The 143413-nt window shown below is 48.5% G+C and overlaps 1 protein-coding gene across 4 annotated transcripts; it reads left to right on the top strand.

Annotated features, from left to right (window-relative positions):
* The first annotated feature begins 50295 nt into the window (after positions 1 to 50295).
* On the top strand, positions 50296 to 119104 carry ZBTB40 (zinc finger and BTB domain containing 40). 4 transcript variants are annotated; one of them, XM_050931160.1, is made up of 19 exons: positions 50296 to 50424; positions 62426 to 62550; positions 67692 to 68498; positions 69170 to 69303; positions 81689 to 81884; positions 82489 to 82631; positions 86448 to 86640; positions 95061 to 95197; positions 95694 to 95892; positions 97355 to 97488; positions 100623 to 100791; positions 104628 to 105044; positions 106751 to 106957; positions 108961 to 109125; positions 109750 to 109964; positions 110731 to 110893; positions 111539 to 111625; positions 115834 to 116060; positions 117072 to 119104. In XM_050931160.1, exons 3-19 carry the CDS (start codon positions 67754 to 67756, stop codon positions 117255 to 117257), a joined length of 3717 nt encoding a protein of 1238 aa, XP_050787117.1. In that variant the 5' UTR covers positions 50296 to 50424; positions 62426 to 62550; positions 67692 to 67753; the 3' UTR covers positions 117258 to 119104. The 4 variants fall into 4 exon arrangements, 3 of the variants coding, with proteins under 3 accessions (XP_050787117.1, XP_050787116.1, XP_050787118.1); XR_007770675.1 differs by lacking the exons at positions 62426 to 62550; positions 117072 to 119104 and adding an exon at positions 114457 to 114708 and having other exon boundaries at positions 115834 to 115927; XM_050931159.1 differs by lacking the exon at positions 62426 to 62550.
* The last annotated feature ends 24309 nt before the right edge of the window (positions 119105 to 143413 follow it).

Below are 143413 nucleotides of genomic sequence, written 5' to 3'. Positions count from 1 at the left end.
AGTGATGCACATTGGAAAACATCATCCCAACTATACATACAAAATGTTGAGATCTAAATTAGCTGTTACCACTCAAGAAACAGATCCTGGAGTCATTGTGGATAGTTCTCTGAAAACATCTGCTCTATGTGCAGCATCAGTCAAAAAAGGGAACAGAATGTTGGGCATCATTAAGAAGGGATAGATAATAAGACAGAAAATATCATATTGCCTCTGTATAAATCCGTGGTATGCCCACATCTTGGATACTGAGTGCAGTTCTGATCGCTCCATCTCAAAAAGGCTATATTGGAATTGGAAAAGGTACGAGAAGGGCAACAAAAATTCCATCTGAGGAGAAATTAAAAAGGCTGGGACTCTACAGCTTAAAAAAAGAGATGACTAAGGGGAGTATGATGGAGGTCTATGAAATCATGACTGGTGTGGAGAAAGTGAATAAGAAAGTGCTATTTACCTCTTCACATAACACAAGAACCGGTGGTCACCCAATGAAATTAATAGGCAGTAGCTTTAAAACAAACAAAAGGAAGTACTTCTTCACAGAATGCCCAGTGAACCTGTGGAACTCATTGCCAGGGGATGTTGTGAAGGCCAAAAGTATAACTGGCTTTAAAAAGAAATTAGATAAGTTAATGGAGGATAGGTTCATCAATGGCTATTAGCCGAGATAGTCAGAGACACAAGCTCATACTCTGAGTGTCCTAAGCCTCTAACTCTCAGAAGCTAGGAGTGGATGGTGGGATGGATAACTTAATAATTGCCATGTTCTGTTCATTCCCTCTGGGAAACCTGGCATTGGTCACTGGGCTTGATGCACCATTGGTCTGACTCAGTATGGCCTTTCTTATGTTCTTACTATACAACGATCCATCAGGTTCCAGCTGAGTTTAAAACTTTGCAGAAGGCTGTGTGAAGACCCCATAGGAGATATGTGGATAGACAGATAGACAGATTTCCTTAGTAGTAACCATGTGTTCCTCCTCTGCCTCCCCCTGACGTGCTTTTGGGTATGGCTAAACTGTAATTATGGCGTGTGATTGCAGTTCGAGCTGACAAACTCGAGCTAGCTTTAATCATGCTGACTCAGGTCCTGGAGCAGTGAAGCTGCCCTAGCTAAAGTCAGCGTGGGCTAATCACACAAGGAATTACTCAGGATCCCAGAGCGGCTGGCCCTCAGAGACCGAGTATGGGCTCTTGAGACGAGAGGGACTGAACTGGAGGAGCTAAGGGAGACAGAGAGGTATGGAGAGGAGACTTTCCAGGACACAGTAGACGGGTCCCACTCCCCCATCTGCTGTTGAGAAGGATGAAAGTCTCAGGAAGAAGAACATAAAGCCGGAGCAGAAGGAAAAGGTTCCATAGTGGGACCTTCCCTCCATATGATGTCATGTCATCCCCTCGCACTGAGGATACCCCTCCGGGGGGGACCCCATGTATTAGGAAGAGACAGATAATAGTAACGGGGGATTCGATCATTAAAAATACAGACAGTGGTTTGTGATGACTGGGACAACCGCATAGTGACTTGCCTGCCAGCTGGGTGCAATAACTGCAGATCTCTCGAGATATCTAGACAGGCTTATATGTAGGGCTGTGGAGGAACCGGTGGTCATGGTACATGTAGGTGCCAATGACATAAGGAATGGTAGGAGAGAGGTCCTGGAAGCCAAGTTTAGGCTGCTAAGTAAGAGATTAAAGTCCAGAACCTCCATGGCAGCATTCTCTGAAATGCTTCCAGTTTCACCCACAGAGCCGGTTAGATAGGCAGAATTGCAGGGTCTCATGGGTGAAACAATGTTGTTGAGATGAGAAATTTGGGGGGAAAGGAGGAGCCTATGCAGGAAGGATGCACTCCACTAAACCAAAATGGAATCAACTCTTGGCATGTAAAATGTGTTGTTCACAGCAGAATTTTTAAACTGAGGGCTGGGGGAAAGCCAACAGGTCTGGAGGAGCACATGGTATGGACAGAAACATCCCTTAACAGAAAATTTGGTAAAGCAGACATGCTATATCCTAGTAAAGAGGAGAGGATAGAAGTTGATAAAGTATAGATAGGAGCTGAAGAGAAACAGTCAAATGAAAGAAGAGTCACCATTCAGTTACATCACATGAAGGCAGACAACTAAATATTGACAAATTTTACAAGAGCTTGTGTACAAATGCAAGAAATCTAACTACTAAGAGGGTGAACTAGAGTGTTTGGTGTTAATGGAAGATATTGATATAAGAGGCATAACAGAACCGTAGTAGAATGATGATAATCAATGGGACACGATAATACCAGGATACAAAATGTATGGGAATGACCGAGTAGGTCATGGTGGTGAGGCAGTGGCACTATATGTGAAAAAAAGCATAGAATCAAATACAGTAAAAATCATAAATGAATCAAACACCTCAAGAGAGATGCAAAGACACCATTAATGACTTGAACCCACAAGAGGAGAGGCAATTCATGATTAAGTCCTAAGTGGAGCACAGGATGTGATCCAAGAGGTGAATATAGCTGAACTGCTCAGTAACCATGACCACAATGTAATTCAATTGAACATCCTTGCAGGGAGGAGATAGTATTTAATTTAAAAAAGGGGAACCACACAAAAATGAGGAAGCTAGTTAATTGGAACAGTCAGACGAGTGAAATGCCTGCAAGCTGCATGGAAACATTTTTAAAACACCCTAATAGAGGCTCAAACCATAAGCATATCCTAAATAAAAAAAACAGAAAGAGGACCAAAAAAATTCCACCAGGATTAAACAACAGAGTAAAAGCAGTGGTTAGAGGCAAAAAGACATCTTTTAATAATTGGCAAAAAGAACAGGAGTACTTGTGGCACCTTAGAGACTAACAAATTTATTTGAGCATAAGCTTTCATGGGCTACAGCCCACTTCCATGCAAGCTTGTGCTCAAATAAATGTGTTAGTCTCTAAGGTGCCACAAGTCCTCCTGTTTTTTTTGCGGATACAGACTAACACGGCTGCTACTCTGAAAACTTTAACAATTGGAAGTCAAATACTACTGAGAAAAATAGAAAAAATGATAAACTTTGGCATGTCAAATGTAATAGTATAATTAGGCAGGCCAAAAAAGAAGTTGAAGATAAACTAGCAAAAGACAAAAATTAATAGCATTTTTTTAAGTACTTCAAAAGCTGGAAGCTGCCAAGCAATCAGTGGGGCCACTAGACAATGGAGGCGCTAAACGGGCACTCAAGGAAGATAAGACCATTGCAGAAAAACTAAATGAATTCTTTGTACAGGTCTTCACTGCAGAGGATGTGAGGGAGATTCCCACACCTGAGCCATTCTTTTAAAGTGACAAATCTGAGAAAGTGTCCCAGACTGAAGTGTCAGTAGAGGAGGTTTTGGAACAAACTGATAAATGAAACGGTAATAAGTCTTCAGGACCAGATGGTACTCACCAAAGAGTTCTGGAGGAACTCAGATATGAAGTTGCAAAAATACTAATTGTGGTATGTAAGCTGTTGCTTAAATCAGCCTCTGTACTAGGTCACTGGAGGATAGCTAATGTAAAGCCAATGGTTTAAAAAGGCTCCAGAGGTGATCATGGCAATTACAAGCCAGTAAGCCTAACCTCAGTTCCAGGCACATTGGCTGAAACTATAGGAAAGGACAGAATTATCAGACACATAGAAGAACACAGTTTGTTGAGAAAGAGTCAGCAAGGCTTGTGTAAAAGAAAATCATGCCTCAACAGTCTATTAGAATTCTTTGAGGGGATCAGCAAAGGTATGGACAAGTGTGATCCAGTTGATATATTGTTATTGAACTTTCAAAAGTCTCTGATAAAGTCCCTCAGCAAAGGCTCTTAAGTGAAGTAAGCTGTCATGGGATAAGTAGGAAGGTCATCGCATGTATCAGCAAAAGATAGGAAACAAAGGGTAGGAATAAATGATCAGAGAGAAGTACTGGGACCAGTGCTGTTCAACATATTCATAAATGGTCTGGAAAAAGGGGTAAACAGTGAGGTGGCAAAATTTGCAGATGATACAAAATTACTCAAGATAGGTAAGTCCAAGGCTGACTGTGAAAAGTTACAAAGAAGTCTCACAAAACTGGGTGACTTGGCAACAAAAAGGCACATGACATTCAGTGTTGATAAGTGCAAAGCAATGCACTTTGGAAAATATAATTCCAATAAACAGTCAGAATGCTGGGGTGTAAATTAGCTGTTACCACTCAAGAACGAGATCATGAAGTCATTGTGGATAGTTCTCTGAAAACATCCGCACACTGTGCAGCACAGACAAAAAGGCCATCGTATGCTCACACCTGAGTGCAGTTTTGGTCGCCCCCATCTCCAAAAAGTTATACTACAATTTGAAAAAGTACAGAGAAGGGCAAAAAGGTGATTACGGATATGGGACAGCTTCCATTTGAGGAGAGATCTGTTCAGCTTAGAAAAGAGAAAACTAAGCGGGGGATATGATAGAGGGCTATAAAATCATACATGGTGTGGTGAAAGTGAGTAAAGAACTGTTATTTACTCCTTCACATAACACAAGCACTAGGGGTCACTCAATGAAATTAACAGGCAGCACATTAAAAAAAAACATTAGAAAGTACTTCCTCACACAATGCACAGGCAACTGTGGAACTCATTGGCAGCGGATGTTGTAAAGACCAAAAGTATAACTGGGTTCAAAAAAGAATGAGATAAGTTCATGGAGAACAGGTCCATCAAGATGGTCAGGGATGCAACCCTATGCTCTAGGTGTCCCTAAACCTCTAAGCGCCAGAAGCTGGGACTGAATGGCAGGGGATGAATCACTCTAAAATTGCCCTGTTGTGTTCATTCCCTCTGAAGCACGCATCACTAGTTGGAAGAAAAGGATACCGGACTAGATGAACCATTGGTCTGACCCAGCATGGTCATATTTATGTTCTTATGTACTCACTTGGGATGTAGGAGACCTCAGTTCATGCCCACCCCCACCTGAAGTGCCCCCATCTCTCCTGTTGATGCTGCTGCACTCTGAACAAATAGTTACAAATATGTTATTGAAGCAGGGAGTTGTGCTCTAGCCCCCAGGTTATTGAATTATTCTCCTGCCTGTGCTGTGTCTCTCTCTTAAAGAGTCTTTTGGGCCAGAGAGAGACAGAGAGAGTGCTTGCTTAGCCATATTTTATGATTAGCTGAGTCAAGTGAGGCCCTACCCTTAGCTGATGGCATCTCTTTGTCTGTCAAAAGGTCAGGGAATAGCCAGAAAAGTCATTCTGGATACAGTGAAATCCCATCGTCCCAAAGTTCTGGCCAGTTCCCACAAGTGGACCCCTTATGCCCAACTCCATCCTCTCCCTCCAGCCAGGCACCTTGTCCCCAACTCCAGCCAACAGCCCCCACCCTCTGGGCCTCTATTTGCATTTAAAAAGTTGTATAATACACAGAACTCAGCAGACATGAGCAACCAAGTGTGTAACCCACTGATTCAGGGTTTTGTATAATTGTTACAACATCACTAAAGACATTAAACAAAATATCCTGTGTTGGGCAAGGGAATGCAGTGTGAAATTAACGGATGATCCATTTAGCCACATTTCAGTTGTGGGAACTACACTGGAGAAAGAAAAATCACCAGCAACAGCCCATTCCAGGCACATAATTACACAGCAGATTGGTTGACTGGGGGTCTTTCCCAGCAGTAGGGAAAAAATGGTGATCCAAGTAACTATAGGCCTGTTAGTTTGACATCTGTAGTATGAAAGATTTTGGAAAAAATTTTGAAGGAGAAAGTAGTTAACGACATTGAGGTTAATGGTAATTGTGACAAAATACAACATGGTTTTACAAAAGGTAGATCTTGCCAAACCAACCTGATCTTAGACAAAAGAAATGCAGTGGATCTAATTTATCTCGATTTCAGTAAGGCATTTGATACGGTTTCACATGGGGAGTTATTAGTTAAATCAGAAAAGATGGGGATCAATATGAAAACTGAAACGTGGATAAGGAACTGGTTAAAGGGGAGACTACAACGGGTCGTACTGAAAGGTGAATTGTCAGGCTGGAGGGAGGTTACTAGTGGAGTTCCTCAAGGATCGGTTTTGGGACCAATCTTATTTAATCTTTATATTACCGACCTTGGCACAAAAAGTGGGAATGTGCTAATAAAGTTTGCAGATGACACAAAGCTGGGAGGTATTGCTAACTCAGAGAAGGACCGGGATATCATACAGGAAGATCTGGATGACCTTGTAAACTGGAGTAATAGTTAATAGGATGAAATTTAAACTTTATAGTGAAAAGTGCAAGGTCATGCATTTAGGGATTAATAACAAGAATTTTAGTTATAAACTAGGGACACATCAGTTGGAAGTAACAGAGGAGGAGAAGGACCTCAGAGTATTGGTTGATCACAGGATGACTATGAGCCTCCAATGTGATATGGCCGTTAAAAAAGCTAATGCAGTTTTCGGATGCATCAGGCGAGGTATTTCCAATAGAGATAAGTAGGTGTTAGTACCGTTATACAAGGTACTGGTGAGACCTCATTTAGAATACTGTGTGCAGTTCTGGTCTCCCATGTTTAAGAAGGATGAGTTCAAACTGAAACAGGTACAGAGAAGGGCTGCTAGGATGATCTGAGGAATGGGAAACCTGTCTTAGGAAAGGAGACTCAAAGAGCTTGGCTTGTTTAGCCTAACCAAAAGAAGACTGAGGGGAAATATGATTGCTCTTTATAAATATATCAGAGGAATAAATATCAGGGAGGGAGAGGAATTATTTAAGCTCAGTACCAATGTGGACACAATTACAAATGGATATAGACTGGACACAGGAAGTTTAGACTTGAAATTAGATGAAGGTTTCTAACCATTAGAGGAGTTAAGTTCTGGAACAGCCTTCCAAGGGGAGTAGTGGGAGCAAAAGACCTATCTGGCTTCAAGACTAAACTTGATAAGTTTATGGAGGGGATGGTATGATGGGATAGCCTAATTTTGGCAATTAACTGATCTTTGATTATTAGCAGGTAAATATGCCAAATGGCCTGTGATGGAACACTAGATAGGGTGGGATCTGAGTTATTAGAGAGAATTATTTCCTGGGTGCTGGCTGCTGAGTCTTACCCATGTGCTCAGGGTTTAACTGATCACCATATTTGGGGTCAGGAAGGAATTTTCCTCCAGGGCAGATTGGCAGAAGCCCTGGAGGTTTTTTGCCTTCCTCTGCAGCATGGGGCACTGGTCACTTGCTGGAGGATTTTCTGCAGCTTGAGGTCTTTAAACCACGATTTGAGGACTTCAATAACTCAGACATAAGTTAGGGGTTTGTTACAGGAGTGGATGGGTGAGATTCTGTGGCCTGCGTTGTGCAGGAGGTCAGACCAGATGATCATAATGGTCCCTTCTGACTTTAAAGTCTATGAGTCTATGAGCAGTACCATATAAGAAACAGGCAGATCTCCACTCTTACTGCCTATAAAGGATAAATATACTCCTTTTGCAAATGTGTTATATACTGCAAACTTTTATTTATTTTTATAGACTATCAGGGTGAAAAGGGACCTCAGGAGATCATCTAATCCAACCCCCTGCTCAAAGCAGGACCCAGCCCCACACAGATTTTTACCCCAGTTCCTTAAATGACCCCCTCAAGGATTGAGCTCGGAACGCTGGGTTTAGCTAGGCCAATGCTCAAACCTCTGAGCTATCCCTCCCCATGTAGAGTAGCATTTCTTCATCTGAGCAGTCCCCTTGGGGTAACTCACAGGATTAAATACAACTCACTGCTACTGTGGACTTCAGAAGAGGGCCCTGTACATTCCAGCTACCCAGCTTGGAAATACAATTGAAGATGCTGGGACGTGTCCAGGCTTAGAACCACAATAAGAACTTTAAATGCAAAGCGAGGAATAAAGCAGTTTCCGCGAGTGAGAAAGTGCTAGTTGAGGCTGCAAAGCTGTTTCCATTTGAATCCCCCTTTTTTTTTCAGGTTGCTTATAACTTCTGAATTCTTTTCCTTTGGGAACAGAACTTTCAGCCCAACAGGAACTTTTTGTTTCTTAATTTGGCAAACGTATAAAAAAAAGCACTTTCCCCATGTAAGCAGAGTCAGGATGAGCTCTACCCTGACATCTGGTGGAAAGAATTTCAGAGAGTGTATTTGCATAGGCACGCCTACCCCATCCCAGGCTGCCGAGCTGTGGGACTGCTTTGTGACAGAAATGACTCAACCTCAGTTGGGTGATACTTGCTAGACAAGGGACATGGGTTCCAAAACCCAGTGAATGGAGAGAGGCTGGGGACAGGTATCTGTGCCTGGTGGTGCAGTCTGCTTGTGGAGCTAGAAGCACCAGTTCCAGCCCCTCCTCTCTCCACTGTGGAATGTCAGAGCTGATTTTTTATTCCCTTAAGAATCTAAATACAAGTGACTGAGCTGAACTCACTTTGGGCTAATGGTGCACTAGCACTGGGGCTCCCCTACTATGAGCTGAGATCACTAAGAGTTGAATTCACTAAAGAGCTGAAATTACTGAGCGCTGAGTACTGTGCTAACTAGTGGGGGAGCCTGAAGCTATATTGCGGAACAGAGCAGCTGGTGGAGTGGAGCAGTTTGTGGGGACAGCTGGAGCGGATCACTGGACAGCTGGTGGAGCAGAGCGGCTAGCAGAGTGGAGTAGCTGTGGGATGAATGGAGCGGCCCACAAAGTGAGCAGAGCTGAGCAGTTTGCAGGGACAACTGGAGCAGCTCACAGGACAGCTGGTGGAGCAGAGCAGCTGGTGGAGTGGAGCAGTTTGTGAGGACAGCTGGAGGAGCAGAGTGGGGCGGCTGGTAAAGCGGAGCAGTTCGTGGAGAAGGCAGAAGCAGAACCCATGGAGAAGCAGGGCAGTTGGCCCTGGACCATGTAAGGTGCCCCTTTCTACCCAGGCTGGGGGGAGGGACCTCTGCAGATAGACTCTCGAACTTTGGGGCTGCACTGACCCAGGACAGAGACTTTTGGATTGTGGGACTTTTGGGACTGTGGGTGATTTGGGGGTTGCTGGACTCAAGAGCCCAGGGAAAAGGACACAGCCCAATTCCCTGGGGTGGGTCTTTGCTCATGGTTTGGTCTAGGAACTCTAGCTGAGGTGTTTTCCCAATTTAGTGCTTGTTGTTTATCTCATGTAATTAAACCTTTTCTGCTACACTGAGACTCTGTGCTTGCGAGAGGGGAAGCATTGCCTCTTTGAGGCACCTAGGGGTGTGTGTAAGATTTTCCCAGGTCACTGGGGTGGGGGCTCGAGCTGGTTTTGCATTGTGTTATTGAAATGGAACCCCTGGATACTGAACCCGGCCCTTGTTGCTGCCAACTCAGAGGGGCAGAAGGGTTACACCCATGTAGAAATACTCTTCTGCATTGGTTATTTTAGACAGCCAAGAGGGCCAAAGGGTGATGCTTGGGGAACGAGTCCTTCATGAGTGGGGCCAGGACCAGACCTGAGAATGGATCAGCAGTTGAAATGTTGTTTCGGAGCATGCTCAGTGCATGACAGAGCCCTGAAGGTTTTAGGAAAACCCTGCCACTTTTCTGATGTCACTACCCAAACACCCTGCCCAGCCTGACAGAAGGGGGATTCCTGGGATTCCAGTCAGTCAGAGACAGGGTTGTGCCTGCAGTTACTTGCATCCTCTAGTTAGGTTGCTGTAATGGCTCAGGCTGTGATTTGTAGGTGCAGATCAGGACCCCTGTCCTTCACCAGGGTCATGAGTGTCTGTTCAAACAGGGCCCATTGTAGGACCAGGGCATTTGCTACCATAGAATATCAGGGTTGGGAGGGACCTCAGGAGATCATCTAATCCAACCCCCTGCTCAAAGCAGGACCAATCTCCACACAGATTTTTGCCCCACTTTCCTAAATGCCCCCCTCAAGGATTGAACTCATCACCCTGAGTTTAGCAGGCCAAAGCTCAAACCACTGAGCTATCCCTCCCCCCAGTTTAGTGTCCTAAATTACAAGCTCAGATAATTGCAGCTTGAGAGCTCAGTGTACCCCCTTTGCTGTTGACAGTGCAGGGACATCTGTGCAAATGGATTTGTGTGCACACCGATCTGTGGGGAACAGCTGCTTTTTGTGGGGTTACTGGTATTCACCTGTTGGCAAGAGGAGCTGGGCACAGACCAGGGGATTTGCCATCCATTAGTTACTTTTTACCTTCCATTGCCCTTCTGTTTAAAAAGTTTCAGTCATCCAGTGAATGAGCAGCTATAACAGCCTGTTATTCAGAGCCCAGACACGCACCATGAGTAATGAACAGTGAATAGGTGAACAGTTCTAAAAATAGCACGAGGCTAACCGCTATTTGTCCAAACGATTTGACCAATAGCCATGAATAACGAATCCACTGGCAGAAACTGGGCTCATCTTGGGAATGATTCAGAAAAGAGTGAAATTCACCAGATCATTTATCACAATGAACAAGTCAGACATCCAAGCTTTCCTGTTTATCCAGTCATGTATTTCAATTGGTATCATACCTACAGCTGAGTGGCGCTGTATTCCAACTAAATACAAGCCTTCATCCAAACAGATGTCTCTAGATTTATTACTGGAGACAAGTCAGGTGGCGAGTTATCAAAGCACATGACTGGGTGATGACGGATCCCAGTTCCAAATACAGAAATGATACAGACTAGCAGCAGTCACACCATGAGGCACAGGTGCTGTGGACACCTTGAGGAGGCTGTCAACCTTCCACATTATAACCACCTGGGACCCCAAGAACATCACTTGGAAATGAGAAAGGGGCACATTGTAAAAGAAACTCGCAACCGGGATAACCCAGGTGCCAGGCTTCTCAAATGAGCTTCCTCACTTGGAATTCTAACGGGTATCTTCCTGATAACTGATCACTCAACTTACACCAGGAAATAGCCGGCCTGTTTTATGAAGAGCCAAAGGCGCTGGAGCACCCATGGAAAAAATAGTGGGTGCTCAGCATCAACCAGCCACCCACCGATCAGCTGTTTGGCAACAGGCAGGACGCACTGGGGGAGCAGGGGCAGAGCAGGGAGAAGAGGTGGGGCAAGGGTTCTGGGGGTGGGGCAGGAAGAGGCGGAGCGAGGGCAGGGTCTTGGGGGAAGGGGCAGAGTGGGGCAGGGCCTTGGGGTGGAGACCAAGACCAAATCCCAGACCAAACACTGTCCCCAGCTGGGATTCAGGCTGTAAATATGTGTCAGTAATACAGGAGACAAATTTTAAAAGGACACTTGTAGTTTTAGAAAACCAAACCCTGGCAAGGCAGAGAGCCCCAGCATGGGTGGCATGTGAACCGCCAGCTGGGGGAGGTTAGCCCCCAGCCCCCACCCCCCACCCCTTCTGCCCAAGGCCGCGTCCCTTCCACATCCCCCACTAGAGCCCAGAGCACCCTCCCACCACAGCCACTGGCCCCCACCCCAAGCTAGTGCCCCCAGCCCTGGAGCGCCCCCAGCTTCCCCCTCCCAGCCTGAGCGTGCAGCATGGCTCCAGCCCCTCGAGCCCCTGAGCGCTGGGAGGGTGAGTGGCACAGCCTAAGCTGGGGCCACCTCACAGGGAGACTGGACCCACCCCGAGCAGAAGCAGGGGGGGGCCTGGAGGCAAAGCATGGGTGGGGCCATGTCTGGGCGTTTGGCTAGGCACAGCCTCCCCCAGCCTATGATACCCACTGCCCCCAAGCCCCAGCAGGCAAAACTGAACACACAGCCTAAAGATCGAAATCTGGCAAGGCTGAGCTGAGGCCTGCAAACAGCATCCGAGCTTCGTATCGGAGACCTGGACATGGTCAGCGCCAGTAACGTGAGCCACATGCCCTCACTAGACTAGATGCTGCACAGCGGCAATGAATGCATTCCTAACTCACCTTCCCCCTGGGACAGCCAGACCACAGTAAGTCTGTCGTCACTGGAGCTGGGGGTGTGGTGTCCAGGCTGGGGAGACAAACCTGCACTAAAAACACCAGTGGTGGTGGAAGCGGTGAGAGGGATGAGTTGCCTCACACATGATCCCGTCTAGGACTCTAGGCGCAACCTTGGGGCTGCTACCCCGGCTGGGTGCACCGCTGTGCTGGTGGCTACGTTCTAGTTTTAGCGCTGATCAGACTAGCATGGGTGTGGCTATTCAGGCTGGAAATTATACCTCCAGCTCCAGTGTAGACGTAACCCAAGGATTAAATTCACCTCAGGCAGGGGGGCCTTTGCACCACACAAATCATAGTCAGGTCCTCACTTATGTGGTGGTTAGGACTTGTGCTATGCAGGGGGAAATTTCATATCAAGACCTCTGCTCCCCCTGGGGTGGAGGGAGGGAGACAGAATGTGTCTCTCTTCTTCTTTCTCCCCGAGGCCAGGCCAGCAGTAATGAGTGCTAAATGGGCTCTGTTTTTCTTACTGAATGATAGCCTGGAGGTTACTGTAAGGCTCCCATTCAGGGAAGGACCCTTCGGGAGAGAGTCTGGCAGGAGACCTGCTCAGTTGAGTGATGAGCTACTGTCCAGCTCAGTAACTCATGCAGTTACTAAGTTCCTGAGCCCACTGCTGCAGCAAAGTCGGAAAACAGACCCTCTGGCCTATGCCCTCTCATCGAGGGGGGATGTGCAGCAGAGAGCTGTCTAGCAGCACCAAGAGCTCTGGTGTCTTGTGGATGTGGAGCCAGTTGTCAAAGACATTGTAAATGTAACACAGCCAGAACTGCTGAAAGCTCTCGGCCTGGCAGCCCTGGTGACCAGATGCGTTGATTTAGCCAGGGGAGAGGCGCAGCCTGGACAGAGGCAGGGCAAGCTTTCCACCCACATCCTTACCTGTCCTTGAGGCTCAGCCTTCACCTACGGGAATCATCTCCGAGGGGAGAGGGGAGGTCAGTCCTCATGGGCCAGTCAGTCCTTGAGCTCTCTGCTGACATTCCCAATCAGAGGCCTGTAGAATTTAATAGGGATGAAACTAGTGAGGACATATAGATATTACACTACAAGCCTATAGAATTGAATAGAAAGTAAATCCTTTCCATAGGTGTTTTAAAAGAATTCTACTGTAGAGCCAGAATTCCCCATTCAGTTTTACAGGATGGTTCACAATCCTGGTAGCTAGGATCTTAGCCTCTACTCAGCCTACAGGACCTTTCCTTAAGGTGGGGAATGGTGGTGGCTGGACACTCATCCACTAAGAAGTGAGCTGACTCTCCCAGGTCAGCCTACACCACCATACCGCATGTTCCTAATGGTGTCTGTTTGCCTTCTGGATGAAGAGCTTGTCCTTCAAGGTTACTATTCCTGCAGCAACCAGTACAGAGAGTTGAAGACATGAGTGACTCACAACCAAAGGACCTTCTATGAACTGTCTCATCTCAGTAGAGAAAGCTACCATGGTTTTAATTCCAGCTAGGGGAACAGTAGAGGTGTGAGGTGTGATGGCAGTAACCTCCCATCGAGATGTGCTGAGCTGGTAGGACGTACAGATTGGTTTATACATAGCTGGCAGGAATGCAGGCTGGGATTTCTCGGTTAGAAAGAGCTCTTCTATCCTAACAGCATTCTGAGGGCTCCAGGGACCTCAAGCCCTAACCATCCAGAAGCAGAGACGTGCTGAAGAATATTTGATCAAAATTCACTCCAAATGTTGAGACATGTTGAAGAAACGTGTTGTCAAACTGTCTGGGCTGAAGGCCTGACCTCCATGTGGTTTGTGTGGTTACTAAAGTAACCAGGAAAATTCTCCCTTTGCCTTTATAAGCTGTTTGAGGCAACGAACACAGCTTCTGGGCTTGCAAAATGCCTAGTAAATTTCCTGTGCTGCTCTGGAAAGGTTTGTTAACAAACCAATAAATACCAACCTTGCATGCTATAGATTTGTTTTTGTCACCGTCAGCCTAGCTCATTTCATCTGCTCACATTTGATTCTCTTCAAGTTCTGCAAGAGCTCTGTGTCTGATGCACTGCCACAGAGAATGGCTGACTTCCTCTTGAAGAAAGGAATTTCCATCACAGGGCTCTGTCTGAGCTGGGGAAGAAGTCCGGCTTCAGCCAGAGGTCTTCTTCTTAAGGGCATTTCTTTGCTCCTTCCTCTGAAGCATCTGGCGCAGACCTCATCAGAGACAGGACACTGGGCGAGACGGGGATCTGATCTAGGGTGGTAATTCCTGCCCCAGGAACAACTCCCTGGTAAGGCTCCTGCCAGGCAAAGCTAGTTACTGAGCATGGAGAGTCCTGTCACTCCCACTGGAATAGCAAAGCAGAACTTCTTATATGTCAACATGCATCCTTACCGAGCCGTGGTTCCCAGTCAGGTACCTGCTCCTTCCCTGCTGCCTATTTAGATCCCACTTTTCTCCAGGAAACAAGCAGCAGGCTGCCAGTCAGCCCCAGAAAGCAGCTCTTTGGTTAGAGACTCTGTTGGCAGCTGGCTGCTGTCCTTTGCAATCCCAGCAGCAGTGGGGGGACAGAGTTTTCACCCCCTCAGTTCTAGGATAAATGTACTTGTCCTGTCACATGCCTTGCTCTCTGAATGGAGGTTAGCGAGGTGAGAATCACTGCCTTGTCCTGAAGTGCTGCATTGTCCTTCCAAATGTCATTTACATGGTCTGAACTTTGTTCACACCAATCATGGAAATCCTTAGGGCAGAACCAGAACTGCCATGGCAAGTCCCAGTCTTCGGCTCTGAAGGCTCCATCAGCTCCCAGATATCTGCAGAGAATTTGCCAGGAGCTGGGCTAGACTTCAGCCCACATTCCCCGCAAGGAATGGAGCGGCTGAGAGAGTTGTATGGACAGCCAAGAAAATCCTACAGCAGGAAGCTTCATTCAGCTACAGGTAAACATTGAAAACAGCTACTGCATATGACACTAAGCAGGGGGGACTGGTAGATACGCTGGAGCGGCAGTCCCCAACGCGGTGCTCGCGGACGCCCGCCCGCATCCTGGCTGGCGGTCAAGCATCCGCCAAAATGCCACCGAAATTTGGGGTCATTTCGGCGGATGCTTGACCACTGCCACGGTCCTTCGTCTGGCGCCTGCCAGACGAAAAGGTTCGGGCTGCTGTGCTGGAGGGTAGGGATAGGGTCCAGAGGGACCTAGACGAATTACAGGATTGGGCCAAAAGAAATCTGATGAAGTTCAACAAGGACAAGTACAGAGTCCCGCGCTTAGGATGGAAGAATCCCATGGACTGCTACAGGCTGGGGACCGACTGGCTAAGCGGCAGTTCTGCAGAAAAGGACCTGGGGATTACAATGGACAAGAAGCTGGATATGAGTCAGCAGTGTGCCCTTGTTACCAAGAAGGTCAATGGCATATTGGGCTGCACTAGTAGGAGCATTGCCAGCAGATCGAGGGAAGTGATTATTCCCCTTTATTCGGCACTGGTGAGGCCACATGGAGTATTGTGTCCAGTTTTGGGACCCCCGCTATAGAAAGGATGTGGAAAAATTGGAGAGAGTCCAGCAAAGGGCAATGAAAATGATCAGGGGGCTGGGCACATGACTTACAAGGAGAGGCTGAGGAAGCTGGGCTTGTTTAGTCTGCAGAAGAGACGAGTGAGGGGGGATTTAATGGCAGCCTTCAACTACCTGACAGCGGCTTCCAAAGAGGATGGAGCTTGGTTGTCCTCAGTGGTACCAGATGTCAGAACAAGGATCAAAGGTCTCAAGTTGCAGTGGGGGAGGTCTAGCATGGATATTAGGAAACACTATTTCACTAGGAGGGTGGGTGAAGCACTGGAATGGGTTACCTGGAGAAGTGGTGGAGTCTCCATCCTTAGAGGTTTTTAAGGTCAGGCTTGACAAAGCCCTGGTTGAGATGATTTAGTTGGGGATTGGTCCTGCTTTGAGCAAGGGGTTGGACTAGACATCTCCTGAGGTCCCTTCCAACACTGATATTCTATGATTCTATGATATAGTCCAGCACAATGCTTGATGGGAAGACAACTCAGAACTGCTGGTCTCATGTTGAAAAAGAACCTATCTCCAAAGTGGTCAGACTTGAAGAGAACTGCTGGGGCTAGAATGTGGTGATCACGTTCATGTCAAACTGGATGGAGAAAAAGGATGGAGAACTCTAGCTGTTGTAAAGAAAAAGAATTCAGTGCCAAGATCATCATGTTCAAGGTAAACCATCAACATCTACGATTTGCAGCTCAGAAAGAACAATCAACAGAGCAAACTCCACAGATGCAGAACAAAAAGAAGACTCAGAGATTCCAAACGGACCACAGTCAGTCATTGCAACTAATAGACAACCAGATGACCAAGTTGTTACATATTCAGGTTGTGAAATTAGAAAACCAGTACGATTCAGAGACACTCAACAGTCGGATCCATATTGAACTTCAAAGACAGTATAAATATTGTAAATGACAGGAATGTAGAACTTCAAGGGGAGATGTAATAGAACACTACACTGTTCAGCGTCTAGGTGGGGCTGCATGTGACATCACTTAAGCCAACCTCAGCCCCACCTGGCAGAGCATTCAAGGAGCTCGTAGTGAACACATCTGGTGTGTATCTCTGGGAAGGACGCTCTGTGGCCAGTCGATAGCTGTTGCAGAATCCTGACCTGCTAGTAGCAGCCCTGCAATCTACCACCTACCTGCTTCCGCTGTGAAGAGACTCCTCCCCACTCCCTCAGTGCAGATACCCCCAATGCAGAGACCCCTACCACCTTCCAAAGTTCAGAGACCTTCCCAGCCATCCCAGTGCAGAGACCCCCATCTACCCCGCCCCCTCTCAGCTCAGACACTCCAGTGCTGAGATAGGAGGTGTCCAGCATGGCCTGTCCCCACCAGAGTTAATGGCTCAGTAGAGAGGTTTGAGGGGAGGCGGAAAGAGGGCTGGCTTTCCTCTCTTCCCCTGGGACTGGCCAGCAGCTTCACATGGAGCAGGCTATGGAGGGCTGAGAGGACTCTCTCTGCCTGCTCTGCTCCTGAGCCCTCCTATCTCCTGCCTGGGGCTGGGGCAGGCCTGCCCCTTAGCTGTTGAGCTGTCTCCTTGCAGATCCCATGAACAGCAAGCAGGGCCCTGACCTTTCCCCGCACACATGGCTCTGCTAAGGCTGGGCTCTGTGGTCTCCGTGCTTTGGGACCCACTGAGTCATTCATCTGACTCACTCCGCGGCTGAGTTTCCATCACCCCAAATTATTCTGATTTACTAATCCTGAAATCCCCTTCCCCGGGGACCTTCTCCTCAAGACAGTGAGGAGCCTCCCCACAGCTCTGTTAGCAGGCAGGGAAGCGGCTGAAAAATGGATCAGTGGTTCGGCTGCAGGATGCAGAGCTCTCCGTATGCAGCTGCCACACATGTGGGTCATCAGACACAGCCTCAGGACCAGGCAGTCCCAGCTGCTGGGATGTGCCATCACCCCTGCAGAAGGACTCGCTCTGCCTGCTGGTGCTGGTGGAACACTGTTAACTTCTCACTGTGCACTGCAGGGCGGGGGCGGGTCACCTGACAGTGCTTAGGAGGGGCGGGGAGCTGTGCCGGGGGCAGGTCTGTCCCCTGACCATAAAGGGGCAGGGGTGGGGGCTAGGAAACTGGCTGTGTGGGGCAGCCCTACAGCAGAGACCGCCGGAGAGCCTGTGGCTGCCCTTGTATCTGGGATTTCCCTGCCAAGTGCTCCCCGGCTGATAGCAAACACATTGCGCTCTGGGAGGGGAGATGGTGCTGACTCTTATCTAGCTGGTTTGAATTAGGCGGCGAGGCTTTCTGGAAACATTGTTCTCATTAGCTCCTCGCGCCCGCCCTGGCGCCGGCTCGCTCATGGTTTATTGTGCAGTTTTTGTTACAAAATGTTCACCAGACCCCACAAAAATGCAGCCACTCTGCACGCTCGCCGGGCCCTGGCCAGAGCCACAGACGCTGCTGGGGGCAGCTAATGTGCCCTCCACTCTACAGGCCAAGCAGAGCCCTGATCTGCCCCAGGGCACCCACTCAGAGCCCTGCCCTGCCCAGGGCGCCTGCCCACAGCCCTGCCCTGCTCCAAGCGCCCACTCAGAGCTCTGCTGAGCCCCAAGGCAGCTACTCACAGCCCTGCTGTGCCCAGGGCACTTACCCACAGCCCTGCCCTGCCCAGGGCACCCACCCAGAGCCCTGCTGAGCCCCAAGGCAGCTACCCACAGCCCTGCTCTTTCCTGAGGGCCTGCCACAGCCCTGCTCTCTCCAAAGGGGCTTGGCCAGAGTCCTGCTGTGTCCTACAGGCCCTGCCCCGCATTCAGTGGCGGCTCCAGGCACCAGCGCACCAAGCCAGTCGCCGTGAGGGTGGCTTGCCTGCGGGAGGTCTGCCGGTCCAGCGGTTTCGGCGATAATTCAGTGGTGGGTACGCTGAGGCCGCAGGACCGGCGGACCTCCTGCAGGCAAGCCGTCCAATCCAAGGGACTGGGGACCTCCTGGAGTGGCAAAAAAGCTAGAGCTGCCCCTGCCCACGCTCTCCTAAACCGGGGCCTGATGGCACCACACCTTAACACTAGGACCTGCTGCAAACCACACTTCACCACTGGTGGCTGCAGAGAATCAGTGCCTGGGCGCACTCACCACGGGGATCCTCCAGCATGGCGACACTGCAGACAGCGCTGCTGTCACCCTGTGATTAACACAGAGCCCTGGGTGCTCAGTGCTGCCCAGATGCAGCCAGGTGAGGCTCTAGACATTTTGCCGCCCCAAGCAGGGCCGCATGCCGCGGGGGGCGCTCTGCCAGTCGCCAGGAGGGCGGCTGGCGGCTCCAGTGGACCTCCTGCAGGCGTGCCTGCGGAGGGTCCTCTGGTCCCGTGGCTTTGGTGGACCTCCCGTAGGCAGGTCCACCAGAGCCGTGGGACCAGCGGACCTTCCGCAGGCACGCCTGTGGGAGGGCCACTGGAGCTGTGGGACCAGCGGACCCTCCGCAGGCACGCCTGCGGGAGGTTCACCGGAGCCGCCAGCTGCCCTCCCGGCAACCGGCAGAGCGCCCCCCGCGGCATGCAGCCCCAAGCACGAGCTTGGTGTGCTGGGGCCTTGAGCTGCCCCTGGACGCAGCACAGACAGGCCTTGGCCCAGCGTTTACACAGCAGTTAGGCGGCACACAGCCATGGAGTCAGAGCTGCCAAGGCCAGAAGGGACCATTGTGATCATCTAGCCCAGGGGTAGGCAACCTATGGCATGTGTGCTGAAGGCGGCATGTGAGCTGATTTTCAGTGGCACTCACACTGCCTGGGTCCCGGCTACCAGCCTGGGGGGCTCTGCATTTTAATTTAATTTTAAATGAAGTTCTTAAACATTTTTAAAAACCTTATTTACTTTACATACAACTATAGTTTAGTTATGTATTCTAGACTTATAGAAAGAGATCTTCTAATAACGTTCAAATGTATGACTGGCACGTGAAACCTTAAATCTAAGTGAATAAATGAAGACTCGGCACAGCACTTCTGAAAGGTTGTTGACTCCTGATCTAGCCTGACCTGCTGGGTAACATGGGCCAGAGACCTGTCCCAGTGTAATTCCTAGAGCATGGGACTTGGCGCTTGGCACGTACCAGACTTCTCATATCTTTCCCACTTCATGTCTGTCTCTGTTGTGTCCCCGATGCCATCCTCGCTCTCACTTGGTTTGTTCTAGCCTGTTACCCTGCCCACAGTTCCGGACGTGCTGTCACCACTCAGCCCTTCTCCCAGGTCCCTCCCTAGCTGCTTTCTGGACAGCTGTGCCCGCGCCCAGATCCCCCGCACTCACGAGAACACTCACAGAGCGACACAGCTGCTGGGCCTGCTTGGCTACTGGACTCAATGACTGGTCCATGTCAAGAGATTCGTGTCTCCTGGGCTCTGGTGGTGACTGGGGTGGGAAAGTACAGAAAAGGGGCAGGCTGCTTCTCCATTCCCCTGCTACTCCTGGCTGCTGCTGCTCCCTCTGGAGGAGTCAGGGCTGGTTGGGGCTGCCCTGGATGGATGCTGTGGAGCTGTTGCCTCACATGCGGAAGCACAGTGCCAAGGGACGGGGGCGCTGGACCAATGTCTATAGGGTGTGCGGGGGGGGGTGGGGGGCGCTGAGAGCCATTGCATCAAACTATAAACCCTGTGTGTGATGAAAACCACTTCCAGCCAGCGGGTGCAGCAGCACCCATAGTTTCAGCCCTTATGCTGGGGGCAGGCAGGGAACAGAAACACAAGGTCCATGCATGGCCTGTAGAACATAACACCCAGCACAGCTAGAACAGCCAGAGGCAAGGGGCAAATGTCTTCTTGTCTGCGTATCCCGTGTGTGAGCTCCAGCAGTGCCTGAGCCCAAGCGGAGGGCTTAAGGCCCTGAGCTAGTCTGCAGTGACATCGCGCTGAACTGGCCTCCAGCTCTCGAAAGCTAAGGTGGAGCTGAAATGGGCGAGCCCCCCGCAGCTTGGGAAGGGGCTGTCCACTCATTGAGTAGCGCTCTTCTCTCTGAATTAGAACTGACTGCCCCTGCCCAGGCTAGGAGACATGGGACCAGATTCTACTGTGAAGCTGGCGGAACCCATAACAGTCTCTGGGTTAATCTGGTGTAATTACAAACCGGGTCTTGGCCATTGCACTGTTTCCTGGAGGTGCCACTTCTGATGTAGCCGTGATCTGCGTCTCTATGCTCTCGGAGCCCTCTTCACAAGATCAGGCTGGTGCTCTCAGTAGATTCCTGCTTGGTTCATTAGATTTTGTCTCCCTAAATCCGCCCGGCACATGCTTCAGTTAGTAATATTGCTCTGCACTTCCTGTCCCGAGCTGTGGGGGCACCTGCCCCATGCAATAGCTGGTGCTGTTCACCCCAGACCCACTGGCTATTGCCTTAGGGGAGGAAGTGGGCATCTCTCTTGGTATCTCAGCTTGACAAGCAGCTCGGGATCACAGGAGAAGGAAAGGAAGGGATCCTCTCAATTCCATTTCCTGACCCTCAGTTACACCAGCGTAAAACTAGAGTCTATGGAGTTGACCCAGATTTATACCTGTGTCATTAAGGGCCAAATCTGGCCCCCTGTGTGTGTTGTGCACTGCGGTTAGCCCCCTCTAAGGCCAGAGTCTCTCTTTACCCCATAGTGACTCCAAATGTAGAAATACCCACAGAGGCCAACCCTGCCCTCCTGCCCATGAACATCAGTGGGCTCACAGCTTTCACTGACAGCAGGATCCAGCCCTAACCCCTCTTTGTATTGGGCAGTGACTCCCCAGCCAGCCCACTGCATTTCATTGATCTGCTATGGTTATGGTGGGCTCGTGTCTAGCTCAGCTGCCGGCCAAGCCTGGGGACTGCTGGGTCCTGCATTAGGCCTGCGGTTGCCATGTGTCTATTTGAACAGAATACTGGCTCCCATTACACTGATTTCATCTCAAAGGACTTTTCAGGACAGATGGTGAATTGGTCATTGTCCCCCGCTGCCCAAATCCCTTTGGGGTGCTTCTCCACACAGCTGGAGGGTGCTTCCTTGTGCTGGAGCTAGCGTGCTAAGAATAGCAGAGTGGCAGTGGTGGTCTGGGCGGTGGTTTGGGCAGTCACCTGAGGGTGTGCTCCAGGGGCTGGGCAGGTTTGTACTCAGGCACCTAGGTCGAACTGCTTCCTGTGCTACTGTGGCCACACTGCTCTTTCTAGCTCGAGAGGAGCCAGTGCATGTCTGTCTGCCCGCGCCATGATGCATCCTGTGCAAACTAGCTTCAAACTTTCAGGGCAGGGATTCAAATGGGCCCAGGCCAATGAGTTCATCACTCTGGCCTACAAACGGGGAGATTGGCTCTGTCATATCTGTTGTGGCTGTGTAGGGACAGAGGTATAGTTTCCAAGGACCATAATGGGCTGAGGGGTTTCAATCCCCAGGCCCGTAGTACCTGGTATAACACTGTTCTCCGTACAATTAAATCTTGCAGTGAGGTCAGTGCAAGTAAAGAAACCTACAGACACTGGAGTGGGCTCCTAGCGACCCTTTATGAAGGGAATTCCTAAAAGGCCAGGAGGCTCCGCTCTAGCACGCTACCTGCCTCTGGCAATTTATTTACACCACAAGAGACTGATGTGATCAATGGGAAAGAAAGTAGACAGCAGCCCCACACAAAAAAGCCCAACTGTCGTGGGCCCCAAAGGAAGAAATTCCCCATTTCTCTGACTGCACATTGTCCCTCAGGCAACACTTATGCTCTCAGAAGCCTTGCAGGGTGTCCTCAGAGTTAACAGTTCAGGGCTATTTTGGACTAAGGGGAGTGCACCCCGAAGGAAAGTTGCCTCATGCAGAACAGCCAGCAGCTCCCTGTCCAGTGCACTGGTAGGATTGGCTGGAACATCTTTGTGGAGCTCAGCGGCAGCAGTAGCAAACGGGAAGAGAGGAGTCTGGTAGGTAGGAAGGACCCAGGCTATTTATGGCTTTCTATGTTGTTACCACACCTTAAACTCCACCTGTAAACCAACAGACAGCCAATGATGAACACAGAGCATGGTTACAACTTCCTAGTCAGTGAGAATGATAGAAAGACATCTTGGCTTCTGCTGAGCAATAACCATCTCATGATAACTCGGGATCTACCCAGACTCCGCTCCTTGGAGACACCTTCAATGGGTGGAACAGATACAGTTTTTGTCATAACTTTCGGTTGCTTCCCTCAACCCAACCACACAACCTTTGTCTTCTCTGGACTGAGTCTCAGCCAGTTCATTCACTTCCATGCCCCAGTCTCTCCTGGAAAGGGCCCTCATACTGCACTATCTGTAGGGCCTTGGGAGTGCATCAATTACACAAGGGAACTCTGAGCCCAGTGGCGGTTTGAGTGGTACAGAAGGAAGCATGGATTTACCATACCCTGTTGATAATGAGCATCATGATCTATTTCTGGATGTCCCAGCTCCCAGGCTGGCCTGAAAGACAAAGTTGGGACCAAGGTCATCCCAGATGAGCCCCATCCTAATGATCCCCAACATTCTGTTCACTTTTTTAACTGCTGCTGCACATTGAGTGAATGTTTTCAGAGAACGATCCACAATGACTCCATGACCTCTTTCTTGAGTAATAACAGCTAAGTTAGACCCCATCATTTTCTATATACACAGTAGTTGGGATGATGTTTTCCAGTGTGCGTTATTTTGCATTTATCAGCATTGAATTTCATCTGCCATTTTGTTGCCCAGTCACCCGGTTTTGTGAGATTTTCCTGTAACTCTTCACAGTCACTTTTGGATTTAACTATCTTGAATAAGTTTGTATCATCTGCCAACTTTGCCACTTCACTGTTCACTCCCTTTTCCAGATAGTTTATGAATATACTGGACGTCCCAGTATAGATCCTTGGGGACAGGCCCGCCGATAGCAATTCCGGGCCCCAGGGCAGAACAGTCAATTACCTGCCTAGAAAGCAGCTTTCCAGCCCCTTGCCCAGGGAATATCCCCATGGAGGGGTCTCTGACCCACCCCTCCCACACGGGATCACTGGTGCAGGGCCAGGCAAGATGACGGCCTGGTTAGCTGCAGCAGAGAAGTAAGAGACTATGCAAGGTGGAAAGCAGGAGCACGGCCAGGGGCTGGGAGGAATTCACCTTGGCACTGCATCCACCAGTGCCAAAGGGCCATAAATCCCCATCCCTCCAAAATAACCCCAGCACAGGGGCCTTACCGGACCCCAGAGACAAGGGAGCAGGACCAGGGGGTTCCGAGGCGAGGCAGAAGGGGAGGTGGTCAGGGTCAGCCTGTGTCCTGGCTATTCCTAGCTGCCTGCAGGCCCATGGGGCTCCGGCAGCCAGAGCAGAGGAGAGGGCAGCCCTCAGGGCTCCACCCACCAACACTGAGAGCTCAATTGCTGGGAGGCACAGGCACCCCCCCTCTGACCCTGCATGGAGGGGGTGTGACCCAAAGGACCTGGGTCCCCAAAAGTGGGTGGATCTGAGTCCCAGAGGCTGTGCTCCCCACCTGCACCATAGCAGGTGCCTGCTGGTGGACTGTGCCCCCCTCTGCTCCCAGTGGGGAGGTGACTAAGAGGAGCCATGATTCAGCAACATGGAATAATGACTGGGATAGAGACGGTGGCTGGGCAGGAACAGGGGCCATGCAAGAAACTGGAAGGGAAGATGGCAGGAAATCCTCATTCACACAATGGACAATTAGCCTGTGGAACTCATGGCCACAAGGCTCCTGGAGACCAAGAGCTTACTAAGCCTCAGCTCAGAGGCCTATTTCAGTGCTGGGGCACACCTACAGTTAGTAGCACCCTATCTCGTCCTGGTGACATTACTGCTTAATGTATCAGTTTGTTCCAAAACCTCTTCTACTGACACCTCAATCTGGGACAGAGCTTCCGATTTATTGGTCAGAAACAATAGATCTGGTGTGGGTGTGTCCCTCACACTCTCTGCAGTGGAGACTGAGGTACTTGCTCTGTCTTCAATGCCAGCCCCAGTAGACAACACTCCTTACTTCATGGAGGGGTGCGTGTGAGCGGTTATTGGGAACTGCCTACACAGCAGAGGGCCAGTGATTAATTACCCCCTCTGATACTAGGAAGAGGATAGATAGACGGACAGTTCAATGTATGTTATGGACGTTGTATATAAAAGATAGCTAGATCTGTGTATATGGCAATGGTTTGAATAGAGAGCACTGTCCACAGGCTCCTATGACTGCAAACATGCCAAGTCTCATGAATTGCTTGCGGGAATCGCGATTTCTAGGTAAAATCAGGCCTACTCATGATCTCGTGATAGAACTCTCAAAATTTGAGGATACTTTTTTCAGCCATGGCACATTCTTAAAATGTGTTTCCAGTCAAACAGGGGTTACCTCACCCTAAACAAAGGAATGTGGTTTCTCCACCCAGCAGCAACTTCCAGAGACAATGAGAATTCATTTACATGTCAGATAAACAAAGCTATCAGGCTAACTGATGGGGAGAGACACAGCTAGCTACACCCTAGGAGGGAGGTAAAGAGGTGGGGGAAGGCCAGACGCAATGAAATCAACTGATTGCATACAGTAATACTGTACCATGTAAGGTCTTTGGTGATTAATATCATGGTGAAATGTCTGTATGAAACGCGATAGGAGGAATTATGAAAACTCATTGATATTATGTTTTAAAGTGTGTGGCCAAACCAAGGAAAGCACAGCAAACTGTCAGCCCTGGGCAGCTGCTCCCCTGCCAGTCTGGGAAGTGGGAGAGAGGGGACCCCACCGCAGCCCCCCAGGCCTGGGGAGGGTGAAGAACCCTACGGAGCAGAGGTGAAGCTGCAGGCTGCAGTGGGGCTGAAGTGGGGAGGGTGAAGACTGATGGGGCTTGGGGGCTGTATTGATGGTGGGTTGTGAGCAGATGGGGCTTTGCTGAGAGGGTGAACTGAGGGCAGTGGGGGTCGATGGGGCGGTGATGAGGGTTGGGGGACTGAACTGAGGGGGTTGGGTCAGGAGAGAACTGATGGGAACCTGGGGGACGGGGTTAATTGTTGGGCAGATGTGGGGGTGAGAGCCCCTGAATGTGGGGGAGTGGGGAGCACCAATTGTCACATGCCCATTTCCTGAGATGGGCAGGGGGAATCCAAACATCAAGCAACTGATCAAAAAAACACAATATGAACTTTGTACATGTGAAAAGAACAGGAGGACTTGTGGCACCTTAGAGACTAACAAATTTATTTGAGCGTAAGCTTTTGTGGGCTACAGCCCACATCTTCGGCCAATCAGATGATTCTGGGGGGTTCGATTGTTGATCTCTTGATGCTGGCAACCCGGTGAATGTGGAGCATTGTTCATAGATGTGTAGGTTCAACAAACTTGGCTGTGTGCTGTAAGTGCAACTCTTAGCAAGCTAGGGAGTGGGTTTTAAGTGCTGTCCTGGTCAGATAAACAACCTGCTCACTGGCCCATCCAGAGGGGCCCAATGCTCTGATCCCTTGCTACCCCCTCGTTTGTCCGCCTCCCTCTGCATTCCCCAGTCCCATGCGTGCACAGGGGCTGGCGGCGGCCGACGTTATCAGCCCTGTGAGTCGGTGGGAGAAGGTTGTCCCAGGCAAAGACCGTGATTACCAGGATAACACACACCAGCCCAGGGCACACAGTGCAGCCCAGCCCAGAGACACTAACCCAGCTGGGGGTGGGCAGTGGCGTATTCGGGGAATGACCCTTTCACTGAGCTCTGAACTCAGCAGGCCAGGCAGAAGCCTTTTCCCTTCCTTTCAAAGGGTTCCTGTGACCGACAGACTCTTTCCAGGTCCCTGCTCAGTGAGACCCCAGCATAAATATCCCAGCGGCGTGGAACAGCTGCTGAGCCACTCGAGGAGCGAGGAAAAGTTGCCAGGAGCCGGGCACTGGCTCACACGTGCCAGCCCCACATACAGGCCATTCACACAGATCCACACTGTTGACAGAGCCAAAAATAACTCCAGCAGCTCCATTTAAAAACCCTCCCGCTCTGAAAGGGGGAGCTGCCCCGAGGACAAGATCAATATTTATAAATGCTGTGACTTCCGTGACCTGGTGATTTATACGGGAACTGGGCTGTCAGGCTCAATTCCTGCAGTCCCTGCCCGGTCGCTAGCTATTAATAGCCTCAGTCAGGCTTGCTGCGCCCAGGGGAGGTCTGCTGGGCCTTGGTGGGGATGAGGTTCTGCAGAGACTGCTGCTCAGGGGGCCGGAGGATGTCGCAAGCGAGCTGGGATTCTGTACTGGGAAGACAGGCAGGAGCTGCAGTCACACATCGGCCCCCTCAGCTCGCAGGTGTCTTGCCCGCTGGTCTCTGGGCAGAGGCTGGAAAGAAGACAGGACGGTGATTGCTGAATGCTCTGCCGCACCTTAGCCTGAAAGATGGAGGTGTTGAGTGCACTCCACTCCCACAGGGACTGAGCCGGGCCAGGAAGGCAGCGCCTCACATCCTCAGGGCTCCCTCCCACTCCTGAACTGGCTTCGAAGAAACTCACATCACAAACATGCGCACCATCCAGCGACAAAACCCTCGCTCTGTGTCATGGTATTTCTTGCACTGAAGAGGAGGGTATCTGCAGTGTAACTTCAACAGATGCAAAGGCTCGCTGTGTACACACACTGCAGGAGAAGACTGCCAGCCTTTCAACTGCTGTTTTGGCAACTCTGTTATTGGACTGATTGCAGCTGCATTGTGGAACCAGCTCCAATGTAATCCCAGCAACACTGATAAGCAACAATATTAGACTGGAGAAATGTGACCACATGCTGGTGATGTACAATCAAACCATTCTGAGGCCACTGGACAAATACAGAATGTCAATAAGAAACCCACAAAACAAAGAGATGTAGTCACTTGGAGTTTAGAGAAGCTGACACGGGGGAGAACCAACAACTGCTGAATAGCTGCAGTGCAAGCCAGAGATTTGATCACAGCTCAACACCAGAATATCCTCAACAAGAGAGAGGAGGGAGAAGAGTCACTGTGGGCCTAGCCCAGCATTCTGACAGAATAGAAGGACATACTGCAAAGAGATGGACACCTGGAGGCCAAGCTGAAGTTAGAAACAGACCCCCACGTGGAGCCCAGGAGACGAGTCACACGCAGAGTTCTATTAGCCCCGACAGAGCCGCTGAAGGAACTGGCAAGCCTGACATTCTTATTGTAGGAGAAGGAGATGTTTAGGAAGAGGCAATGCAGGATTCAGAGACGTTAAGGACAGAAGGGACCATCATGATCATGCCAAACTCCAGCAACTCTGAAAGTGTTGCTGGGAGTGGAATATTAGGCTGACTGAAGACGAGCTGAAGCTGAGGAAGACCGTGGTCCCCTGCATCGAACATCTATTGACTTCACAGGGACTCCAGCCAGACCCTGAGGCACAGGAAGGGGATATAGACTCATAGACTTTAAGGTCAGAAGGGACCATTATGATCATCTAGTCTGACCTCCTGCACAATGCAGGCCACAGAATCTCATCCACCCACTCCTGTAACAAACTCCTAACCTATGTCTGAGTTACTGAAGTCTTCAAATCATGGTTTGAAGACCTCAAGCTGCAGAGAATCCTCCAGCAACTGACTCGTGCTCCACTCTGCAAAGGAAGGCAAAAAACTCCCAGGGCTTCTGCCAATTTGCCCTGGAGGAAAATTCCTTCCCGATCCCAAATATGGCGATCAGCTAAACCCTGAGCATGTGGGCAAGACTCACCAGCCAGACACCCAGGAAAGAATTCTGCATAGTAACTCAGATCCCACACCATCCAACATCCCATCACAGGCCATTGGACATATTTACCTGCTAATAATCAAAGATCAATTAATTGCCAAAATTATGCTATCCCATCATACCATCCCCTCCATAAACTTATTAAGCTTAGTCTTGTAGCCAGATATGTCTTTTGCCCCCACTACTCCCCTTGGAAGGTTGCTCCAGAACTTATCTCCTCTCATGGTTAGAAACTTTCATCTAATTTCAAGTCTAACTGGACTTCCTGATAGCCAGTTTATATCCATTTGCTCTTGTGTCCACACTGGTACTGAGCTTAAATAATTCCTCTCCCTCCCTGGTATTTATCCCTCTGATATATTTATAACGAGCAATCATATCTCCCCTCAGTCTTCTTTTGGTTAGGCTAAACAAGCCGAGCTCTTTGAGTCTCCTTTCCTAAGACAGATTTTCCATTCCTCGGATCATCCTAGTAGCCCTTCTCTGAACCTGTTCCACTTTGAATTCATCCTTCTTAAACATGGGAGACGGGAACTGCACACAGTATTCCAGATGAGGTCTCACCAGTGCCTTGCATAACGGTACTAACACCTCCTTATCTCTACTGGAAATACCTCGCCTGATGCATCCCAAGACCACATTAGCCTTTTTAATGGCCATATCACATTGACAGCTCATAGTTATCCTATGATCAACCAATACTCCGAGGTCCTTCTCTTCCTCTGTTACTTCTAACTGATGCCTCCCCAGCTTATAACAATAGTTCTTGTTATTAACCCCTAAATGCATGAGTGTGCACTTTTCACTATTAAATTTCATCCTATTACTATTACTCCAGTTTACAAGGTCATCCAGATCTTCCTGTATGATATCCCGGTCCATCTCTGTGTTAGCAATACCTCCCAGCTTTGTGTCATCTGCAAACTTTATTAGCACATTCCCACTTTTTGTGCCAAGGCCAGTAATAAAAAGATTAAATAAGATTGGTCCCAAAACCGATCCCTGAGGAACTCCACTAGTAACCTCCCTCCAGCCTGACAATTCTTCTTTCAGTGCGACCCATTGTAATTTCCCCTTTAACTAGTTCCTTATCTACCTTTCAGTTTTCATATTGATCTCCATCTTTTCCAATTTAGCTAATAATTCCCCATGTGGAACCGTGTCAAATGCCTCACTGAAATCAAGATAAATTAGATCCACTGCGTTTCCTTTGTCTAAAAAATCTGTTACCGTCTCAAAGCAGGAGATCAGGTTGGTTTGACATGATCTACTTTTTGTAAAACCATGTTGTATTTTGTCCCAATTAGCATCGGGCACTCAGGCAAGTTCTGTGATCAGGAAACTTAAGGTGCACTTTGCAAGCTCTGGCATACCTGGCACACTCTGCTCAGACAATGGACACAATATATGGCAGCAGAATTCAATGATTCTGTGGCATATGGGGATCTGAGGAAGTTGTCCCCTCGGTACCCACAAAGCAACAGGAAGGAGGCAGAATCAGCAGTAAAGACAGTCAAGAAACTGATGGCAAAGGCATAGTAGACAGGAAGGGATCCCTACCTGTCAATTTTGAACCATCACAGTACACCAGCAACCAGACAGTAGCCCAGCACAGGGATTGATGGACTTGAGAACCAAGACTCTGCTTGCCAGGAGGGGTAGTCTACTGCAGCCCAGGGGAGGAACCACAGCCAGCACACAGAAGGAGCTAAGAGCGCAAAGGAGTGAAGAACCTGAGGCTGCTCTGCACAGGTATGCAGGTCAGGTTCCAATCATCAAATAGCCACACAAAGCAATGGCAAAAAGCAACAGCCCCAGTGGGACACAGGTCCGAAGTGGTAGAGACAGACTCAGGACATCAATGGAGATGAAACCAAATACAATTGTGGAATAGTGGCAGACAGCCGGCACAGCTGGACAGATGGGGCAATGGCCAGGACCAGGAGGACTTAGAAAGAGCCTCAGCATCAGCTGGCCTGATGTAGGACAGTCAAAAGACACCAGGGATATGTGGAACCCTTCTGCCGGGAGGAGTCGGCAGCAACAAGGGCGGGGTTCAGTATCTAGGGGTTCATTTTCAACAATTCAACACAAAACCGGCTTGAGCCCCCACCCATTGATCTGGGACAATTACACGCCACCCCATGGGCACCTCTAAGAGGCAATACTTCCCCTCTCACAATCACAGAGTCTGAGTGTAGCAAAAGATTTTAATAAAAGGAGGGAAGTAACTCAGCATTAATTTGGGAAAACACCACAACTAGAGCTCATAAACACAAACCATGAGCGAAAGACCCACCCCCAAGTAAGTTGGGCAGTGTCCTTTTCCCCTCAGGGTCTTAAGTCCAGCAACCCAAAAGTTCCTTTAACGTGCCCGTCCCTTCTCTGTACCCCACTCACAGCTGCTTTCCTTGGCCTGTGCAGCCCGACTTCAGAGGTTCATCCACAGAGTTCACCTCCAACCCTGAGTGGAAGGCAGGGAGTGTGTGGGCCCTGTTTAAGGGTTCTAGATACCATTTGACCCTTCCTCTCTCCATGGTATAATAAAAGAGCTAATTTAGACTCAACTGAGAGTGTTCTTACACTAAGTCTAATTGTTAGACCTACTTTGGGACAGTGTCTCTATTACAAGAGACTGCCCAGTGTTCACCGGCAGTGAGGCTCCCCCACTAACAGCTGAAATCGCTGATAGCTATGTTCAGTGTGTGTGGGGGGCAGCCCTGAAGACATCTTGGCCAGCGGGCAGTTGGTGGAGAGGCGTGCCAAGCGGCTAGCCGGGCAGGTGTCCATTCAAATGAGATCAGCCTCTGAAGTCTTTTCCCACAGCTCACCACTAGATGTCAGGGGAGAGCTCATCCAGACTCTGTTTACATATGAGCAACACGAAGGTCCAAGAGGACACCACCCAATAGAATGAAGGCAGCGACTGGGGGGAAGCAAGTCCCTCTCCACACCGTGATAACACAAACAAGAAGTGGGAGACAGGTTTGAAGACCAGGCCACTTAAAGGATCATAAAGCCTAACAGGCCGCACTGGATGGGCAGCACGGGCCATATCCCTAGGGTGGGCCTTATACTAGTAACCTCTGGCCGGGCCCTCCAGCAAATCAGCAAATTCTGGCACTGCATGGAACTTGGAAAGAGGAGCTCAGATTGCAGAAGGGAAAAGTTTAGAGGAGGCCCCAGGAAGTTGGTCTGTGTGCACATGGCTGGAATGTGAGCTGCAGTTGCAGCAGCTCTATAAATAGTTCTCTTAATAAAGATCCAGTAGAGTTTTAGAAATGTGGCATCGTCACATGTTATTATGTAGCACGTGGTACATGGAGCAATCCAAACCAGTTAAGGTCACAAATGAAAATAAAGGTAATGATCCCAGGTCCCTTCGTATGAATATTTGTCCATCCCACCAACTATCTCATAGCTTAGCACTGATTGAAACCTTTGCTCAGCAAAATGCTAGCACTGGAATACCAGGCCTGCTGTACAGGGCCAGCTTTATGACCCGTGGGGCCCAACTGGAATACTTGGCGGTCCGGGGCTTCGGCAGCATTTCAGCTGCGAGGGATCCGCTCTGGGGCTTCAGCGGCACTGAAGGACACCCCGCTGCCGAAATGCCGCCGAAGACCCCCAAAGAGCAGGACCCTCCTAGGCACGGGGCCCGAATCTGGGGAATTGGTGGAATCGGCATAAAAATTGCTGCTATGGGACAAGACTGAGGCCCATAAGCACAGCTTGAGAGAGTGGTGGCAGGCAAGGGCAGAACCAGGGATGCTGCAGGTTGGATTTCAGGGGCATTGGACAGACTTGAGGGTGTAGGGAGGCAGAACTAGAGAAAAACAAGTGGTGATGCAGAATTATTACGCATAAGACAAGCTGGCAAAGCAGGGGTAATATGAGCTAGAGCTGAGGTCCATGATGCAATGTGCTCTGCTCTCAGCTCTCTGTTCCCGTTCTGAGGAATCACGCTTTGACTGTTTTGATCCTAAATCAGATCGCTGGGGCTGGAGATGAAAGTGTCACAGACCTGGAAGGAGAGTTTGCTTCTAGTCCATTAGCAGAGGTGTGAGTGAATAAATCTGGATTTTGGTACATGGAGAAGCATAGAACATGCACTTTACTTGGCAACCCAGAGTGTCTCGTTGGGTCCGTTTGGAGGGCTTGTTCCTGGTGTTTCAGTCCATTAGGAGCTGTGTTATGCCAGTGCATGTAAATAATTATTCTGGCACTGCTTCCCCAGTGGAGTGTTGTGTGAGAATCCTTCTGCACTGGCGCAGAACTGGCCCTAGCAGCCTGCACTGCCCCTCTGTTTCAAGCGGAGCCTGTTCTCAGGACTGCTCATGTACTAACTGCCCAAGGCTACTGACTTTGATGCCCCGTGGGAACTGCACCGAGCCAGATTGCTGGGTGTTCTCAGAAAAAGCATATTTCCAAGAGACCAAGCCTGGGGCCTTTTCAGATCTGACCCCCCAAGAAACTGATAGTGAAAGAACAAAAATCTGAATCTCATGAAACTCCTCCAGCTTTTTTGGCTGAAAAATGAAGACACCTTAAAAACAAACAAGCCAGTGTCACTAAGTTGAGATTTTCTTTGCAGGGATTTGCGTAAGAATGAACACTCATGTCTGCACCATAAACCCTTGGAAACAGAGAGGTTTACAATGGAAAGCTGAACTGTAAAAAGGCTGAATGTCCCCCAGAATGTGGGGCTGCATAACCTGTGTGGTATAAATGAAACAGACCTCTCACAAAGTCATAGAAATACTCAATTTGTTCAAACTCCAACAGTGCTCTCCAGCGTTGCAAAAGGGGTATTACAACCTAGATATGGGAATTGTGTGGGGCGAGCAGTCACCCAGATCCTCACTTAGCGTATGTATAGGCTTTGAGCTGGTGGCATGACAACCAGCTGGAGGAGACATACCCTCGCTAACTGTGATCGAGCTACTGCACTAAAAATAGCGGTGCATCCACCATGGGACTAGGGGCTAACCGTCCCAAGTACAGACCTAGTGTGTCAAACAGAATCATACTCAGGTGACTAGCCCTCCCATTTCTTGCTCTGAAGCAGCAAAATTACATGCCCAGCTCCAGTCAGACAAATCCTTAGTGTGATGATCTAACAGCATGTTACAGTGACCAAAGCCTCTGCTGGGTGAAAGGTGCACTTGGATCTTACCTGAAACCATAAGGGCGCAATAAAAGCTCAAATTCCCACACCACCATATGAGTCCAGTCAAGAAAAACACCCAATATTGTGAGATTCATGTTAAAGTTGTGAGCGAGTGGGATGTCCCAGGTTTGGAGAGTCCTGAGTATGAGATGGTTTCCAGCGTGAGACAGTCCCCCCAGGAGATGATCCAGTCTGAAATGATCCTTTTTAAAACACCCAACCTCTGAGGTGGTTCGGTGTTTTAAGTCCCGCTTGGTCTGAGTCTCATTAAGAAATGGACACAGTTTCAGCTCTTTGGCTTTACGCTTTCTGTGCTTATCAATACCTCAGAGACTATCTGACCCTCTAGGACCTGGAAAATAGGCCAGGAATGATACAAGACCAGTCATACCCCCCATGCCTGGCCAGAATCCAACAAAACAGGGGCGAGGGGGCTAGGAGAAGATCAGGCTCAGCCCCCCAAACCTACTTTCTGAGTCGTGCTGTGGCCTGTGTACATGCTGAGCTCTGCAGGCAAAGCCTGCCAGGACCATGGTGTCCCTGGGGAAGGCTGCTGCCTGCACCTGGGTCTTGGGGGAGGAGGGAGATCCTAAGAGGATGCAGGAGGAGGGAGGGAGGGAGAAGAGGAGTCCCAGGGGAATGGGGTAGATCATGACGTGGTGGGTGGACAGGTAGTTCCCAAGTAAGGGTGGAGATGCTGAGGTTCCATGTCCGGCTGCGCCAGGCCCACTGGGGAGTGGGGAGGTGCATCCCAGGGGAGGGTCGTGCATTAAGCGATGCTGTGGTGGACAAGAGCCAATGGGTCCCAGCCCTGCAGGACAGGAGCCACCACCGGAAGGTGATTGTGGGGCAGGCTTAGTGCCCCTAGGAATGTTTCGCCAGCCGCCTGTGCCCAGCAGCGAGTGAAAAACGGCCTGGTTACAGTCTGGTAAGAGCTTAGGGCAAAGAGTCTGGTTTCACCACAGCCAGTTCAGACCAATCTGTAGGGCCAGATCCTGCACTCACTGACAACAGCAGAATCAGGCTGGGGCACGTGGTTTCCAGCATACCTATTTTCTGTGACATAATAGTGACACCTAGTGGTCAATCTGCAAATACACCCCCATAAATGGTGTGATACAGCATGGCCAGAGGGCAGCAGGAGAGGTTTAGAAGGGAGCCTTATCCCTGTAAGGGGAAGAAAGTTTGCTATAGATTAACTAGAGCACCTGAAGCCAATTAGAGCACCTGCAGTCAGTCACCTGATAAAAACCCCTGCTTCAATCAGACAGTGTGGGAGTTGGAGCAGAAAGGATTGGTATTGGAGCAGAGAACAGTTTGAAGGGAAGCAGAGGACAGTTTGGAGAAGTGCTGCGGTGGGGTAAGAAGTCCAAGACCCTAGGTAAGGGCACCTGGCTTGTGCAGAGGGAAGGCTGGAACCCCTCCTGCCCACAAGCTGAAGGGCAGGAGAGGGAAGTAGCCAAGGGGAAGGAACCGCCAGTTCAGGTGGTTCACCACTATCCTCAGGGCCCCTGGGCTGGGACCTGGAATAGAGGGCGGGTCCAGGTCCCTCCCTCTCCACTTCCCTCCTCAAGGACACTAGTGGGGCAATTAATATTCCAATTCAGGGGCAAGAAATGGTGCCCTGAAACCCCCCCCAAAGAAGAGAAAGCACGAGACCCATCATAATAGTGCTGGCAATTTGCCACAATGGCTACACTGAAAACTAGTCCCCATTTCTTAGCGGGGTGGCCTGAAAGCTCCCAGCATGGAACAGTAGGTGAGTCTCTGGCACTGCCAAGTCTGCAACTTCTAAACTCCTGGGACAGGCCCAAAGGCTCAAGAGAGTGACCTATACTGTGTTTAAAATGTCCCGGTCCCTTGTGGGTCCATCTTCTGATGGTCTAACTCTCTGAACTAAGCCCCCGCCCTTGTGTGCGTGTGTTTTCTCAGTGGATACACAGACTGAAATGCATGCACTGTGCCTCTCTTCCCTCTGGCGGTGAGTGGGGACCTCTGCCCATCTCTTCCTCCTCCCTCAGCGTCTTTCCAGGCACTGCAGGCTCCCGTGAAGCAGAGACCCCTATCTTGCCTGGATATGTTCCCATCTACTTCTTCCAACCACTGTCCCCTGCACCCTTCCCCATGGGCCATTGCCCCTGGCAATCACGGGTACTACCTTCGGCCCCCGATGCAGAGTCCAGAAGTGGTAGGGGGCAAAATGCATCTGTGCTGGCAGAGAGCTACTCCTCTAACATGTGGAGAAGCAGAGAGATTTAGGAATGATGGAGTTAGAAGACTGGATCTGGGAACAGGGGGAGACTAAGACAAGGGGAGACTAAGACTTGCTGACCAAGGAGACTGGGACTAGGCTGAGAAATCAGAGGAATGGAAAGTGGGACTGGCGAGGTGAGGAGAATGAGACTGGAACAAGGAGCTGGTGTGTGAAAGAGTCAGGACTGGGACAGGGACTGGTTGGAGCTAGTGCATGGGGTACTGCTGACAGAACAGTCTGTGATCATGTAATTAAACACTGTCTCATAATGCAGATACACAAGGGAGCAGAATTAGGATTGCACAGGCAACCTTAATTCTGGCATTTCCTAACTTTTCAGTGTTTGTGACTTTGCAACCTTAGTAATGTTCTTTTAACATTGTTTTATGTAAGAACATAAGAATGGCCATAATGGCTTCCAGTGGTTCCCCCTTATTTATATCTGTAGTCGTTTATGCCCCCAACCCCAAATACCTATGTAACCCTTCTGCCCCTCTGAGTTGGCAGCAACAAGGGCTGGGTTCAGTATCCAGGGGTTCCGTTTCAATAACACAATGCAAAACCAGCTCGAGCCCCCACCCAGTGACCTGGGACAATTACATACCACACCCCCGGGTGCCTCTAGGAGGCAATACTTCCCCACTTGCAAGTACAGAGTTTGAGTGTAGCAAAATCCTTTTAATAAAGGAGGGAAACAATGCGGCATTACGTTGGAGAAACACCACAAACAGGATTATAATACAAACCATAAGCAAAAACCCACCTCCAAGTACGTCTGGCAATGTCCTTTCACCCTTAGAGTCTTAAGTCCAATCATCCCAAAGTCTAATAACCCGAAAGTCTCTGGTCAGTGCCACCCCAGAGTTCAAAAGTTTATCTGCAGAGTTTTACCCCCTCCAGCCTGGGTGGAAATGGGGGCGGGGCACACACACACAGGGTGTTAAAGGGGACCTTACGTGAGCCAGGGCCAACTGCTCTGCCTCTCCATGGAGTTCTGCTGCAGCCTTCACCATGACCAGCCCCACTACACCTGCTGTGCCACTCCTCCAGCCACCCCCACAAACCACTCCACTTGGCTCACTGTTCCATGGGCTGCTCCAACATGCTGCAAACTGCTCCACTCTGCCAGCCACTTAATGATAGATCTTCAGGCTCCCCCACTAGTTAACACAGCATTCAGTGATCTCAGCTCAGTAAGCTCAGCTCTTTTAGTGATTTCAGTTTGTAGTAGGGAGCCTTGGTGCACTATTGACCCAATGTGAATTCAGCTCAGCAGCCTCTAGATATACTCCTAATGGAATCAAAATTAGCTCTACTCTTTAACAGTGAAGAGAGGCCCAGGCCCCAACTACATACACCAGGCCCCAACCTCTCTCATTTCAATGGGTTTTGGCACCCATGTCCCTTGTCTAGCAAGTGCTATTTAATTGATATTGAGACATCTCTGTGATAAAGCAGTCTCATAGTTCCTCATTCACATAATCAGGGTGACAACACTTTATTCCTCCTGCCCCAATAACAAAGAAATTGGGGAACCCAGAGCTGTCAAAATAAGCATCCCAGGCTGCCGTGGGCTATGCTAGATGGGGTGGGTGTGCCAATGCAAATACCTAAAATTCCTTTCCACACTCCCCATAATTCACCACCAGATGTCAGGGTAGAGCTCATCCTGGACTCTGCTTACACCTACAACTGGCGCCTGGCTCTGAAGGCAGCACGGAGACCAGCGACCGCTGGCCAGGCACCCGGCTCTGAGGGCAGCGCAGAGAGCAGCGACTGCCGGCCGGGCGCCGGGCTCTGAGGGCAGTGCCACACCAGCAGCAGCGACCACCAGCCGGGCGCCTGGCTCTGAGGGCAGCGCGGAGAGCAGAGACCGCTGGCCGGATGCCGAGCTCTGAAGGCAGAGCGGAGAGCAGTGACTGCCAGCCGGGCGCCCGGCTCTGAAGGCAGCGCCACGTCAGCAGCAGTGACTACCGGCTGGGCGTCCGACTCTGAGGGCAGCGCGGAGAGCAGCGACCGCCGGCCGGATGTGGAGCTCTGAAGGCAGAGTGGAGAGCAGCGACTGCCAGCCGGGTGCCCGGCTCTGAGGGCAGCGCGGAGAGCAGTGACTGCTGGCCGGGCGTCTGGCTCTTAGGGCAGCACCATGCCAGCAGCGGCACAGAAGTGTTTGTAAATATGTAACCCACACACCTTCCGGGTGTGGTGTTGCGTCCCATCTAGTGGCAGTGATAGTGGTTAAAGAGAGAGATTAATGAGTTTGCTCAACAGCATTAGCTAAAAAGCAGTTGGTTTTTAGTTCATGAGATAGAGGCTCATGCACTAAACTCCAGAGGCCTCAGGTTCAATCCTGCCCACCAACAACCAGGGTCTGTCAGTGTCACAAGTAGGAGCTTGTCTGGAATTTCAACTGGGAAGTCTCTGAAGCTTGGCATGTGCTTTCTCAGCTAGGAGAAATATGTAACCCACTCATCTCCTGGGTGTGGTGTTCTGTCCCATCTAGTGGTACTGAAACCCCTTAAGAGAGAGAAAAGAAGCCTGCTTTAAGCTCCAGGGGTCCCTGGTTTGATCCTGCCTGCTGATACTGGGGTCTATCAGTGCTACAAATGGATTTGGCAGCAGCTGATGAATCATAGAATATCAAGGTTAGAAGGGACCTTAGGAGGTCATCTAGTCCAACCTGCTGCTCAAAGCAGGACCAACTCCCAGATAGACTACTTGCCCCTAAACGCCCCACAAGGATTGAACTCACAACCCTGGGTTTAGTAGGCCAATGCTCAAACCACTGAGCTATCCCTCCCCTCCCTCAAATGGTATCTGAGAATCTCTATGGATAGAAATTCCATGCATGAATAATAAGTGTATATCAGTAGGAACATACTACCAACCACCTGACCAGGATGGTAATGGTGACTGTGAAATGCTCAGGGAGATTGGAGAGACTGCAAAAAACTGACAAACCCAATGATAATGGGAGATTTTAACTATCCCCATATTGGCCAGGAACATGTCACCTCAGGACAGGATGCAGGGATAAATTTTCTAGACTCAATTAATAACTGCTTCCTAGAGCACCCAGTCCTGGAACCCACAAGGGGAGAGGCAATTCTTGATTTATTCCTAAGTGCCCCCACAGGATCTGGCTCAAGAGATGAATGTAGCTGACCTGCTCAGTAATAGCGACCAACATGTAGTTAAATATTACATCCTTCTGGGGGGGAAATACCAAAGAAACCCACCACCGTAGAATTTAACTTAAAAAGAGGAACTATACAAAAATGAGGAGGCTAGTTAAATGGAAATTGAAAGAAACAGTCACAAGAATGAAATGCCTGCGAGCTGCATGGAAACTATTTAAAATACCGTAATAGAGGCTCAATCTAAATGCATACCCCAAATAAAAAAACAGTAAGAAGACACACACAAAAATGCCACCATGGCTAAACTGCAGAGTAATAGAGGCTGTTAGAGACAAAAAGACAAAGTTTAAAAACTGGAAGTCAAATCCTACTGAGGAATATGGAAAGGAATATAAACTCTGGCAAGTCAAGTGTAAAAGGATAATTAGTCAGGTCAAAAAAGAAGTTGAAGACCACCAACTAAAAAAAGACACAAAAATTAACAGCATTTTCAAAAAAAATACATCAGAAGCAGGAAGCTGCCATAACAATCAGTGGGGCCCCTGGATGATTGAGGTGCTAAAGGAGCACTCAGGGAAAACAAGGCCATTGCAGAGAAGCGAAATGAATGTTTTGCATCAGTTTTCACTGCAGAGGATGTGAGGGAGATTCCCACACTTGAGCCATTCTTTTTAGGTGACAAATCTGAGGAACTGTCCCAGATTGATGTGTCAATAGAAGAGGTTCTGGGAAAGTGGATGAATTAAACAGTAGTAAGTCACCATCTTTTATGAAATTGCAGAATTACTAATTGTGGTACATAACCTATCGCTTAAATCAGTCTCTGTATTAGATGGCTACAGGATAGCTAATTTGACACCAATTTTTTAAAAAGGCTCCAGATGCGATGGCGTCACTGTGTCTCAAACTCATTTTGAACCTGTTACACTCAAAAGAGGCTTCTGGGTGTGAGACAGGAGGTAACCTTGCATGACCACAACCAGAGCAGCTCAGAGATGGCTCGACAAAGCCAAACCATTCCATGGAGACGTTTTGATTACATTTGAGGGGAAGACTGTCTCCTGCCCTACTGCTTGCTGGTCAGGGTCCTGGGTGGGGATGCGGGAGAACTAGGTATGTCCCTGTCTGGCTGTGAGTGATCTGGGATGAAAAACTGTGTTCTGAATCAGACAGAGTGAGGGACATGGTAACTAGGGTACTAAATATATAGGCATGACACAGCAGGTTGTGCTGGTGGGGGAATGGCACTATGTGTGAAAGAAAGTATACAGTCAACTCTAGTAAAAATCTTAAATGAATGAAACTGAACCATAGAATATGGATGGAAATTCCATTTCTGAATAATAAGAGTCTAGCAGTTGGAATATACTACTGACCACCGGACCAGGATGGTGATGGTGATTGTGAAAGGCTAGAGAAATTACAGAGGTACAAAACCAGAAAATCCATAATAATGGGGGATTTCAACTGTCACCACATTGATGCAGAAATAAAATTTCTAGACACCATTGATGACTGTTTCTTGGAGCAACTAGTCCTGGAACCCACAAGGGGAGAGGCAATTCTTCATTTGGTCCTAAATGGAGCACAGGATCTGGCTCAAGAGGTGCATATAGCTGAACTGCTCAGTAATAGTGACCATAATGTAATTCAGTTGCACATATTTGTAGGGGGGGAAATACCAAAGACACACACCACACCATCATTTAACTTCAAAAACGGGAACTACTCACAAATGTGGAGGCTAGTTAAATACAAATTAAAAAGAACAGTCACAAGAGTGAAATGCCTGCAAGCTGCATGGAAATTATTTAGAAACACTACAACAGAAGCTCAAACTAAATGTATGCCACAAATAACAAAAAAGCAGTCAGAGGACCAAAAAATGCCACCATGACAGAGTAAAATAGGAGATTAGAGACAAAAACTTTTTAAAAGTGGAAGTCAAATCCTATTGAGGAAAATAGAAAGGAGCATAAATTCTGGCAAGTCAAGTAGAAAAGTGTAAATAGGCAGGCCAAAAAGAATTCAAAGAGTAAGTAGCAAAAGACACAAACACTAACAGCAAAAATTTTTAAGTACATCATAAGCAGAAAGCTTGCCAAACAATCAGTGAGACCCCTGAACAATCAAAGTAGTACAGGAGCACTCAAGGCAAACAAAACCCTTGCGGAGAAGCTAAATGAATATTTTCATAGAATCATAGAATATCAGGGTTAGAAGGGACCTCAGGAGGTCATCTAGTCCAACCCCCTGCTCAAAGCAGGACCAATCCCCAACTGAATCATCCCAGCCAGAGCTTTGCAAAGCCTGACCTTAAAAACCTCAAAGGAAGGAGATTCCACCATCTCCCTAGGTAATCCATTCCACTGCTTCACCACCCTCCTACTGAAAAAGTTTTTCCTAATATCCAACCTAAACCTCCCCACTGCAACTTGAGACCATTACTCCTTGTTCTGTCATCTGGTACCTCTGAGAACAGTCTCGTTCCATACTCTTTGAGGCTCAGGTGATCTTCAGTGGGATTCTGCCTGTTCCTAGAGAAGGGCAACAAAGGTGTGATTATGGCCATCAACAGATGGCTCAGGCAGTGGTGCTATAAGGAGGGCTTTGGGACGTATGGCCACTGGGAAGCATTCATGGACAGGGGACTGTTCTCTCAGGATGGACTTCCCCTGAGTAGGGAGGGAAATAGACTTCTAGGATGGAGGCTGGCACAACTGATTAAGAGAGCTTTAGACTAGGAATTGGGGGGAGATGTCCAGGTAATCTCCACGCCAGATTTTAACATTGAGAGGGAATAAAATGAAGCAAGAAAGGATACTGTCATGGGTAGGAGAATGGACATATGGAGGAAGGGTACTGCAGATACCATTCTAATAGGTGATACTGGTAGTAGAATGTCTGGGCCTAAATGGGTAAAGAATGTGAGTAAACCCAAACAGCAAGAATTAAGATGTTTGTACACCAGTGTGAGGAGCCTAGGTAACAAAATGGAGGAACTATTGTTACTGGTGCAGGAAGTGAAACCGGATATTATAGGGATACCAGAAACATAGTGGAATAGTAGTCATGACTGGAGCACAGGTATGTGCTGTTTAGGAAAGACAGAAATAAAGGCAAAGGTGGTGGAGTAGCATTGTATAGCAATGATGAGATAGACTGTACAGAAATAAGAAGGGATGGAATGGATAGGACAGAGTCTGTCTGGGCAAAAATCACATTGGGGAAGAAGGCTACTAGAGCCTCCCCTGTGATAGTGCTTGGGGTGTGCTACAGACCGCCGGGATCTGATTTGGATATGGATAGAGACCTTTTCAATGTTTTTAATGAAGTAAATACTAATGGGAATTGTGTGATCATGGGAGAGTTTAACTTCCCAGATAGACTGGAGGACAAGTGCCAGTAATAATAATAGGGCTCAGATTTTCCTGGATGCGATAGCTGATGAATTCCTTCACCAAGCAGTTGAAGAACCAACAAGAGGAGATGCCATTTTAGATTTGGTTTTGGTGAGTAGAGAGGACCTCATAGAAGAAATGGTTGTAGGGGACAACCTTGGTTCGAGCAATCATGAGTTAATTCACTTTAAACCGAATGGAAGGATAAACAAAAATAGATCTGTGAGTAGGGGGGTTTGATTTCAAAAGGGCTAACTTTAAAGAATTAAGGAAATTAGTTAGGGAAGTGGATTGGACTAAGAACTTGGGGATATAAAGGTGGAGGAAGCCTGGAATTACTTCACGTCAAAGTTGCAGAAACTATCAGAAGTCTGCATCCCAAGAAAGGGGAAAAAATTTATAGGTAGGAGTTGTAGATCAAGCTGGATGAACAAGCATCTCAGAGAGGTGATTAAGGAAAAGCCAAAAGTCTACAAAGAATGGCAGATGGGAGTGATCAGCGAGGAAAGCTACCTCATTGAGGTCAGAACATGTAGGGATAAAGTTAGAAAGGCCAAAAGCCATGTAGAGTTGGACCTTCCAAAGGGAATTAAAACCAATAGTAAAAGGTTCTATAGCCATATAAATAAGAAGAAAACAAAGAAGAAGTGGGACCACTAAACACTGAGGATGGAGTGGAGGTTAAGAATAATCTAGGCATGGCCCAATATCTAAACAAATACTTTGCCTCGGTCTTTAATGAGGAGCTTAGGGATAATGGTAGGATGACAAATAGGAATGAGGTATGGAGGTACCTCCATATCGGAGGTAAAAGCAGCAAAGAGTTCTTTGGCACCTTATAGACTAACAGACGTACTGGAGCATGAGCTTTTGTGGGTGAGTACCCACTTCGTCGGATGCATGATATGGAGTAGATATTACCACATCCAAGGTAGAAGCCAAACTCGAACAGCTTAATGGGACGAAATCAGGGGGCCCAGATAATCTTCATACAAGAATATTAAAGGAACTGGCACATGAAATTGCAAGCCCATTAGAAAGAATTTTTAATGAATCTGTAAACTCAGGGGTTGTACCATATGACTGCAGAATTGCTAACATAGTTCCTATCTTTAAGAAAGGGAAAAAACGTGATCTGGGCAACTACAGACCTGTTAGTTTGACATCTGTAGTATGCAAAATCTTGGAAAAAATTTTGAAGGAAAAAGTAGTCAAGGACATTTAGGTCAATGGTTACTGAGACAAAATACAAGATGGTTTAACAAAAGGTAGATTGTGCCAAACTAACCTGATCTCCTTCTTTGAGAAGGTAACAGATTTTTTAGACAAAGGAAATGCAGTGGATCTAATTTGCCTTGATTTCAGAAAGGCATTTGACATGGTTCTACATGGGGAATTATTAGCTAAATTGGAAAAGATGGGGATCAATATGAAAACTGAAAGGTGGATAAGGAACTGGTTAAAGGGGAGACTACAACGGGTTATTCTGAAAGGAGAATTGTCAGGCTGGAGGGAGGTTACTAGTGGAGTTCCTCAGGGATCGGTTTTGAGACCAATCTTGTTTAATCTTTTTTTTACTGACCTTGGCACAAAAAGTGGGAATGTGCTAATAAAGTTTGCGGATGACACAAAGCTGGGAGGTATTGCTAACACAGAGAAGGACCAGGATATCATACAGGAAGATCTGGATGACCTTGTAAACTGGAGTAATAGTAATAGGATGAAATTTAATAGTGAAAAGAGCAAGGTCATGCATTTAGGGATTAATAACAAGAACTATTGTTATAAACTGTGGAGGCATCAGTTAGAAGTAACAGAGGAGAAGGACTTCAGAGAACTGGTTGATCATAGGATGACTATGAGCTGCCAATGTGATATGGCTGTGAAAAAAGCTAATGCGGTCTTGGGATACATTAGGCAAGGTATTTCCAGTAGAGATAAGGAGGTGTTAGTACCGTTATACAAGGCACTGGTGAGACCTCATCTGGAATATTGTGTGCAGTTCTGGTCTCCCATGTTTAAGAAGGATGAATTCAAAGTGGAACAGGTTCAGAGAAGGGCTACTAGGATGATCCAAGGAATGGAAACCTTGTCATATGAAAGGAGACTCAAAGAGCTTGGCTTGTTTAGCCTAACCAAAAGAAGGCTGAGGGGGAGATATGATTGCTCTCTCTAAATATATCTGTAAGCAGAGTCAGGATGAGCTCTACCCTAACATCTGGTGGTGAATTATGGGAAGTGTGGAAAGGAATTTTAGGTATTTGCATTGGCACACCCACCCCATCTAGCATAGCCCATGGCAGCCTGGGATGCTTATTTTGACAGCTCTGGGATCCCCAATTTCTTTGTTATTGGGGCAGGAGGAATAAAGTATTGTCACTCTGATTATGTGAATGAGGAACTATGAGACTGCTTTATCACAGAGATGTCTCAATATCAGTTAAATAGCACTTGCTAGACAAGGGCCATGGGTGCCAAAACCCATTGAAATGAGAGAGGTTGGGGATTGGTGTATGTACCTGATGGTGTGCCTTGTACCCCCTTCCTTTTGAGGGCCTGGAACACCAATTGTACATTCTTTTTTTCTCTACTGTTGAAGAGTAGAGCTAATTTTGATTCTATTAGGAGTCCATCTAGAGACTACTGAGCTGAATTCATGTTGGGCCAGTGGTGCACCAGCACCAGGCTCCACTACCACAAGCTGAAATCACTAAAAGAGCTAAGCTTACTGAGCTGAGATCACTGAGTGCTGTGTTAACTAGTAGAGGAGCCTGAAGGTCTATGGCTAAGCAGCTGGCAGAGCGGAGCAGTTTGCAGCATGTTAGAGCAGCCCATGGAACAGTGAGCAGAGTGGAGTAGTTTGTGGGGATGGCTGGAGTGGCTCATGGGTCGGCTGGAGGAGCGGCACAGCTGGTGTAGTGGAGCTGGTCATGGTGAAGGCTGCAGCAGAACTCCATGGAGAGGCAGAGCAGTTGGCCCTGGCTCACGTAAGGTCCCCTTTAACACCCTGTGTGTGTGTGCCCCGCCCCCATTTCCACCCAGGCTGGAGGGGGTAAAACTCTGCAGATAAACTTTTGAACTCTGGGGTGGCACTGACCAGAGACTTTTGGGTTATTGGACTTTGGGGTGATAGGACTTAAGACCCTAAGGGGGAAAGGACATTGCCAGATGTACTTGGAGGTGGGTTTTTGCTTATGGTTTGTGTTATAATCCTGTATATTGTTTTTCTCCAACGTGATGCTGCATTGTTTCCCTCCTTTATTAAAAGGATTTTGCTACACTCAAACTCCGTACTTGCAAGTGGGGAAGTATTACCTCCTAGAGGCGCCCGGAGGGGGTGGTATGTAATTGTCCCAGGTCACTGGGTGGGGGCTTGAGCCGGTTATGCATTGTGTTATTGAAACGGAACCCCTGGATATTGAACCCAGCCCTTGTTGCTGCCAACTCAGAGGGGCAGAAGGGTTACATATCAGAGGAATTAATACCAGGGAGGGAGAGGGATTATTTAAGCTCAGTACCAATGTGGACACAAGAACAAATGGATATAAGGAAGTTTAGACTTCAAATTAGACAAAAGTTTCTAACCATCAGAGGAGTGAAGTTCTGGAACAGCCTTTCAAGGGGAGCACTGGGGGCAAAAGACATATCTGGCTTCAAGACTAAGCTTGATAAGTTTATGGAGGGGAGGGTATAATGGGATAGCATAATTTTGGCAATTAATTCATCTTTGACTACTAGCGGTAAATATGCCCAATGGCCTGTTATGGGATGTTAGATGGGGTGGGAACTGAGTTACTACAGAGAATTCTTTGCTGGGTGTCCGGTTGGTGAGTCTTGCCCACATGCTCAGGGTTTAGCTGATCGCCATATTTGGGGTCGGGAAGGAATTTTCCTCCAGGGCAGATTGGCAGAAGCCCTGGGAGTTTTTTGCCTTCCTCTAAAGCATGGGGCATGGGTCACTTGCTGGAAAATTCTCAGCACCCTGAAGTCTTTAAAACATGATTTGAGGACTTCAGTGGCTCAGACACAGGTTTGATACAGGAGTGGGTGGGTGAGATTCTGTGGCCTGCTTTGTGCAGGAGGTCAGACTAGATGATCATAATGGCCCCATTTGACCTTAAAGTCTATGAGTCTATGATTCTTTGAAACCCCCTTTTAGGTAGTTGAAAGCAGCTATCAAATCCCCCCTTATCCTTCTCTTCTGCAGATTAAACAATCCCAGTTCCCTCAGCCTCTCCTCATAAGTCATGTGCTCCAGCCCTCTAATTACACTGGTCTACAATTTTTGAGAAGTCGTCTGCTTCAGAGATAAAATGTGATATTTATTATGTATTTTGATGTGCTGAATTCAAATATGACATTTAAAACAACTGATTGGCTACTGTTTCTAAGATATTTAAGTTTTTACATTTTATGTCTATGTATATTGTGTAGATAGTAGAGTTTTAATCATAAATTGTAAACCTAGGTCTTTTCATGTGTTTATGGTTGCTTTACATGATAATATTTCACCTGTCCTGTTTATGTAACACTTTAAAATCAGCAAAAGGGTTATATAAATAAAATTTATTACGAAACAAAAGGCAAAAAGCTATTATGTACATAGTTTAGTCCTATTCAGTGTCTACTCGGCGCTTCTTGGCTTGTCTCTTGTATTCATTAAATGGAGCATCTCTTGTCACTGTCCAGCAACAGTCTGCAAGCATTGATGGGCTCCATTTGCCATGATAGCCTGCCAGGAGATTCCACTGCTGTAGTCTGGAGCCCAACAGCTCTGCCTTACTCTTGGGTAGTTCCAAATCCCTGACAAGGTCATTCAGTTCACCTTGTGTTATGAGGTGTGGTTCAGAGGAGGAGGATGGGAGAAAATGTGGGTCCTGTGACATTGATGGTTCAGGACCAGAAGTTTCATCCTCTTCCTCTTCCTCGTCTGACTCAAGTGAGAATGATTCTGGTGCATCAGGAACCGGCAGTCCTTCTCCGTGGGGTACTGGGCGTATAGCTGATGGAATGTTTGGATAATGCACAGTCCACTTTTTCTTCTTTGACACACCTTTCCCAACTGGAGGCACCATGCAGAAGTAACAATTGCTGGTATGATCTGTTGGCTCTCTCCAAATCATTGGCACTGCAAAAGGCATAGATTTCCTTTTCCTGTTCAACCACTGGCAAAGATTTGTTGCACAAGTGTTGCAGCATATGTGTGGGGCCCACCTCTTGTCCTGATCTCCAATTTTGCAGCCAAAATAAAGGTGATAGGCTTTCTTAACCATAGTGGTTATACTGCGTTTTTGTGATGCAAAAGTCACTTCACTACAAACATAGCAGAAGTTATCTGCCCTGTTCACACAAGTACGAGGCATCTCTGCTCACTTTGGCTAAACAGAAATGTGTCCCCTTGCAAAATCAAACACTGACAAATAAGAGAGCACGACACTGTGTGATTTCTAGAGCTGATATAGGGCAATTTGTTCAGCGGAGTGATGTAAGCTTTGTTATGATTGCATCATCCATGACTTCTAGGAATAACATGATGCAATTCATATCATGTATGATGCAATACCAGCTTCAGATTGCATCATTCATTGTTTTGCCTAAAAAGCAAGTACTGTCCAAACCCAGTCATAGATTTATTCATAGATCCAGTCAAAGATGTATTTTAGTCATTTCTGGTTTAAATTGAGATCCTTTCCCTTTATAACTCACTTATCCTCCGCCATTCCCAAGTCAAGGGTCGTATATACTGACCCAGTAGCATATCTTGAAAACTAGAGCCAATCAACAATTTTAAGCATCATTTTCGTTCTCAGTGACCCAGAATTAGTAAAGTTGGACTACATTTATTTCAGAAGCATTTTGGCTGTAGAGCAGTGTTATTTTTGTTGCCCTCTGCTGGACTCCTTCCAGTTTTTCCACATCCTTCTTGTAGTGTGGGGCCCAAAACTGGACACAGTACTCCAGATGAGGCCTCACCAATGTCAAAAAGAGGGGAATGGTCACATCTCTCGATCTGCTAGCAGTGCCCCTACTTATATAGCCCAAAATGCCGTTAGCCTTGGCAAAAAGGGCACACGGGTGAGGAGAGGGGGAGTAAATTGACGAGATATACCCTGAACCACCCCGGACAATGTGTTTGACCCTACAGGCATTGGGAGCTCAGCCAAGGATGCAAATACTTTTTGGAGACTACAGGGCTGTGGGATAGCTGGAGTCCTCAGTCCCCCCTCCCTTCCTCCATGAGCATCCATTTGATTCTTTGGCTTTCCGTTACGCTTGTCACACAGCACTGTGCTGTGGACTCTGTATCATAGCCTGGAGATTTTTTTCAAATGCTTTGGCATTTCATCTTCTGTAACAGAGCTCTGATAGAACAGATTTGCCTCCCCATACAGCGATCAGATCCAGTATCTCCCGTATGGTCCATGCTGGAGCTCTTTTTGGATTTGGGACTGCATGGCCACCCGTGCTGATCAGAGCTCCACGCTGGGCAAACAGGAAATGAAATTCAAAAGTTTGTGGAGCTTTTCCTGTCTACCTGGCCAGTGCATCTGAGTTCAGACTGCTTTCCAGAGCGGTCACAGTGGTGCACTGTGGGATACCGCCCAGAGGCCAATACTGTCAATTTGCGGCCACACTAACCCTAATCCAATATGGTAATACCAATTTCAGCGCTACTCCTCTCGTCGGGGAGGAGTACAGAAACTGGTTTTAAGAGCCCTTTATATCGATATAAAGGGCCTCGTTGTATGGACAGGTGCAGGGTTAAATTGGTTTAACGCTACTAAAATCAGTTTAAACGCGTAGTGTAGACCAGGCCTGAGATGCATTTTACAGTGCTTTGCTGGTGAACTTTATACAATCTGTTTTACAAAACTGGTTTATGTAAAATCGGAATAATCCTGTAGTGTAGATGTACCCTCAGGCTGTAGAGCTAAGAGGACACAGCTGTTTTGTACCCTGGGGAATGTCACAACCCCACCTACTTTTTTTTTTATTCCATAAACGTCAAGCTCTAATCTTCATCTGCAAATAAAAACCAACTTCTGGAAAGTTAAAGAGAAGTGATGAAAACATCAAGGTCTTTGTCACGCCTATTACTCCTAGCAGACAACAGTAAGCATAAGCTTTAGTTTTATTTTGAAAGAGTAGATTTAGTGCTGGTGAAAGATATTGACCTATTTGACTTTCCATGGGCTTCATTCAGCCCCTTCTTGACCATATGTCTAAATATGCAGTTTTTAAATCTGACCATCTACTACTTTGTATGGGGTGTTGTAGCTGTGCTGGTCCCAGGATATTACAGAGACAAGCTCCTTTATCCCATGTTACCGAAATATTGGGTCTACCTAGCTCAGAGCCAATAACAGCCTGACAGGGATAAGGAAAAGACGCTTTATTCTGCAGAAGCAAGGAGAACCTTGCACCTTGGTACAAAAGACTCTGCCTCACACAAATTTCACAAACTTTTTATACAGTTTCAGACAAAGACCCTTACCATGTTAACATTTGATTGGAGGTTGTCAAACTCCACACTCTGTTATCTGCTTAGTAAAAACAGGTTTGGAAGGAACTTCTCCTGCTTTAGGGCAGAAGAGAAAAGACAATTCAAAATACTGTGTATGTGAGGCTTCTGCTTCCCCCTAATGGCCAAACTGTTAGTTGTTAGGAGGGTTACCAGTAACTTTCACACCCAGATGCTCTGTCATCAGTGTTTGAATCCCATCCCAGACCACTTCCACTTGGGCAAAACTGGTAACAGCAGGAGGCTCTCGGGCCATGGGGAGGTGGCCCAACCCCTGGGGAATATTTGCCCCACACTTTGCCAGTGGGTTACACACGTTGCTGGACCACAGCTCCAGCCTAATCCACAGGCCTGCGCCCTGCACCCCAGCTCCTGGAGTCAGGCGACCACACAGGAGTCCCACCGCTCATTCACTGGACAGGACAGGTCCAGCCCGCCTGACTGTAGGAGCCCCGCAGCAGCCGGGCCCAAGCCAGCAGCCCCCACGACCCGACCCAGCTCTGTACACCAGCCCAGCCCAGCCAGAGCCAGAGCCAGAGCCAGAGCCAGAGCCACCCCATCCTGCCCATGCCCGCCCCCGAGGCTGTCTTGTACTCCCCTCGTCACGTGACCTAAGCCGCCACCTGAAAGGGTCCCGCGTCACGTGATAAGGGAGCCTACCAGACATGCATCACGTGACCGAAGCCCCCCCCCCTCCGCAATAGCAGCCGCCGGACCCGCTCTCGCCACGTGACACAGGCGGCCGTGCGGGGGGTGGTGGGGATAGCTGCGGCTTCAAGATGGCGGCGGCGCAGGTCGGGGCCTGGCACAGCCGAGGGGAGCCTGTTGTTGAAGCTTTATTGTTCCTGCTGCTGCCGCACCGCTCCTAATAAAGGTAACCATGGAAACGGCGGGGCCGCGCCGCAACAGCCACAGGCGCCAGCCGGCCCGGGCTGTCCCGGAACCGGGTGGGGCGCCCGGGGGCCGCAGGGGAATGGGGAATTCCCGCCGCGACGCGCCCCGGGCCCCGAACCTCCAGCCTGGCCTGGGGGCTCCGTCCACACGGGCCGAGGGAGCCCCCTCGCTCGGGGCTTGGGGGGCGGGGTTGTTCCCCCCGTGCCGGCTGAGGAGAGTCCCGGGCTGGCGTGGGTCCCCCTGTCAGACAGTGGCCGGCTGCAGTGAGAGCGGGCCGGGCCCTGCCTTGTGGGGGCCCTAGTGCCTCGGGGGTGGCTGGGCCTCAGGAGCGAGGGGCCCTTTTCCCCGCTCCCCACAGCGGGTCCCCGGGGTAGGCCATGGCCCCTCTGCCCGAAGCGGTGGCTGCCTGGAGGCGTTTTTGCGCCTGCCCCGGTGCTGGATCTGGCCTGTTCCCGTGTCTGGGGGACTCTGCTGAGGAGGTCTTGGGCTGTTGTTCATGTTTTAACTGGGTAGAAATCTGATTGACGTAATTAGCAAGGCTCAGATTTTGTCATGGTTATTTTTAGTAAAAGTCATGGACAGACCAAGGGCAGTGAACAGCAATTCCCAGAGGCTGTGACCCGGCTGTGTCCTTTGCTGCTGTGGCTCCCCGGTTTCCCCCACCACTGTGGTGGCTGGGAGCTGTGGGGTTCCCCCTCCACCATGGTGCCTGGAGCTGCAGAGTGACTATGTTTCCCAAAGAGAAAATGGGACACCCCAGCCGCAGCCCTGCACCCCCTGGGCGAGGCTGTCAGGGTGGCTGGAACCCTCAGGAGTCTGTCACCTGTCACAGGAACTTTGCAGGGGCCCTCCTGTCACTGCTTCTCCACTGGCACTGGAACCCTGCCTGGGCCCCACTGGCTGGCAGCTCTAGAGTCCTGCAGCCCCTTGGGCTGAAGCAGAGAATGTCAGGGAGGTCTCTGGAAGTCAGGGATTCAGTGACTTCCATGACCTCCCTGACATAAACATAGCCTAATAGACTAACACGGCTACCCCTCTGATACTTAATAATTAGGGACATTCCCAGATCTCTTATTCTGGGCCCGCAGCCCTGTCTGCTCTTCTAAGATGTTGAAAACGAGATTGTCCTATTTATTTCTCATCTGACAACAACATGAACGGGCTTAAAAATTGCTGCGCTGATTGCTGGGCTCATAAAAATATTTAAAAATTACTTAGTGGGGTAGGAATTAAAATCCCAGTTGCTGTCTGGGTGGAGTTCTTCCCAGGATTCCACAATAGTGCTCCAGATGAAGGCATTAATTAAGTCATTCTTAGAATGCTGTTAGGGTTCAGAATTATGCTATACACTTTAGTATGATCTTGTCCTCATTAGTAAACATATATCATATAAGGCACACATAAGAAAGCTGAAAAGCCTGTCCTATGCAGTCAGCTGTGCCCAACTAATGAGTATTACTCAGATTTTTCTTTCTTTCTTTCTTTGCAAAGTGGGGAGAGAGATCACTTTATTTAGATTGTTAAATACAATGTTTATTTAAGCAAATAAATTAGAATGTAAATGTATGAAAAAAAATTAAATTTCTTCTTTAGTTACACTTTTCAATATAAAGTCTCTCAAATATAATTTAATTCCTGATACTTATAAAATACATCATCCTAATGCAAGTATTTTTAAAATATTATAGATATTTTCTCCCTTTTTCTTTAAGCATTTCCTTCATAGATTCCCACCCTTGGGATGTACATATTCCTCACCATATAAACTTGTGATCTGGAAAGCAGTAATCAGTAGCAGACTGCATTTATGCCTTCATATCTCTGGTGTTACAAAAATAAGAAATGAGGGTTTATAAAGAGCCATGGTCCTTAACCATCTCCCAGTTCTTTTGGCATACCATAAAATCAGAACCCTTGCTAATCCCAATCATCTCTGCTTTATGAGCCATCTTTAGTGCCGTTTTAGCTAGTCAGAGGACGGAATGGGCTTATGTTTAAGACAGTAGACTGGGATGCCACAGGCTTCATGTGTGACTTTGGGGACATCGCATGGGGCAGATACTGTGAAGAACAAATTCAGCATCCAAAAGCTTCCATTTGGACTCTCAAGTATATGGTCAGATTTTCAGAAAGAGCTCATTTCCCATTTGAGCATTATTCTCAAAGGGAGCTGATGAATTCTTTAAAATTTGGCCCTTAATTGCTCTGTGCCTCAGTTCCCTATTTGTAAAATGGAAATTGTAGTATTTCCAACTACAGAGGAGAATTGTGAGGATACATTCATTAATGACTGTGATGGTGGCCGTATCAGTACCTAAAGAGAGAGATTTTAGGATTTAAAACCTTAGGAGATTTCTCCATGGCCAATGCTGAGAAGAAAACCAGCTTTGAGTGCTGTGTGTCCTGTGAGGCCAAGATGTTTCTCTGGGGGATTAGTACTCCAGGGGAAATTCTGCAACAACAAAAAAAATTCTGCTCACAATATTTCAAAATTCTACATATTTTATTTGTCAAAATAACACAATATAATCACACCATTTTCAATTATCTTTGATCATTTATTTAAAAATAACTGTCAGCAAGTATGTCTGTAACAATACAGACAACAACAAAGATTCAGGAAATGTTTTTTGATAGATTCCTTACTAGACATATTAATATAGAACTCTCAATAATAATTCATTTAAACTACAATACAGAATCATATTTCCTGCACCCCTCGGAAGCAGTGCAAACAGGGCCACCCAGAGGATTCAGGGGGCCTGGGGCAAAGCACTTTCGGGGGCCCCTTCCATAAAAAAAGTTGCAACACTATAGAATACTATATTCTTGTGGGGGCCCCTGTGGAGTCAGGGGTCTGGGGCAAATTGTCCCACTTGCCCCACCCTCTGGGTGGCCCTGAGTGCAAAGGCTTGAGGGAGTCAGGGGTAACGGAAGAGCTGAGGGAGAGGGAAGTAAATTGCTGGGAAGGAGCCAGTGTGTGAATTTGAAGGGTTGTTGGGTATGGGTGGGAAAAGTATGGAACAGCTTTTTAGGGGGTGGGGAGCGATTGTTAGGGAGCTTCCCCCAGGCAGACCCTGGCTTAGTCCTAGCTTCTCCCATTCAGTCAGGCACATCTGCCCCCTGGTCCCTATGTGTTCCTGCACCCCCATGTGTCCTTGTACCCCTGTCCACATATGTTCTCCTCCCTCACTCAGACATCCACTCCCCCATCCCCATGTGGCCCTTCTCCCCCTCCCCCTGTCCCTGTGTGGCTCTGTATCCTGTCCCCATGAGTCTCTGTGCCCCCACCCAGCCACTCCCCTGTCCCTATGTAGCTCACCCCCACCCAATCACCATGTGGCCCTGCACCTCCCTCCCCACTTTGGACCTGTGCCTCCACTCTCATTCAGGCCCTGCCCCAATCTGTCCTCGCCCACTAGGCCTTATGAGCCCCAGCACCCCATGCTGTCTCTCTCCCCATAGCCCCTATCTCCTGACAGGCAGTGTGAAAAAGGCAGGCTCTTTCCCTTCCCCAGCTGGCCTGGAGCTGCTGGTTTGTTCTATCGCCACAGCGCCCTCTGCTGGGCAAAAGGTGAGACTGCAGCAACATTTCGGGAGAAGCTTTTTTCTGTGCCAGAAAAATAAAATATCCACAGCTTATTAATTATACACGTGCACAGTAGCACAGAATTCCCCCAGGAGTAGATAAGGGAGTCTCTCATACTGATCCATCTGGTCTCTCCCCTCTTCTCCTCTATTAGCTGGACATACTGGTTGTTTTGAAGTTGCTTATGAGAGAAGAGCAGTTGGCATTGCTTTTATAGAGCAGTACTGAGGGATTTGTTTTGGAATAGGATAATTCTATAGACTTTATAAACAAATTTGAGGAAAATAGGCACCATTTTGGGCTGACACAGTGTCTTTCCAAAAGGTTTTCCTTTAAAAGACTTTCAGTGAAGATCAGGACTCATTATGGACTGCTTCATGCCTTGTCTGATATCAGTCTCACTGGAACAGTATGTTCTCCTGTGCTATATTAAAAGCAGACTGGCACAGGGGAGCTGGTCAAAACTGTGTAAACACCACAGTGAATTACAATGTGGAATCTGTGTGTCTGATGTAAACTCGCACAATGAACAGAAATTCAAATCTGCAACTGGCATCCTGTGTGTATTGCAGATGTCACTGAAAACCTGTATAATCTCAGTATCTCTCTCAGCATTCTTGGGCACAATGAGGCATGTTAGGAACAGAGTTTTGAAGCAAATTTTGACTTCGTTTTTTGTTGTTTCGGTTTCAACAGGACTTCCGTGATTGTAATTTTGTACTTTGATTAGGGCTACACTGTTCCAAGTAGGATAGGTGGCAACCCTTGCTTCAAAGGATAATGGAAAACTCACTGTGAAGAGTTGGGACATATCAATTTGTTTTTCAATCTATTTTATTTCCATTCAAAGCATCAGTGCAGGCAGATAGCCTGGGAAAAGAAGCACTGCTTTTGCTGTATTCTGCCGCGTAGAGATTGAGGGAGACTGAATATAGTCAAAGTGTTGCTTGTTTTCCTCTATCTGCCTGCATTGATGCTTTGAACTGAAATAAAATAGATTGAAAAACAAATTGGTATGCTCTGGCTCATCATACTGAATTTTGCATTATCCTCTGGGAGCACTGCCTGCTCCAGCATTTTGGATCACCCAAGAGGAAGGTAATGACCCCTCAGTTTCTTTCAACTCTTCAAAAGACTGTCACTTGTGGTGAGAGAGGAAAGAAAATTGATTCATGTATGTGGTGTTCTGGCTTTCCAATAACCCTTTTTCTAAGGTCATCATCTTGATAACAAGAAGACAGGAAACTTGTAACACACACAAAAAAAGTATTTAAATTTTGAGTTAAGACAGTCTCTCTGTCCTTAACTCTCACATTTACAGAGCACTTGATATGGCGGCTTGCTCATTTTTCAGAGACTGCTGCAATGCCCAAGGGACGGCACAGTGAAAGAATGTGAAGGACCAATGTTGGCTTTCTGTTCACTTGTGTTTATTGATTTAGCTGAGAACCTTTAAAAACATGATTTGAGCAGGTGCAACGTGGGCATTGACAGGGCAGGCTCACCTCTCACTTAGAGGGGTCATCTCAGGAGAGAGAAGGAAGTTTGCCCCAATGACCAATTCAGGGCTTAGCTACTCTAAGCAGAGTGCAAACAAGGGAGCCCAACTAGTGCCGACAGTGATAGGATATTTCATGATGCGGGCTTTAGACTGATCAGCTGTCAGACGGAAGTGACTTTTATTTATAGCTGGATTATTCTCTTTGCTGATTATTCTCTTTATTCTCCTTCATTTTATATACTTTACATGCGTTGTAATTTCCTAGAAGCTTAAATATAAAACATTTCCCCCTAACATTCTTACACTCAAAGTCTTAGACAGCATTCCCTTGTTTAGCCCCTTATTAGGCAATATTATCTTTTTTTGTGCATTGTTTTTATCACCAATGTCTGCATTGTCCAGGTCTAGCAATAGCATTTGTTAGCAAAGTTCTGTCAGCAGGGGGAGTCCACGACTGTGGATCTGTAGGTTGTTTAAAAAGTAGTACTGAGTTATTGTTTGTTAATTTCTTGGTCATGCAATGGTGGTTGATTTTTGTTTTTTAAAGAGTAGACAAATAAAGACACTTGAAATCCCGAAGAGTTTCTCCATCATGTTATACATTTTAAAGTTAGTCACTTTGGTACTAATAATCTTTAAACACAATGTTTAAAGCAGGTTTTGATATTTTTATCGGTATCAGCAGAGGTATTGGTCAGAACCATATATATGTTAGTTATGCAGTGCCAAGGATATGAGAGCTTCTTGAGTGCAATGGCATTGGCACTCTGACAAACCCTGATGTTAGCTTTCTAACAGCATGAGAGCACCAGGTACTCCTGAGGTAATTCTGTGCAAAATATTTTAAAATTCTGCAAAATTCTGTGGATTTTGTTTGTTAGTAAATAAACATAGAGGCTTCAGCATGGCAGTGGGGAGCACAGGCTACTTTGTGCATGGAGGTGGGAGATCACCCTGCAGTCCCCCCTTTCCACCCAAGTGGGACAGGGACTTGGCAGTGAGGCTGCACCTGGCCCTGACGCAGCGCAAGGGCCGGGCCTGTCCCAGAAACACCCTGGGGTCCTTCCCCTTCACACCAGGTGCACCAGGTATGGGTAGGCAGGCTCAGCCAAGCAGGATCCAAATGTAGAGGGGCTTGTGAGGGGAAGGGGGGGAATCCAGATGTCCACACAGAACCCTCTCACCCTACAAATCTGGGTGCGGGAGGCTTGGTGGCAGGTCCAGGGGGGATCTGGATGCACAGAGGCTTGGTGAGGGGTTCCAGATGCAGAGGCAATGGGACTCTGCAGAGGGGTCCAGGTGAAGGTGGTTGGGGCTCAGCAGGAGGGGTCGGGGGGGATGGGGCTCAGCAGGGGTCTCTGGGTGTAGGGGGTTCAGTGGAGGGAGGAGGTCCAGGTACTGAGGGAGTGGGGCTTGGTGGGGTGGGGAAGTTCTATGCCAGGGGTCGGCAACCTTTCAGAAGTGGTGTGCTGAGTCTTCATTTATTCACTCTAATTTAAGGTTTCGCGTGCCGGTCGTACATTTTAATGTTTTTTAGAAGGTCTCTCTCTCTCTACAAGTCTATATATTATATAACTAAACTAGTGTTTTATTGTAAAATAAACAAGGTTTTCAAAATGTTTAAGAACATTTAAAATTAAATTAAAATGTTGATCTTACGCCACCGACCCACTCAGCCCACTGCTGGTCTGGGGTTCCTTTCACCTGGGCCGGCAGTGGGCTGAGTGGGGCCTGCGGCCGAGACCCCAGCTGGGAAGGGTCTGGCAGCCAGAACCCCAGACCGGCAGCGGGCTGTGTGGGGCTGGTGGCCGGGACCCCAGAGCGGCAGTGGGCTGAGCCGCTCAGCCCACTGCCGCTCAGGGGTTCCATCCGCCAGTTCCTCCCAGCCGGGATCCTGGCTGCCGGACCTGCTCAGCCCAGTGCTGGTCTGGGGTCCCGGCCCTGCCCACATACAGTGGGTACCTACCTTCTCCCTGGTTATGGCCTATTCTCTGCCTCTCTCTGCACTGAGCTGAGGGTGGGAGTGGACCGAGCACAGGGCTGGAGGTGAAGGGTCTGACCAGGAGCTAGAATGAGGGAGGGGGCTCAGGGTTGGGACAGGAGGTTTGGGTATGGGGGCATTTACCTGGGCAGCTCCCATGTGGTGTGAGGGGTGCAGGTGGGAATGTGAGTGAGGGTGCAGGGGTTCCCATTTGGTGCTCAGAGTGGGGGTGGGGATGTGCAGAGTGCATGAGATCTGTGGGCGGCTGGGGATGTGGGGAGTGCAAGAGTCAGGGCAGAGGGCTGGGGGCATGTGAGGGGGTACAGGTGTCAGGGTAGGGGGGCTGGGTATATGTGGGGGTGTCACTCAGGGCCTGGGGTCATTGGGAGAGTCAAGGAGTCAACAGAGGGCTGGGTGGTACAGGGCTCAGGGCAGGGGCCTGGGGGTGTGTGGGGGTGCAGGGCTCAGGGCAGAGGGCTGGGTGTGTGTGTGTGGGAGGGGGGGATCAGGGCTCAGGGTAGAGGGCTGGGTGACTGTCCCCCCCAGAACCCTCAACCCCCCCCCCGCTTCTTGTCCTGACTACCCCCTCCTGGAACCCCACCCCCTATCTAAGCCTCCCTGCCCCTTATCTCCTGACTGGCCCCCCAGGGCCCTACCCCCTACCTGTCCCCTGACTGCCCCAACTCTTATCCACACTCCCACACCTAGACAGACCCCCTGGACTCCCATGCCTATCTAATCGCTCCCTGCCCCCTGACAGGATCCCCAGAACTGTGAACCCATACAACCCCCCCACCTGCTCCCTGCCTGCCCCAACCCCTCTCCACACCCCTACCTCCTGGCAGTCCCCCCAGAACTCCTGACTCATCCAACCCCCCCAGCTCCTTGTCCCCTGACCACCCCCTCCAGAGACCCCCACTCACCGTAACTGCTTCCCCAGGACCCTCTTTGCTCCCTGTCCTCTGACTTCCCTGACCCCTGTCCACCCCCCAAACAGACCCTGGGACTCATATGCCTCATCCAACCCCCTCTGCTCCCTGACTCCCCCCTCCAGAGACCTCCACCCCAACCCCTCCCAGTATACTACCCCCCCATCCAACCCACCCTGCTCCCTGTCCCTTGACTGCCCCTGCCCCTTACCCAACCCCCCCCCCCAGCCGGCCCCTCTTACCATGAGGCTCCTCGCTCCTCCGGAGCCCTGCTGCCGCTGCCGTCACCCCCCCCCCCCTGCGCTCAGCCCTGCTCTGCCCCGCCCCTCAGAGCTCTGTGCGTGCGGCAGCAGGGCTCCGAGTGAGCGGGGAGCGTCTTTCCCTCCCCATGGAGCCAAACGCTGTCCCGCGGGAGCGCGCAGCCCTAGCCCCCCCAAGCTCTGCGCAGGCGGTGGCAGGGCTCTGGGGGAAGGCGGGGGAGGGGCTGGCGGCTTGGTGCGCTAGGCCAGCACTCCGGCGCGAGACCGTGGACCCTGCGGCTTGCCACGTCGGCAGGATTTTTAATGACACGCAGAGTCCCAGCAGGCAGCCGCGTGCCATTAAAAATTGGCTCACGTGCCATAGGTTGCCGACCCCTGTTCTGTGCCATGTTATACAGCATGTCAGACTAGATGATTGCATTTGTCCCTTCTGGCCTTGGAGTCTATGAAAATGGTCCTCAGTTCCCCTCCAAGGCAGGAAGCTCCCTGCATGAGAAGGCATGAAATGGCCTGCTTTTCCTCATATGGTTCTTCCTCTCTTGATCCATGAAGAAAGACTACTGGGGGGGTTAAGTCAGCTCAGCAAGTGTCTTGGCCCTCTCTCCAGGAGACTCCCTCGCACAGCCCCTTCTTTTGTTTAAATTGCAATGGAGTAGCATTGAAAATGAACGGAGGCAGCTTTCTGATCAGAAGAGGAACAGTGTTCAGATGGCTCTGGTGCCCCAGAGGAACCAACAACTGCACAGTTAAGCTGTGCTGTACAGAGAGTTTGAAATCACTAAAGAAGTGAGCTCACAAATCCGTGAGCTTGGCTCAGAAGTGGCCTCAGTGATTCAGGCTGAAAAAGCAACAAAATTGTCTTTTCCTTTCAGGTAGGAATGGCAAGAGGCACATAGAGAACATGCTATCAGCGCTCAGCAGATAAATAATCAGCAATAATGATGACCTGAAAGATATACCCAGTACAGTCCAGGCAGTAAGCCAGCTTTCCAAAAAGTCATCCATAAAATGTCTGGAAGCTGAAGCCAGACGTATTCAAATTTGAATTAAGACACACGTTTCAACAGTGAGTGTAATTAACCATTGGAACAAACTACCGAAGGAAGAGGTAGATTCTCCATCTCTTAATGTCCTTAAATCAAGACCAGACACCTTTCTGGAAGATATGCTTTATCCAAATAGAAGTTTTTGGGCTAAATCCAGAGGTAGCTGAGTGAAATGTAATGGTCTGTGATGTACAGGACGTCAGGTTAGATGATCTAATGGTCCCCTTTGTCCTTAAACGTTATGAATAAAAGATATGTAGTTTGCCTAGGGGGCATTATGCATCTTGGACAACAGTCCTGAGGATGGACATAGCAGTTACCTTTAATGTAAAGGAAATGCCCAGTCTCTTTGGGATCACAGTGGCTCTTTAGGACCCTGCAAGTGGATGATTGCAAAAGGGGCTATGACTTGGTGGCTCAGAAGCACTGGCAGCCATGGTCTGTGACCCTCTGCTTCAAGGTTGTCTGTCTTGGAGAAGGGGCAGGGGCCTCTGAGGCTGGTCTTGGATTTCTTGTATAATGTCTTGACCCTGCAACCATATCTTCACTACTCCTGACCAACAGTTTGGTGGGAAGAGGACTCTGGCTTTAGTCTTGGCACTGTGATGTTTAAGCAGGCAGGTGGAGGAGACTGACTCTTTGGACAAAGCTTTGAGGATGGGGCTGAGTAGATAACTCTTCTTCCAAGACATAGTATCAGAGGGGTAGCCGTGTTAGTCTTGATCTGTAAAAGCAGCAAAGAGTCCTGTGGCACCTTGTAGACTAACAGATGTATTGGAGCATGAGCTTTCGTGGGTGAATGCATCTGATGAAGTGGGTATTCACCCATGAAAGCAAATGCTTCAATACATCTGTTAGTCTGTAAGGTGCCACAGGACTCTGCTGCTTTTCCAGGACATAGATGCTCCCTGTTCTCCTTTCACAGGGAGTATCCCATCTTTTATTCCACGCGAATCATGATCAAATCCCATTTCAGATACTGGAAATCCTTCAGCTCTAGGCAAGCAGCAGGTGGGCTAATGCTGCTGATGCATTGAATCTGGCAAGGAAAATGGGTCTCCTTCTCTCATATACACCAGTGTAATTCCACTGGTATAAGTTGTTACTCCTGATTTACAGTGTTGTGAGAGGATCATTGAGCACATATGTTTAGCAATCCTGAGCCCAGGTGGCTGATCTGGAGAAGAGTTACAGAAAACCAATGGTAAGCCACATCTACCTTGAATCCAGGGAAACAGAAGGTTCAGCTGTTCAGTATTCAGATTTATACATATTCATGTAAAGGAGCCTCGATTCTGCGCTCTAGGCATTCCTTGATGCATTTTGAAAAGACATTTATTTCCGCCGCCCCCCCTGCATCTTGTGTAGCTCAATAGCTTGTCTTACCAACGGAAATTGATTCAGTAAAAGATATTATCTCACCCACCCTGTCTCTCTCCTATCCTGGGAGCAACACTGCTACAACAGAACTGCAAATAACTCTGTTGATGTGTCACTCTGAACCGTGGAATGCCTGAGTCAGTGTGAAGCGATGGAATCCTCTACAAGCATGGTCGAGAGCTCTATTTTTCACCAGATCCAATCATCACTAGGATTCGGAGGCTGTTCTCATGTGTACTGGTATACTGAGACACATGACATGAATTGCACCCGTTTGACAGAATGGGGCTTTCATCACCAGCCAACTGAAGATCCAGGCCTGGGGTCCACAATGGGAGATAAGTGCCTAGAAAATCACAGGAACAACACTGCAATCCACAAAGCCTGAGTTAGGTGCCTAGGCTCTCGTTACTAAGAATGGGGAGAGCTGGGCGCTTAAGAATGTGATCCACAAAACCCAGCACGCTAGGCAGGGAGCCAGTGGGAGATGATGAGCAGAGGAGTGTGTCCTAAGCCCTTCCCCAAGTCTGGGCTACAGAGATATGCCTATTTCTGCTAGCAAGATACAAGTGGGGGCTCCTTTGCTGGAGTCAGGTGACTTAGGCACCTGGGATAAATGAGTGGGGGGGAGGGGTTGTCGCACCCTCTTATGGACACCTAGCCAGCCAGCTAGCTATGGGATCCCTCTTAGTAGTTGTTCTCTACTTTCTCTACCTGTAAAGGGTTATAAAGTCTCCCTGCATAGGTAAAAGGAAGGGAGCGGGCACCTGACTCAAAGAGCCAGTGGGAAGGCTAGAACTTTTAAAAATTGAGAAAAAACTTCCCCTTCGTCTTTCTGTGGTGTTCTCGGGGAGAGAGAGGGAACAGGGGAGAGCTCTACTGTAAAAAGCTTGGGCCAGGTATGAAAAATTATCAGATCATATCTAGAAATAACTCATTTGAAACCCTAGATATGTAAGTAGATCAGGAAATGTCCAGGAAGGTGCGTGATTAGGTTTATTTCTTTTATTTCTTTATGGCTTTTGGATTCCTCTGTGCTAACCCCAAATGCTTTTGTGTTGGGTTGTAACGTTTAAGCTGGACCTCAAGGGAGTTGTTTTAATGCTTAATCCTTATAAGTGATTCTTTTTAAAATCTAGCAATAATCTGAGTGTTCAGATGTATTTTCTTCCTTTTTGTTTTAATAAAATTTACCTTTTTTAAGAACAGGATTGGATTTTTGTGTCCTAAGAGGTTTGTGCACATGTTTAATTAGCTGGTGGCAACAGCTGATTTCCTTTGTTTTTCTTTCTCAGCTCTTCCCCAGAGGAGGTGTGTGAAAGGGCTTGAGGGCCCCCCACAGGGAGGAATTCCGAGTGTGCCTTCCTGGGTTCTCAAAGAGTTTTTGCACTTGCGTGACGGCAGCATCTATCTGGGCAAGGTCAGAGAAAAGCTATAACCTTGGGAATTTAATACAAGCCTGGAGTGGCCAGTATTAATTTTTAGAATCCTTGCAGACCTCCACCTTCTGCACTTGAAGTGCCAGAGTGGAGGAAAAGCTTATGCTCAAATAAATTTTTTTAGTCTCTAGGGCTATGTCTACACTACGGGATAATTTCGAATTAACAGAAACCGGTTTTATAAAACAGATATTATAAAGTCGATTGCATACGGCCACACTAGGAACATTAATTCGGTGGTGTGCGTCCATGGTCCGAGGCTAGCATCGATTTCCGGAGCGTTGCACTGCGGGGAGCTATTCCATAGCTATCCCATAGTTCCCGCAGTCTCCCCTGCCTCTTGGAATTCTGGGTTGAGATCCCAGTGCCTGATGGGGCAAAAATCATTGTCGCGGGTGGTTCTGGGTACAGCCTTACCCCTCCCTTTCGTGAAAGCAGCAGACAACCATTTCGCACCTTTTTTCCTGGGTGAACTGGGCAAATGCCATAGCACAGCAAGCATGGACCCTGCTCAGATCAATAGCGTAATCGTGGACATTGTAAACACCTCGCGCATTCTCGTGCTGTCTATGGTGAACCATGAACTGCAAAGGCAGGCGAGGAGGAGGCAGCTACGGCAGCGCGGCGATGAGCGTGATGAGGACATGGACACTGAATTCTCCCTAACCGCAGGCCCTGTGCTTTTGAGCTCCTGCTGGCAATGGAGGAGGTTCTACCCATTGAACGCCGATTTTGGGCCCGGGAAACAAGCACAGACCTATAGTTTTGCAGGTGTGGGACAATTCGCAGTGGCTGCTAAACTTTCGCATGCGTAAGAGCACTTTCTTTGAACTTTGTGACTTGATTTCCCCTGCCCTGAAACGCCATAATACCAAGATGAGAGCAGCCCTCACAGTGGAGAAGCGAGTGGCAATAGCCTTCTGGAAGCTTGCAATGCCAGACAGCTACCGGTCAGTCGGGAATCAGTTTGGAATGGGAAAATCTACTGTGGGGGCTGCTGTGATGCAAGTAGCCAAAGCAATCATTAAGCTGCTGCTATGAAAGGTTGTGACTCTGGGAAATGTGCAGGTAATAGTGGATGGCTTTGCTGCAATGGGATTCCCTAACTGTGGGGGGGCGATAGATGGAACCCATATCCCTATCTTGGCACTGGAGCACCAGGGCACCCAGTACATAAACCGCAAGGGGTACTTTTCAATGGTGCTGCAAGCACTGGTGGATCACAAGGGACGTTTCACCAACATCCACGTGGGATGGCCAGGAAGGGTTCATGACGCTCGCGTCTTCAGAAGCACTACTCTGTTTAAACGGCTGCAGCAAGGGACTTACTTCCCAGACCAGAAAATAACAGTTGGGGATGTTGAAATGCCTGTCGTTATCCTGGGTGACCCAGCCTACCCCTTGATGCCATGGCTCATGAAGCCATACACAGGCAGCCTGGACAGTGGTCAGGAGCTGTTCAACTATAGGCTGAGCAAGTGCAGGATGGTGGTAGAATGTGCATTTGGCCGTTTAAAGGCTTGCTGGTGCATATTACTCGCTCAGACCTCAGCCAAACCAATGTCCCCTTCGTTATTGCTTCTTGCTGTGTGCTCCACAATCTCTGTGAGAGTAAGAGGGAGACCTTTATGGCGGGGTGGGAGGCTGAGGCAAATCACCTGGCCGCTGATTACGCACAGCCAGACACCAGGGCGATTAGAAGAGCTCACCAGGAAGCGGTGCGCATCAGAGAAGCCTTGAAAACGAGTTTCATCACGGGCCAGGGTACGGTGTGACTGCTGTGTTTGTTTCCCCTTCATGTACCGCCCCCCTTATTGACTCCTTCCCTGTAAACAACCCACGCTCCCCCTTCGATTACAGCTTGCTTAAGGAAATAAAGTCACTATCGTTTAAAAAACATGTATTCTTTATTAAAAAGTAATTATAAAAAGAGGCAGAGAATTAACAAGGTATCCCGGGTGTGGTTTGGGAGGAGGATAGGAGGGAAGGAAAAGGCCATTAAACACATTTCAGTGTAATGACAGCCTTTTGGTTGGACTGTCCACGGGGGTGGAGTGGGTGGGTGCACAAAGTGCACAAAGCCTTCCCCCACGTGTTCTTACACGTCTGAGTGAGGAAGATATGGAACATGGTGAGGGTGGTTACACAGGGGCTGCAGCGGCACTCTGTGACCCTGCTGCTCTTCCTGAAGATCCACCAGACGTCGGAGGATATCAGTTTGATCACACAGCAGCTCCAGCGTTGCATCCCGCCACCGCTGATCTTCCTGCCTACACCTCTCATCTCGAGCATCTCTCCTATCCTCACGTTCACCGGCATCTTTCCTGTACTTTGCTACCACGTCCTTCCACTCCTTCAGATGAGCTCTTTCATTATGGGTTACTTCCATGATTTCAGAGAACATTTCATCTCGCGTCCTCTTCTTTCTCTGCCTTATCTGAGCTAGCCTTCGGGATGGAGTAGGGAGGCTTGAAAAATGTGCAGCTGCATGAGTGAGGGAAAAAAGGGAGAGAAGTATTTAAAAAGATACATTTTACAGAACAATGGTTATACTCTTTCACAGTGAACAACACTATTCACCTTACATAGCACATGTGATTTCACTACAAGGTCGCATTTTGCATAATATTGAGTGCCTGCGGCTCTGGTGTTACAGATCTCACAGATGCCGGTCCGGGAATCACAATTCAGCTTGCATGTGTCCATGGTAAGCCACTGTCTTTCAGCTTCTCCAGCCTTCGTATACACAGTGCCCTCTGATGCTTCTTTCCTGTTAACAAGCAGCAGCAAACGCCAACCCGTCCCCTCCCCAATCCAGTTCTCTAGGATTGCTTTACCCCTCCCCCCTCCACATGGCTGGTATAATGAAAGATCACTGTAAATCACCCCCTTCCGCACCCCCCCCCCCACCACCACCACCGCGTGGCTGCTAGCTGGGAAGATTCCTGCTGGCCAAATGCTAAAAAGCTCAGCGCTATCCTTCCTCCCCTCCCCCCACTTGGCTACATGCAAGGAAGGATTTCTTTTAAGCAACAGCCCAGTAGGAAAATGGCCATCTCTGTCCCCTTAATTAAATTCCTTAATTTCAGCCAGGTTACCATGAACGATATCACTCTGCTGAGGATAACAGAGCGAGATAAAGAACGGATGTTTCTTGAATGCCAGCAATCACCGGGACCATACGCAGCTATGCTTTGTCATGCAATGATACCCGATTACTTGCTACATGTATGGCGTGGTAAAGTGTCCTACCATGGTGGACGGAATAAGGCTGCTTTGCCCAGAAACCTTCTGCAAAGGCTTTTGGAGTACCTCCAGGAGAGCTTCATGGAGATGTCCCTGGAGGATTTCCGCTCCATCCCCAGACATGTTAACAAACTTTTCCAGTAACTTTACTGGCTGCGGATGCATCCCAAGCCCTCATGGCAAATCAATCATTAAAAAACGCTTGCTTTTAAACCACGTTTTATATTTACAAAGTTACAGTCACCAGAGGTCCCTTCCATGGCTTCATTGTCTGGGATAGTGGCTTGGGAGGGCTGGGAGGGTAATTCCGTCTGGGTCACAAAAAGCTCCTGGCTGTTGGGGCTAACGGAGTGCTGTGTGCTTGCTGCAAGGTCGTCCTCCTCTTCCTCCTCCTCCTCCTCCTCATCTTCCCCCTCCGCTGAATCCTCAGCCATGGTTGAGATTATAACCCCCACCTCGGAATCCATGGACAAGGGGGGGGTAGTGGTGGCGCAGCCCCCTAAAATTGCATGCAGCTCAGCGTAGAAGCGGCATGTTTTCGGCCCTGACCCGGATCTTCCGTTTGCTGCTTTGGTTTTCTGGTAGCCTTGTCTGAGCTCCTTAACTTTCACTCTGCACTGCACTGAGTCCCTGGTGTGGCCTTTTCCCATCATAGCCTTGGAAATTTTTTCAAATATTTTTTCATTTCGTCTTTTGGAACGGAGTTCTGTTTGCACTGAATCCTCTCCCCATATAGCAATAAGATCCAGTACCTCTCGTGTGATCCATGCTGGTGCTCTTTTTCTATTCTCAGGAGACTGCATTGTTACCTGTGCTGATGAGCTCTGCATGGTCACCTGTGCTGATGAGAGCTCCACGCTGGCCAAACAGGAAATGCAGTTCAGAAGTTCGCAAGGCTTTTCCTGTATACCTGGCCAGTGCCTCTGAGTTCAGATTGCTGTCCAGAGTGGTCACAGTGGTGCACTGTGGATACCGCCCGGAGGCCAATAACATCGATTTGCGGCCACACTAACCCTAAATCGATATGTTAATATCGATTTTAGCGATACTCCTCTCGTTGGGGAGGAGTACAGAAATCGATTTAAAGAGCCCTTTAAATCGATATAAAGCGCATTGTAGTGCGGACGGGTACAGCTTTAAATCGATTTAACGCTGTTAAAATCGGTTTAACTGCATAGTGTAGACCAGGCCTAAGGTGCCACAAGTACTTCTGTTCTTTTTGCAGGTACAGACTAACATGGCTGCTACTCTGAAACGTAATAAGTCTGTGACTTCTGAGTCCCTTTACACTGTTGGCAAGTATTTCATAGGTGTGCTTTTCAGGAGTGAAATTCACCTGTGTGGAGCAGCCCAGCAAAAGTCCTATATGCCTTCAGGCTTGCTGGAGCTCCCAAAACAAGATTTAATGGGACTCAGATGGTACATAGGCATTGTGTGGGCCCTCTGCATGTGGCAAATGTCACCCTATGAGCTTGGCAAGAAAATCCCAGCAAGACGTCATGTGTAATGTTCAGATGGTGGGTATAACCGAGTAAAATCAAACCCTGTTTTCACTAGAACTCTCTTCTCCACATTTGTGCTATTTCTCCGCCAGATTGAAACTCTGAGCAGTTATGAGTTTAGAGCAGATTAAAAAGAAAGTGTCAAGACTGTTTTTATGATGGAAAAATATGATTTTGTTTGCATTATCTGTTCATTCTTCTCATTCTTAAATATACCTTAATTATAGTGGCCATTCCTGTTATAATTACTGAATTGATCCTTAGAAAATTAATGAAAATTTTTAACAAAAACTGGAAGTTTTTTTTCAGCTGTTTCTTTCCACCTTGCTATTGGCTGAGAAAAGTGGTAACAAGGTATTTTGTTTTATCTGTAGCTGGTTCGCATTAAAGCAGTGCAGCATCTGAAAGAGGAAGAGGCCAGTAGACCACTGGAGCAATGGAGCTTCCCAATTACAGCAGGCAGTTGCTACAGCAGCTTTACACGCTCTGCAAAGAGCAGCAATTCTGTGACTGCACCATCTTCATTGGGACGGTGCACTTCAGAGCACACAAGCTTGTGCTGGCCGCTGCCAGTCTGCTCTTTAAGTCCTTGCTGGATAGCACAGACACCATCTCCATTGACGCTTCTGTGGTGACTCCTGATGAGTTTGCTCTTCTGCTAGAAATGGTGTATACCGGCAAGCTACCACTTGGCAAACATAACTTTACCAAAGTTATCTCTGTGGCGGACAGTCTGCAGATGTTTGATGTGGCTGTTAGTTGCAAAAACTTTCTCAGTGACCTCATCAGCTGCTCCACTCAGAATCAGGTAGTGAGGGACAGCTCCATTCAGACAGTAGATTCATCCAGAAATAATATTGATGCTAATGAGCCACCCCAGACTGAAAACCCTCCTGCTGAAGTTGCTATGGATGCTCAGCTTCCTGAAAAGGCTTCAGCTTCTGTTGGCCCTGAAGAGTCAGAAATGGAGACAGTCACCTCCACCACAGCGCAAGAAATTACTGTGACTCACACCTTGGGCAATGAGGAGATTCTGGAGGAGGAAACCCCAATGGATTCAAAATCCCTCAATGAGGATTCAAATGCCCATGCTGACCACCATTCCTCTGCCAGACAGGACTGCTGTGAGGAAGGGGAGGCTGCTGAGCCTGTGAAGAAAACAGAAAAAATTGGTGATCCAGGTGAGCAGCTGAGACTCCAGTCACAGCCCTGTCTTCCAGCAATTTGCAGCTGAGCTGCTTAATTGGTTCATGGTGGGGGGGGGGGGGAGAGGGGGATGGTTAGTTTGGCCTGTGTTCCCCTGCTAATGCATAACTCTGAAGCAAGGGTCCCCTTCTAAGAATTCAGTGGATGCCCTCTTCCTCTTTGAACCTAAACAGATCCCTTCTTGCTTTGGGTGTTACAAAGTCTGCTTCCTGATGTACTGTTGTTATTTCACCTCTGCTGCTGTGAGCAAAGCCTGTTCTGCCTATATGTGGATTTCTGCGTCTGACATACGGTAGAATCCATTTTCGGTGCAGAGGAAGGGAGGTGCGTAAGACAATCTGTGGAGCAATAGGTGACCCCGGAAGTCTGCTAATAGTACTTTAGCCTTTAAACTATTGTTCACCATGAGAGGAAATAAAGATTGCATTGTGTTTTAAGTTCCTGCTTCCAATTAGTGGTAAACACTTTCCCCCCTGCAGGCTGGATGGGCTGTAAAAGGAATCTGCGGGTCAGTTTTTCCCTATTATACCAGAGGTGATAGAAACCCTGTGTAAAGTGCTAGTTATAAACTGATGACTGTCCATCATCTTATACTTTCCATGAATCCTTTCAACAAATGAGTAACTTGTCTCACTGTTACATGCAGAAGCAGAGATCAAAACCTGTAAGCTGGATTTCCTGCTTCAGTATGAAGATGTGTTTTCAGAGGCCCTTTCTGATACCAAGACAGTGCTGAAGAGACTGGATGAGTGCAGCGGAATTGAAGGGTCTCAGAGAGAGGTAGGTGTGTTTGCCAAACAAGCAAGAGGCTTTTCCCCTTCCCTCACACTTTTAATGGTCTCTGTGTAGGAAATCCCTTCCTGAAGTTTGCCAGAAATTCCAGCAAGTCAGATCTATGTCTCTGTGTTTCTGAAAATTTTTGACCACTGGTAGGCACCAGCCATAAGCCTTTGATTTCAAGATTTTTTTCTCAGTAAAGTATGCTTGTTCTTCAGATGGACAACACAAAGCAACAGATCTGCAAAACCAAACAGGAGGGACGTTGGAGTGGGCTTTTTGGAAACAGACTCCTGTGTCATGTTGCTTGAAGAGCAACGCCCTGACTGGATGCGTGTAGTCCAGAGATTTAAATTTATACAGCTCCCTGAGGGCACTTTTCATTTGTACTCTAGGCCTCACTAGTACTGGCTGCTTGCCTCCTATTTGTGTTGTTCTCTTTAGGGATAGTATCAGTTTATTATTGTAAAGGACTGATATATGAGATAGCAAAATTAAACTTTGTATGATGGGATATACAGACTCCTAACTTACCAAGGAGTTAATGAGAGCCTGTGGGCCCAGCCATCCTCACCCCTTTATACCTGGGCCAGGTGTCAAGCCTGGAGGGAGGAGATAAGAGGAAAAGTCCAGCTCGGTGGTGCGTGATTGGGAGAGGGAGTAGGCTACTGGACAGGACTGACAAGTTCCTGCAACAAAACTAGTTTAGGACAGGACATTGGTAAATACTACTTTAAACTGGGAAAGAAAAAATTGTTGTTAGAGTATATTTATTAAAATTACTGAAATGCCTCATCTGTCTGAAGGCGGGTCATTCATCAGTTCTGTGTTCTAAATGCTGGGTTTTCATTCCTCACATCTGCTTAGGCTTGAAGCCTGTCTTATAGAGGAGGTATTTAAGGCCAAAGCACAGCCTTCAATGAGCACTTGGGCCACCGTTCTGTGCTGGAGCATGAACAGACATCCTCGGCACCTAGACCTGTCACTTCTCTGTGGACTAAATCACTGGCTCCACCTTCAGCTTCTGCACTGTACTTGAAGAGAGGCCTAATTACTTAGTCTTCTAAATCTCGGGCCCCTACTAGTGCTGAATCGATGAAGAAGCCAGAAGCATTCATGTTGGTGCCTCAGCCCAGGACTTCAGTTCTCACGTGAGCGTCTGGTACCTTGGTGCCAAAGCCTTGAAACTGGACCTCTGCTTAGTGCAGAATTGGCCAAAAATATCAGGGGAAAGCATTACAAGCAAGGTACTTCTTGATCCCAAAGAAAGAAGTGGATCTGAGAAGTCAAAGCAGGTTCATTAATTCCTTCATCCTCACCTGTCCTGAGGAGACTGGAACATGGCTCTTGAGCTCAAGGATGCTTACATCCATGTAGCCATCACAAGAAGCTGATGTTGTGTGGGGAAGAGGCAGGGTCAGGGCAGAGTGCTGCCCTTTAGTCTGTCCTCAGCACTGATGGTATTTGCCTCAGTTCTCCGCTTTGTAAACATAGCGGAGAGCTGCAGAGAGCCAGTTGCAGCTCCCTGATCCTTGGCTGCCTGGCCCTGAAGGACGTTAGAGCAGCAGGGGGCCTACTCGAACTTCACACTGGTGTAAGGTCTGTAATAGAAGTTACGCCAGTGGAGGATCAGGCATGGTGGATCTTGGCTCCACCATGTTCTCCAGCACACCTAGCCAGCCTCCAGCATGCCCTCTGCTCCAGCTGCCCCAGGACATTACACCATACCTGTGGGCTGTGTCCAGCCTTCATTTTTCTCTGACTTTGTAATTCTGCTCCTTTTATTTTTCAAACATAGTGAAGTTTGCATTCCTTTGATCCTACTATGAGCTGGTGCGCGTGGACCCCTGAGCCCGTGCAAAGCCCCTTTGACTTCACTGGGGCTCCCTGCAGGCTCAGAACTCTGCCCACACAGGATCAGTTTGAAATCCAAACTATTTTTTAGCTATCTGACTGCACAACGGCACTTGGACAATTTTTCAGCAGCTATATATAAATGCCAAATAAATGAGAAATGGATTTTCTGCAAACCTTCCAGAAAATCATTTCTGTGCTGTGAATGAGCATGAGAAATTTCGGTCCCAAAGGTAATTGGGGAAGAGGAGGAACCTCAACCCATTGTAACTGAGGGCTTAGGCTAAAACTCCCCACTCAGCAAGGACTCTCATTTCCTGAGCTTCCTAATGGGATAAACAGGCTCTGTAGGCATCTACTCCGAATCCACATTTTATTTCCAGGGAGGGAGTCCTGGTGTCATCTTCAGGGAAACCTAGTGCTGTGTTGAAGTAATGCTTAAAGTGCAAGTTCACCTCAGAGAATTCCAGCTGAGCACATATAATTAAGGCTGTAATTGTGTCAGTGGCAGGACTGAAAGGGTTTTCTTTCCTTTGTCTTGTTTTACCAGTCACTTGTTGGAATCTTTCGTATATGCCTTCTGGCAGCAGTGGAAAACCTGAGGAGCTTTTGGATTTCTATGAATATTGCGTACCTCAGTTTGCCCACTTGTATTGCTATCTATGGGCATGTCTACACTACAGCAGCTACAATGGCACAGCTACGGCTGTGCCCTTGCAGTACTGTGGTGTAAATGCTTCCTATATTGACAGAAGGGGTTTTTCCATCAATTTAGTCAATCCATCACTGAGAGGGGATGGCTAGATTGATGGAAGAATTCTAGCCACGTCTACCTTGGGATTAGGTCAACCTAACTATGACGGTGAGGGAGCAAAGTTTTTCACAGTCGTAGTCGATGAAGCTAAGTTGGTCTAATTTTTAAGTGTAGCCCAGGCTTTGGTTTCAAGGGGTATACCTACACTGCAAAAAAAAACAACCCCAAAACAACAACCACCCTATCTTGCAGCAGCAAGTCTCAAAGCCTGAGTCTATAGAGCCATAGTATACAATCTGTAGCTCAGGCTGAAGCTTGGGCTCTGAAACCCTTGAGCTATTTTTAGTACTGTAGCATGAGTCCAGCGAGCTGAGTCCTGGGCTCTGAGACTCATTTGCACTCATGTATTATTGCCAGACAGGGCCGGCGCTACCATTTAGGCGACCTAGGCAATGGCCTAGGGCGCCAGAATTTTTGGGGGGTGCTATTTTGCCGGGGGGGGCAGCACGCGGGTCCGGTGGACTTACCACAGTTATGCCGGCGGACGGTCCGCTGCTGGAAAGGCTCCAGTGGAGCTGCCACAGTCATTTCGGCGGACGGTGCGCTGGTATAAAGGTTCTGGTGGACCTGCCGCAGGCATGCCTGTGGCAGGTCCACCGGAGCCTTTAGACCAGCGGACCGCCCGCCGGCATCACTGCAGCAGCTCCACCAGAGGCTTTCCAGCAGCGGACTGTCCGCCGGCATTACTGTGGTAGGTCCACCGGGGCCCCAGGAGGCGGCGAAATGGCCGTCCGCCTAGGGCGTCAGAAACCCTGGCGCCGCTCCTGTTGCCAGAGTCATACCCAAGGAATTAACATCTTTCCAGGGACACTCCTTGTGTTAAAGAGACAGGGAGGAGTGCCTGAGACTCTACTTCAGAATCAGACAGTCCTTAAGAACTATAGACAGGTGACTAGATGGGTCCTGACAGAACAAAGGGGTAACTGCAAACTAGGTGAAACCAGCCCTCTGAATCTCTAGAGGAGAAGGAGTGAAAAACAGAGACAGCAGTGTTCCTAAAGTCCTTAACCACAGAGACTGATCAGTTCAAGAGAGAGGAAGAAAGGAACATATTTCCTGAGTAAAGAGGAAATCTTTTTGGTCTGGTCTACACTATAGAAATAGGTTGATGCAAGGCAGCTTATGTCAACCTAACTGTGGAAGTGTCTACATTTAAATTTCACTCCCACCAATGTAACTGCCTGGCTACGCTGACATAACTCCACCTCCGTGAGCAGTGTAAAGTAAAGCTCGATGTAGTTAGGCCACTGCAATGTCAGAGACACTGCATTGCTTATGTCGACTGTTACTGGCTTTCAGGAGCCATCCCACAGTGCCCCACACTGACAGTACAATCGAGACAATTGCTTCTGGAGCGGACACGCACTGCTGGCACAAGGAGCAAAGTGTAGACACACACAAGCAGTGTAATTACTGCAGCGGCTGTATGCCCGTGTAGGTTAAGTCGACTGAATTTTGATGTGGTCTTTCATTGCCAGACCAGCCAAAGCTGAAGGATGCTGTAGTAATAACGGGTTGAAATTTAATAAAAAAAAAGTGCAAGATTATACACTTTGAGAGTAATAAAAAGAATTACTGCTGTAAGCTGGTGGTTCATCAGTTGAAAATGACAGCGGAGGAGAGAGATCTGGATGTATTGGTTAATCACAGGATGACTGAGTAAAGCTCTGTGAAATTATTTTATTTTTTAGCAAATTTTGTGTTTTATCCATGCACAGGATGGGAGACCCTGGGAGGGATGTTTTGCAGAGTGAGCCCACGCCACACTCTCCCACCACCCTGACTCCCTGCTTTAGGCATCGGGTCCTGATGCACAGGGTCACATCACTGTTTGGGGTTGGCCCAACCACCCCTTCATCTTCTGGGGGAGGAAGTGGGCCAAACCGTGTGCCAGGTTCGTGATGCCTGGAGCAGGGTGCCAGACCCAGGATAAGGGAAGTATTAAAGCCATTAGTAAGACCTCAGCTGGAATACTGTGTAGGATTTTGCTCACCTGTGTTCAAGAAGGAATGAATTCAGATTGGAACAGGACAGAGGAACGGAGAGCTGTCTTAAAAGAGAAGTCTGAAAGAGCTTGGGCTTGTTTAGTCTACCAGCAGGGTTGTCTGTAGTGGGGGGTGGGACTGGGGACAAATCCACCTCCCCACTAGTTTCCCATCCGTCTGATACACACTCCCCCTCCCCCATCTGCCTGACTGCCTCTCTCCTCCTCAATGTCTGCCCAGCCACCTGCCTCCTCTCCTCACCTTCCCATTTGTCTCCTCACCCCGCTTGCCCTCCCACCTCGCCTCCCGCCTCACCTTCCCACCTACCTCCTCACCTGAGTATCAGGACAAATGGTGTCCCAATCATACATTGGTCGGGATGTGGGACAAAGGGCTAAATATTGGGACATTCCTGATTTTATCGAAGCGTGGGGCCCCCCAAAGTGCAGGGCTCAGGGCAGTTGCCCCGATTCACTGTACTCAAGGGACAGCTCTGCCTACCAGAAAGAAGGCTGAGAGGGGGTCTGATTGTTGTTTATAAATACATTTGGGGGAAGACACCAGTGAGGTAGAGAGCTATTTGTTAAAGGAAATTGTTCGCACAAAAACAACAGTGGATAAACTATCCATGAATAAATTTAGGCTGGACATCATAAGAAGGCATGGGGCTCTGAAACAGCCTCCCAATAGAATCATAGCTTTGCAGGACTGGAAGGGACCTTGAGAGGTCATCTAATCCAATGCTCTGCACTCACGGTCTCTTCAGACTAAACAAACCCATTTTTTTCAGTCTTCCCTCACAGGTCATATTTTCAAGACCTTTAATCATTTTTGTTCCTCTTCTGAGGACTTTCTCTAATCTGTCCACATCTTTCCTGAAATGTGGCACCCAGACCTGGACGCAGTACTCCACCTGAGGCCTAATCAGCTCAGAGTAGAATAAAGAATTACTTCTTGTGTCTTGCTTACAACAGTCCTACTAATACATCCCAGAAGGCTGTTTGCTTTTTTTCACAATAATCTTGTGATCCACTATGGCCCCAGATCCCTTTCCGCAGTGCTCCTTCCTACACAGTCATTTCCCATTTGGTATATGTGAAATGGATTGTTCTTTCCTAAGTGGAGTACTTATTGTCCTTATTGAATTTCATCCTATTTACTGCAGATCATTTCTCCAGTTTGTTCAGATCATTTTGAATTTTAATCCTATCCTCCGAAGCCCTTGCAACCCCTCCCGGCTTGGACAAACTTTATAAATGTACTCTCTATGCCAAGTAGTGGTGACAAAAAACCTAGTTAGTTTAAAGATCGCGTTTTGATAAATTTATGAGTGGGATTGTTTGACATGGTTGCCTTCTATGATGGGGGGGTGAGACTTGATGGCTCAGGGGATCCTTTCTGGCCCAGTGTCTTATGTTCTGAATCTCATGCTTCAGGCCTTCAGCCAGTTCCCCCTAAGGGTCAGGAAGGAAACTTTTTCCTCCCTGCGAAAGTCTTATTTTATTTTTCTCTCCTTCCTCTGAAGCATCAGAGATGGCTATGGCAGGAGGGGGACTGGGGTGCAGGGGGGGGTTGAGGGGTCTGGCAGGGGATGCAGGCTGTGGGGTGGGACTGGGGATGAGGGGTTTGGGATGCAGGAGGGTGATTCGGGCTGAGTCTGAGGGTTTCAGAGAGCAGGAGGGGGATGAGGCTGGGGCAGGGGTTGGGGAAAGGGGGGCTCAGGAGCGCAGGCTCCAGGCAGCGCTTATCTCAGGCCATGTCTACATCTAAAATTTTGCAGCGCTGGTTGTTACAGCTGTATTAGTACAGCTGTATAGGGCCAGCGCTGCAGAGTGGCCACACTTACAGCAACCAGCGCTGCAAGTGGTGTTAGATGTGGCCACACTGCAGCGCTGTTGGGCGGCTTCAAGGGAGGTTCGGGGAATGCGAGAGCAAACCGCGGCGAAGCTGGTCTCCTTTCCCGGTTTGCTCTCTCGTTCCCCGAACCCCCGAACAAGCAGGTCTCCTTCCCTGCGGTTTGCTGGGTGGTTCGGGGAACGCGAGAGCAAACCCGGGAAAGGAGACCAGCTTCGCCGCGGTTTGCTCTCGTGTTCCCCGAACAAGCAGGTCTCCTTCCCTGCGGTTTGCAGGGTGGTTCCGGGAAACGCGAGAGCAAACCGCGGCGAAGCTGGTCTCCTTTCCCGGTTTGCTCTCTCGTTCCCGGAACCACCCAGCAAACCTCAGGGAAGGAGCCTGCTTGCTCGGGGTTCGGGGAACGCGAGAGCAAACCGCGGCGAAGCTGGTCTCCTTTCCCGGTTTGCTCTCGCGTTCCCGGAACCACCCAGCAAACCTCAGGGAAGGAGACCTGCTTGCTCGGGGTTCGGGGAACGCGAGAGCAAACCGGGGAAGGAGACCAGCTTGATTACCAGAGGCTTCCTCAGGTATGCTGGGATACCTGCTTATTCCACGGAGGTCAAGAAAAGCGCTGGTAAGTGTCTATATTTGATTACCAGCGCTGGATCACCAGCACTGGATCCTCTACACCCGAGACAAAACGGGAGTACGGCCAGCGCTGCAAACAGGGAGTTGCAGCGCTGGTGGTGCCCTGCAGATGTGTACACCTCCTAAGTTGCAGCGCTGTAACTCCCTCACCAGCGCTGCAACTTTCTGATGTAGACAAGCCCTCAGGCAGTTCCTGGAAGCAGCAACATGTTCCTCCTCGGGCTCCTATGCCAATGGTTCCCAGGCAATGGGAGCTGTCGGGGGCGGTGCTTGCGACTGGGGGAGCTGTGCAGAGAGCCCTCTGGCAGCCTGTACATGTAGGAGCATGAGGGGGAAGATGCTGCTGCTTCTGGGAGCTGCTCGGCAAGCTCTCGCTCCCCAGCTGAAGTGCCAGAGTGAGGCAAGCCCCTGATTCCGCTCCCCGATGGGAGCTTGAGGGCCAGATTAAAAGGCCTGACAGGTAGTTTGCCCACCCCTGATTTAGGGAGATCTGAGGTTTTTTGGTTAGAATCTCTCTGTATCTCTCGTATAAACTATTCCTATCTAATTTGGTTCTGGGCTGGCTGAAACCCGCTTGGAAATGAGAATAAGACTAAAATTGCTATAATTTGGGGAAGCATGGAAGAGCTTTGCTGGTATCAAATCTTATCTTCCTGTGCTGTCTGAGAGGAACTCAATTCAAAGTATTGCACAGCTCATTTGTTCCCTTTACTGCTAGGTTCAGATGAAATGGAGGGAGTGTTGATTTTTCCATGTAGAATAAATGTCATTGTGCTTGTAGATCATTTCCATTATGTATGAGCCCGTCCAATTATTGCTGCCGTTTTGCAAAAGCAGGAATTTTTGGACAAAGTTATGAGGGAGTAAACTCCTTTATCCGCAGCATCCTGAATAGTGGGCAGTTGGCTGAAACTTTGCTTTCTTTAGTAAAGGCAGTTCTAGAGAAATGCTCTCCGTTGCTGGAAAAGGGATCCTGAAGTTCTGGTCTATGACAAGGCCTTTGTCCCTGGTTTTAGAGCAGGGGTCTCAAACTCCAAATGACCACGAGGGCCACATGAGGACTAGTACATTGGCCCACGGGCCCCATTTACTGACACCTTCCCCCCCCGCCACCCTCGGACCCTCTCCGATTATGAGGCCCCACCCCTGCCCCCATTCCAACCCTTTCCCCGAAACCCCCACCCCAACTCCTCTCCCTCCCTGCCTCCAAGGGGTGCAGGAGGGGTGTGGCAGGGGCTCAGGGCAGGGAGTTGGGGTGTGGGGTGCAGGAGGGGTGAGGGATGCAGCAGGGGGTAAGGGTGCAGAGTGCGGCGGGGGGCTCAGGGCAGGGGATTGGGGTGCAGGTGGGGTGCAGCGGGGGGTTCAGGGCAGGGGGTCAGGGTGTAAGGTGCAGGAGGGGCTCGGTAGTGGATCGGGGCGCAGGGTGCTGCAGGGAGCTCAGGGCAGGAGGTTGGTGTACAGGGTGCGGCAGGAGACTCAGCAGGGGGTCAAAGTGCAGAAGGGGTGTGGCGTGCAGCAGGTGTTTCAGGGCAGGGGCTTGGGGTGCAGGAGGGCTGCGGGGTGCGGAAGGGGGCTTAGGGCAGGGGGTTTGGCTGCAGGACAGGTTCGGGGGGGGCGGGCTCCGGCCCGATGCGCACTGGGGGCAGAGCAGGCTCCCTGCTTCTGGTGCGGGTCGGGCCAGAGCTGCTCTAGGTCAACACTGGGGGAAGGCAGGGGGGGCATGAGGAGCTCGCAGGCCTTAGAAAATAACCCCACGGGCCACATGTTTGAGACCCCTGTTCTAGAGTGTGTCAGTTGATTGACATTTTGTGGGCTGAGGTTGAGATAGGGGTTCTCTAAGCAACGTCACTGTTTTTTAAGGACCCTCTTGTCAGTTATCCATGAGAATCCAAAAGACCTCTGGTCTCTGAATTGGCAGCATTGAAATCGGAGTGCAGATTTTTTTCTGTGACTTCTGTGTGCATCATGACATTTGATTAACTTTGTAGTTTGGTTATAGCCTGCTTATTTTTTCTGTGGTTCAGATATGTAAAACTAGTCCCTGTGCTATCCATACTGATAACAACTCTGTCTGCACTGAGAGGGGAAGGTTCTGATGGCTCTTTTACTTTTTCTTCAATGTGGGCACTTCAAAAATTGCTCACTGAAAAAACAACTTCCTTTCACAGAGGATTGATCATTATGTCTCTGAAATTTTCCCAGCGGAAACCTTCCTTTTATAAATTGTAAGGCTTGTGTTGCAGGAGACTTTGCAGCAATGCTTAGCTAGAACAGTGTGTGCAGCCTGTCTCCGAGAGAATGTAAATAGGATTGAATTATGGAAATAGCAACTACCTTGTTTAGGGATTACTTTGTTAACCAAATGTACTTTGGATTGTGGTTGTGGTAGAGTGGGATGGGGGAAGTCCTGCACCTAGCATGACCCCTGTATCTTGTAGTTTTCTTGAGTTCCAAGGATCCATTCTGCTGTCCCTCAGGCAATCACTTTCTCTATGAAAGTGCTGGGCAGGAGCAAATCACACAATAATGGAGTTGCATGAGTTGCTGCTCTGTAGCTAAGGTATGCTAGATATCCTGTTCTAAACTCTGGCGTGTGGTTTTGGGTTTTTTTTGTTGTTTTTATCACGTCTCATCATAACTTTTTAGAAAATGCTCTTTTGACTTTCATTAGATTAACTAATCGAGCTATTTTTGGATAGTGCAGCTGATTTTAGAGAGTACTGCTTACTGCCTCTGCTAACTCTCATAAATGTGTCAGGATTTGTCTTGCAGGAGGAGTACACGTGACCTGACTAATAACAAAACATGGTTTAAAACCAAGGAAGTTATTAATGGTGATGCATGTTGCTGTAGCACTAGTTATTAGCTGACCAAATTTAGATTTAAATAGGAATTCCAGAAGCTCTTATAAGTTCCCTAGGAATTCCTTACAAGTTCTGCCTTTTCTCTTGCATGAGTTTCTGTTAAAACTCACTGAGCCAACTGTTATGTGCAGTGTTGTTCATCATATTGGTCCCAGGAGAAGGCTTTTATGAGCATTCTAAACAATGCTGGAGAAGCACCAACTCTCTGATGCAGATGTGGTGTTTAGGAACTTAGCGTTTTATTCACAAAAATTGGTTTGATGTGTTTAAGGCTCTTTACAATGAAAAGGATTTAAAATGTTAATTTATAATAAATGAAAGCTTAGATTCCATCTGCGTGTGATATTTCGTCAGCTTTTCCAGGACCTGAAGGCATTTTTAAAGTGTCATAGCCAATAACTCTAAAATGCACTATTGAGTTTTCCTCCCAAATGCTGGAAGGTTCTAGTTCTCATGGAGGGCTGTGCCCGAGAGAGGCTGTTCTAGAAACACAGAACAGTGAGGTTTTTCATGTTCAGAAAACTCATCCCAACAAGTCCCCTTTCCTTCTCCCCAGCAAGTTGGAAAAACATTCACCAGTATAGAGACAAGGTGGGTGAGAGAATATCTTTTATTGGATTGATTTCTGTTGGTGAGAGAGAGAAGCTTTCGAGCCACACCTTGCCTGGTCGCTTAGCATATGTGCTGACTGCTTATGCTAAACAATCTGTTGCATCTTGCATTTTTCTGTGATGCTTGGAGTACCTTTCCCAGACTTGTGACTCAAAAGCTTGTGTCTCTCACCAACAGAAACTGGTCCAATAAAAGATATTGCCTTACCCACTTTGTCTGTCTAATATCCTGGGGCCAACACAACTATGAGTGCACTGCATTCACCAAAACAGCCCATTGAGAAAGACCTGCAGTCGGAAGCTTGAGTTAGCTATTCTGTTCACCTTTAATAAAAAATTACCAACAATGCTACTTACTTTCTCATATAAGCAGTGAAAGTCTGATCCTGGGAGGTGCTGAGCACTCTCAGCTCCCATTCACATAAGTGGAAGTGGAATGTGTTCTGCATCTCACAGCATCAGGCCCTTAAAGAAAGGGGCCACATGTGCAAAACCAGAGAATTTACTAGGCCTGGTTATCAACTTTTTATTCCAAAATGCTCTTCACATTAAAGATTTTTAAGTGAATACTCCAAATATGTTTGCATCACCATTATTCCCACAGGTCCTTTGTAACAGAACCCTTGATGTCTCTGTTCCTCTGTTTGGCAGTAAAAATGCCATTAGCAGGGTAAGAGCTGGGGCTCATGCAGCTCTCCCTCTGTGGATACTCTTTGCAATAGCTCATTGCACTGTCACGCAATCCTAATGTATGAGCATTTACCCCTGCTACAAAAAGCAAGTGCACCATCCCCGATGGGGCCTAAAGCAGCTATCTTTAGTCTTTTTACCATGGAAATGAAAGTGACAATGATATCAGAAAATGGCCATTCTCCCTGGAGCTGGGCTATGCGCTCTGCTTCAAAGGTACTTTTGTGACATCTCCGGAGTCTTTAATAAAGGATGCCTGCTCTGAAGGGCCACCTTCTCTCCTTGAGAGTAAGACAGCTTGTGTCTTAAGGGGTGATATTTACAACATTAATGGGCTCGATGGACTGGCCATGAGAGCTCCAGCTTACTTTTTCCCCCTGTTATATCACCAATAAATAATTTCCCTTGCAGCACAAGCACATCCACCCTATTGTGCTGGTGTGGGTCATAGTGATAGACTTTAGAGCCCCCCATTCTGATCTTACCACTGCTAGCTGAAGCTGCGGCTGCTTGTCATTGCTAAAGATCAGGCACCAAAACTTTTATGGTGTGGTGTGCCTGGTTTTCTGACTTGAGGTCAAAGGTTTCCAGATAGTCTTGCTTCAAAAAACCTTTCCTCTTTCCATGCACACAAGTGACCTCCTTGTTTTGCAGTGAAATCTAGTATTCTCCACTCCAGCCTTGGGTTGCCAAAATTGCTTTGAATGCATTTTATTAGGTCCCTCAGCATTGCTGGAATTTGGCTCATGTACAGGCTTCTGAAGAGATGGTATTCAGACCAGGAATAGGGCCACTTGCCAGCTGCAGTTTGTCACACTGACAACAAATATAAAAGCTGGTTGAGTAGGCTTGTCGTTCTCCTTCCTGAAGGCTTATGGGTGAATTAAAAAGATGTGTTCCTGTAGCAGAATATGGAATTTGGTGTGGTTGGAGAGATGAATGTGCCCCTCCTCTGGGCACCTCGCCGGTCGGTGGGCTGAAGCTCTCTGCTGAGCTAGGGGCTGTGGGTGGCTGACATTTTGTGTACGTCTGCACAGGGCAGTTAGCTGTGTTACTAACCCCGGCTAGCATTTTCCTGTTGTCTTACAGACGCTAGTGGCATGCTTGGAAGATGCAGAAGAACAGTCAGCATTCAAGCGACTGCTCAGCAAAGTGAGGGATGAGCAGAGTCTGGATGCTGAGACTGTTGTGTCTGTGCTGGAGCTGTTTCGAAACACGCATCCCAAGATAAAAACAGCACTACTAGAGAGAGAGCAGGACAGTGGAGAGACCCTGCAGCAAACAGGTAGGAGGGCAGGTGTACCCCATGGGCATGAGAGCTTTAGAGAGCTGGAGCAGCTCTTCACCAGTTCCTCCAAAACCATTCAAGCATGTGGATTTCATTTCACTCAAGCCCTAGCTCTCTCTTGTGTGTGATATATCCAGAAACACTAACAGAGATCTTGAAGCTTTTCAGAGCTGGATTTTGCATTTCCACTCTGCCTGCCTGCAGTGGAGCAATCCCAGACATTTCTTTACCCTTCACTCACTGTAGGTCTAAATCAATGGCTCGGTGGCCGGCATGGGCCAGTTCTCTGACTGTGCCTCGGGATTGAAAGCTCCTTTCTTATTTGAGTTTGACATAAAGCAATGGCCTTGCAAACCTGTCGTTAACCTCCAGCCTGCTTTGCGGCTTTGTGCTCTGTTAGATAAATGAGACATTTTCCTTTCATAGAGTTTAAAGAGAATAGTAAAGTGTTTTTCTCTGCTGCTTATGCTCAGGATAAGCTTTGCTATTCACTTAGATCTTTCACGGAGGCTCGCTTTGTCATTTCAGTGGAAAATATCTTGCTGTCACTTTTTTCAAACTTGACTTTTTTTTCTTGCATTTCCAAACCTTTCTTCCCCAGAGAGCACAGAAGATGGAAAGACCCTGTCTGCTCTATTACTGGAATACAGGGAAGATCTGATTCAGAGCATAACACAGCTGAGCCCCATCATAGAGTTCCTAGAAACAGGAGAGGAGGGACTCCTGACTGGCTTGGAGAAGCGGGTAACAAATCTGAAATAAGGAAAGCTCTGTATGTGTGAGGTGTGTGTGTGTGTGTGTGGCTGCACAGCACTTTCTTATTACATGATTTGCCAGGTCACAGTTGCTTCCCTGACCTGGTAACTACCTTATTTACCCTGCAGAGCGTGGAATAGAAATAGTTAATAGTTCAGGTCCTCCCATTAACTTTCTAATTGAACTGTGTGAATCTGAGAGCTGAATTGCAAAGGTTCAGCACTGAGATGAGCACTCCCAGTCCCAGATCTACGGGCTGAATGTCCCACTGGCCGAGCTGTGGGAGGGGAGGCAGTTAGTGTTCTTTATAAGTTCTGTGAAAGTTCACTGTAGTGAACCAAGAGAGCAGTGCCCTCCCCCAGGGGTGGGAAGATCAGGTCAGGACATTAAAACACTAGTGTTGAATACCCCCCAGCCTGATTAGTGGGCATGTCATTCTGTATGTGTTTGTCTAAGTTGTCAAGTTACCTTTCAGGTAACTCTCCAAAGGTTTTGGCTTACTTAAACTGGGCAAACAGTTATTCATATGTGTAGAACATCCCCATATATGCAGAACATCCTCTTACTAATTTTTGATGTTCAGGGTAGTTGAAATTTACAAAGTGCAACACTTAGTGTTTCCTGTTGGTTTATCAGCGCTCACCTGTAAGTGAGCACTGTGCACACAGACTGGACTAGCCTAAAGGACCTTCTGTTTTATACAGTCTAGCACTTTCTGCATTGTCTGGGGAGAGCTGTTTACAATCTGTCTATGCACACCAAAACTCGGAATGCTCTTGCCTGTGTCCTATGATATTTTTGGTAAAGGTGCCTGCAGCCTCATTTCTGTTGCAGTTAGTTGGGCCTGTTTGTTCTCCTATGACATGGTATTGCAATGAATAAAGAGTACCCTTGGGGCCACTGGTGTGAATGAAGCCTGCTTTCTGTCTGAGTGGGTTTGACTTGAGGGCACAGCACCTGAGCTGAGAATCTCTGTTCTTCCCTATGATAGTCTCCTAAATTACTGTTCGTTACAGGCTCCTTTCATTAACTGCTCCCAGCAAAATATCTCTGAGCAGGAACTCTGCTGCCAGCCATTCTAGACGGCCAGAGAAGGTGCTGTTATCAGCATCCCAAGTTTACCCCTCCTGAATTTAGAGATTAGCCCAATGTTTGGTAAACTTCCTCCACTGAAGGAGACATGGTTAAGTGAGAGTGGGTACATGAAAAGAAAAGGTCACATATGAATGTAGTAAAGCAGTGAGCATCCACCACAGGTATTACAAGGCCTGAGGCACAGATGCTCCAAGAGGTTACATGGATCTGAGCGCTTGGTTCTTGATGCTGCCTCAGGAGTGTAGATCTGTATGCATTAAGAGCAAGTGGAGCTAGCTGAAATTTTTCAATTTTTTTGTTATTGAAAAACAAAATCTTTTTTTTGAAGTCTTAAGTACTTTTCCAAAACTTCTGTTGTGTTTTTTGTTCTTTGTATTGGTGTGTTTTGTTTTATTTATGAAACTGTAAAATGTAATGCGTAATTCTTCGTTGAGTGATGTCTCTATGGGCACCCCTGAGCTCATAATTGGAGATTTATGGTAGCAGTGCCCAGTTGGGTTGCACATGTGCGGTCCCCATCTTATGCTGCTTCAGGCAGTTAACTGGCATTGTGCAACCACTACCCTCCCATCTCCCCTCTACTTTGGAGTTTCGCACTACTGCTCTGCAATAGAGAAGGAACAGAGAGGGGGTTGATCGCACAGCAGCAATTAATCTCCTGAAGTGGCACGAGATGGGGGCTGAGCATGTGTGACCCAACTGAGCACTGCTACCATAAATCTCCAATTGTGAAGCAGGGATGCACAGACACCTAAAGTGGAGCACCCACAGGGACACACATCTTGAAGAACTTACGTTTCTGCACAAGGAGAGTAACTTTCTCTTCTTTTTTTTTTCCCACAACCCTGATTCACCCCAAGAGCAGTTTCATCCTGTGCATTGAATGCGGCAGGGGTCCAATGGAAACAATAGTACATGATCACTTAATTAAAAGCTATCATAATGCATACAGACAAGGGGGCTGAATTAGGGTTGCATGTGCAACCTGAACTGTGCCATTTCCTAACTTGTGAGAGCTTGACTTTTCAATCATAATATTCTTTTAACACAACTTTTTTATGCAGTTTCCTAATTTAAAAAAATAGATGGAAAAAACAAAAATTCCATTATGTAAAACCGTACCAACCCCCAGACTCGGTTATCAGCAGGGTCTGGACGTTTTAACAGCCACAGCACAGATCTACAACTTGAGCTAACAGAGTAATTTGTAGCAGGAGGAGATGAGGCACACTTTGCCAGTGGGTTTCACAGCTATTTGCTGACAGCCAAGGAATGTAGAGTCTGCTGTTTGTAAAGGGTTTTCTTGCATAGTGCCCATGCTTGCCCGTGTTTGGAATGTGGTATCTGTTATTCCTTGTGGAAAAAACCATCTCTTTAGCTACAGCCTGTATTCAGGAAGTGCAATCTTGTATTCAGAGAGTGTTTCTAATCTTGTTCCAGGTATTTGTTATACCATGCATAAGGGATGGTCCATGGCTGGGTCATATAAATAAATCACTGTTAACAAATAAGGTATTTATTAAAATAATAAGGTTTCTCTCCCTTCCACCCATATTCCAGGAGCAAAAAAAGAAAAATACCTGAAAAAACAAACCAAAAAAACCTAAATCCAAAAAATTTTTAAAAAGGAAATTTTATTTTGAATAAATGAACAATCTTTCTGGAACCTGCAGAATGAAAATAACATTGAAATTCTTTGTCGAACATTTTCCATTTTTTTTTTTTTTAACCAACTCAAAGTGCCAGGTTCAGTGGAAAAATGTAATCTGACCTTGTGCATAGAGGGAGGTCAATAAACTACATATACTTGTGTGATGCGTTCCCCAAGGTGCCACCGAGCCCTCTGTGCCACCACTAGGGCTCCCTCTCACACTGTGATGCTGTGACAAGCCGAAAACCTCTCCAGCTACTGCACTTACACAGACATCCACCCAACTGCATTACATGAATGCTTCCACCTGCCCCTCATGAACCAGCAACAGAGTGACTTCAGCCAATTCCCCCTGCTTCCCAGCCTCACACCCCAGAGCTGTACCATCTTGCCCCGGTCAGAAGCCTGACCTCTGTAAGTTTATTACTCCATCTGCCACTTCTACAAAGGAAAGTGGATGTCCACAAGCCCTTACAACCTGAGCAGATTTCACAAGCACTTCAGCCAAAAAGCACTGTTTTAGGTAATATGTAAAACAGGTTTATTAACTACAGAAAGACAGATTAAGTGATTATAAGTAAGAGGCATACAGATCAAAGTTGGTTACCTAAGAAATAAAGTAAAATCGCAATCTGAGTTCTATAAACTAGATAGAATTTGAATCAAGCAGTATCTCACCCTGATAGATAATACAAGCAGGTTATAGATCTTCCATATGCAGGCTGGAAGTCTCCTTCAGCCTGAGATCACCCTTCCCAGTTCAGTCTTTGTCCTCCAGACGTGTTTCCTCACAACCTAGTCTTCTGGTTGACAAATGTCGGTCACATATAGTGTGCTAAGATACCAAAGTTACAGGCACCTTATAAATACTTCAGAGTGTGATGTCAAATGCAGCTGAAGCACTGGATACAGTAAATGCAATAGTAGAAAAAGAATGAAAAGATTATGCAAAAGTAATAGAGCATTGTGTAATCTTATACCATTTTAGGCCATCTTCAGTCATTCAGATATGAGTCATTAGGAATTTCTCGTAACTAGTTGTTTGCTTTTTCCTGCAGGTGATTCTGGATTGCTGTGAAGGCAGCTCCCACAGGGAGGCAGTGGAGAATCTGCTCATGAAGGTGGTGGAAGAGAAGACCCTGAAAGCTGAGAGCTTGGTAAAACTCCTTGGGGCTGTAAAATCATCATTCCCTGATCTGCACCGTCTGCTAGACAATTTGGTGGCAGCAGCAGTTGTGTCTGATGGCACAGGTATTAATGGATTTAGCTCAACAAAGAGAATCCTAGAATCATAGAATATCAGGGTTGGAAGGGACCTCAGGAGGTCATCTAGTCCAACCCCCTGCTCAAAAGCAGGACCAACACCAACGAAATCGTCCCAGCCAGGGCTTTGTCAAGCCTGACCTTAAAAACCTCTAAGGAAGGAGATTCCACCACCTCCCTAGATAACCCATTCCAGTGCTTCACCACCCTCCTAGTGAAGAAGTTTCCTAATATCCAACCTAAACCTCCCCCACTGCAACTTCAGACCATTACTCTTTGTTCTGTCATCTGGTACCACTGAGAATAGTCTAGATCCATCCTCTTTAATATAATAAGAAAAGCCAAAGAGGAGTTTGAAGAATAGCTAGCCAAAAACTCCAAAGGTAATAACAAAATGTTTTTTTAAGTACATCAGAAGCGGGAAGCCTGCTAAACAACCAGTGGGGTCCCTTGATGATCGAGATACAAAAGGAGCGCTTAAAGATGATAAAGTCATTGCGGAGAAACGAAATGGATTCTTTTCTTCAATCTTCACGGCTGAGGATGTTAGGGAGATTCCCAAATCTGAGCCGGCTTTTGTAGGTGACAAATCTGAGGAACTGTCACAGATTAAAGTGTCACTAGAGGTGATTTTGGAATTAATTGATAAACTCAACATTAACAAGTCACCAAGACCAGATGGCATTCACCCAAGAGTTCTGAAAGAACTCAAATGTGAAGTTGCGGAACTCTTAACCAAGATTTGTAACCTGTCCTTTAAATCGGTTTTGGTACCCAGTGACTGGAAGTTAGCTAATGTAATGCCAATATTTAAAAAGGGCTCTAGAAGTGATCCCAGCAATTACAGACCGGTAAGTCTAACGTCAGTACCCAGCAAAGTAGTCGAAACAATAGTTAAGAATAAAATTATCAGACACATAGAAAATCATAGACTGTTCAGCAATAGTCAGCGTGGTTTCTATAAAGGGAAATCGTGTCTTACTAATCTATTAGAGTTCTTTGAAGGGGTCAACAAACATGTGGACAAGGGGGATCCAGTGGACATAGTATACTTAGATTTCCAGAAAGCCTTTGACAAGGTCCCTCACCAAATGCTCTTACATAAATGAAGCTGTCATGGGATAAAAGGGAAGGTCCTTTCATGGACTGAGAACTGGTTAAAAGACTGGGAACAAAGGGTAGGAATAATGGTAAATTCTCAGAATGGAGAGGGGTAACTAGTGGTGTTCCCCAAGGGTCAGTCCTAGGACCAATCCTATTCAATTTATTCATAAATGATCTGGAGAAAGGGGTAAACAGTGAGGTGACAAAGTTTGCAGATGATACTGAACTGCTCAAGATAGTTAAGACCAAAGCAGACTGTGAAGAATTTCAAAAAGATCTCACAAAACTAAGTGATTGGGCAACAAAATGGCAAATGAAATTTAATGTAGATAAATGTAAAGTAATGCACCTTGGGAAAAAATAACCCCAACTATACATACAATATGGTGGGGGCAAATTTAGCTACAACGAGTGAGGAAAAAAGATGTTGGAGTCATCGTGGACAGTTCTCTGAAGACGTCCACGCAGTGTGCAGAGGCGGTCAAAAAAGTAGACAGGATGTTAGGAATCATTAAAAAGGGGATAGAGAATAAGACAGAATATATTATTGCCCTTATATAAATCCATGGTACGCCCACATCTCAAATACTGTGTACAGATGTGGTCTCCTCACCTCAAAAAAGATATATTGGCACTAGAAAAGGTTCAGAAAAGGGCAACTAAAATGATTAGGGGTTTGGAGAGAGTCCCATATGAAGAAAGATTAGAGTCTAGGACTCTTCAGCTTGGAAAAGAGGAGACTAAGGGGGGAATATGATAGAGGTATATAAAATCATGAGTGATGTGGAGAAAGTGGATAAGGAAAAGTTATTTCCTTATTCCCATAATACAAGAACGGGGGGTCACCAAATTAAATTAATGAGCAACAGGTTTAAAACAAATAAAAGGAAGTTCTTCACGCAGCGCACAGTCAACTTGTGGAATTCCTTACCTGAGGAGGTTGTGCAGGCTAGGACTATAACAGCGTTTAAAAGAGAACTGTATAAATTCATGGTGGTTAAGTCCATAAATGGCTATTAGCCAGGATGGATAAGGAATGGTGTCCCTAGCCTCTGTTTGTCGGAGGGTGGAGATGGATGGCAAGAGAGAGATCACTTGATCATTGCCTGTTAGATTCACTCCGTCTGGGGCACCTGGCATTGGCCACTGTCCGTAGACAGATACTGGGCTAGATGGACCTTTGGTCTGACCTGGTACGGCCATTCTTATGTTCTTTTGTTATGTTCTCTTTGGAATCCCCTTTCACGTAGTTGAAAGCAGCTATCAAATCCCCCATTCTTCTCTTCTGCAGATTAAACAATCCCAGTTCCCTCAGCTTCCTCATAAGTCATGTGCTCCAACCTCTTAAGCATTTTTGTTGCCCTCCGCTGGACTCTAATTTTTCCATATCTTTCTTGTAGAATGGGGCCCAAAACTGGACACAGTACTCTAGATGAGGCCTCACCAATGTTGAATAGAGGGGAATGATCACATCCCTCAATCTGCTGGCAAAACCCCTACTTATGCAGCCCAAAGTGCTGTTAGCCTTTGTGGCAACAAGGGCACGCTGTTGACTCATATCCAGCTTCTCATCCATTGTAATCCCCAGATCCTTTTCTGCAGAACTGCTGCCTAGCCATTCAGTCCCTAGTCTGTAGCAGTGCATGGGATTTTTCCGTCCTAAGTGCAGGACACTGCACTTGTCCTTGTTGAACCTCATCAGGTTTCTTTTGGCCCAATCCTCTAATTTGTCTAGGGGTGACTTGATCACAGTCTATAAATACCTAAATGGGGAGCAAATATTTGATAATGGCGCCTGCAATCTATCAGAGACAGGTACAACGCAATCCAGTGCCTGGAAGTTGAAGCTAGACAAAATGAGACTGGAAATAAGATGTACATTTTTAAGAGGCAATTTTTAACCAAGGCAAATTTTCATCACGGGCAATTTTTAAATCAAGATTGGATGTTGTTCTAGAAGATCTGCTCTAGGAATGATTGTGGGGCAGTTCTTTGCCCTGTGTTACACAGGAGATCAGACTGGATGATCACAGTGGTCCCTTCTGCCCTTAGAATCCATGAGTCTGTGAAATCTTCAAAGTGTTGTAGGCTCAGCTCAAATAATGGCCAGAAAGTCTGGATGTTTGTCTGGACTTTAGTGAACATCTGAAAACTTACTTTTATAACAGCAGAAATTGAGACTATTTTCACAAAACACCAGATGAGTGAAAGAACAATGGGATAAGAGGACTTTGCCAGTGACAATGGTCTGTCCCTCCCAGGGCCCATGTTATGATACAGGGCAAGTGTTACCATATGCAAGCCCATAACTGCTTCTTGGTGAAATTTAAATCGTAATGATTTTGAAACCATATTGTTAAATCTGTTAAATACAAGAGTGTTTCTGTCTAGTATCTAATTACAAATAAGCTTTAAGTTAATCACATGAACATACCGGCAGTGGTATTTATGGTTGCATACAGTGTTCCTTTTATAGGCATAGTTGCTGAACTCCACTGTTTGATTGTAAGTGTCTGGGCTCACCCCTGCAGCACCTCCTGCTGGTCTCTCAGGGAACTAGCTCACTGCCAGCCAAGAGCACCCTCTGCAGGTCTCTCAGTGATCCTCCTGTCCTCTGACCCCATGTCCCTCCCAAGACCTGGTGTCCCTTTATCTGGGGTGCTGCCCTCTGGCAGTAACCCCTTTTAGCCTCAGGGTCTCCCCTCCCTGGGAAACCCCCACCCACTATCCCCACTTCACCTCAGTATCAGGCTACTGTCAGTCATTGACAAGCCCCCATGCCCTGGGGCAGACTGCAGTATTAGCCTACTCATCACTGGCAAGGTTGGGTTTGGACCTGCTGCCTTTGCCTACTCCTGGGCTGCCCTCTGCAACCCCCAGTACCTGTTAGCCTTATGCTAGGCCGCAGCCTGGGGCTTTCCAAGCTGGAACTCCCCAGCCCTACTCCACTCAGGTACCCTGTCTCTAACTCCCTGCAGCCAGGCCCTTCTTCCTTTTCAGGCAGGGGGAGATTGAGTGGGCCTCTGGCTCACTGCCTTTTATAGAGGCCAGCTGGGCCTGACTGGGGCATGGCCACAGCTGAGCCTACTTTCCTCCAATCAGCCCAGGCTTCTTGCCCCAGCCACAGCCCTTTCGTGGGCTGTGTCAAGCCCCGCAGGGAAGGAACGGGTAATCACTCCACTGCATTGGTACACTGATGTGTTAATAGCGTATTTGGCTGCTGCTACAGGTGTCCCCTTATTTGAGAAAAGCAGATACCAAAGCCTCACAGGTACCAAAGCATTCAAGCACAGACATTGCCTTGCTTGCCTAGTATTTCATGTTAGCTAGTCTCATTGCTGAGGGAAATGAGTCTTTCCAGAGCTAAGGTTGTGACTAGCTTTCTTCTATAAGGCTGGTTTTAAGTGCCCTTCCCCAGGGCTTGGGATTCGTGTGGAGATTGTGGCCTAGATTTTCAGTTGATGTAGATCCATTGAAATCAGTGGCTCTAGATGCCAGCTGAAAATCTGACCCACTAAATGACAGGAGTCTCTTTGGTTCTGCAGAGCATATAGGCACTACAGTCTCCCCAGAGCTGATGGGTGTCCCTGAGATCTCTCTCAGGATCTTACAGGGTTTTATAAGAGAGCTAGATATAATATACATGACTAAAGAAAGAACCAGAGATGGAGAGTGGGCAAAGCTATAACCTCTGCAGCAGATGGGCCGCTTAAACAGTTGCACCTTCCACATCATTAATGACCATATGAAATGTAGGTTCCCACACTGAACCCAGGCCACCCTTGGAGCTCTTTCCGTTAGTGGCTGCAGTCCTGCAGTATGTAGTCATCATTTATACAGTTTGTTTTGCAAGTTTATAATGTAGCCCTATGAAAATCCAGCTCTAATAGTCTAATCTAGAATTGGTGTTTGGCCTTGCCCAGGCAGGACGCACAGGTGTGTCATGGAGTAAGTAAAAAAGGGAGGGGCTTTCCTGCGTCACAGGTCAGTGTCGATATAGTAACATGGGAGAGTCAGTAGTTCCTTCCCAGTGACAGGCCATAGGGTGACTGGTTGGCTGTCACGTAGACTGGAGCTGTTACTGCGTTTAAGAATCAGTGTGTGGTAGTAACGAGCCCTTTGAAGCAGTCCCTATGTGATAGCTGCTGCTGGCGTCCTTGAACCTGCATTAATGTCTGTTGAGTACAAAGCCTTTGAGTAGCGGTGCTGCTGTGTTTTGCCACAACTGCAGTTTGGAGTAGGTGGCTGGGCAGTCTCAAAGTGTAACTGCAGCTGGAGACCACGAAATTATGGATCACCACAGCATTGGAGAGAAAAGAGTATAAATCTCAAATAACCACTGTGAATGCATTTCTGGTCATTTCTGTGAAAGATTTCAGGCTCCAAGGCGGTCGATCCCGCATAGGAAGCCCTAGTGGATGCCTGCCTCCAGTGTGCCCCATTGCAGCCCCTTTTCTAGCTCCTCTAGAACCTCCTGCTGAGGTTCTGGCTGCACTTCTTCCTGCACGTTTTCTGTTTAGACACTCCCTGTCCATGGCTGCACAGAGTTCCAGCACCACCTCGGCAGTGTTCCCTCTCATTTCTTACGTCCACGTACGGAATGAATTTTGTTTTGTGCACCAATATGGAGGTGATGTGTGGTGAGGGTGGGGCTGAGGGGTTCAAAGTGTGAGTGTGGGCTCAGGGTGGGGCAGAGGGTTGAGGTACGGGGGGTAAGGGCTGTGGCTGGGGTTGAAGGCTTGGGGGGGGATGATTGGTTTGGGGTGCAGGCTGCGGCAGGGAGAGAGAACTGCCCCCAGTCCTCTCTCGCCGCAGTAGCTCAGCCGGGGGAGGGATGCTTCTCCCCGGCCGTGGCAGCTCTGGCAGGGCTGGGCTGGGTTGGGGAAGGGGTGCCTCTCCCTGCCTGCACAGCCCTTGATAGCCTGCTGCATGGCTGCACAGCTTAGAGGGAACTTACCTCCTCAGCTGCCTCCTGATGCTGGTCACCATGGCCACACATGAATCCAGGAAGTGGAGGTTGGGTGAGAGGTTCTTTGCAGCCATGGGGCCAGCTTCCATTCTCTCATTTGTTTACATCTCTGGGCAGAGTTCGCTTTCGCAATATCCAGATTCCCTTGCACAGCAGTGGGCGTTATTCGGACTATTCTGCTCACTGTCTCTATCCAGTACCTTTGTTTTGAACCTTTGACTCTGACACGTGTCCCTGGGTTTTCTGTTACTTGTCCCATGGAATGTTGTTTTTTGAGCTCTGGGGACCATCCTTCATTTGAGTGGGGTTGGAGCTTCTGTCCTATGTGGGCCTCGGTCCTCCCTCCTGGACTTCGAATAGGCCAGCATCTTTCATCAGTGCTGAACCCACTTAAAAATTAAAAACTAAATTGAAATGCAGTGAAATGTAAATGAATGTTTAATAGAAAGCAAATTTGTGCTCATAATACTGAAAAATCCCTGTGACAGACATTCCGGGCAGACAGTTTGCCTCATCATTTGTTGAGCACCATTGCTTCCCTTGAAACATCAGACTCTGAATGTGGTTAATTATCTCGTGGTAATACCCATTCCAGGGAAGAGTATTCCCTCATTACATGAGTTGCATATCCTGAAATTGAAATTGGAATAAATAGAAGCACAATGTTCTTTACCATGGAAATACAGAGTGAGGGAGAGACCACTGACACCGCAGTGCACTGTGTGTCAAATTGAACTGCTCTGGATTTGGTACAGAATTACTGTGATGTGAAATGTACCTTATTGCTGTGGATGGAGTTTAAGTGACTCGTATTAAGCATGCTTGCATTTTCAGAGCTTGACATTGTTACAAGGTTTGGAATAAATTCTAAGAACTAATGTTTGTTTAATGAAATCTTAAACATTAAATGTGAGAAAAAACGTACTAGCTCTTAGCCCAGCTCCCTGCTCAGTGCAGGATTGTACTATGCAGCTCCAGGGTGCTACATTTAAAGCTAGACTGGGCAGTGAGGCTTTCACCACTTTCCTTGGAAGACCAGGCCACTGTCTCATTGAATTCACTGGCAGGAAGTTTTTCCTGATGCTCACTCTGAATCTTCCTTTGCTTAATTTCATCCATTAACTCCCATTGCCCCTTTCACCACAGTAAAGAGTTGTGCTCTCTCTTTAGAGTGCATGCATTTCCAATTCTTTGAGAATCTCTATCTATTCCTCAAGAGCCCAATAGCTCTGTAATTGTAACTCATTCCTTCCTTTAGCATCTGAATCACATTGGTGCTCTTTCCTGATTCACTCAAGTTTTCACCTATGTTCTGGTATTGATGTGCCTACAGGGGAATGTTGCATTCTAGGTTCATCACTTCTCAAGTCTTCAGAAGAGGCATTTTATTTATTTATTTATTTATGTTTGGCTGCTGATTTGCAATCCACAATTTGCTTTACTTTCCCCTGAATATTTTCATCAAAGATAACCCAGACCCAGATTATCTTGGTCACGTGGTTGTTTGGGTGTTTGGGAAATGGTGTAGTGTACTTGTACACAGCTGAAGAAGAGTTAACTGAAGAGATGAGTTACTCAAAGGCTGTGACTAATAGACCATAGGCCCCCTCAATGTAATAACAACTAAAAGTCAGGGGAATCAAAAGGAGACACTGTGAAGGATCACCTCACAGCATTGGCTTCATGTGCTAGACTACAAGGTCTGTTGGCCTTGGCTAGAAGCTGAGCCTTTGATCTTCTGAACTAGGAGGACTGTGACTGATGCTTTGAATAGACTAGGAATATCTGTCTGCAGCCAAGAGACTTATATGTGTACACACACTGTACAGTTTATAATGTCTCCTTTTATAGGGATAAGTTTAGAGTTGAGACAACTGAATGGCTAATAGCACTTAGCTAGACCTAACTAGAGGGCAGGTGGACACTGCAAACTTCTGTTACACAGTTCAGCCAGTGCACCTCACACCTGCTACCGTCCATTCCTTCTGATCCCTGGGGCTCTGCTAGTGACCCTCAATCCTGACCTGGAGTATCTACCCTCTGTTATTTGTATTGCAGTACTACCAAGACACCTCAGACCTGTCCTGCAACTCCCCAGCCCCCAAAGCCCTTGTGAGGAGAATCTGTGCTTCCCTCAATTTTCAGATTACAGATCATTAGTGACTAGAACTGAAACCTATTTTTCCCTTGTGCTTGGATTTGGACCCAGGTCTCCCAAGTGAAAGAGTACTGCAGTAACTTTGTGTGCCACTGTGGCCCCCTAACTGCTTTATCCCCTTAGCTCTGAGCATCAAAGGGCACAACATACTGAACTGTTGTTTTCATTTGCATTCAGCCAGATGGACCCCAGAGGATTATGGGACCCAACTACTAAAACGATACCAAGAAAACTTTGCAGAGCTCTTCATGGACACGAAGATGCTGCTGCGAGGGATCTCAGCTGCACAAAATTTAGCTCCTGGAGAAAGGGAGGTGAGAGGATTGTCTGTCTTTGTATTTGCCTAGAGCATGGTGTCCTAAACCCTGATTTGTATGTGGAAGGCTAGAGAGGACCCGATTATTCCATTCATCATTGCAACACGGTGTGGGGTTTTTTACTGCAGAAGTTGGGTTAATGTCTCTCTAGCTTCCACCAGGTGCAGCAAAACACAACAAAAGATGGATTAATGAAGCTAAAAGTTGCCAAACAGCAACTACTCGCTCCACAACCAAGGGAATGGCTTCAGTTTCTCTTTTTATTGGCATGTCTCATCACACATTGGTGCTTCTGTAAGCCCCCAGTCTGGCTGAACATTAGCTGCTGCAGGGCTCAAGCATTTTGGTCACATGACACATGTTCATGGTATAGGTCTCAGCAGAACAATAGAAAAATGAGAGTCCAGATCTCCAGCAGGCAGATGGGTAATTGGCTAGTCTGTGTCAGATGCATAGAAGTTCCTCTTAGTGTCTTGGTGCCTGTCTCTTGAAGGTAATGGAACAGATTGTGAAGAGGGAGACTGGCTCGAGTGGTTTCAGCTCACTGGTATCTGCAGCACTGGAAGAACAAACTGTGTCGGTGACTGCCATTTGGCAGCTGCTACTGGCAGCACGAGAGGCAGAGCTTCCGTTGAACCTGCTCATTGAGGAAATCCGGAAGGAACCCGATGCAGAGTTTTTCTTCCAAACAGGTAGTGATATTGTACTCTGGACAAAGATGCTTTCCTTCTAGATCCCGCCAGATTCTCCCTGAGGTGCCTTTCTCATTGTTCCCACCAGATCCTTCTCCCCGCAGACATCAGAAGTGGATTATCTACAGATCCTCCCTCCCCCAAGTCAACCACAAATCCTCACAGATCTCACTCAGTCTACTTTTTTTCTATGCTTTAGAGGTTCTTTCAGATCCCACCAGATCTTCTCACTTCCTGTGCTCCGTCCCCCGCACCCCTGCTTCAGATGTAGAGATGTACATCGACTCTCACCCCAATCCTGTGAAGTGGTGACTAAATACTTTAGAGGTCAGATAAGCATCTAGAGGTTTGGCTGCTTCTCTGAATTCCCTGGGACACCCTCTCACTTGGCTGGAAAAATGGCAAAAGCCATCTTGTGTGACTTCCAGCACACTCTCTTTATAGTTGGGACTGGAAACACCAGAACAACAGCTTTCCATGTGGTGTTATGCATTGCTAGAATTGTGCAGCGTATTATTCATTGAAATGAGAGATAAGGGGGCACAGCTGGATTGGAGAACTTGTATTTACTGAACTCTTTCAAACAATGCATCATTTGTCTCTAGAAATTAGCAAAGCTTTTGAGGCCTGGGGAGGGTGTTTGACTTTCCCTGATTCACTTCCCTCTCCCTGGTGTCTTGCCAGATAACAGCAATGCAAGTGTCTCACCTCCCTGCACCTGGTTAGCATGTTCAGGAAAAAAATGATTTGAAAGAATTCAAGAGGTACCATCAAACTGAAACCCTATCAGTTTGAAAACATAAAATAATGGTAAATCCAAGGCCATAGCTGGCACAAGTCCACTGCCTGTCTCTCCAGAACTTACTTCTGCCCCTGAGTTTCCCTGCCAACTATAATCACATTTTCCTACTTTAAAATGATTTTCTTTCCGCAATTACTTAATAATAATCTCACACAAACAAGAGTGGAGCTCAGCTGGCTGATACGCAATACTGGAAAAGAGTGAAGCTGACTGTACACAAACTGCTGTTAAATGTACCACGTAAACACACTGGAAAAACTAGAGAAAATATATTTATCCTCTAATCTCTTCCACTGCAGCACTGCTGGTTACAAAAGCTGGCAGGATGCACTCAGAGAGAAGTGTGATGACTGTTTAAATTGACTGTGTTCTTTAATGAAATCCCTTCAAAAGAATCAGGAAACCTGTTCTTCTCACCCCACCCTCCAGAGTGGACAAGCACTGAGAACTCCTGCTTTATCTCTAGTTGGATTTGTTCTTAGATGGTGTTTTCACAGCCAGAACTAATACCACCAAAGTCTGCACCTTAGTCTTTCACCCTCCCCTCGCTCCCAAAGGGAAGCATTCCCATTGAGGGAGGGGTCCCTCTCTGAAATGGGGTGAATAGAGATAAGAGCCCGCAGGAACCCCCACCTTTCTTAATGTCTTCTCTTCCTTCAGTGGCCACCAGTGAAAGCACAGCCATCGAGATAATACTGAGACACAGCAAGCTGATCTCAGAGGCCATCAAGCAGAGAGCTGGACTGGAGGGCTTGGCTCCAGGAGAAGTGGGCCTCACAGAGGCGGTGAAAGAGGTACTGATGGGGTGGTAAGGTGGCCCACAGCTGTCCTCTGCTTTAGTGCAATGTACATCCCATGATCTTCTTCCTAGCTTGAAATGTTCCATCCTGATCCAAGTTGAAACCACTTAGATCAGAGTAGAGCGTGACATGCTGGCATCTGTTTTCTCAGAGGTCCCCTTCTCTTAGAATGAGGGGATGCCAGACATTTTATGCAAGGTATGCATGCTGCTCTGGCTCCTGGGAAGTTACCAATAGGTCCTCATTTGAGCAAAATGTGGGTGCCCTGACATACAGTACCAGCTCAACTCTGCAAAGTGGCATAGATGTCTTATGGAAAGCACAGCTGGCATCTAGCGTGGTGTGGACTGTCCTGTGGGTCAGCAGCTTCCGGACTGCCTGTCATACAGGTGAAGTATTCATAGGGGACATGCTGAGAATGATATGGCTGTTGCTATGACTTGGTGGATTTTAGCTGTCCTGTAATGTTGGCGAGCCCACCTTGGCATTCACCTATAGGAAAGGGAGACTAGGCCACATCGAGCCTGTAGAATTAAAAGAGGAAGAAGCATTTGCTGGGCTCCTCAGTGGCTGGCTGGTTGGCGGGCGAAATTTATTCACAGAGCAGTCTGCAGCTGATCAGCTCTGCTTTTGCTAATTGATGTTGCAGCCTCTCTGGGGTTTTGGTGTTATTTAGACTGACTACAAATATTTGTCAAAATGGAAAGTTCTCCCAAGCCTTGGCCTCATGCAGACTCCCTAGTAACATCCTCAACTCTTTCCATGCTGTTGCCTATGCCATACACAGTTTGTGTTTCTATGGCCAAGAAGAGCTACAGTGGGTATGGTACCATGGGATCAGGGTTGAAGAGGAGGGTAATACCCAAAGATCATTGGAAAGATTTGACTTTAATGTCCTATAAATCACAGCACATCCAGGCTATCTCCCAATGAAAGGCTGGAGTTACCAGTTAGCTAACAATGTCATTGCCCTCAAGGAAAATGAGCTATTGGGAATCGAAATGGTCCCCACTTTCTTGGAGCAGCAGTGCTAGTTTGGCTCAGTCCAAAAGCAGCAAGTTGAGCACTTGAAGTACTGTAACATTTTCTTTTTTTTAAATCCCCAGAAGCCCTTCCGCTGGTGCAGAGTTATAAACTAGTTATAAACTTAGTTATAAACTAAGTAAAACACAATATCTGCCAAACAAAAGTCAGCATTAGAGGAGGTTTTAGAACAAATTGATAAATTAAACAGTAATAAGTTACCAGGACCAGATGGTATTCACCAAAAAGTTCTGAAGGAATTCAGATATGAAATTAAAAAACTACTAACTGTGGTATGTAACCTGTCATTGAAATCAGCCTCTGTTCCAGATGACTGGATAATGGCTAATGTAACACCTATTTTTAAAAAAGACTTCAGAGGCAATCTTGGCAATTACAGGCCAGGAAGCCTATTGGTGGCAGCAGCAGTTGTGTCTAATGGCACAGGTATTAATGGATTTAGCTCAACAAAGAGAAAGCTAAGGGGTGACTTGATCACAGTCTATAAGTACCTACATGGGGAGCAAATATTTAATAATTGCCTCTACAGTCTGTCAGATTCTGTACCAGACAAATTAGTTGAAACTATAGTAAAGAACAGAATTATCGGACACATAGATGAACACAATATGTGAGGAAGAGGCAACAAGACTTTTGTAAAGGGAACTCATGCCTCACCAATCTATTAGAATTCTTTGAGAGAGTCAACAAGCATATGGATGAGACTAATACAGTGGGTGTAGTGTATTTTGATTTTCAGAAAGCCTTTGGCAAGGAGCCTGACCAAAGACTCTTAAGCAAAGTAAGCAGTCATGGGATAAGAAGGAAGGTACTCCTATGAATCAGTAACTAGTTAAAAATAGGAAACCAAGAGTAGAAATAAATGGTCAATTTTCACAATGAAGAGAGGTAAATAGTGGGGTACCCCAAGGATCTGTACTGAGACGTGCTATTCAGCATATTCATAAATGATGTGGAAAAAGGGCTGAACAAAATTTGCAGACAATGCTAAACTACTGAAGATAGTTAAGTCCAAAGCTGACTGCAAAGAGTTGCAAAGGGATCTCACTTGACCGAGTGACAAAATGGCAGATGAAATTCAGTTTTGGTAAGTGTGAAGTAATTGGAAAAAAATAATCCAAACTATACATATGAAATGATGGGGTCTAACTTAGCTGTTACCATTCAAGAAAGCAATCTTGGAGTCATCGTGGATAGTTCTCTGAAAATGTCTGCTCAATATGCAGAGGCAGTCAAAAAAGCTAACACTGGATAGATAATAAGACAGAAAATATCATAATGCCACTGTATAAATTCATGGTACACACACATCTTGAATATTGTGTGCAGTTCTTGTTGTCTCACCTCCAAAAAGATATATTAGAATTGGAAAAGGAGAGAAGAGCAAAAATATGATTGGGGTATGGAACAGCTTCCATATGAGAAAAGATTAAAAAGGCTGAGACTACTCATTTTAGAAAAGAGATGACTAAGGGATATGATAGAGGTCTATAAAATCACGAATGGTATGGAGAAAGCGTTATTATTTCAAGTGTTATTTACCCCTTCACATAACACAACTTAGGGTCACCAAATGAAATTAATAGGCAGCAGGTTTAAAACAAACAAGAGAAGGGACTTCTCCACACAACTCACAGTCAACCTGTAGAACTTGTTGCCAGGGGATGTTGTGAAGGCCAAAAGTATAACTGGGTTCAAAAAAGAATGAAAGAAGTTCATGGAGGACAGGTCCATCAATGTCTATTAACCAAGATGGTCAGGGATGCAGCCCCATGCTCTGGGCATCCGTAAACTTCCAGTTGCCTGAAACTAGGACTGGATAACCAGATGGATCACTCAAAATTGGCCTGGCTTGTTCGTTCCCTCTGAAGTATCTGGCACTTGCCGCTGTCATAAATGAGTTACTGGACTAGATGGACCATTGGTCTGACCCAGTATGGCTGTTCTTATGTTCTGAGCTCTGTGGCGAAAGGCGTGTTCTTCTGTTTCTCATAGGGGGTCTAAACCAAGCTAAAGCAAGTACAGGAATAAAAAAATATCATTGTCTGCCATGTAACTACTTCTTCTCTCTTGTGTTTCTTTAGCTACTGAGTATTTCTTCTCAGAAGGAGAGTTCAGAGGCCTCCTTGAAAGCAGCTCTGAGCACTGCACAGGAGAAGTCTGTACCTGCCATCAAGATCTGTCAGCTGTTATGCACTGTTCATGAGTCTTTCCCTGGCCTACAGCCAGTGATGCAGGAGCTGGGGCATGTGGGTAAGAAACCTGCAGGTGCCACTCCAGTTCGCTTATACCAGTCTCTGGTAATTGGAGCTGCGTGTGGTTTAATGTAGGATCACAGCATGAAATTGCTGCCTGCCCAACCCCTGTATTGTACTGTTAGAATGGGGTATTCACTAAAGGTGTGCTTGGGATCCTAGTGTTTTTACTAGGATCCTAGTGGATTCATGCATGTCCCCATGTACTAGGAAATGTACTGTAAGGTCATTCCTACGTTAGTAGAGAGATAGATTGGTTGGTCAGCACCTATTAGACCATCTCTAACTTCAGTGATTCACCCACTCCTTTGTATGTGATTTCATGGGCTAGGCTTTTGCTCAGGAAACACTCAGGCTGTTTGTTAGCTGCTTTGCACATGCACTGGTTTATTTTCATGTGGAGCTATCTCCACTCTGACTGTTCACATGATACTGGATCTATGTAGGTTTCTGTGTTCGTATTGTAAACATATTAGCCATCTCATAGGTTGACCTAAGATAACAGTATTGTCCAGCACAAGTCTGTAGTGACATGACAACCCTATAGCACAAGGACTATGCAGTTTAGTGGTTGTTTGAACAATCAGGCTGTTTCTCCCACTGTACTCTGAATTTGGCCCTATTGTATGTATGCTTACCCTCTAATTCCACTGATCCAAGGTGCTCAGGCAGGATACAGCCAGAATGATCATGGTAGTGCCAGCATGGCTGAGGCTGTTCTGATTCTCAGACCCATCCAAACTCCAATACAGATATCTTATCTCAAACAGATAGACAGATCCTCCATCCAGATCCACATTCCCTATCCGTCATAGCATGGATGCTGACTGGTATACATCAGTACAGAGAATCTGTTCAAATGAAATACAAGATGTTCTCCTCCACAGTAGAAAGGACTCTACGAAACTTACTCTGTCAAGTGTAAAAGATTCATTATCTCAGCACAACAATGTCAGTTATTGCCATCTCTACTTCTGATACCAGGCACCCTGCAGTACCTACTGTCATTGATAAGCTCTCTGAGGGTCCACCTTAGCAGCCATCTCAGCTTTCCACGCTACAGTTCAAGGGTATTCCACATTTTCACACCCTATGGTGACTAGGTGTTCCTAACAGGCCATATGAGGATAGTGCCTCCAGACAGAAAACTTTCCCCTGCTAGGGATCTAATTATTGTACTGGCAGGGTTAATGGGCCCACCTTTTGAGGCACCAGCTACATGTTTCCTGTTTCACCTTTCTACCAGAACAGACTTTTTAGTAGCAATAACAATGACCAGAAGGTAAGGATGATAAAAGCACTAATGACAGGGCTCCCGTATATGTTTTTTTAATAATGACAGGGTGTCTTCGAGACCTCACCCAAAATTTATACTGAACGTAGTTTCTGACTTCCACCTAAACCAGATTATACATCTACCTGTGTTTTCCCCAAAACTACATTCGAACAAAGGCAAGCTAAGCATCATACCCTAATTGTTCAGAGGGTGCTCTTTTTACACTGATAGAACTAAGGCATTTAGGGTATCCCCCAGTCTGTTCATAGCTTATGCAGATGAAAGGTCAGGCCATTTCAACGCAGAGACTTCTTAACTGGATTTCTATTTATTCTATGAATTAGCCCACATAGACCCACCAGTGAGAGTGATAGCTTGCTCTGCTAGAGCACAAGCAGCTTCTGATGATGCTCTGAGCAATGTTCTGATACTAGAAATATGTCAAGCAGCAACCAGCTTTACTCAATAGTGGAAGCATCAAGATGTGATGCTCATTTTGGTCGGGCTATCTGTAATCATTGTTGAGCTATATGGGTGTGGGGTTGTGGTGTACCTCAGAAAACAGTCGCTTAGCTTATAGTAATGGTGATTCTTTGAGATGTATTGTCCACATCTGTTCCAGCGTTTGGTGCCTATGTACCCAGTGCACTTGAGTTGAGCACCTGTTGGCCAATGGTGACTGTTGGGGGGCCGTGCCTGTGCACTATGTGTCCTGGTAATCCCAAACGAGGGCATAAAGGGCAGGATGACCCCAACTGCCGCTCAGTTCCTTCGGCAATACAGAATCCAGGCTTAATCAGACCCCACAGTAGCAGGAAGAAGAGTAGGTTATGGAATGTATTTGAATTACCAGTCTTGAGGAACTATAGTTCCTATAATTTGAGTAACCATTTCTTCTTCGTTGAGTGCTTGTCTATATACATTCCACTGCTGGGGTCTCACAAGTAGTGACCTAGATTACAAGAGGTGGGTGCTAAGAGTCTTCCTTATGCATCTGCCTCATATACACCTCCTGTGCGTTCTTTGGGTAGTTTATGTACTATAATAAGTATTGCAGCTCATTGGCAAGTTCAGTTCAGGGGGTGAAATCTTGCTCACAATGAAGTCAGTGGCAAAACTCCCACTGACTTCAGTAGGTAGAGGATTTTCACCCAGGATGCCGTATCAGTCAGCCAGGGCCTGGGAACATCTTAAGTCCCAAATTCCTTGCTGCTCATACCTTAGAGGATGTTCACTGTAGCATATCCGACAGAGTGTATATGGTCTAATCACAAAAACCTATTTAAGATGCTGAAGGCTACAGGGAGCCTCAATGCTATGAGGTGGGAAAAGCTTCCTGTGCTGGTGTCAGGGGAGTAGATTTGGTCTGTGGGATAGGAGTAGGGTGGAACTTCAGTGGGGCTGTGAAATGGAAGAGATGAGATGTGGATGGTGCTGTCTTGGCAAAGGAGGGTGAACTGAAAGGTCGCCTTAGAGTTTATTTTACGCTCACTACATTTTCAGTATGCCACAGATTGTCATCTTTAGGTTTCAGAGTTAATGGTGTATTAAAATACACGGGTAATTAACATCTCTCAGCTATTTTTCAGGCTGCCTGCAAACTCAGGGTGACATCACTGCATTGGTTACACTCGGTTTACATTTGCAAAGTTTGCTCCATAACAACAAAAGTTAGAAACAAACGTCCAAAACTGCAGCCTGGAGTTCCTGAGAAGAGTGCTGTGGCAAGGGGTGAATTCTGCGCTAGTTTCCATTGCCACAGATTTGCAGAATTCTACCTGTAACGAAGAAGCCAAAACACTGTTTGTATTTGTATTGCCTCCACCGTGCCTATTAACCCCAGGAAGGTTCCTGTAGGCTGGAGTCTGGCGAACATTTTCCAGTTTGTGCCTTTTGGGATTGTGCTGTTGCCAGGGCTTGAAAAATTTTTAGAATCTCTGGAAAGGGGGCACCAATGAATGAATTTAAATCAGTAGAAGTCTACCTAGAGGAGTATGAGGCACCCCAGGCTATGATGCAGAGGGATTCCTGGGACTTACCCCGTTCAATTAAGGGATCTGCATTCACTTTAAATGGAGAATTCAATGCTGCCTTATCTCTGGTTCCATCAGGGTGCCATCATAACAAAGGCCTCAAACCTGCAGATCTTTACCCACACAATAATTTCCCTCATGTGAGTAGGAGGCCATTTCAGAAGTGCTGAGTTCCCTGCAGCTCCGATTATTCTCATTGGTGCTGCAATGAGAGCTGAGTTCTTTTGAAATTCTGCCCAGGCGCTCTGTTGCTTTATCCAGCAATCTGTAGATATTGGCATTTTTGACAGAGAAATGCAGGCCAGATGCTCCACTTCCTTGCACCTGATATTGTCATTGCGACCTTCACAAAGTGGGTGTGAAGTGCTGCCATTTGAATGTGACTGTGTTCTACACGCATGCAGGCATCCATTCACACCTGTGCAGCATAGTGCAGGATAAGGAGCTCTTAATAGGCAAGGGGTGAGGAAGGCCAGCACCTGGAGTTGTCAGTAAGCATTGAAATGGGAGTTATTGTCCACACAGGGCTCCTGACAGAGGGAAGTGGGGAGAAGGCTGGAATCAGGAAGTGGAAGGTGAACAGTGAATCCCAGATTGAAGCTATGGACAAGGAGGAGGAGAAGGCTGGGGGTGCAAGCACCAAGGAGCAGAAGGAGCCCCAAGAGAAAACTCCCTCCAAGAAGAACTTTGTCTGCAAGGCTTGTGATAAGAGCTTCCATTTCTACTGCCGTCTGAAGGTGCACATGAAGCGATGTCGCGTGGCCAAGGGGAAGCAAGTGCAGTGTAAAGAGTGCAGTGAGATCAAGACCTCCAAGAAGGAACTGGAAAAGCATCAGTTGGAGGCCCATGGAGGGCCTGGAGCTGCAGGAACAGCCAAAAAGAAGACGAAGCGGCTCCCAGTGACTTGTGACATCTGTGGAAGAGAATTTGCTCATGCCTCAGGTAGGGTTAGACCTGGGAGAGATTCCACAAGTAGAATGGGAAGAGATGCTTAGATACCAGGGTAATTGCCTTGTTAACAACACATTAGATCGCCTGAAGTCAGAGCACTGGGGACTCTAGAGGAGATTGAGAAGCCCTGAACTGCACTGTGGAGAGTGGAATGCAGTTCAATTAATTTTACCTCCCCTGCTGATTGCCCCAGCTTTTTGCATGATCGTTTTTCCCACCATTGCATGAGGGTCATGTAGGAGAAGTGAGGCTGCTGGCAATTTAAAAGGCCTCCAGAAATGATTGCACTGCAGAATGGCCTGTTCAGTTCTTCAGCTGGTGGTAAGGAAAAGGCCAAAGCTTCTCAGTGCGCTGGGTTTCTTTTTCTCCCACCCCCTAGCCTCCCTGCTCTCAGCATGGCGGATGGGGTAGCACCGCTCTATGGACAGAAGGAGTTCACTGCCATGTCATTCTTTGCTTCCCTAGCTGCCACTTGCTGAGAGAGGAGTTTGGGACTGCTTGCTGCTAAGAAAATCAGCTCCTCTGACGTGAAGTTAGGCAGTCACCCAGTGATCTAGTGTCAGGAATGGGAGGGGTATTGCTTTTGCACAAAATAACATAAGAACATAAGAATGGCCGTACTGGGTCAGACCATAGGTCCATCTAGCCCAGTATCCTGTCTACCGACAGTGGCCAATGCCAGGTGCCCCAGACGGAGTGAACCTAACAGGTAATGACCAAGTGATCTCTCTACTGCCATCCATCCCCACCCTCTGACAAACAGATGCTAGTGACACCATTCCTTACCCATCCTGTCTAATAGCCATTAATGGACTTAACCTCCATGAATTTATCCAGTTCTCTTTTAAGCACTGTTCTAGTCCTAGCCTTCACAACCTCCTCAGGCAAGGAGTTCCACAGGTTGACTGTACTGTGTGAAGAAGAACTTCCTTTTATTTGTTTTAAACCTGCTGCCCATTAATTTCATTTGGTGGCCCCTAGTTCTAGTATTATGGGAACAAGTAAATAACTTTTTCTTATTCACTTTCTCCACACCACTCATGATTTTATAGACCTCTATCATATCCTCCCTTAATCTCCTCATTTCCAAGCTGAAAAGTCCTAGCCTCTTTAATCTCTTCTCACGTGGGACCTGTTCCAAAACCTAATCATTTTAGTTGCCCTTCTCTGAACCTTTCTAATGCGAGTATATCTCTTTTGAGATGAGGAGACCACATCTGTACACAGTATTCGAGATGTGGGTGTAGCATGGATTTATATAAGAGCAATAAGATATTCTCCGTCTTATTCTCTATCCCTTTTTCTTTTTTTAATGATTCCTAACATCCTGTTTGCTTTTTTTGACCTCCTCTGCACACTGTGTGGACGTCTTCAGAGAACTGTCCACAATGACTCCAAGATCTCTTTCCTGATTAGTTGTAGCTAAATTAGCCCCCATCATATTGTATGTATAGTTGAGATTATTTTTTCCAAGGTGCATTACTTTACATTTATCCACATTAAGTTTCATTTGCCATTTTGTTGCCCAATCACTTAATTTTGTGAGATCTTTTTGAAGTTTTTCACCGTCTGCTTTGGTCTTAACTATCTTGAGCAGTTTAGTATCATCTGCAAAGTTTGCCACTTCACTGTTTAACCCTTTCTCCAGATACCTTTGTGCCGGGTGTTAACTGCTGCCCTTGGTTTCCTGCCCCCAGGAATGCAGTACCATAAGCTGACGGAGCACTTTGACGAGAAGCCCTTCTCCTGCGAAGAGTGTGGTGCCAAGTTTGCGGCCAACTCCACCCTGAAGAACCATCTGCGGCTGCACACCGGAGACCGCCCCTTCATGTGCAAGCACTGCCTCATGACCTTCACACAGGCCTCTGCCCTGGCCTATCACACGAAGAAGAAGCACTCTGAGGGTGAGCCTGCTGCATCCCCCTTGTGCCCCAGAGCCTGTGTGCCTTTGTGTGTGCTTGGAGGAGGAGCATGACCTGGCAGTTAAAGCACAGTTAAACTACAGATTCCCTTTCTGCAGAATAGGATATTAATATTTACATACGTAGGGAGTCATGGCTTCATCCATCCACTCCTGGCTACCTCTGCTACTCCTGCCTTGCTGATGGGTTGTTCCTTCAGCCTCCCTTTTAATGGCTCCTCTGCTTTTGTCCTTGGCTGGTGCCTTTCTCCACCCTTATCTGCTGATAACGGTTTCAGCTACTCACCCTAGCGATTGATGCAGGTCATTCCCCAGCTGCCTCTGGCATCACTCTGTCACTCCCCACCTGCCATCTCACTCTCTCAAACAGACCTTCCCGTGTTCCCTCTCTCTGCCTTTGTTCTTCATGTCCACTCTCCTTCCTGTCTTCTGGGCCCGCAGCTCCAGTGTCTGTTGACTCCTCCCCTCAGCTCTTCATTGAGTCCTTTGCTGAATCACTGCTTCTCTCTGTCTGGTAAACCTGCCCTTTCCTCTCCGTCCCCACTGCTGAAACCCCAATCCCCGCCTGGGTCATCTTTTGCCTTAATTACTGCTGGCTTTCCTGCTTCTCTAGTCTGTTCCGAGCACAGCTCTGAAACTCCTCTGACCTCAGTGCCCACTCCTGGAATCCCTGGGTTGGCATCCTGACTTCTACTGTCTCCAATACAAGATCCAAGACCTTGCCTGGAAGGCAGCACATACTGTTGTCCCCATCTAGTCCCTGTCTCTTTTCCTCCCTCCCCCCCCCCCACTAATTCTCATCCCAGTCCTCTGCCCCACTCTTTCCCCTTTGTCTCTTCTTCCTGTTCTCCGCTTTATACCTTCTAAGCACTGCCCTCTGTTCCTGGAACAACCCTGCTGTCCTTGCCTGCCTGATGCCCTCTCTACCTCCAATCTCACTGTTTCAGACAGGATAGAATTCATGGAGGTTCTATGGCCTGTGCTGTGCAGGAGGTCAGACTAGCACAGTTGTCTCTTCTGACCTCATCCATGAAAGCAACCTGCCTTCCCGTCTTCTCTGCAATAGATTTTCCCATAATACATTTTGATTACAAATTCAAAACACAACACATTTCCATTTTGATTTTCAAAAACTGAAAAAGTTCTTGCTTTTAAAACATTTCCCTTCTGGAAAAAAGGTACAAAAAATAGAAAATGGGGAGAAAGTGAGGGGAACCCCCCAAATCAAAACCCATTTTTAGAAGGTTTTGAAAAATTAAATGAAATTAAAATTTTTGCTTCATTTTAATTTTTTTCACTGAAAAATATAAAAATCAAACTGTTTTTGCAAAACGTATAAATTTCAAGGAAATTGCACTTTAGACTGAAAAATGTTTCAGTAGAAACATTCTACCTCTACTCGTCAGTGCTTCCTACGTCATCCCTCACAGAATCATAGGACTGGAAGGGACCTCGAGCGGTCATCTAGTCCAGTCCCCTGCACTCATGGCAGGACTAAGTATTTTCTAGACCATCCCTGACAGGTGGTTCTGTTAGATGGACTGCTGCCTTGGGAGTGTTTCCTTGTCTCATGGAAGCTTTTAAGCTCGTCTGAGCGGAGAATGTGTTGCTTTGTTTGTAAAGCACATTGCAACCTCGTGTGCAAACAGCATAGATGTTTTACAATAATTCTGTGTCTGTAGAACAGCTAGTGGTTAAACGGTCTGCATTGTAGCTGCACATATGGTATTGTCTGTGTTTATAGTCAGAGAGAGATCGTCTTTTGCACACGAGGTTTTGTGGTTCAGTTGCCAGCATCTTTGGGAAGGACTACGTTTGTCTGGAAGTTTGTGCTGTGAGCAAGATGTCGGTTCCATGAGAGCTTTTGTGTTCTGTAACCTCCTGCCTCCTTTCCTGAGAAGTGAGCTTACGTTGTCCAGAAATCCTGTCCCCCTTGTCAGGGCCAGCTGGAGAAGTTCCAGCCTCTAATCTTGGCTCTCACTGCAGGGAAGATGTACGCCTGCCAGTACTGTGATGCGGTATTCGCCCAATCCATTGAGCTGTCTCGTCATGTGAGGACTCACACCGGAGATAAGCCATATGTCTGCAGGGAGTGTGGGAAAGGATTCAGGCAGGCCAATGGGCTCTCCATCCATCTGCGCACCTTCCACAGTGAGTATCTGAGCCCTGCCATGCCTCAAACAGAGTCCTTCCCATGAGGCAGAACAGAGCAGCTGGAGCTCCTTAAATGCCCATCAGAATGTGACTGAGAGGCAGAGATGAAGGGGCAATGCCATGTTCAAGTGCTTGATGTTCCAGATCACAGCAGTCCTTGCTCTGCCAGGGGATGCAAGGGGCTGTCCTGGTGTCCTGGAGCTTCATGGGCACTATGAATGACAGCAGTCTGGCCTTTCACTGGTGCTTCTATGGTAGGACTTTCCCTCCTGGGAAGGGAAAGACTGTTTGTTGTTAAGAAGCTTTACATTCCGGACCTAAGGGTGGGATCTTCTCAAGGAAACAGCGAAGTCTAACAACACAGGCGGAAGGAAAGGGGCTCCAAAGAACCAACTGGGAATCTTCATCACTGTAAGTGACAGGGGAAGAAAGAGGGGAATGGTACCTACCCCCAAAGATCCAAAAACTCAGACGTTTGCTATTGCCTGGAAATAACTAGCATCTCTTTTCCTCTCTTGCTCCCCTCTTTCTGCTGCCTCTTCTCATTTCTTTTCTTCTTGATCTGTCTATTTTCCTCTCTCCTCCCCACCCCTGCTTTTCACCACTTCTTTGTGGGAGCAGATATTGAGGATCCATATGATTGCAAGAAATGTCGGATGAGCTTCCCCACCTTGCAGGAGCATCGCAAGCACATTCATGAGGTCCACTCCAGGGAGTACCATCCCTGCACTACCTGTGGGAAAGTCTTCAGTGCGCCATCCCTCCTGGAGCGCCACATGGTGACCCATGTTGGAGGGAAGCCGTTCAGCTGTGAGATTTGTGACAAAGCCTATCAGGTGAGCTGGGCTCAGTGCACATGTTACCCCGACACCCCAGCATGTTATCCCATCCCTCCAGCATACCCCATTGCATGTTGTTTTTCAGAGAAACCACTCACTGACAGTGTGCAATTAGACACTCACACAGGGCAATGCCTCCTTTGCAAAAGGAACAAGACTCCTTGTTGCTCAGAGCAGGAGTTGTCCTGTGACCAGTAGAAAGAAAACAGGCGTACAAACAAGGACAATAGAAATCTGTAGGCTCTGAAAATGTGCCAGTTGCAAAGATTTAGATAAATGCCTGTCCTGGACTCCCAGAATCTGAGCTTTGACTTCAGTATAAAGTTTCTAGCCGCCTTGGCTGCTAAGAGCCATTAGAATGGAATTCCCCATGTTGCAAATGGCTCTGAAGCAGCAGGGTATGAAAATGTATCCCCAAATGGGGCCTGTAGTGAGGAAGATGGGAAAGAACTAATAGTGCTGTGCTTTTCAGATGTGGTGGGATGAATTTTTTTTAGTAGAGCTCACATGATCTCTGAGCCCCACTCAAGATGCTATACTGCTGTTGTAAATGAGTTACAGTAACACAAGCGAAGTATTAACTGTGCTGACTGGCACAGGGTGGGTTGGGATCAGATCAGATGAGCAGTATAGTTTGCTGTGTCTCTTCCCACTGAGCACAACCACTGTATCCATGTGACCTTATGACCACCGCCTGTTGCTGTCACGTTACCCTGTGGAACACCTTTGCCATTGTAACATGGTTTGATTTATATCTTTACAGCAATTGTCAGGGTTATGGTATCACAACCGGACCCATCACCCTGATGTCTTTGCAGCTCAGAATCACCGCTCTTCCAAGTTCTCCTCACTGCAGTGCAGCGCCTGTGACAAAACCTTCTCCAGCACTACTGCTCACAAGAAGCACGTCAAGGCAGAACATGCAGGTAAGAATCCACCACTGTGTGCTCTGGGGAGCCAGTGCTGTGGAGATCGAAGTGAGCTGCATGAATAACCCTAACCTGGCAGGATTGTGCAGAGCAGTCTCCTGAGACAGCACTAAATTCACTATGTCCCTTCAAACCAGTCTCCTCCAGTGAGTCCCTCTCTAGGTATGTCTACACTACAGTTAAACACCCGCAGCTGGCCTGTGTCAGCTGATTCAGGCTTGCAGGGCTCAGGTTACAGGGCTGTTTAATTGCAATGTAGACATTTGGGCTTGGGCTGGAGCTAGGCTCTGGGACCTCATGTTGGGGGAGGTCCCAGAGCCTGGCCTCCAGATCAAGTCTGACCATCTACACGGCATTTAAACAGCTCCACAGCCCGCACCCTAATCAGCTGACACAGGCCAGCCCTGGGTGTTTAACTGCAGTGTAGACATACCCTCTGTGTGATTAAGTAGTTCTGTAACAGCCTCCCTTTGCTAAGTCATCTCTCCCAAGATGCTTCTCCTTACTGTAGTGAGATGGGTTCTTGCTGACATGGCCCCCTTGAGAACTGGTGTGTGTCTAGATTGGAAGCCCTGACCCAGAGTGACTGTCTGATCTGCAAGGAACTTTAAGCCCACACCTCTCCCATGCTCTTGTTTTCAGATGTGAAGTTCCTCGAGTGTGAGAAGTGTAAGGAGCTCTTCCCCACGCTGGCTCTGCTGCAGGTCCATGCCAAGTGCAGGCACTCAGGTCTTTGTTATTATGATTTATATTCCCATAGCACCTAGGAAACGTGTGTCATGGACCAGGCCCCCGTTGTGCTAGGTGCTGTACAAACCCAGAACAAATAGCTCTTGCCCCAAAGTGCTTGCAATCTAAATATAAGAGAACTGATGGATACAGAACAGAAGGGGAAGAACAAGGAAACAATCAGACACGACTGGTCAGCACCAGTGGACTCAGCTCACCAGCAGCCTAACTGTTGTCAAGTGCTTTGTAGGCATCATGGGAAAGGAGAGTTTTTAGGAGGGATGTGAAGACTAATGATATGGCTTTGTTGGTGTTTACGGGGAGCTCCTCCCAGACATGAGGGACAGTGCAGGAGAAAGCACAAAGAGTCTTGTTTGAAAATTTAACAAGTGAGCGATGGAGGCTGGCATCATGAGTCAACATCTCAGTAGTGAATGAGAGATGATAGGTAGAGTGGGGATAGTCTATGAAGGGTCTCGAAAGTGAATACAAATAGCTTATGTTTGATATGGTAGAGAAGAGGGAGCCAGTGGAGGGACGCAAAAGAGGGGGAGTGCGTGTCATGGTCAATGCAATGAGCTAAGAGAATGATCCTTGCAGCAGCATTCTGAATGGATATGAGTGGGGCAAGGCTCCCTTTGTCAAGCCCCAAGAAAGAAGAATGTTGCAGTAATCAAGACGAGATGATGAGAGCCTGGAGGAGAGTTGTTGCTTTGTGGGTGGATAGGAAAGGCCATATCTTAGGGATGTGATGGAAGAAGAATCTGCTAGATTTAGACATAGGTTGGCTGTGAGGCCCTAGAGAGCATTCCAAGTCACAGATGATGCCCAGGTTATGGGCCTGAATGACAAGCCTGATGGGGGTGTTGTCCACAGTGATCAAGAAAGGAGGTGGGGGAAAGGTTTGGAGGGCTGGAGAGATTAAGAGCTCTGTTTTTGCCATGTTGAGCTTCAGTTGATGGCTAGACATCCATAAGGAGATGTCAGAAGGGCAGGCCGAGATTTTACTTAGGACAGAAGGAGACAGGTCTGGAGTAGTGAGGTAGATCTGTGAGCCGTCAGGGTAGAGATGGTAGTTGAATTTGTGTTTGCAGATGAGATTATCCACAGATGAGGTGTAGAGGGAGAGAAGAAGGGGATAAAGACAGAGCCTTGTGATACCACCACAGACAGCTGGGGTGGGGTATGAGGAGGATCCTCCAAGGACATGCTGAAGGAGTGATTAGAGAAGTAGGAGGAGAACCAAGAGAAGACAGTCAGGGAAGCCAAGGGAGAACATGATTTCAAGAAGAGTAGCATGATCAGCGGTGTCAAAGGTGACTGGCGGGTCAGGGCGGCTGAGAATAAAGGACTGGTTCTGAGATTTGGCAAATAGGGGGACACTGGAGACTTTGATGAGAGCAGTTTCAGTAGAGCTGAAGGGGAGAAAGCTAGTGTGGAGAGGTTCTGGAATGGAGTCCCACTTTTCCAGTTCCATACAGTGATCGCAGACAGCGTGTTCCAGGTTTAGGTTGCAGTCGGGGAGGTTTAGGTTGGATATTAGGAAAATCTTTTTCACTAGGAGGATGGTGAAGCACTGGAATGGGTTCCCTAGGGAGGTGGTGGAATCTCCTTCCTTGGAGGTTTTAAGGTCAGGCTTGACAAAACCCTGGCTGGGATGATTTAGTTGGGAACTGGTCCTGCTTTGAGCAGGGAGTTGGACTAGACACCTCCTGAGGTCCCTTCCAACCCCTGATATTCTGTGAGTTTAGAGCAGGGGTGGGCAAACTACGGCCCATGGGCCGGAACTGGCTTTGGATCCAGCCTGTGGCACCACTGGAACCAGTTCCCTGCCGCCCCTGGGCGGGGGGGGCAGAGGGCTTCATGCGTTGCCGCCAGGCACCACCCCCTGCAGCTCCCATTGGGTGGGAACGGGGAACCACAGCCAATGAGAGCTTCCGGGGATGTACCTGGAAGCGTGACAAGGGCAGTGCACACAAAGCCCTCCGCCTCCCCTCTTCCCAGGGGCCACGGTGCTTCTGGGAGCGGCGAGGGGCCAGGGGCAGGGCAGGCATTCAGGGAGCCTGCCCTGGCCCCAGTGTGTGCCACTGCCGCCCCGGAGCTGCTTGAGATAAGCGGCACCAGGCCAGAGCCCGAACCCCTCCTTAACCCCATCCCCTTGCCCTGAGCCCCCTGCCGCACCCCACAGTCCTCCTGCACCTCGACCCCTTGCCCTGAGCTCCCTGCTGCACAGGGGTTCAGGGTGCACCCCAACCCCCTGCCCTGAGCCCCCTCCCGCAGTCCGCACCCCTCATGCACCCCTGCCCTGCACTCCATACCCCTCCTGCACCCCACCCCCCTTCTCTGAGCCCCTCATACAACTCGAACCCTTCCTCTGCCCCAGTCTCTTGCCCTGAGCCCCTTCCTGCACACCACACTCCTGCCCCGGCCCTGCATACAATTTCCCCACCCAGATATGGCTCTTGGCCCAAAAAGTTTGCCCACCCCTGGTTTAGAAAGAAGGGGAGGAGGGAGATGGGGCACTAGTTTGTGAGGTAGGTGGGGTCAAGGGTGTGTTTTTAAGATGGGAGAAATTAAAGCATGTTTGTCTTGTGAGGGGAACGAGAGAAGGGTGAGAGATTAAGGAGAAGAATAAGGGAGGGTGTGATGGAGATCGGGAAATGGGTGGAATCACTGGGGCAAGTGGAGGGGTTGGAGGAGGAGAGCAGATGAGAAACTTCTGTGTCTGTGAACAGAGAGGAGGAGAATATTGTGGGAGGGGAGGCAGGAAGGGAAGGCAAGCTGAGGGGAGGGAGAAGGTCACTCATATTTTGTCCATTTTTTCATGGAAGAAATCAGCAAGTTCCTGCGCAGAAAGAGAAGTGGAGGCAGGAAGAGGGTAGAGGAATGAGTCAAAGGTGACAAAAAAGGCGGCTGGAATAGAGGACGTGGTGTTCAGTTCATTTGGAGAAGGAATGTGTTTAAGTAGGAAGATGGCAGAAGTGATGGAAGAGAGAACAAATGTGTAGTGGAGGAAGTCACGTTGGTTGCAGGAATTTGGCCAAAGAAACACTGGAGCAGGAGTGGAGGAAGCAGATGTTTGGGTGAGCCAGGGCTAAGGGTTCGGAAGACGGATCTTCCAATGGTCTTTTTAAATCAAGATTGGATGTTTTTTCTAAGCCGTCTGCTCTAGTTCAAACGGGAATTAATTCAGGGAAGTCCTACGGCCCGTGTTGTGCAAGAGGTCAGACTAGCTGATCGCAGTGGTCCCTTCTGGCCCTATAGTCTATGAATGTATGAGTGAGATCAGAGAGGAAGGCGGGTGGATGGTAGATGACAGCAGCATGGCAGGGGAGAGGAGAGAAGGCTTGGTTGCAGTACTGCTGAAAAGAGGAGAAGGTGTCGGAAGGAGGAGGACAGAGAGGTCAGTGGCAGTAGTAATGGGAGAGGAGAAGCCCAGCAGCCCCACCAGAGTCTGATGTAGGGCGGGGAGTGTGAGAGAAGGAGAGGGCTGCTGCAGAGGCAGTGTCAGGTGAAGGGATCCAGGTCTCTGTGAGAGCCAGGAGCTGGAGAGAGCAAGGTAAGAAGAGGTTGTGGATGGCTGAGATCTCGGTGGAGACGGAATGGGTGTTCCAGAGACAGCAAGAGAAGGGAGAAGGAGGGAGATGTGTATGAGGGGTGTGGAGGTGGTGGCAGGGATGGGTTTGGCAGGTAACGAGGTTGGGGGATGGAGGGAGGGCCAAAATTTGGGGCACTTATCTCCTGAAGTGAGAAGGGGAGTGTGGATATGGGATCTGGATTTGAACTGGTGGGAGGAGATGGGAAGAGAAGCAGGTGGAGCTGGTGGGAGCTGTAGAGGGGTGAAGGTAACAGGAAGAGGTGATCGAGTCAATGCAGGCAAGAGAGGAGGATGGAGGCTGTGATGCAAAAGAGGAGGTGGGGAGAGCTGTGTGTGAGAGGCAGATGGTCAAGATAAAACCAGAACCCCAAAACAATCTGCACCATAGTGGAGTCACAGAGCGCAGGCAGGATCCCTCACCAGACACCATCACTCTCGGTGTCCAACCCCTGCACGCACCACTGTGTGGCTCATTGCAGAGCCTCTCACACACTGCTCCCCATTGTCTCCAGCAGCGCAATCCTTCCTCTCGTGCCTGCCCCAGCCCTGGCTCTCTGCTCCTCCAATATGTTCCACTCAGAGTGATGCTTTCTCCATGTCTCTTACACAGGGACCCAGCCATTTCGCTGCTTGTACTGCACAGCCTCCTTCCGCTTCCCGGGGGCCCTGCAGCACCATGTCACCACAGAGCACTTTAAGCAGATAGGGAGCACCTTCACCTGTGGGCTGTGTGGGGAGCTTTTCACTACTCAGGAGCTGCTGCAGAGTCACTACAGCGCTGAGCACCCAAAGGTTACGTTCGCGGAATGCCAGGCCACCAGTTCCCAGCTTGTGCAGGTAACTGATTCTTGCAGTCGCTGGCAGTCACCACGAGCACCAGGCAAACCTCATGTAGGGGAGCCTAGAATAAGCTCCCAAAGTTGGAATGTCTCTGTTGGGGGGTCCATCGCTCTCCTTCCTCCCCTGCATCCTCCCAGCCCCATTATTCTCTGCATTGGTGGGCATCCCCAAGTCCCCTACTTCCATTTCTGCTCCACAGATCCCCCCTCAAAAAAGCCTTCTGTTCTGAAGAATCCAGTCAGGCCATGTCTGATAGGTCCTTCAGCTGCTTGGAGCTCCCTGGGCTCTGGTGTGCAAAGCACAGAGGTGTGACTGGTTTGCGGGGGGAGGAAGGAGGAAGCCCTGTCAGTATGTTAATACTTGAACACCAGTCAGGGTTTGGATAGCAGGAAATGCTGAGGCTCTGTTCAGACTGAAGTGTTTCCCCATCACAACCAGCCCTTTACCTCCACACTTTCTGTTCCACAGACCGTGTCTCCCATTCTCACCCATGCTCTCGGGGAACTTAGGCGGGATTGTTGGCAGGATGTGCGGAGCAGACTAGTTACCCAAATGAAGAGTCTATTGGAATCCAGATAGCATTCCCCACTAGATAATAACTGTTTTGTAGAAGGCCAAATTTTAGGCCTGGAATTTCATACTGTCCCGTTAACATTGAAGCTATCAGTAGAGAATAGCTCTTTGGATGTGGGAGCCCAGTGTGTGAGATTCCCTGGAATGGTGGTCCACTAGTGTGTAATCATAGAATCTTTATGATCTAAGACTGCATATGGTGCTAAATTGTAGCAATTTTGTGAAGAGAAATATTTAAATTCCTTGCCTGACTTCTCTTTTGCATCGCTTGTGCATGTAGCTTGGAGTTTCCCATTAGGCTCATGCCTATTGTAATTGCACTCCTCTGGTGCGAAAGTAAATGTTATCATTAGAGCTTGGGCTGAGAATGATGCAGACATTGGAGCAGTTTAGAGGAAAGCCTGCGCTAAGTGTCTCCTTGACTCTCCCATTCAGGTGATTCAGACATCGGAGCAAGGAGAAGCAGCTGAGCAGATGATCACCTTGGACGAAGCCCAGCTTGCTGGCTCCCAAGTCTTTGTGACGTTGCCAGATCCCCAAGCTGGCTCGGAGCTGGTGGCGGTGACTATGGAGGACTTGTTTGATGACAAAGTAACTCTGATTTGTGAAGAGGCTAAGTGAGGCATGGCTGAGAGCACTTTGAAGGGAAGCCACCAGGCTGGCTCATCAGCTGTATGTGCCCAGGTGTGCTGCTCTGGCAGTGAGATTCCAGTTTTTTGCTGGAAAAAAAAAACTCTGTGAGACTGGCAAAATAAGTGATGCACTGCAGGCACAGCACGTCTGAGAGCATGAGAGATTGGCGGTTGTAACTCTGCTTGGAAGTCATGGATCCAAGATGGCGTCCTTCCCTAGCTGGGGCGCTGGGCAGCAGCTTTTGGTTCTGAGGGAGTGGGCCGCATGTCCGTTCCAGCCCAAGGAAAATGGTTTGAGTCATAGGAAGAGAGAGAGATGGACCACAGCTAAGCAAGGGGAGTGGGGGAGAAGCAGAAGAGAGAGATGGAGGGAATTTGTCAGTCATAGAAACAATTGGGAGCTGCCAGTTCAACAACCAAGAGCCAGACGAAGCGCTGCTCTCAGCTATGTTGGGGTGCTGGTAACAGATGCTCATGGAGGAATCAGAGAGTATAAAGGCTGAACACGGGCACACAGGATATTTGCGAGAGGATAGATCTGTGTGGATAAGGCAGCTTCTGGCACGCTGCTTCTTCTCTTGCCCCCTCTCCCATAGCTACACAGCTCGTGAGGCCCTCTGATGTGTCTACACTGCGTTTTAAACCCATGGCAGCAAGTCTCAGAGCCTGGGTCTACAGACTCAAGATCACAGGTTTCACTCTGCTGCTCTAAGAACAGCCGTGTACGTGACTGGGTTTGAGCTCTGACGCCCAGACGTTCCCACAAAAAATTTTGCCACAGCAGGGCCATCCCTTTGGATCTCTGCTCACACTGAGGTTTCAGGGGCATTGTCCTAAGTATCTGTCTTAACCTGACAAAGGGAAATCCAAAGCTTAGTCATGGGAATGAAAATAAGGTGTCTGAGGCTGGGAGCTGTAGGATCTCGGGATCGAGCAGGTGGGACAAACTGTTGTGCACAGTTACAGGATGTTGGGTCATCTCTCTCAGCAGATGTAAAGTATCTAATTAGTTGTCTGTTGTTCTGAAAGCGGCCGCTATGCAGGTACGAATGGCCCAATCTCGTCTCTCCTTTAGCCAGGACACTGAACTTGCTAACTTGGGAGTGACTTGGAGCCCTGTAGGATTTCAGCAAGTGGCCCTGTGCCTTTCTCATGCAGAGCCCTCCTGGGAAAGATGACTGTCCATCCATCCATCCCACATCTTGCACCCTCCTCCCCCCTGCACTCCACATCCTGGAGCTTCTTAACCTGTAAAAATGGTATACAGGAAGCTCTAACCCAAAGTAAAAAAACACTAGTCTCTGATAGCTCCTAATGGCTGCAGCGGGCTCTGTTAACCTGTCTCCAGCAAGGGTTAGCAGTGCTTGTGTAGGCAGAGCCTAATCCTGGCCAAATCACTGCCATGGCCGTCAGCACAGCGCAGCTACAATCGTTTGTGCCCTACACTAAGTAGTAGGGTCAGACCCACAGCTGGACAGCTACAACTTGTAGCCTCTTTGTAAGATGACAAAAGCCGCAAGATCTCCCTGCCTCCTCTAGTTCAGCTGAAGCTGCAGTGTTTGAAGAAAGAAGCAGCTAATCTGAGTGCTGTGGCCCATCATTTCTCAGGCGTTTAATACTATTACCAATGAATTGGTGCTAATGCAAATATTTCTCTCTGAGCACATAATGGCTGCCACAATTGCACACAGTCATTCCCCTGCGGCACACAATACATGGCTTTGTAAAACACTTTCAGATACCTTGCATAAAGCTCGCTATCTGTGCCAGCACAATGCAAAACCTTCATTGCTGTGTAATGGCCCCTTTAAGAATAAATTTCACAAAGCTTTCTTATCTGCAGTTTCCTAAAATATAATCTGATAATTAATGGTTTGCTGAATCCATTATGAAGTGCAATTAGATGGATGCAGAGTTCCTGCAGCTCAGAGGGAACTAGTAGCATTTATCTTCCTTTCCCTCATGCCAAAAGGTTGAACTCTGCCACTGCACTATTTACATACTGAGCAATGATCCTCACTGTGCCTCATGGGCCGAGCCTACGCAATGAGCTATACCCATTTAATCATACTGCCCAGAGCCACACAAGAGCAGAAGATGAACAGATCCTGGCTTTCCAACAGCATCCTGTGCTGGTTCCTTTCAGTCACTAGCCTGAGACTGTTGTTAAATAGTCCAAACTTTCCTTGTCAGTCAGCTGGCTTGATGCCCTTATTACAACGTGAAGGAAGTGAGCAAATGGCCAAGGTGCCATTTTCCTTGCTGGGAGCAAAGGCCCAGTGAAGCAGACATTCTGCAGCATGAGTTTGTGGGTGAGAGCAAGTGGATGATCCTGCTGAAATGTTCCATAGAGTGTAGTGATGTGCTTCCACTTCTGAATCTCTCCCTCAGCCGCGCACACACTCAGGCTGTCTGTCCCTGGGGATTTTAAGTCAGAAGCAAACAGAAGACACTTGAAGTGAAATTAACCCTGAATCCAAGAATGGCCAGGAGATGGTGCTCAAGGTCTTGGGAAGTGGAAAGTCCTCTGCTAACTTTTGCTGAAGCTCTTCTTGGACATTTCCAAACCTTCTCTCGCTGCTGGGCTCTTGGGCCTCTTGAGAATTTGACCCAGCACCCCAAGAGTTAAAGCATCCCTCTGTTAAAAGAGCACACCATGAAACTGGTTTGATGAGGCCTAGGGCCAACCCCCTCTCCCTAGGGAGGGTAAAAATGCTGCCGCTTACTGCTAGCAGCAATGAAATGGTGCAGGAATAATTCCTCCTTAGAAAAAGAAGAGTGAAGAAAATAGCATTGATACTTACCATATCTAAATATAATTGTCTTTCCTTTGCAGGTGACCTTTAACAGAAGGGAGGTAGATGGGAGTCAGGCTCAGTGTCCAACACCTGTTACTGCACTAGGGGAATGTGTTTTGCCTCTCAAGGTGTGCATGTGTGTAGAGGCAAGTCCACAATGAGTTTGCCACAAAAAGCAGCCCAGAAGAAGCTCAAGGCTGAAGCAGCACAGAGGCTGAATTAATTCTTGCTGCATGGGTAGGACTTGTTCTTCTTGCCTGGCACAGAGACACTTCATCAAAGCAGTTTGAAGGAAGGCTGAAAGAGGCAGAGGTGGAGCAATGATAGTAAGACTCCAGAAGGGATGTAGGCCTCGTGCTGGAGAGCAAGTTCTTGCTGTCAAATTGAACGTCAGGCAGCTTCCGTTACAGCCAGCAAAGTTCTGAGAGGAGCCCGGTCAAGGAGTTGTCTCCTTCTTCAAGTAAATGAAGCTGTGTATTCCACGTAGGCGTGTGCATGCCCAGCACACCAGAGCTAGAGAAATTTGCCTAGCAGTACCAGTGAAGGGACAGCGCTCTTGCCTTGTGGCCATAGCCCCTACCCTGGCTACATGAGGCAGCGCCACCCCAGCCCTTCCTCACTTACTTCCTTCTTCCCACCTGTGGCTGGACTTAGAGCTTTGGTTGTTCCTGACCTCACAACTTCTCAACGAGTTTAGTTTTTTCCTTTGTTGTATCTAGTTCAGGGGTGGGCAAACTTTTTGGCCTGAGGGCCGCATTGGGATATGGAAATTGTATGGCAGGCCATGAATGCTCACAAAATTGGGGATAGGGGTACAGGAGGGGATAAGGGCTTCAGCTGGGGGATGTGGGCTCTGTGGTGGGGTCAGAAATGAGGAGTTTGGGTGCAGGAGGGGGCTCCGGGGTGGGGGGATGAGGGCTCTGGGGTGGAGCTGGGGATGAGGGGTTTGGGGTGCAGGAGGAGGCTTCAGGCTGGGACCAAGGGGTTCAGAGGGTGAGAGGGGGATCAGGGATGGGGCAGGCTGTTGGGGCATAGGAGAGAGGTAAGGGCTCTGGGGCAGGGCTGAGGATGAAGGGCTTGGGGTACAAGAGGGGCTCTGGGCTGGGATCAGGGGGTTCGGAGGGCAGGAGGGGGATCAGGGCTGTGACAGAGAGTTGGAGCGCAGTGGGGGCTCGGGTGAATGCTCTGGGCGGCACTTACCACAAGCAGCTCCTGGCAGCATGTCCCCACTCTGGCTCCGAGGCGTGGCCAGGCAGCTCTGCATGCTGCCCTGTCTGCAGGCACCACCCCTGCAGCTTCCATTGGCCGCAATTCCCACCAATGGGCATTCCAGGGGCGACACCTGTGGACAGGGCAGTGCGCAGAGCCACCTGGCCACGCCTCTGTGTACTACGTAGGAGCTGGAGGGCAGATCATGTCAGCTGATTACTGGGAGCAATGTGGAGCGGGGCAAGCCTCCAACCCCACTCCCTAGCTGGAGCGCCAGAGCTGGGCAAACCCACCACCCTGCTCCTCAGCTGGAGCTGAGGCTGGATTAAATGGTTTGACGGGCCAGATGTGGCCCGCAGGCCATAGTTTACCTACTCCTGATCTAGTTAGTAGCACCCTTCATGTTAGAGTGATGTTTGTTTTGCTCGGTGGTGTCCTCACTGGGGTTTAAACAGATCTGTCATGTGAGAGAGCGATCTCCACATGCAGTGCTTGCTCAGTCTCAGCAAGGCCCACTGTGATGCAGTAGGGACTGTCTGTGTGGGGAGTGGGAGAGCAGGGGAGGACTTTAGGAGATGGACGAGGCCAGAGCCTGTAACCTGAGCTAGGTAAGGGAGGGGAAAGGTCAACACCTTTGCCCGGGAAGGGGACAAAGGAAGGGAGTGGCAGGAGGGAAGCAGTTTGAGTTTGGGCTTGGGGCTGTGTGGGCGGAATTCAGGGTATCCTAGCTAGGATCCAAGCACCCTGAAAGCCCAGAAGGACTCGGTGGAGGGGTCCTGACTGTGCCTGCAAGCTCTGCTGTAACCTTTGTTCCTGTTGTCCAATAAACCTTCTGTTTTACTGGCTGGCTGAGAGTCACTGTGGGTCCCAGGAAGAGGGGTGCAGGGCCGGACTCCCCCACACTCCGTGACAACTGGTGGCAGCGGCGGGAGATACTGCACCCCGTGGACGGCGCTTCCTGCAGTAAGTGACTGGGGAGCAGTAAAACGAAGGGGTGATTAACCCCTGGGAGTGTGTGCCCAGTGAGAAGGACTTTGCAGTAACAGGGTCCCCCGGGGGATTGCAGCGAGCGGTCCCAGGGGCGGAGGAGTCTGCAGCTCGACCCTGGCAGAGAGGTGGTGACCTCAAGAAGGGCTCGTGCACTAGGGGTCCCCCTGGAAACCGTGGGGAGCGGCGAGCACCCCGGCCTGTGAGTGGTCAGCAGGAAGATGTATGCCAAGCGGCGCAAGTGCGACCTGCTGGAGCTGTGCAAGCAGAGGGGGCTGCACCCAGGGAGACGCACCAAGGACCAGCTGATTGCCCAGCTGGAGCAGGGAGACTGCATGAATGAACGGAGCCCTGTCTCTGAGGGAAGCACCCGGGCAGATGCAGCGCAGGCACCAGTGTCTGTCCCCGCTGGGAGTGGTCAGCCGGCGGACGAGGGCTTCCCGAGACCCCCCCTTCCTAGGCGTAGAGGAAGGGCGGGGAGGAGCCCAGTGTATACCGAGGGCACCGTGACACCCCCGGCCAGCAGGGGAGCCTCACGGCGAAGCCCACCCCCCAGCAGGGGATCCTCCCAGCGACGCTCACCCCCCCAGCAGGGGATCCTCCCGGCGACGCTCGGCATCCGTGGAGCGGATGCAGCTGGAATATGAAAGGGAGCTGAGACGGGAGGAGCTCGAGTTAAAGAGGCGAGAGCTGGAGGAGAAGGTGAAACAGCGTAAACATGAGGAGAACCAGCGCCAGCGTGAGTGGGAGGAGAAGGAGAAACAGCGTAAACATGAGCTGGACCTGGCCCAGCTGAGGAGCAGTGAGGCTCCGGCTGCGGTGAGTGAGGGGGGACCCAAGCCTACAAAGAGCTTTGATAAGCACTTGCTGCCCCGGCGTAAGGAGGGGGAGGACATAGATACCTTCCTGACGGCCTTTGAGAATGCCTGCGAGCTGCACAGGGTTGACCCTGCAGACAGGATCGCAGTTCTCACCCCCTTACTGGACTCCACAGCCGTGGAGGTGTACAGCCGACTGAAAGGGGCGGAGGCAGGGGACTACGAACTGTTCAAACAGGCCCTGCTCCGCGAGTTTGGGCTGACTCCTGAGATGTACCGGAAAAAGTTCCGGAGCCAGCGTAAAACCCGTGAGGTCACATACCTACAACTGGTCAACCGGGCGCAGGGGTATGCCCGCAAGTGGACAGCTGGGGCCCAAACTAAAGAGGACCTGCTTGACCTATTCATACTGGAGCACCTGTACGAGCAGTGCCCGTCCAACCTGAGGCTGTGGTTGATGGACCAGAAGCCGGAGAACCCGCAGCATGCAGGCCAGCTGGCCGACCAATTTGTGGACAGTCGGGCAGGGGATGGCAGGGAGGAGTCTCGAAGGAGCAGGCCTGCCTCAACGCAGAGAGAGAGTCAACATGGGACCTCCCAAAGGGGGCCTATGGAGAACCCCCCCAAAAGGGGAACATCCAGCGGCAGGTCCCTCCGACCCACTCAAGGGGACCCACGAGATATGGGCTGCTATCGCTGTGGCCAACGAGGTCACATACGGGCCCAGTGCCCCAAGCTCAGGGACAGACCAAGCAGACCCAACCCGCAGAGGGTGGACTGGGTAAAAACCCAATCGGAGGAGGGGCTACATTCCCAGGAAAGGGGGGTTGGCAACATACCACCTATGGATGCTCCCGGTTCCGGGTTTTTGGTTTACCGGGTGGGCGCGGGGCTGCCCCTCCGGAAAGAGTGCATTGTTTCCCTGGAAGTGGATGGGAGGAAGGTCACTGGGTACTGGGACACGGGCGCAGAGGTGACGCTGGCCCGGCCCGAGGTGGTGGCCTCAGATCGGATGGTGCCCGACACCTACCTGACCCTGATGGGCGTGGGCGGGACCCCATTCAAGGTACCCGTGGCAAGGGTACACCTGAAATGGGGGGCCAAGGAGGGCCCCAAAGATGTGGGGGTACACCAATATTTGCCCACTGACGTGTTAATGGGAGGGGACCTTGAGGACTGGCCTAGTAACACCCAGAGTGCCCTGGTCGTGACTCGTAGTCAGAGTCGGCAAATGGCACTGCACCCCGAAAACGGGGAAGGTACTCGACCTGAGGTGCAGGACCCTAACTCAGGGAGCGGGGAACGCCCAGGGGCACGGTGCAGAGAGGCTGCGGCCTCAGACCCAGCCAGCAAGAGAGAGCCGGTCCCCATTCCTGTCCCAGCTGCTGAGTTCCAGGCCGAATTGCAGAAAGATCCCTCCTTGCGGAAGCACAGGGACCGGGCTGACCTTAGTGCGGTACAGACCATGAGGAGAGGTTGCAAGGAGAGGTTCCTGTGGGAGAAGGGGTTCCTGTACCGAGAATGGTCTCCCTCAGGGGAAGTAGAGTCATGGGGGATCAGGAGGCAGCTGGTGGTTCCCCAGAAGTTCCGTCACAAGCTGTTGTACCTGGCCCATGACATCCCTCTCGCAGGGCACCAGGGAATCCGGCGCACCAGGCAGAGGCTGCTACAGAACTTTTACTGGCCTGGGGTCTTTACCCATGTCCGACAGTACTGCCAATCCTGTGACCCCTGCCAGAGGGTGGGGAAGGCCCAGGACAAGGGGAAAGCGGCTTTGAGGCCTTTACCCATCATAGAAGAACCTTTCCAGAAGGTGGCCATGGACATAGTGGGACCTCTCAGCAAGATGACCCGGTCAGGGAAGAAATACATCCTGGTGGTGGTGGATTTTGCCACTCGCTACCCCGAGGCGGTGGCCTTGTCCTCTATCGAAGCAGACACAGTGGCAGATGCGCTGCTGACAATTTTCAGCCGGGTGGGGTTCCCCAAGGAGGTCTTAACGGACCAGGGGTCCAACTTCATGTCGGCCCTGCTCCGGTCCTTATGGCAGAAATGTGGGGTCCAGCACAACTGGGCCTCAGCATATCACCCCCAGTCCAACGGGCTGGTAGAAAGGTTCAACGGGACGCTGAAGAGGATGCTAAAAACATTTATGAACCAGCATCCGCAAGATTGGGACAAGTACTTACCTCACCTGCTGTTTGCGTACAGGGAGGTACCCCAGGAATCTACCGGGTTTTCACCTTTCGAACTGTTGTATGGAAGGCGGGTGAGGGGGCCCCTAGACCTGATGAGGGACGAATGGGAGGGGAAGGCCTCTCCCGAGGGAGAGTCAGTGGTGGAGTATGTCCTGACCTTCCGGGAAAGACTGGCCGAGCTCATGGGCCTGGCCAGGGAGAATCTGGCCCGAGCCCAGAGGAGGCAGAAGGTCTGGTATGACCGCACGGCACGGGCCCGTGCCTTCGCCACCGGGGATCAGGTGATGGTTCTTATCCCCGTGAGGAGAAACAAACTCCAGGCCGCCTGGGAAGGGCCCTTCAAGGTTATCAAGCAACTGAATGAGGTAAACTATGTGGTGGAGCTGTCAATCCGGGCACATCACCGTCGGGTGTACCATGTGAACATGATGAAACCATACTATGACAGGGGGAATGTGGTGTTGGCCGTGTGTGGACATTGGGAGGGGCAGGGAGATGACCACTTAGTGGATCTATTCCCTGGGACAAAAGCTGGTTCCCCCCTGGAGGCGATTCCCCTCTCTGAGCAACTGACCCCGGGCCAACACGCTGAGATCAGAGGGGTGCTGCATCTGTACCGACAGCTGTTTTCCAACCAGCCTGGACGCACTAATTTGACTGTCCACCGGGTGGAGACGGGGTCACACCCCCCTATAAGATGCTCCCCTTTTCGGGTCACTGGTAAAACTGCCCAGGATCTTGAAAGAGAGGTCAGGGACATGCTGGCTTTGGGGGTGATCCAGCCGTTTTCCAGCCCTTGGGCCTCGCCAGTAGTGCTGGTTCCCAAGAAGGATGGGTCAATCCGGTTCTGTGTGGACTATCGAAAGCTCAATGCCATCACCGTATCTGATGCCTACCCTATGCCCAGGCCTGACGAGCTCCTAGACAAGCTGGGAGGTGCACGGTACCTCACCACTATGGATCTTACCAAAGGCTACTGGCAAGTGCCGCTGGACGCAGATGCCAGGCTGAAATCGGCCTTTATCACCCCTCTGGGGCTCTATGAGTTTTTGACCCTGCCCTTCGGCCTCAAGGGCGCGCCGGCCACCTTCCAGCGCCTTGTGGATCAGCTACTGAGGGGGATGGAGAGTTTTGCCGTGGCGTATATTGACGACATCTGCGTCTTCAGCCAGACCTGGGAGGACCACGTGTCCCAGGTTAAACAAGTCCTGGACCGACTCCGAAAGGCTGGGTTAACAGTAAAGGCTGAGAAGTGCAAGGTGGGGATGGCTGAAGTATCTTACCTGGGCCATCGGGTGGGGAGCGGCTGCCTGAAGCCGGAACCAGCCAAGGTGGAGGTGATCAGAGACTGGCCTGCTCCCCAAACCAAAAAGCAGGTCCAGGCCTTTATTGGGATGGCGGGGTACTATCGAAGGTTCGTGCCCCACTTCAGTGCCATAGCTGGCCCCATCACTGAACTGTGCAAAAAGGGGAAGCCAGACAAGGTGATCTGGACTGAGCAGTGCCAGGAGGCTTTCCGGGCGCTGAAGGAGGCTCTGGTTAGCGACCCAGTTCTGGCAAACCCAGATTTTGACAAACCCTTTATGGTGTTCACCGATGCCTCAGACACAGGACTGGGGGCGGTGTTAATGCAGGAGGATGAAAAGGGGGAGAGACACCCCATCGTGTACCTGAGTAAGAAGCTGCTACCCCGGGAACAAAGCTACGCGGCCATCGAGAAGGAATGCCTGGCCATGGTGTGGGCCCTTAAGAAGCTAGAGCCATATCTCTTTGGGCGACACTTCACCGTGTACACCGACCACTCTCCCCTGACCTGGCTGCACCAGATGAAAGGAGCCAACGCCAAGCTCCTGAGGTGGAGCCTGCTCCTGCAGGACTATGACATGGACGTGGTCCATGTGAAGGGAAGTGCCAACCTGACAGCGGATGCATTGTCCCGGAGAGGGGACCCTGAACTTCCCCAGGTCACTGGGCAGAGTGACCCCGCTCAGTTCAGTCTCGAAGGGGGGAGAGATGTGATGCAGTAGGGACTGTCTGTGTGGGGAGTGGGAGAGCAGGGGAGGACTTTAGGAGATGGACGAGGCCAGAGCCTGTAACCTGAGCTAGGTAAGGGAGGGGAAAGGTCAACACCTTTGCCCGGGAAGGGGACAAAGGAAGGGAGTGGCAGGAGGGAAGCAGTTTGAGTTTGGGCTTGGGGCTGTGTGGGCGGAATTCAGGGTATCCTAGCTAGGATCCAAGCACCCTGAAAGCCCAGAAGGACTCGGTGGAGGGGTCCTGACTGTGCCTGCAAGCTCTGCTGTAACCTGTGTTCCTGTTGTCCAATAAACCTTCTGTTTTACTGGCTGGCTGAGAGTCACTGTGGGTCCCAGGAAGAGGGGTGCAGGGCCGGACTCCCCCACACTCCGTGACACCCACATCAAAGCATTGTATGTGTGACAAGTCCACCCCCCCACGCTAGGGTGCAACCTGGATCTGTGATACCAGTGAGACCTCGGATTCACCACCCTGGGTTCCCTCTCACGCTGTGCTGCTTTGACAAGCTGTAAGACTGCTCCCAGTCCTACACTTCCATCAGCATCCACACAGGCAGGGCTACGCCCCACGGCAGTTACATGCAGGCTCTGGCCAGCCATTGCATGAACCAACAATAGGGAGGCTACAGTCAAAATAACCCCCACTTTCCAGCCTAGGATCCCAGAACTGTGCTGTCCTGCCCTGGTAAAAAACCCGATCAGTATGAATTTATTACTCAGTTTGCTCCTCCCTTGATGTGGGGAGGTCAATGCATACCAGCCCTTGTTAACTGAGCTGAGATTTTCCCAGATACTTCACTCAAAAACACACTGGTTAAGATAAAACAAGTTTATTAACTACATAAAGTCAGATTTTAAGTGATTATAAGTGATAACAAACAGATCAAAGCAGGTTACTGTGACTGATGATACAAGCAGTCCACCACGTTTCCATATATAGGCTAGAAATCCATGTAATCTGAGACTAGCACTTTCCCCAGTTCAGTGTGTTTCCAGGTGTTCTCTTGTGTGGGGAGTGAGGCCCTGAAACATAAGCACCGATTCTGTGGATGCTCTGGGGCTGGAGCACCCACAGGGAAAAACTAGCAAGTGCTCTGCACCCACCGGCAGCCAAGCTCCCCCCTCCTTGCCTCCTCTCCCCCTGAGCGTGCCACATCCCTGCTTGCTCCCTCCCAGCGCTTCCTGCCTCTGCCACCTAACAGCTGTTTGGCGCGCTTAGGACTTTCTGGGAGGAGCGGGGATGTGGCACACTCGGGAGGAGGAGGAGGAGGAGAAGAGGCAGGACAGGGGCGGGGACTTGGGGGAAGGGGGTGTGGCTGGGATGGGAAAAGACAGGGTAGGCAGGGAGTTTGGGGAAGGGGTGGAATGGAAGTGGGGCGAGGGCGGTGCAGGGGTGGGAAGAAGGGCAGGGCCAGGTACAAGGTGGGCAATCAAGCACTCATCAGGCAGAGGTGAAGTCTGTGCCTGTGCCCCCAAAAGATGTCACTCCCTATCTTGTATAGTCTGTCCATGAGGCTGGAACCCCTTTGTTCTAAGCCAAGTTCTCAGCCCAGTTTGTGGAAAAATACAGATACCAAAATGGAGTTCTGTATGATGTGGTCTGGTTGCCTGCCTTGCTGTGTCATAGCAGCCATTAATCATAGGGTGGCTGAAGCATTCCTGGGTGAGGACAAGCCTTGTCCATAGTCCATTGTCTTTGTTGATAGGCCATTAGCACTATCTTTAGCGTCTTGTTGCTGTACCTGAAAGGCTAGTTGTGGGTGTTACCCAGAGCAAGCACATTTGAAAAATGGATACACAGTCAATATTCATAACTTCAGATACAAAAATGATACATGCACAAATAGGATAATCATAGTCAGCAAATCATAACTTTTCCATTGACACCTCGCATGATACTTTTTGTACAAGGTGTGTCATAATTATGTCATGATCGTAACATAATTATACCACTATGATGAATATGGGGTGCAGTGTCACAGTACAATCTGCAGATTGTTTAGATCACCCTTGGGCTCTGAGAGCTCTGCTGCCTCATGTTCTGGAGCAGGTGCCTCTCTGAAAAAACAGAGGAGCCATTCCCCATTGACTGCACTCCACACCATCTGCCCACTCTCACTCCCCATTCCTCTTCAGGGATCCCTCTCATGAGATCCCGCTCTTCATGCATGTCTGTCTTCTGCAAGCTTTTGGAGCGGTGGAGGAGATTCTGCTGCAACACCAGGGTCATGGCTTCTACTCCCAGTACTTCCTGCTACCCAAATCCAAAGAAGGGATAAGACAAGTCCTTGACCTTTGCAGCCTCAACAAATATATCAGATACATGAGGTTCCAAATGGTCACTCTATCAGCCATTTTCTCCGTGTTGTCTCAGAATGACTAGTTTGGTGCTCTGAACCTTCAAGGTGCTCACTTTCATGTGACAATTTATCCGAGCCACAGAACGTTCCTTCGATGCATTGTGACATAACACCACTTTTGCAGTACACAGTGCTTCCATTCGGCCTCTTCTCTGCCTCCCCCTGCCCTCCCCGTTTTTTCCCAAATGCGTGGTGGTTGTATCTCAGGAAGAAGAGAACTCACATCTTCCCTTATCTGGCATAGCGGTTACTGAGGAGCTGATCCAGAGAAGTTATTTCTCATGTCAGCACAACACTGTGCTTGTTTAACAGTCTGGGTCTCATTCTAAACAATGGAAAGTCAACCTTGGCTCCCAGTTGAGGTCACTGGGACCCTGTTATATTCCCTGACATTGAGAGTGTTTCTGCCAACCAACCATTTTCAGACAATTTGCCATCTTTGCCTCTGACTGCAGTCTCAGCCTTCCATGACAGTTCAGACGTGTCTGAGGCTCTTGGGCACTGGTAGTCCATTTTCCAAGGATGTGCCTTCACTCCCTTCAAATGTGCCTCAGGATGATCTACCATCCTACTCTTCATCCTCTAGACCAGCGTTTCTCAAATGCGGCCACCATGGCCACGTACAGTCACCAGTAGCTTTTTTTGTGGCCACGACAACCTCCTGGGGTGTGATTGGGAGGCTAGGGGACAAAGCGGCAGCCCCTCCCCTCCCTGTTACTCTTGGATGCGCCAACTTCGTGTTTGCTGGTGCTGCCAGCATGGAGCGGTGCCCTGCAGGACCCTTGGAGATACATGGGGCATAATGCTGGGGGAGCTTTGGACTCTGTAGGCAGCTGATGAGTTCCCAACCCACCTTCCTGGAGGCAGCAGGGCTCAGGCTCCGGCCTCAGGGCCCTGGTGGCGGGGCTTTGGGCATTGGTGGATTACTGCATGGGTTGACAGGGCTCGTGCCTAGGGGACCCGGACAATTTGCTCCTTCTCTCCCTGCCCCTGGACGACTCCTCATTGCTCCACCTCTTCCCCCTGAGGCCTGCCCCTGGGCTTGGCTGGAAGATGGAGCCTGTGGTAGGGTGAGCCTATTCTCCCTGCCCCCATGCTGAGCTGGTGGAGCTGCTCTCCAGACCCCCTCTCCCTCTGTCCCACACGCAGTATGGAGCTGGCCCGAGGGTCACCCCTCCCCATGCTGAGCTGAGCTGTCCCTAGCCCCTTTCCCCTCCCCCCGGAGCTGGCCTGAGTCACTTGCCCAAGTCCCCAACCTCTCCACGGAGGAGCCTGAAGACCTGCCACCCTGGGGCCAGAGCCTAAGTCCACGCCCTGCTGCCTCTGGTGATCAATTGCCAAGAACAAATGTAACCCGCACACCTTCCGGGTGTGGTGTCTGTCCCACCTAGTGGCACCGAGACCACTTAGAGGAGTTAGCGATCTGCTCTACAGCCTTCCCTACCTGGCCCTCCATACAGTTTTGCAACCCCAATGTGGCCCTCGGGTCAAAGAGTTTGCCCACCCCTGCTGTGGAGGCTCATGCACTAAATTCCAGAGGTCCCCGGTTCAGTCCCGCCTGCCGACGACCAGGCTCTGTCGGCATGACACAAACAGGATAAAGGTGCAGTTTTGCCAAAGAAGTCAGGACATCTAGGGCCGAAATGGGACATATGGTCACCCTAGACCAGGGGTTCCCAAACTTTTTTGGTCGCACCCCCTCTTTACCTGGTGTGTGTTGTGCCGGGAGCTGGGGCCAGGAGTGGGGCCACAGCTGGGAGCAGGACGGGAGCTGCAGCTGGGACCACAACCAGGAACATGGGAGGCTGGGGGCAGTGCTGGGCCCCACCGTGACCCTTGAACTTTCCTCTGTGCCCCCCTAGGGTACATGCCCCACAGTTTTAGGGACCCGCTGCCTTAGGCTGTGGTAAGAGCTGCCCAGGGAACCCAGGCTGCTTTGGAGAGTCCTGGGGCTGCCCCCACCCCGCCAAAAGCAGGTGGAGGCTCTGGGGCTCCCCACAGTGGCCTGGGCTCCCTGGGCAGCTCTTATCACAGCTAAAAGCCAGGGGCAGGTACATTGGGGGGAAGGGGAGGAGCAGGGGATGTGGCTCATGGCGGGGTGGGCATGTGGGGTCCTAAATGTTTTTTGCGCCCAGGGCCCCAATAAATCTTAATCATCCTCTGGCTTTGGGCTCAGGCTCCAGCCCCAGGGTGGCAGGACTCAGCATTTACCTCCCCCCATCGTCCTTGACCCCCAGCTCCCTCCTTGGGCTTCTCCCCCATCCTATCACTCATGTCGCCTGCTGCCTCTCCGTCCTCCCGCCTCCTCCCATCGCCACTAACCTCCACTGCCTCCTGCCTTACCCCAGCCCCCATTGCCTCCCTGGGTTCCCCCAGTCCAATTGCCCACAGGCCCTGCTGTATCCCTCCTTCTGCCATTGCCATGAACTCCCTTCTCCAGCCTCACAGCCCAGTCCTCACCCACCCCTGCTCCTAGCTTCTTGATGTCAAGGGTGACATTACCCTGGGTGGTCGCCCACATCTCCCTCCTGAAAGACCAGCCCTGGTTAAATCCACCATGTCCCCCCTCTCACCAAACATAGAAGTCAAACTATGGTGTTTAGATCCACTAAAGTATAGAGACAACTATGCATTATTTTTATTGCTGAGTCTGCAAAAAATAAACCTACATAAATACATTACAATGATTTGGGTGTGTATATGTCCATAGTTATTTGTTTTTCCTAAAGTTAATTAAGTATTTTAGGAAAAATTGTCAGAGCGGCCACCAGCAGGAGTTAGAAGCTGCACTCTGAGCACCACAAAATTTGTGAGAACCCCCTGCTCTAGACAGACCGTTCATCTTCCACCAGGGTTCCTGGACTCCTTGTGGTGGTGGATGTGTCCAGAGAACATTTGCCAAAGCATTCCCTTTGTCTGGCCCTTGCCAACCAGGTTGGTTGTTACCAACACCTCCCTGATGGCTTGGGAGTGCAGCTGGGGGGGCTGTGGTCAGAGCAGGAGGCCTCACAGCATGCTGGAGCTATGGAGCATCTACAGGGCATGTCACACTTTTTGGGATTGTAGCAGAGACTCGGTAGATCATATGCTTATCGACAATACCACCGTGATGTATCATGTGAACAAACTAGGGGGAACACACTCCAGGTTGTTCTGCCTGTGGAAGCAACAGTCTGTGGCAGTTCTTCCTCCAGCTGTGAAAGTTTTGCACTGAGGAGAACATTACCCCAATAAGTGTCCACTTGCTTGGGGTTTGGAATCATCTTGTGGACCATCTCAGCAGATATTTTTCCCTGAGTGACAGATGTTACCTAAAGACAAGTGTTCTCTAGGTCATCGTCACAGCTTGAGGCATTCCAACAATCGACCTGTTTGCTACAAGGGACAACAGGAAATGTCTTTTCTGCTCTCGAGGAGGCCTCAGTCCAGGCTCCCTGTCTGACATTTTCCACCTCAGCTGGCAATCAGCTCTCCTGTATACCTTCCTCTCAATCATCCCTCAGGTCATCCGCAATCTTAAGGCAGATTGGGCCTAGCTCGTTCTCATTGCCCCAGCATGGCCCAGTAAGTGGTTCTCTGACCTTCTCACACTGTCTATTCAGCCTCCCATCCTGCCTCCTCCCCATCCTGACTTACTCACTCTGAACCAAGGCCACACCTTGCATCCTGCACTCAGCTCCCTGCATCTCACGGCATGGCTGCTGCTTGGCTAAATATTCTGTGGCTGTCCAGCAGATCCTTCTCAATAGTAGAAAGGCCTATTCCATACGGACGGCCTATTCAGCTAATTGGAAGCAACTTTCAGTGTGGTCATTAGCATATGGAATCCAAGTAGCACTGGCCTCTATCCAGGACATTTTGGAGTACCTAGTGCACCATCAGTCGTTGTGGCTTGTGTTTAGTTCATTGAAAGTATATCTGGCAGCGATATCAGCATTTCATCCCCCCATTCAAGGAAGATCAGTCTTCTCCGATGCCATGGCAGCAAGATTCTTAAAAGATCTCTGTCTACATCCTTGAATCCAAAAGCTGGTTCCTCTGTGGAACCTTAACTCAGTCCTAGTGGTTTTACTGGGACCTCCATTTGAGTCCCTGCTATCTTATCCCTTTCCATTTGTGTCAGAAAACTGCATTCCTGGTAGCAGTAACATCGACCCAGAGAGTGTATGCATTGCAGGTTCTGATGGCAGAGCCTCTTTTTATGCACAACTCTCCAAAGACAAAGTGACTTTATAACAGCATCCAAAATGTTTATCTAAAGTGATTTCTTGGTTTCAGTTGAACCTGGTGTAGATTTGTCTGTGTGTTTTCCTAAGCTGCATTCCTCTCAGGAGGGGTAGTGTATCCATACCTTAGATGGACCATTATCCCATAACGGTGTCTTCCAAGACAGATGCAAGCTTTGGTAGAGCAGGCCTGAGGTCCCTACCCATACGCAAAGGACGCAGCTGTGTAGGGCACCAGGAAGTTTGGGACACCAAATTTCCTGGTGCCCTGCACAGCTGCGTACTGCTCCAGCCCCGCCCCCACTCTCTACCCCTTCCCCAAAGCCTCTGCCCCACCCGTGCTCCACCTCAGCCCCACCTCTTCCCACCCCTGCTCTGCCCACGCCCCACCCCCACTCTCTACCCCTTCCCCAAAGCCTCTGCCCCACTTGTGCTCCACCTCAGCCCCACCTCTTCCCACGCCCCACCTCCACTCTCTGCCCCTTTCCCAAAGCCTCTGCCCCACCCGTGCTCCACCTCAGCCCCACCTCTTCGCAACCCTGCTCTGCCCACGCCCCGCCCCCACTCTCTACCCCTTCCCCAAAGCCTCTGCCCCAACCGTGCTCCACCTCAGCCCCACCTCTTCCCACCCCTGCTCTACCCACGCCCCACCCCCACACCCCTGAGGACTGAAGCAGGGCCGGGCCTGCACTCACCGGCAATGGGAAGTGCAGCAACCCAGCCCCAGTCGCGCTGCCAGTGAGTGCCGGGGGGCAGTATCCCCTAACTCCCTATGCCAGCCTCACCCCCGTCCTCCCGCACGGAGGCCTGCCCCCCCCCCACGGAGGGCTGCATAGGGCCCCAGACTAGCTAGGGACAGCCCTGCCTGCGGTCCTTGTTTAGTTGGACTCCGAGCCCTGCTTCCTGGGGCGGGGGTACTGCTTGTGAGTCGCCTACATGGCATACACAGCTGCAGCTACACGACGAAGAAGAAACAGACACTAACTGTAACTGTGGTTCTTCAAGGTGTGATGCGGACGTTATTCCTCAACTCACTCTCTGTCCCATCTGCATCTGAGTCTCGTTTCCAGGCGTTCAGTGCAAAGGAACTGGGGGAGGGTTGTGGCAGAGCCACCTCATGCACCTCGTGGCCGTAGCCTCACGCCTGGCTACAAGTGCTAACCCTCTGTGAGGACATTTCTCTGGCTCTGATGCTCGGGGCATGGGGCACACATCCAAGTCACTTCTCAAAGAACCACAGTTAGTAACTTTTTCTTACTCCAGTGGCCCCTGGTACTGTTGTCCTGTCATGTGCATCTCAGCTACTAGTTGAGCACTCTTGTTTAATGCCTCATGCTTCCCTGTACAGTACATGGAATTAGAGGTTGGGGCTGGAATCATGACTGAGAAATTTGTTACTGCAGTGACTACAACTGAGAGGTGGATCCTTATGGAAGGCATGACCTTTCCAGCACCTCTGTGCTCTGTGCAGCCAGTTACTCACCAGCAGGACATCCCCAGGCAGCACTGTTTCCACTCCTGGTGTTCTCACCCAATCTAACAAAACTTCTGATTTCACCAACAGACTAGCCCACCCATTTAGGGCGTTGGGTTCTTGCATTTGTATGAGGGCTGTTGGAAACAAAATCCCTCTGGGGATCCAAGCCCAGGAGTGTCCTGTCCATCCTGCAGGATCTGTGATGCCTACCCCAGAAAGGAGCTAGATGGTGGCACCAGCATCATGAACCATTCGCTAAAGTAAAGTCCATCAAGCATCTCCTGCATCACTGCGAGAATAATACCTCACACCCTCACTTCCAGCTCTTTCTGCGGTGATGAAATATACATGTCAGAGCAAATGACAACATTAACAGCACCTGCATTCTATCTAGAAAGGCCATGTATTTTTCAGAGCACATGGAGTATGTACAATGTAAGCTATTGATTGCTAATTTCTTACTTTATGCTGTATTTGTTTTTTCCTCTGTAAAAATAAAATGTGGAAGACGAAATAGGTAACTACACTGCAAAATGTAAATGAATTGATTGGGAGGAAAATGTGGTTTTCAGAAACTGTATGTGTGATTTTCAAATGCCCTCCTAGTTGTGGGGTAGGAAGTGGGCAGCTGGACTTCTTGAGTTCTGTTCCATCTCTAAAACATTAACCAGGCGCTGGGCCTAAGTCACGTGCAGCCTTGCACAGGAACTGCCAGACCTGAGCCCTCTAGCCCTTTACACTGTCTCCAGCAGGGCCCAATGTCAGATGCTTCCAAGAAAGAACCTGCAAAATAACCTTCTACTGGACAGTCGGAGAGTAACGTAGCTGTTGGGGAAATTTCTTCCTGACTGTGATCAGTTAATGGTCGTTAACTCATGCCCTGAAGCAGGAAAGTTTATAGCCCTTATTGTGTGTGTGTGGCGGGGGGGGGGGGCGTTGTTTCAGTCTGTTGAAATGATATTATTTAGAGTTTAAAGTTGAGCATCTGAAAGTTAGGAAACGACTGTTGCTCATCCCTTTCATGTGTCCATCATGTACACCGAGTGAGGCAGGATCCAGTTGAAAAAACAGTCTTTTATTACATGGTTACAGACTATCTCATAAAGCAGACGCCCAAGGGGCCCATAGTAAGGTTGCACAGTAATGGTAAAGTGGCATTTCTTAACTTTCGAGTGCTTGACTTTGCATTCTAAATAACATTCTTTAGTTTTTTCTAGGGAATTGCCTGTTTTGGGTTGGTTTTTTGGTTTTGTTTTTAGGAAGTTAAAAAACTAATTCTAGTACGTACAGAATACTCATCAAGCATCTCAGAAGAGTTAGAACCTGAACCTTCAACATTACAACACCAGCGTAGACCACATGAGCTACAGGACTGACTACATTAGTGGGCAGCAAGAGAACTCTGTTGGCCTAGAGGGTTGGAGGTGGACTCCTTGGTCCTCAGGATGGGCTTGGGGGAGAGCTCAGTCCAGCCTTACTTTCTCTTTTTGCCTCCTCCCTGAAGTTGGAGGAGTTCCTGCCCCTTTTGTTGCCTCAAGAGGGGGGGATGTGATGCTGGGTCCCTATAGTGGTACCGGTGGTGATAGGAAGGAACCTGGCCTGCTGTGAGGGCTCTCTCTCCACCCTACTTGGGAGTAGGGGGAGCTCTAGTCACATGTGGTGGCCCCAGGAGAGAGGGGAGGAAGAAAGGATCATTAAGAATCTGTGCCAGCTCAGGGGACCCCTTTCTGGTTCTGTTCCTCCATACCAACTTCCTAAAGCTGCTCCAGGAGCTCCCCGGTATTCCTTGTATAGTGGCTGCTGCTGCTTTGGTGTCTTTACTTCTTATTCTGCCAGGCTGCCAAAAGTATGAAGACTGCAAACCAGGGAAATGGAGATTTTTAACAGTTTGAACAGAATTTCATGAGACAAAGAAAAGGCACTTCTGTAGTCCAAGGGCATTTGCCTTCCTGAATATCAAATGTCTGCTACAAATGATGAAGGTGTGAGAGCTTCTCAAATAAACAGCTGAGTATTAGAATAAATATAGGGATCACTACCTGCTATCCCTCCAATATTTTTTTTACCCTAATGTTTCCATTATCCAAATAAATGGCTAATCCTAATATTCCCCTGGCTGCAGTGATACCGTGTCGCAATGAGTTCCACAAGTTAATTATGTATTCTGTCAAAAAGTGTGAATGAGAGCGCTCACTTTACCTTCTCCAGATGATTTTTTTGGTTTATATAGCTTTGTCCTGTCCTCTCTTTTTTGTGTCCTCTCTAAATTGTCCTAATGTTATCCATCTCCCCACACAGAGAAATCTGATTTAAAATGTGCCAGTTTGTAATCCATTTATTATGTGCCATGTTGATTTTGTGTAGTGTTCACTGATAGATTTCAAAATATAATTGTTAATGGGGATTCATCATCAAATGGGGGTGTTTTAGTGGAGCCCTGCCAGGAGCTGGTTCTCAGCCCGGTGTTTTATCAGTGATCTGAAAGAAAATATAAAGCCATTGCAGATAATGTTTGCTCATGATGCAGAGATCTGCTGAGTTATAACAGAGTGATCTGGATTTCTTGGTAAGCCTGGTGCCATTAAACAATGTGTATGTTAGTATGGCTGGATGTAAGGTTATATATCTAGAAACAAAGTACGTCAACCACTTACATTTAAAGGGATATCCTGGGAAGGACTTAGGGATCATGGTAGTAGCCAAATGAATGTGAACTCCAAGTAGTGCTATGGCTAAGACCATACTTGGATATTTTAACAGGGAAATATCAAGTGGGAGTAGGAAAATTGTATTACGTCTGCACACACCTTAGGTTTTATTATCACTGGAACTGGAATATTGTGCAGAATGCTGGTGTCTGCATTTTAAAGGGATGTTGGAGAGGGGTACAGAGAACAGCTACCAGTATGATTCAAGTTCTGGAAACCTGCCTTACAGTGAGAGACTTGGGGAACTCAATCTATTTAGCTCATCAAAAAGAAGATTAAGAGGTGCTTTGATCACAATCTGCAATTGCCTACAGAGGGAGAACATATCGGATACTAGGAAGTATTTTCATCTAACAGCTAAAGGCAAAACAAGAGCCAATGGCTGAAAATTGAAACTAGAAAAATTCAAACTGAAAATAAGGTGCAATGTTTTAACAGAGAGAGTAATTAACCAAAGGAGCTACTTAGAGAGGTGGTGGATTCTCTATCACTTGAAGTCTTTTAATTGAGATGGGCTCTGTCAGAGATCTGCTATAGCTCATCCAGAAGCAAGGGGCTGGATTCAGGACTCACTGGATGAAATCTAAGGGCTATGCTGTACAAGGGGTCAGACTGGGTTACTAGAATGGTCCCATCTAGCCTTAAAATCTACAACCGATGAATTGTTCCCCTTCACTGGTCCTTACCTAGTTCTGCTTTTTTCTGACATAGAGTGGTGAGAGCAGGTAACATCTGGCCTTTGCAGCTCCCTACAGGTGGTGAGGCAGTCCTACGCCCTGTCCTAGGAAGCCGCAAAGTGACAAGGAAGGAGCAGAGAAGGTGGATCCTCTAAGCTTGTCTAGAGAGGCCTCACAGAAGCAGCCTATCAGAGCCCAGCAGGCTTAGCCCAAAGGCGCTGCTGGGCCTCAGCAGGTCAGGTCATGGCTGGGATCTGAGAGGGAATGAATGGTGCTCCTCTCTGGCTATGGAAACTTGAGGGCTAGCCAGAGTCAGTTTTCTGGCTGCATTTTGCAGAACTGGATTTGCAAGGAGAGAGAGGATCTAAGAACCTTACTCCTGATATAAGGGTGAAGCTAAAGGGGCCAGGTAGGAAGAAGAAGAAGAAGTAATGAATTGGATCGAGCTGTACGTGGCTGCTGTTTATAGAATCTCTGGGGTGGAACTTGGAATCATGGGTGGGCCTGAGTCCCCGCACTGGCCACATTTAAAGCGGCATAAACTCCAAGAAGAGGATCAGGCTTAGTTGGGAGCCAGAACAAACGGCTGAGTTTGAAGGGCCCAGAGCCAGGGCTGAAGTTCCTAGTGAGGGCAAATAGACTGTCTACTTATTGGACTCCTTACTACCCCAGAAAGGGTTCATTCAGACTTTGTAACTTGGTAGGAAGGCCAAGTCACTGAAGACCCATCAAGGTTGGCCGGCAGTCTGCAGGGAGCACCACGGGTGAGAAAAGGACTGTGGTGCTGCACTCAGCTACTTGCAGGAACTCCGGAGGTGAGTGACCCGTTATAAGTGGCCCCAACTGAAAACAATATTCAAAGTCAGATCATGGCATCAATTTATATTTAACAGCATGGCCGTATTCTCATTATTACTTTCTACTGTCCCATTCTACATGTTGCTTTTTTATTGTCTCTGTGCACAGAGGTGTTTTCATTGAATGGCCCACAATGACATCTAGGGTTTTTTCCTGAATGATGACAGTACATTTCAAATTTAGCGATATGCAAAAGCAATTAAAATTGTTCCTTCCAATGTGCATTACCTAGCATTTGTCAACATTACATTTCATCTGCTGTTGCATTGCCCCTTTTCCTAGCTCCCTCTGATGTTCCTCACAGGTCTTTCTAGTCTCAATTAACCTAAATAATTTTGTATCATCAGCAAATTTAGCCACCTCACTGTTCCCTTCTCTTGCCAGGTCATTAGTCAGTCTGTTAAATACACACAAGTCTAGTGCAGTTCCTTGGGGAATCCTCACTGTTCATTTTTGCCATGATGAGCCAGTTTGTGATCCATGACAAACTTCACTTCCCACCATGTGATTTCTTGGTTTCCTTAACAATCTGTTCTGAGGCATCTGGAAAGTTCAAATCAATGAAATAAACCAGTTCTCCTTTACCCATTGCTTTATTGACACAAATAATTCTAGTAGATAGCAGATGCATGATTTTCCTTTATAGAAAAATATATACTGCTTTGTTCCTCTGTGTTTTACAATTCTCTTTTTAAATTATTGTTTGAACTCTGGTTCAGCTGAGTCTGCTGAGTCCTAGAATCCTCTTTCTTATTTGTAATTGCACTTTTTTGTTACTGAAGAGGCTTGGAGCATGCAGTACTTGGATGGTGTGTGCATAGTGATTTACATTTCTGTAATGTCTTTAATTCTGAAGAAACCCAGACTGTCTTACTGGCTGTATATCCAAAATCTCTTAACCCATATTTCTCTGATCTATGAAGTTTAACTGCACAGAGCAATGCTATACCACAGTGTAGCAGAAGAATGCTGAGGGTAGCTGAAAATACAGGAGCAATTTAGGGAGAATGTAATCACCCAAAGCGGGATGTGTAAGCTCAAAAGCTTGCCTCTGTCACCATCAGAACTTGGTCCAATAAAAGATATTCCCTCACCTATCTTGTCTCACAGAGTGGGATGTGACAGGACAATGGGGCTAATGTTTCCTACCCTTGCAGAATGTGCCATAGCATCCATCATCAGGACTGTGGATATATATCACGTCAAACAAGACATCTCCAGCAGCACAGTGCCCTCGCACCCTAGTTGAGCACTGGCTCAGTGCTGACTCAGGAGATTGTACCACCTACTGAACTGTCAAAACCACTTTCATTGGCACCTAGGCTTTCTCTAGAGCAGTGGCTGTCAATCTTTTTGGGCTCAGGACCCATTTGTAAATGTTTATGGCCTGTCGCGACCCAGTAAATAATCGGGGGGGGGAGGCTTTGGGGTAGTTTTGGTTGCATCCTACTCCCCAGGGGATTGGGTCCTGCCCAGAAGTCACCCCACAGTGATGGCTCCTGCAGCTCCTGTGCTGTGGGGCTGGCTGTGTGAGGCTCTCTGTTCCCAGTGTTGCAGCCTCTGAGGTGCTGCTCAGATTTGGCCCCGCCCCCTGGCTGGACCAAATTTGTATGAGTGGAGTTGTGACCTGGCTTGTGGGGTTGCACTCAAATTTGGACCACCCGGACTCCCGTCATCATGACAGCTGGCCCAAACCTGAGTGGCGCTGGGACCCCAGAATTTGCAGTACCTGGAGCAGGGAGGCGAGCCTAGCTAGCCCCAGGGGGCAGGAGCCACCACACAACCCTTTGAAACATTCTGGTGACCCAATTTTGGGTCCCAACCCATGGGTTGAGAAACCCTGGAATAGAGACCTCTCATCCGAGCAGTGGCTGGGCCCAGTTTTGTGTTGCTTATGGGATTCGAATTGGGAACTTAGCCCAGGCAGTCAGCAAGCTCACAGCCCCTCGTACACACTGGAATTAGCAGAAATGATGGCATAATAGAGAATGCAGCTGGAGCCTCATTGCTAGTATCTGTCTTGTTTCCCTCTTATTATTACCTGTTTTCCTCTACTCTAGTTCCTCTGGCTGTAAAAGGCTCTACAGTTCTCTCATACCTAATTCTAGACTTTGCAGAAAGATGGCCTAGCATTTGACAGGGAATCAGGCATTGCTGAGGGATCATTCTGAACTTCTCAGAGCAACTCCGCGAAGGAGCAGCAGAGTGGGGTCCCCTGACAGTGTCAGGGCTGTCAGGCACCTTTCGTCCAGACTGCCATGTGCCAGAACTCATGCAAACTGGAGCCCTGCCGCTTCCATTGGCAACTTCAGACTCATCTGTCAAACAACCTGGCACGACGAATTGCTTTCTTTACCTGGCATGTCGGCTGCTTGTCTCTTCCCTTGTTATGCCTTTGCTGTGCGTGTGAAGGGTTTAGCCAGACAGCTCTGGGCAAAACTGCAGCGCTTCCTCCGTGACCCACATGGTGCTGGGAGCTCACCTCTCTGCACCGATCAAACCCAATTTCCTTTCCCGTGTAACAAGCCTGTTAGCAGCTGGAGAGAACAGAACCAGGGCTGGCAGGTGCCAGCTGAGAGTTTGATTAGACGCACTGGGACAATCGAATTCCAAGGAGCAATCATTTCCCTTCAGGGGAGGTGTACACAGATACGTAATGAGAGGGCTAACCAGTGTCAGTAAAAGCAGCCTGGCTCGTTTGCACTCTGGAGATCACAAAGATTCTGCCAGCAGCAAAGCCCCCTGCCCAGAGACCAGATCCCACCATCGAGTCACAGAGGCCACCCCAGTGTGCTGGTGTGTTCTCAGGGGAACATGCGTTGTGCCTGGGTGCAGTAGCGACAGATCCCCCAAGTGAATGGCTGCACTTGGCCTGGGGAAGATGGAGGGTTCAGGGGTTCAGAGAATCCCAAGCCAGAAGGAACCATTGTGATCACCTAGTCCGGCCTCCTGTATAACGCAGGCCAGGGAACTTCCCCAGCACAATCCCTAGAGCAGAGCTTTCACAAAAACATCCAGTCTTGATTTAAAAACTGTCAGTGAGGGAGAATCTACCTGGGTACATTGTTCCAGTGGTTAATTACCCTCACTGTCAAAAACGTACCTGTTATTTCCAGTCTGAATTTCTCTAACCTCACCTTCCAGCCAGGATCATGTTAGACCTTCCTCTGGCAGACTGGAGAGCCTGTTAGCAGATATTTATTCTCCATGTTGACTGTGGTCAAGTCACTCCTTCACCCTCTCTTTGTTAAACTCAATAGATGGCGCTCCTCAAGTCTATCACTGTCAGGCAGGTTTTCTAACCCTAATCATTTTCGTGGCTCTTCTCTGAACACTTGACAATTTATCAACATCCTTGATTTGCGGGCACCAGAAGTACGCACAGTATTCCAGCAGTGGCTGGTCGCACCAGGGCCAAATGCAAAGGAAAGCAACAGCTTTCTATCACAACTTTACTCCATAGGTGCTTCACCAGTGGGTCACTGAGCACTGCAGGCGGAGATCCCGGCCCCTACCCATCTCCATAGCAGAGACTGCTTCTACCTGGGGCCTCCACCTACCCCAAGTGTGTGAACTCTGCAGGCCGCACCACTCTTCTCAGGGCAGATTGGTACCTTCTGCTCCCTGGTGCCTACCTGGAATTCCCACAAAGAGCCTAGAGTGTCCATCCCAGCTCGGGGGATTTGGCCTAGCCATCTTCGCCAAAGAAACATGCTCCTAGCCTCTTTCTTAGGAGAGCAATGCTATTGCGTCCAGGCTGCTGAGGACTTTATTCTGAACCTATGGTGGCCAGTAG

This window comes from Gopherus flavomarginatus, chromosome 21 (genome assembly GCF_025201925.1).
Source record: "Gopherus flavomarginatus isolate rGopFla2 chromosome 21, rGopFla2.mat.asm, whole genome shotgun sequence".
NCBI lineage: Eukaryota > Metazoa > Chordata > Testudines > Testudinidae > Gopherus > Gopherus flavomarginatus.
The sequence above is the reverse complement of the archived record's forward strand: the minus strand, read 5'-3'. Positions and strand labels throughout refer to the sequence as shown.

What these genes read in the sequence shown, in the direction of transcription:
- ZBTB40 (XM_050931159.1), top strand. Translation starts at nt 67,754, where the DNA reads ATGGAGCTTCCCAATTACAGCAGGCAGTTGCTACAGCAGCTTTACACG. An exon ending in TAGCTCCTGGAGAAAGGGAG is followed by an intron (nt 95,198 to 95,693) that starts GTGAGAGGATTG and finishes TGTCTCTTGAAG; the next exon opens with GTAATGGAACAGATTGTGAA. An exon ending in TTTGTGACAAAGCCTATCAG is followed by an intron (nt 109,965 to 110,730) that starts GTGAGCTGGGCT and finishes ATATCTTTACAG; the next exon opens with CAATTGTCAGGGTTATGGTA.